General features: G+C 37.2%; 3 protein-coding genes across 4 annotated transcripts; 2 read left to right on the top strand and 1 right to left on the bottom strand.

Annotated features, from left to right (window-relative positions):
- Nucleotides 1-39,980: 39,980 nt before the first annotated feature.
- On the bottom strand, nt 39,981-44,156 carry LOC131440505 (uncharacterized). The gene is made up of 2 exons (XM_058611832.1): nt 43,062-44,156; nt 39,981-40,119 (listed from the first exon to the last, which is right to left on the bottom strand). The coding sequence occupies exons 1-2, from the start codon at nt 44,053-44,055 to the stop codon at nt 40,073-40,075; spliced, it is 1,041 nt and encodes a 346-aa protein (XP_058467815.1). The 5' UTR covers nt 44,056-44,156; the 3' UTR covers nt 39,981-40,072.
- A 21,754-nt stretch (nt 44,157-65,910) lies between these two features.
- On the top strand, nt 65,911-117,078 carry LOC131440503 (protein obstructor-E). Of its 2 annotated transcripts, none has more exons than XM_058611830.1 (5): nt 65,911-66,145; nt 100,094-100,303; nt 106,707-106,895; nt 106,964-107,174; nt 116,942-117,078. In XM_058611830.1, the coding sequence occupies exons 1-5, from the start codon at nt 66,103-66,105 to the stop codon at nt 116,994-116,996; spliced, it is 708 nt and encodes a 235-aa protein (XP_058467813.1). In that variant the 5' UTR covers nt 65,911-66,102; the 3' UTR covers nt 116,997-117,078. The 2 variants fall into 2 exon arrangements, with proteins under 2 accessions (XP_058467813.1, XP_058467812.1); XM_058611829.1 differs by lacking the exon at nt 116,942-117,078 and adding an exon at nt 107,358-108,126 and having other exon boundaries at nt 65,912-66,145.
- A 5,657-nt stretch (nt 117,079-122,735) lies between these two features.
- On the top strand, nt 122,736-136,702 carry LOC131440504 (general odorant-binding protein 83a-like). The gene is made up of 4 exons (XM_058611831.1): nt 122,736-122,874; nt 122,968-123,043; nt 135,948-136,204; nt 136,417-136,702. The coding sequence occupies exons 1-4, from the start codon at nt 122,791-122,793 to the stop codon at nt 136,432-136,434; spliced, it is 435 nt and encodes a 144-aa protein (XP_058467814.1). The 5' UTR covers nt 122,736-122,790; the 3' UTR covers nt 136,435-136,702.
- Nucleotides 136,703-144,179: the final 7,477 nt, after the last annotated feature.

Here is a 144,179-nt window from a genome sequence, read left to right as displayed (position 1 = left end):
TCATATACCATTCGACTAAGTTCGTCGAGTACGCAAAATGTCTGTGTGTGTATGTGTGTGTGTATGTGCGTATGTGTGTATGTAACGTTTTTTTGCACTAACTTTTCTTGGAGATGGCTGAACCAATTTTCGTAAACTTAGATTCAAATGAAAGGTCTTGTGGTCCCATACAAAATTCCTGAATATTATTTGGATCCGACTTCCGGTTCCGGAATTATGGGGTAAAATGTGCAAAAAATTGTGAAAATATGTGCACTATTTTTTCCCAGAGATGGCTGAACCGATTTTCACAAACTTTCCCACAAAAAACTTTGCAAAAAAGTGTTGCTTTTTTAGTACAGTCTACACTTCATGTTTAATCCAATTTATCTGCAGTGTTGTCTATAAAATCCAGTAAAAAATTAAAAGAGTTAATTTTAATCAAAAAGGTACCTGTCGCTAGCGCTAGAGAAACAAAACGAACTCCTAGAAAGTTGTTTAAATAAACTTCTCTCGTTTTTTGGGATTGATCGTTCAAAGAAAACGCGTGACTGGGATTTTTGAATCTGTCGGCTCAACTTTAATTAGAAGCAAATTCTCATTGTATTTAGGTGACAAATTCTCACCGAGTGTGAAATGTTTCTAAAAGTGAGGTAGAATTAGTCTTAATTATAATAATTGCTAAGAAGATTATTTCAATTTTGGAACGTATAATTTGTGAGTTGTTTAAAATCTATTCTGGTACCATAGAGTGTCGCAGTATAAGCCCCCGTTGTCCTAAGTTACAAGATGAATGAATTTATAGCGAGTAAAATGAGACGCATTAGAAGTTCATAAGAAAAACTAATATTTTGCTCTCTAATAACTAGTCATACCAATAGATTTATTTATTTAGATCAAGTTTAAAATGTTCTTCCTAGAATTAAAGACAGGCTTACGAAAGATTGCCGAAATCAAAACAAATTAATAGTCTTCGTTCTCCACGCTGGGGCTAAACTAGTGTAGGTCGGAAGAAGATATTTTGTTTGCACCAAAACTAGAGTGAGATTATTCGGTTCAACACAGTCGTTGAAGCAGCATTGAGTAGCCAGAAAACAACTCCGAAAGTCAAGAGCTATTCGGATGTAGTGAGAATGACTGTATGTCTCCGACTGATTGAGAAATTATTTAATGTCATTAATTGTTGCATCAATAAATTTTCGGCTTGAAAAAGAATCTATACCCGCATGGCAAAATGAATATAGTTCGACGACCGCCGTTACCTAGCTTTATCTGATTCATTGAATCATTAGAATTTCAACGGATATTTGAAAAAAAAAAACAATCTAATTTAAAGGGGTTTTCCAAGAAGATGTTTCGTCGACTTCAAAGAAACCGTATAAATTACATTCCGCCGGAGGATATTTTTAATTTATTTCCTCTATTATCACGGTTGAGGTCGGTTGCATAATAATTGCTCCCACTTCATGCATATAGAAATAGCTTCCCGACACTATCCTACGTATCGCATGAAAATGTACAATTGAATCAGATCAGTAACGAAAATAGCATACCGAAGAAAATGTAAAACACGAGACCAATGAACTTTCCAGTGCTCAATTATTTATGCACAGACATATCATGGCCTCGTGGGGCAAAAAGTAGTCAAGCACGAACCGAGTAGAGCAAACGACGGAGAAGGGCAATTGCGGAGAAGGAAACAAAACTGCACCACCGACCGACATTGAGGCTCTAAAGAGAGGAAATGGGAATATGATCTTCGTAGTAAAGTTTAGTGCAATTTTCCCACTCGCTTTTCGTTGTCGCTTTCGATGAGTGGAATGGTCAGATCTTGAGCCGATGGTAGAGGAGCCGTAGATGTAGATCGTGATCTGGAGTCGGCTGGGTGGTAAGAGGTTTCATTTGCCTCAAGGGGGTTGTGCACTTCATGGGCTCTTCCATTCGCCGCAATGACACGGTGCAAAAATCAAGCACAAGACCATCGACGTCGAGCAATTGGATCAGTGGATACGATGAGCAAGGTCAGCATCTACACCCGGACTATCATCGAGGAAGGGCATTTGGGTGATTTGTGAAACTACCTCGTCTTGAAAGGCGAGAAACTGCAAGACAGCGACATTATGAAATATCAACTTATCTCGGTCAGAGTCTTGAGCTGAGTGATTGAACTGGTTTGAAGTAGTTATCTCGGTACCCGCCAGCCTTCCATTGCGCTATCTCGTGCTGCAACGTATCGAGCTTGCCACTAAATAACCACCACACGCCAATGATCCAATCTATCGAGCCAAGTTTGCAACCCCGAAGATATCTCTATAAAGCAAACTAGCACATAGAACGGGTGAAATTCCTGTCGTTTGTTGTATTTTCTTTCGTTTCAGTGCAAACGGCGAACAATATATTCAGACGTTATCTATGATGGAAGGTTTCTCCTACTGAATATTGTTCTGCTGATAGCCATAACAGAGATGCAGTTAATTTAACAATCCATTAAGGATGCGTTTGTATTTAAACAATTGGTGACCGTGTAGCTGACAACTATCGGAGTTCACATCAGTTGCTTTTATCGTACTATCTGTGTTAGAATCACTTATTAGTTATCACTGAGCTTTATTTATAAATTTAATAAATATTCATTGAAAATTTGTCATCTTCCTATGATTCGTTGATCTGTTTGTATCATTCACTCCTCGAAATCTACTCGAAATTACGTTTTTCTGAACATATGTCATATCTACACATTACATATCTACTTTTTCGATTAATGGGAAATCTAGTTACTTGACGAGTAATAAGAAGTGTATCGAAAAGTAGCTAGCAACATTGATTATTGAATGAAAAAACGAAAAAAAAAAAGTATTTTGACATCAGTTTTCGATATATTGTAGAAAAATTACATTTTTATGCATTTCACTGATTATATTGAAGACAATCCTAGTTTCTGTGAAACGCTCGCACTTTGGACTTGACATTTTTCATTAAATTCTGCACAGTTACTTTTGTTATTTTCCTGGTGGCAGCTGTCCAGTTTTTTTGAACTCCTGCATGTTTTGGGACATTGTACCTTCCTTCCGAAAGTGCCGCTTGACAATTGCCTAATACCTTTCAATTGGCCGAAGATCCGGGCAGTTCGGTGGGTTGATGTCCTTTTTCACGAATTGTACATTATTTTTTGACAACCACTGTAGAACGGAATTGGCGTAATGGGCTAAAGCCAAATCCGGCCAGAAGAGATGAGGAGCCTTATGCTTTCTGTACAGTGGCAGCATTCTCTGTTTCAAAAATTCTTCCTCGTACACTTTGGCGTTATTTGTGCCCTTCGTGAAGAAAATCGACGACCGCAAACCGCAGGTACAAATTGCTTGCCAGACCAACACCTTCTACTCAAACTTTTCCATCGCCACCGTGGTGTCAGCGTCGTCCAGGTCCTGGTACACCGATTTCGTATAATATTGCGGTCCGGGCAGCGCTCGAGTCTTCCTTGGCGTAGGTTTCGTCGTCGATCAGGATGCATCCGTCTTTATTCTGTAGAATCCGGTTATACAGTTTTCGCGCTCTTGTTTTGGCCTGAACTTGCTGTACCAGGGACTTTTTCGGCACCGTCTGTTTCTTGTACGTTTTCAGGGAGTTCCGAACTTTGATCCGTTGAATCATCCCGATGCTGGTGTTTAACTGCTTGGCCAAATCCCGCGTCGACGCCGATGGGTTTTTTCTGATGTACTCAACCACTTTTAAGTCCCGGCCGGGCTGGCTGGGACCCGTTTTCCTACCGGATCGGGGCAAATCCTTCATGGAAAGGGTCTTACCGAACTTCTCGATAATATTTTTGACACTGGTGTGGTGCACTTTCACCCATTTTGCAATGTCGTTGTACGTGACACCACGTTCTGAGCACCAAGCATGCAGAATTTTCTTTCGCGTTTCCGGATCAATTCGACTCATAATTGAAACGATAAACCGTACCGAAACCAATCGATTGCGCAGCTGTTATTAACATGTAAACAAACATGTCACCGCAAAAAACGCTGCAAAAAATTAAGCCATTTCAGAGTAATATTGCTAACTACTTATCGATACACTCCTTACTTGCACGACGATTTATTGCATCATATCAGGAATTGTACTATCTGTAAGGCTCATAGTTTTAGAATGGTAAGGAAAGAGAAGCTCCTGCCATTTATTTATTTATTTATTTAGAAGTATAGGAAAAGCTCACTGGAACTGAAATTGTGTCATTCTCCGTCTTCAACAAGTATAAACTCTTCTCACCTTTTGTATCAACAGATTACATTCACCCAAATAATATATACCAATACCTTATCATTATCTTAATCTAAATTATAACGTATAATGTATTAGGTTTAAATTACTATGTATTGTGGATGCCACGGCGAAGAAAAACTTATGTATATTCCCTATGAAATAAACGTATTTATGAAAAAAAATTATAACGCTAACTATTATAGACATCTACATTTTCAACAGAAAGTTTGAACAACATATTTTTTATGCGTCCGAAGTTTTCAAATGACATCCCAATAGCTGATGATTAATGTACATTATTGATTACATTTCAATTTGTGAATCTGTGAGTCTCAAGTGCTGGTGCATGGGTAGAAATATGCAAACACAAAAAAATAACACAGGTGATCTAATCCCTCATATGATGCAATTCATAAATACTTAATTTGTCAAATGACAGAAAATTTCATTTGTAATGACTTAACGTTGGATTAGCATGAATTTTACTGGTTGCGACTAAAAAATTTAAACAAATGGTGTCTTTAAAAGGTATCGAAACATACTCTTTGACACTAATAATACATAAATACATAAATTCATGAATGGATAGATGCTAAAAAGCCTACGTCAGTTTGACTACCATAAACACGAAGAAAACAATACATGGATTAAAACGCGGTCATAACAGTTTCGACCTTTCTTCACAGTGGAATTTAAAATCATGACAAATCACACTAACAAAATGTTCAGACGAAATGGACTAATTTGGTTTTAGCAGTACACGAGGTTCATGAATAGCATTCAAAGCTGCCTTTTTTAAAGTAATTATCTACACTTGAATGTTCGCGTATTTTTGACATCGGCACTAAGTGGATGGCTTGACATTTTGAAGCCAAATTTATTTATAGTTCCGGAACCGAAAGTCAGATCCGAATGAAGGTCAACAATAACAAACCAACAATTGTAATACATTCAGGTCTTTTTTTACACGGGGGTTACGTACCGTGTTAAAAAAAATCCGTGCGAAAGAAAACCGTGTTAATTGCGGAAACCGTGCAAAAAAACCACGTGGAAAATTTGACATAACAATTCCAAAAACCGCAGAATTGATTATTTGTTTGTTTTGGATTAAATATAACTTTTGATTATTTGAAGGGGGAAAAAGATTATTTTTAACCCCCAAAATTATGCAAGGTGCACATAACTTTCCCGGGTTGGCGGTTCAATGCATAGGGCACTGATCTTACAAACCAGTTGCCGTATGTTCGAGCCCCGACCTGAAAGGATTCGTAGTATCAGTAGAATCGTAGCATCAGCCATGCAATGGTTCTGTACACTCTGAATCGACTGCGAAGTCTGTTGAAACAGAAGGTCAAATTCCACTACAGGAATGTAATACCAAGGCTTTGCTTTACATAACTGTGAAAATGTAACTGTTATTTCCCAATAAAAACGGAAATCTAAAAAACAGCCTGAGGTTACGAAAAGGGTCCAGTCATACTTGATAAAACACATTGGATGACAAATTAAAATTAGAACACTTAGGAAACGCGTTGTACGATAAGCAAATAATTCTAAATGGCTTCTGTATATTCCATTCAGTTTTCAAAAGAACGATAATACATACAATTAGAACCCATAAACACTTTCACTACAAAAAAGTTTGAGAATAAGTTCTTTTCGATTCCGAAGGTACAATGTGTAGTAAACACTAACGATCTTAACAGTCATTCTCAACTAAACTGAGTGGGAAGACATAGGTATTGGGTGAAGATCTATGCACGCAGCGACAGAATCAAAGGGGAAGAATTCATAGAGATGAATATGGATCAAATTAGAAAAGGTATTACTATGTGTCATGCTAAAGAAACTCATTTCATCGGCGTAAATCATAATACTACTAGAGCTATAGAATTCAAATGGGTATAAAATACTGCACTGTTTGATATGACGAAGAGATGACGAGATTAGTAAATCTGACTAGTTCTTCAACGCTCCGAAATTCTCGATGATATCAATGACGATGCTGACATTATACACCACAACTGAGCGGAAGAGATGTTGTCGTGTAATTTACAACAGGGATCTAAAGACTGATTAATCATTTTATGGAACGACAGTCAATGATCTCATGAATTGTTGAATGAATGGTTTTAGTTAACTTTCAAACTTTAAATTAGCTCTCATAATCAGAGCTAATAAAAGTCATTTTCATTGACTGAAAAATAGACGAAAATGACAAGAAATTATTGTCACTCTCAGCTTCGCTTGCAAACTTTGAGAAAATGACAAGAAATTATTGTCACTCTCAGCTTCGCTTGCAAACTTTGAGAACGAAATCCATGTCCAGTCAATGACATAAGCGGGACAGTAGTTTCAAAATTGTGTTTTTTCTTTCATTTGCCCTTTCAGCCATTTGCAGTTTTCAGTGAAAATCCTATAGTATGCAGTATCGATTTTCAGCCAAAGCTGTGAGAATTGAAAACGACAGAAAAAGGTTTCACAATAAGTTTTAACTGTTGGTGCTCGAATTTGTAGTAGTTTTGGTTTCCGAAGAAGTTCTGGGATGTAATTACTTCGATTTGCCATATTTGAGTCACTTTTTATAGCCAAGCGTAACATATTTTGAATACATCGATGAAAGAATGAAAATTGAAATTCTGCTGTTGCTACCTGAAGACGTTAGTTTGGTTTCGTCTTGTCACAGAGGAATGAGTGACGTTAGCAATTATGCTCTCTCATTTTTTCGATGAGAAACGAAAATGCTTCGTCTCTCTTCGTTTGTTCTTGTGTCGGTCATTTACGAATGAGACAGTAAAACATTGAAAATGATATTGCTGGAATGGTTTCTTTCATTGAGAATGTGTGATAATTTTAAGCTCTGCTCATAATCGTTTTCTTACAGACAACCTTTTCCCTCTTTTAAATTTTTTCTCAAAAAACAAATGACAGTGCTTTTTAAACTCTCATTAGAAACCGTGTTAATTGCGAAAACCGTGTAAATAAAAACCGTGTTGATTCCGGAATCCGTGTAAAAAAAGCCGTGTATAAAAAAACCGTGCGAAAAAAACCGTGTTTTTTTTGTTTTTTTTACAAGGTGAAATGCATTTACGCACGGAGTGTGGGACTCTCCACAGGACTACCCAACTGTTGATTGGAACTACCCACTAAAACACCTTGGATCTCCAACCCTACCTCCCCGGCACCACCGCTAGGTATTACTTCGGGGTGGAGGGCTAATGGTGCTCACAGCACCCTCCCCAGTTTTATGCAGAGTGGGGATCAGCATCCTGCTCTCGAGGGATCGACCAGTTGGATGACGAGGTCGGTCCAGTGATGCCGGCTGGAGGGTAACTTCCGGTTCACTGGCGCCTCGACGACCCAAAACTGATGCTACGTCGCGGAACTACTCGACTAGTCTCCGCCGAAAGATCTAGTCTACACCGACGGAGGGTTCCCCGACGAGGGAAGTCCTCCCGAACCGACGCTTACGGTACGCGTCTACGACCCGACCGAAAGGATTCCTAAGTCGATCCAATGATTCCGGTTGGAGCGTGGCTTCCGGTTCACTGGCGCTCAGACGATCCTATCGGTATCACGCGACGATCTACTCATCTAGTCCCCGACAAAGGATCTAGACTACTCCGACGGAGATTTCCCCGGCGAAGGAGAATCTCCCGACACCGAGTCTCTTACGCCACACGGGACACCCGATGGAGTGCCGAGGTCGGTCCAGCGATTCCGGTTGGAGCATGGCTTCCGGTTCGCTGGCGCCTCGACGACTCGAATCGGTGTTGTGGCGGCTACTCGACTAGCCCCCGCCGAAGGATCTAGCCTACACCGACGGAGAGTTCCCCGACGAAGGAGGCCCTCCCGAAACCGACGCTTTCGATTCCCGTCAACGCCCGACCGAGAGGATGCCTGGGTCGGTCCAGTGATTCCGGTTGGAGGATAGCTTCCGGTTCACTGGCGCCCTGACGATCCTAGCGGTATTACACCACGATTTACTCGTCTAGTCCCCGACGAAGGATCTAGACTACTCCGACGGAGATTTCCCCGGCGAAGGAGAATCTCCCGACACCGAGTCTCTTACACCACACGGGACACCCGATGGAGTGCCGAGGTCGGTCCCGCGATTCCGGTTGGAGCATGGCTTCCGGTTCGCTGGCGCCTCGACGACTCGAATCGGTGTTGTGGCGGCTACTCGACTAGCCCCCGCCGAAGGATCTAGCCTACACCGACGGAGAGTTCCCCGACGAAGGAGGCCCTCCCGAAACCGACGCTTTCGATACCCGTCAACGCCCGACCGAGAGGATGCCTGGGTCGATCCAGTGATTCCGGTTGGAGGATAGCTTCCGGTTCACTGGCACCCCGACGATCCTAGCAGTTTTACGTACTACTCGTCTAGTCCCCGACGATGGATCTAGACTACTCCGACGAAGAGCTTCCCGACGAAGAAGGTTCTCCCGGACCGACGTTTATTCGCTGATCCCTCTTGAGCCTACTACGGTACGCGTTGATCCGCACTCCATTTCCGCTGCAATATGCCCGCAATTTGGGATGCCGCGGTCGACACTGCGTTCCAGTTCTCTACGCAGTGGCACATTCTCTGGATCAGGTTTTCCGGTGTGGTGTCCCTGCCGCATGCCTCCAGTAGCTCACTCCTTTGAGCCGCGAAACGGGAACATGCGAACAAGACGTGTTCAGCCGTCTCGATCTCGTCTGGGCAGCCAGGACATACTGGGGATGTCGCGTGGCCGAACCTGTGGAGGTACCATCTGAAGCACCCGTGGCCTGTGAGGAATTGCGTCAGGCCGAAGTTCACTTCTCCGTGAGGTCTATCTAACCAGCTCGAGACCCTAGGTATGAGCCGATGTGTCCACCTGCCCTTGGTTGAGCTGTCCCACTCTTGTTGCCATCTGCGTAGAGAAGCGGCTTTGGAGGCCCTACGGGCGTTCCTGTCTCCTCGCATGCTGTAGCGCTCCGCGTCTTCCTTCACTATCAGACCGATAGGCATCATGCTTGCAACCACGCAGGCCGCATCCCTCGATACAGTGCGGTATGCACTGATTACGCGAAGACACATCAGTCTATGCGTACTCTCCAGCATCTGTGCGTTGCGTTCCACATTTAGTGCCGACGCTAATACCGGGCTGCCGTACCTGAGGATCGAAACTGCCACTCCTGCCAGTAACCTTCGTTTACTGGAGCGCACAGGCGAGCTGTTGGCCATCAAACGGGAGGGCGCCGCGATCGCTGTTGATGCGCGCTTGCAGGCGTATTCAACGTGCTTGCTGAAACTGAGTTTGTCGTCAAGCATCACACCCAATTGCTTCAGTGATCTCTTGGAGGGGATCACGCAATCTCCGGCATGTACCAGCGCTTCCTGTTCCGATTTGCGGTTGTGTACCACCATCACCTCTGTTTTGTGGTGCGCGAGTTGCAGTTTCCTGCTACGCAGCCAGTCCTCCACCAAGCAAATTGAGTGTGATGCACTCAGTTCGACCTCTTCGATGGATTCGCCGTAGACTGTCAGCGTGACGTCGTCCGCGAACCCGACTATCTTGACACCCGGAGGGAGCCTCAACCTCAGTACTCCATCGTACATTATATTCCACAGGATCGGGCCCAAGATAGATCCCTGTGGTACTCCAGCCGTGATTGGAGTGCTACGTGTGCCTTCGTCGGTCTCGTAGAGCAATACTCGGTTCTGGAAGTAGCTTTCCAGAATCTTGTACAGCCCTTCCGGTACTCCTAGTCGAAGTAGGGAATCAGCAATGTCTGCCCAGCAAGCACTATTGAACGCGTTCTTGACGTCTAGCGTTACTACCGCACAGTAGCGGATCCCTCGTCGTTTGCGCTGTATAGCTACCTCCGCCGTGGTTACCACCGATGTTATGGCGTCCACCGTCGACCTGCCTGTGCGGAACCCGTACTGTTGACCGGACAGTCCTCCTGCCTCCTCTATGAAGGGGGCTAGCCTGTTGAGGATGATTTTCTCAAGGAGCTTACCCACAGTGTCTATCAGACAGATTGGTCTATACGCCGAAGGATCCCCTGGGGGTTTCCCAGGTTTCGGTAATAGTACCAACCTTTGTCTTTTCCAAATGTCTGGGAACATACGCTCGTCCAGACATCTCTGTATGACCTCCCTGAACATGTCCGGTTTTGTCATTATAGCCGCCTTTAGAGCCACGTTCGGGATACCGTCTGGCCCCGGGGCTTTCTTTGTATCGAGCGATCTCGCCGCAGTGAGCAACTCCTCGTTCGTCATTTTTACGACTTCATTCGCTGGTAGCGGAGCTGGCTGCCAGGGGGACGTGTCGTGGTGGGGAAAGAGAACCGTTATGATTTCCTTCAACCTCGCCGGACTACGTTCAGGGGGTGCTAGCGCCCCTCTTGTTTTGGCCATCACCATCCTGTAGGCATCGCCCCATGGGTTGGAGTTGGCTCCCTCGCATAGCTTGTCGAAACAGGCTCTTTTGCTTGCGCTGATGGCCTTGTTTAGTGCTAGCTTCGCCGCTTTGAACGCCGTGTTCCTCTCCATCCTCATCTCCGCTGATCGAGCTCTTTGCATCCTTCTTCTAGCCCTGAGGCAGGATGCGCGAAGGCGTGCAATTTGCTCGTTCCACCAGTAGACCGGTGGTCTATTGGTCCTCGGTTGAGCCTTTCTAGGCATGGTCGCGTCACACGCCCGTGACAAGACAGCGACCAACTCGTCCCCTCTCAGGTTCGCGTTGTGCTCCTCTAATTCGAGGGCAGCGCAAAACGTTTCGCGGTCGAAGTTAGCCACCTTCCACGCTAGAGTTTTGGGAGTATTTCTCCTCCTTGTGCTTCTCGCCAATTTGCCGATCGTGTAGCGAATGGCTAGATGGTCGCTATGGGTGTAGCCATCATCAACTCTCCAATTAAGATCTCCAGCTAGGCCGGGACTACAGAAAGTCAGGTCGATAAACGACTCGACTCCATTCCGCTGGAAGGTACTTTTCAGTCCATCATTCGCTAACACGACGTCTAACTTGGCGAGGGCCTCCAGTAACGTCTGTCCTCTCCTATTGGTGAAGCGGCTGCCCCAAGCCGTTGCCCAGGCGTTGAAGTCTCCGGCTATCACCACCGGCTTCCGACCCACCAGGTCTGCGGTCAACATGTCGACCATCCGAGTGAACTGGTCTATTGACCATCTCGGTGGTGCGTAGCAGCTACAATAGTAAACTCCGTTTACCTTAGCTATGGCTACTCCCTCCGCTTGTGTTTTCACCACCTCTTGCACTGGGTATCGACCAGTCGTAAGTTCACAACAGCCTATAGGACCATTAAATCTTTCAAGGGTTTCCAACAGCTTGGATTACTTATCAGCCTTGAAGTGGATTACTTCGATTACTCACATTATTTCCCTGATTATTTCTGGATTACAGCTTCCGTCGGTGTCTACTATCAGTCCGTCCGTAATTTTAATTTTATTACTTGACCACTATGTATTTATTCTTGTTGTTTGTTCGTTTTTAGAATTAGACAGTTCCATTAAGACCATGTTGGTCAGATGGACGAAATTTAACAATATAAACAAATAAACAAAAAAACCTTTTTCGTTCCTCCCTCCCTGTCTCTTCGCCATCTCGATGGCAACTAATGAGATCTCTGTCGTTTTCAGACATTTTGTTCCCACATCCACTTTTTACCCCGTTTACGCAATGTTTACTTTTTTTCTCATTCTTTTCCGCAACATCACCATCACCACCCACGGAAGACCGCTCCAGTCGATGACCAGCATGCGGGCCACCCGCCGGGCCCTCGGTTTCCCGCGGACCCACACGGACCGAATGATGCGGACAACATAAATATTCTCCAACGCCATCTGAGTGACTTGCTTAAGCTCGGATTTGAAACTACAAGCGAGTTCATTGGTATCAGAGTCCACATGTGCACGTGTTTCCAACCGTGTTGAAGAACCAAATGCACGGTGCAGATACGAATTTTTGCTACCGATGTGTAATCTCCCGTAGTTTCTCACAAAAAAAAACTTTTTTCCAGAACATTTACAACACACATTATTCAAACATTTATAATTCTCAAAACTTCGCAATGCGCTGATCTCACTGTAAGCTTTTCAAATGTCTGGTATAAAAGCTCAATACATATTCTAAGAAACAACTGAACTTTCATAAACTTTTACTGAAATGAAAAGTCTTTTTTTTTTTCATGAATACGTTTATTTCTTAAGGCAGTTTACATAAGTTTTTCTTCGCCGTAGCATCACTTTTACATAATATTCTTATCCTAATTTAATTCTAACATAGTCACAACGTTTTGAATTTATTAAAACATATTCTCTTATAGCTTAAATATCATCTTAGGTAACTCGTCATTAATTATGAAATCTACTCGGAAATATTATTTGAACCAAATGATTAACTTCTATAAATTATAAAATAAGCTGTTATTTTCAGAACTTTTGTTGATAATTTCATACACTGTTTCGAGTTTGTTTGTATCATTACATTATTTTTATTCTAATTTAGCTATTGGTTGAACTCATGGACGCAGCTGGGATCAGAGCTAAGTCTTAAAAGGGGCCTTTATTAAATTGAAACTCCAATTTTCTTTATGAAATGATAAATAAGTTTCATGTATAAAAGGTCACGACAAGCAAGAATGTCTCGAACTGGGATATTGGATAGTCTACCTTGGGTACGCAAAGAATTTATTAGTTGAGATCTGACATCACGATACTCCACGCATGTCCAAACGACATGATCAATATCCCGATAACCTTCTCCGCAAGCACAATGATTAGTCTCGGAGAGCCCAATTCGAAGGAGATGTGCATCTAACGTGTAGTGATTGGACATGAGTCTGGACATCACACGAATGAAATCCCTACTCACATCCAGTCCCCTGAACCATGCCTTTGTCGATATTTTCGGAATAATTGAGTGCATCCACCGACCCAGATCATCTCTATCCCAAGAAGCTTGCCAGCTGGCAAGTGTTCTTTGGCGAGACGAGCTATAGAATTCGTTGAAAGCAATCGGTCGCTCATAAATTTCACCCTCAATAGCACCACGTTTGGCTAAAATATCGGCTCTTTCATTGCCAGGAATGGAGCAATGAGCCGGGACCCAGACTATAGTGATTAGATAATTATTGTTCAATATGTCGTTCAGGCACTGTTTTATTTTGCCCAGGAAAAACGGTTCAGTCTTGCCAGTCATGTTTGAGCGAATGGCTTCAATTGCACTCAGACTATCTGTGAAGAGGAAATAATGGTTTGGAGATAATGTGACGATTACACTCAAACTATAATGAACTGCTGCTAGCTCTGCTATATAAACAGATGCAGGTTCTTGAAGCCTAAATGAGGCCGAAACATTATTGTTGAACATACCAAACCCTGTCGCTTCTTCAATTCGCGATCCGTCCGTGTAAAACATTTTCTCAGAGTCAATATGCCTGAACTTACTTGAAAATATTTTTGGGATTTCCGTCGAGCGTAGGTGATCCGGGATTCCACGCACTTCGCGCTGCATGGATGTGTCGAAAAATAAAGTTGAGTCAGGGACATTTAGGAGGCTGACATGGATAGGAATATATCTTGAAGGGTTGATTTCCTGTGACATATGGTTAAAATATACTGTCATGAATTTTGTTTGAGATCGAAGCTCGACTAGTCGTTCGAAATTATTAATTACCATGGAATTCAGCACCTCACATCTTATTAGCAGGCGTGATGAAAGCTCCCAAAATCGATCTTTTAATGGAAGAACTCCCGCCAGAACTTCAAGACTCATTGTATGTGTTGAATGCATGCAGCCTAAGGCAATTCGCAAACAACGGTACTGAATTCGCTCAAGTTTGATAATATGAGAGTTTGCAGCGGAACGAAAACAAACGCATCCATATTCCATCACTGAAAGTATCGTTGTTTGATACAATTTTATTAGATCTTGCGGATGAGCACCCCACCAAGATCCTGTTATTGTTCGAAGAAAATTTACTCTTTGTTGGCATTTCGTTATCAGATACCTAATGTGTCCTCCCCACTTGCATTTGGAATCGAACCACACCCCGAGGTATTTAAAAGTTAAAACCTGTTGGATCATTCTTCCCATCATATGGAGCTGAAGCTGCGCGGGATCATGCTTTCTTGAAAAGACTACTAACTCTGTTTTCTCCGCAGAGAATTCGATACCAAGATGAACAGCCCAAACGGACAAGTTATCTAAGGTATCTTGCAATGGTTTATGCAGATCAATAGCTTTGGGTCCAGTAACTGAAACCACGCCATGTGTCTTAGTGTACATGGGGTTACAAGACAGCTGTCAATGTCATTCACGTAAAAATTATAAAGGAGCGGACTGAGGCATGAGCCTTGCGGTAGACCCATGTAGCTAATTCTGAATGTTGTCAAATCGCCATATGAAAAATGCATGCGTTTCTCTGACAAAAGGTTGTGCAAATAATTATTTATAACCGCTGGGAGTCCATGTTGGTGGAGCTTGTCTGAAAGAACATCTATGGAAACTGAATCGAATGCTCCTTTAATGTCTAAAAATACAGATGCCATTTGTTGCTTTTGAGCGAAGGCAATTTGGATGTCAGACGAAAGTAATGCAAGGCAATCATTCGTCCCTTTATTTCTACGGAAGCCAAACTGAGTATCTGACAACAAACCGTTCGTCTCGACCCAAGTGTCGAGACGTCGTAGAATAATTTTTTCGAACAATTTTCTGATGCAGGACAACATCGCAATGGGTCTATATGAGTTGTGATTGGAAGCTGGTTTCCCCGGCTTTTGAATGGCGATAACTTTCACTTGTCTCCAGTCAGGTGGAACAATATTTTGCTCAAGAAACTTGTTGAACAATTCCAACAAACGTCTTTTTGCGAGGTCGGGCAGATTCTTCACCAAGTTGAATTTAATTCTGTCCAACCCAGGAGCGTTATTGTTACAAGACAAGAGTGCTATAGAAAATTCCATCATTGAAAATGGGTTATTAATAAAACCATTATTTGGAGGAGATTCCCTTATAACGCTCTGCGTAGGAACAGAATCTGGGCAAACTTTCCTAGCAAAGTCAAATATCCATCGGTTCGAGTATTCATCACTCTCATTGCCCACGTTACGATTCCTCATTCGTCTGGCCGTGTTCCAAAGAGTGCTCATTGAGGTTTCTCTTGACAAACCTTCGACAAAATGTCTCCAATAGCTACATTTTTTGGCTCGAAGTATGCTCTTGTACTTGGTTTCTAAAGCCATAAGTTTTTCAAAATTCTGAGGAGTTCCTCCTCCCCGTTTTAGAAACGTCTTGCAAGCATTTTGTTTTGCGAGTTTAGCCTCTGAGCACTCTTTGTCCCACCAGGGGTTGGGAGGCCTTCTGTTAGTCGTTGGCCCAGGAAAGCGTTTAGTTTGGGATTGTTCTGCTGCCTCCAGAATCGAACAAATGAGGAAGTCATATTCTTCAAGTGGAGGGAGCTCTTCCATTGAATTCAAAATACTAGAGATACTACTTTGGTATTTAATCCAGTCGATATTTTTTGTCAAATCATATGGAATACTAGCTGAAGTAGCAATGCAATTGCTATTGCTAATTGAGATGATGATTGGTAAATGATCGCTACCGTGTAAATCAGGCAATGTTTTCCAGGTGCAATCTAGTCGAATTGATGTTGAGCAAAGAGATAGATCTAATGCACTTGGGCGTGCAGGAGGTCTTGGGATCCGTGTCATGCTACCCATATTTAATACCGTCATGCTAAAATTGTCACAAATGTTTTGTATTAAAGATGATCTGCTATCATTGTAAACGGAACCCCACATCATTCCGTGCGAATTTAAATCCCCCAGAATCAATCGTGGAGCAGGAAGGGCTTCAACCATTTCATTAAGCTGTCGCTGTCCAACTTGTGCTTTTGGAGGAATATAAACCGAAGCTATGCAAATATCTTTGCCTTTAATGTTTATTTGGCAAGCAATAACTTCTATACTAGAAGTTGAAGGGATGTTTAATCTATAAAAGGAATAGCATTTCTTAATTCCCAAAAGCACTCCACCATACGGAGAGTCTCTATCGAGACGTATAATGTTAAAATCATTAAAATTTAAAGCTATGTTTGAAGTAAGCCATGTTTCGCATAAAGCAAATACATCACATTTTTGGCTATGCAATAAAATTTTAAATGAATCAAGTTTTGGCATTATACTTCGACAATTCCACTGCAGGACAGTGATTGTATCATTTGCGACGGGTGATAAATTATCCATCAAAAGATACAAAACCTGAGACAATTGGCCATTGAGCTGATAACTGCTTCAAAAAATTTCTAGCTATTGGAAGGAATGCCATTATGAGGGTCTTTAAGGGTTCAGATATATTGAATGCTGAGAAAATCCATTCAACAATTTCCGAAAACTTCAGTAATCCTGTTGGTGGCTGTGAAATAGAGCCCGCAGGATTATTACCTTTTTCTGTGCTAGATCCTGGATTGGTTTGTGAATTTGACAAACCAGGAGGCACAGTCTTTGTTTTTGACTTTTTTTGTTTAACACGGGGATCTTTTTTTGAAGATGAAATTTTAGGTGTCTTTTTTGGTAATTTGGAAGAAGACTTCTTTCTCTTAACTGACCCTTGGGTAGTGATAAACGAATTACCTTCACTATTTTCGTCAGAGTCAGAGTCCTCTGGTTCCTCTAGATTTGAAAACCCGTTTTCGGTTTCCAAAGGGGGGACATCAATGACCATTTTAAGCATTTCTGCATATGTGCGCTTAGACCGTGCTTTTAAAGAAAACTTAATTTTGTCTTTGTGTACTTTAAATGCAGTGCATACTGAAATATCCTCATGAGGACTTTCTCCACAATAAATACATTTTTCAATTTCCTTGTTGCAATCATTATCTTTATGAGGCCCTTCACACTTAATACATTTTGGTTTATTACTACAGTAAGTAGCTGTGTGGCCGAATTTTTTGCAGTTCGTACAATTCATTACATTTGGAACAAAAAGCCGAACAGGGAGGCGAATTTTATCGACATAGACATGGGACGGCAACGCAGACCCGGCAAATGTCACTCGAAACGAGTCTGATGGGCGATAAACTTTCTTTCCCTCTTCATGAACTACTGAGTACAGTTGTTTGCACTCCAGTATTTTCACACCCTCAAGCATAGAGTTCTTGAAACGACCAACACCATGCTTGAGTAAATCATCTACCGAAAGACTCGCTTCGGTAACAACACCGTCAATTTCGACATCTTTGGAGGGTATGTAAACTTTATACTCTTTAATGAAATGTTCCGAAGAGACAATATCATTCGCGTGTTTCAAATTATTTACCACAACACGAATTTTATCGTTATTTACTTTTATGATCTCTTTGATTGAAGAGTATCGTGATGTCAAACCTTTATTAATTTGTAAAATGTTCAATGGCTTTGATATACGTCTAAAAAAGACTATCCAAGGCCCAGAAGAGCTCTCCTGATATTTTTTCGTTCGTGGGGGTATCGGATTCATGTTAGGATTTACGTCCATGGATTCATCCATCACATTAAAATTTTTAATCAAACTTTAAATAAAAAATGAAACCAACACTACACAGTACTCAATCAAAAGGAAAAGAAAAAACTTCTACCTTGAAATTGTTGTCTATCTCCGTTGCACTGCCGTGTAGATTCTCGTTGCTCTAGATGTTCTTGTTGGATGCTGATTGTTGGATGTGATGCTACTGCTACCTGACATCAAGCACCACTCGATTTCCGATTTACTTTTGTCTTCGCCAGCTGTAACCAGCGCAGGTCACCGGTGTATACCTGCGTGTTGTATGGCAGTGGAAAGACCGAGTTGTCTTGTCTCCTTCTTCCTTGTGCTCCGCACCGATATGCTTCTGCACCGAAGTGCCTTCGCACCGGTGTGCCTTTGCACTCTCCTGCTTCTATGTGCCTTTGCACTCTCCTTCTTCGATGTGCCTTTGCACTCTCTTGCTCAGCACTTGTGGCTGTGTATTGTGGCCTGGGTAGAGCTTGGGAAACGCCCTTTGTTGTTTCCTTCACCAGCTTGGCCCAGCACTAGGGCTCTCTTATGCAGCACGACTATACGTTTTAACGGCTGCTGCCAACAGGTCTCTACCTGTAGTTCAACCGTTGTCGTATTTAACGCGTGTAAACTAACCAGCGTTGTTAAACTGTACGCTTCTATACACAACCTTCTCGGTTGAACGGCTATTACTGAATGAAATGAAAAGTCTTATAGTCTCTTAATCTGTTATTGAATTTTGTCCGGATCTGACTTCCGGTTCTGGATTTACAGGGTTAGGCGTATTTGAAACATCATGCCGGCATTTAGAGAGAAACTGAAAAAAAAACAGAAAAAAACTTCCAAGTTTGACTCTAATCTGCCCAACTATGGATATGGATCGTATGAATTTCAAAATAGTTTACAAGCAAATCCATCCAAAAGTGTTCGAGGCGTTGAAAAAAACATATTTATCAAAGTGAGAGCACTATTCTATTTTGGTGCAAAAGTACTACGAGACACTTTATCTTCGTTCAACGATTTTCATCTAACAGCTGATGAAAGAATATTTCGTATGTGGTATGCCATATATTGCCTAAGGTTTTGGTATGATTTTCTGGTAGATATGAGTTTGACCGTTATTGATTTTTTCGTCACAAACAATTCATATTTCTGCATCGAATCAAATGGGCGTGGAATGATTAAAATTATAATGTATTGTCGTCAGAATAACTGTCCCGAGATATTCTTACGTCCGTTTCAAAACAATCAAAGCAACGAGAGCTTTTTTCGAAAACTCAGATAGACAAAAGAGATTAGTTGTAGTATGTAGCTGGTTTAAATTAGAAGATAATCAGTTGGTACGCTGTACCGTACAAAAAACCAGTGTTCATCGGAATATATGCGGGTCATATTAAGCCACCAGTAAAAATATCCGATAAGATTAATATTGAAAACTTTTCACAAACTTTCATTGAAGATATGTTGAATTAAAACTAAAAATTCTTTTTTGATTCAAAGTATCATTATTCTGCGATAATATTTCCGCAATCGGGAGTGACAGCAATTTACTTTTCAAATTTGAACAATGAGTTGAAATCGACTCAGCACATACATACACACATACGTACACACATATGTTCTGATCTTGTCGAGTTGAGTCGAATGGTATATAACACTAGGGGTCTTCGGAGCTCAGATTTTCCAGTAATTCTTTTACCTTTTTATATAGAATTGCAAAACGGATTACTATATGATTACTGGATTATTTTATTATTTTTCCTGATTACTTGGATTATTCGAAAAAAATAAGTGATTACCTGGATTACTTTGAATTACTAATGATTAGTTTTAGATTCCTAATGCAATCCACCGATTGCTGGATTACTTGCAAAAAATTAGAGTAATCCTGGATTACTTGACACCTTTGCGGCTTGTTGGAGACCCTCGAAATCTTTCATTTATATCTAAGTTTATGAAAATATACTCAATTATCACTGAGAAATCGAAAGTGGCTGCGGTCCACTAGGAGATTGATAGTACCTATTTTCCGGAAAGAACCAGCCGTGTGAAATGAGGCAAAAAAAACTTTACCAAGAATAAATCCAATTGGTTCCTTCTTCCATGTCGTAAAAGGCAACAATTGCAGGAGTTTCTTTTTTCTATTGTTTCCCTTCCTCTTTTATTTCCATCTAGCTTCTGAGTTTTGTTCGTTTTTTCTCTTCCATGTTATTGCTCGTTTTTAAACATTATAAATTGAATGATAAAAATCAACTATTGCAAAGATCTATTAATATTACACTCTTAATAACATAGATCGATGTGTAACATAAATATTAGGAAATTGCTACCTAACTCCGATAGTCCTGAAGTAAATAAATGAATAATTTTATTAACCATTTTTCGCGTAGATTATATGATGAAAATAGTATATAATCCAGACGCGCGTGAAGTCTGTTGACCGTTTTTTCGGTACTTTTAATAGTTTTTATATAATTTCAAGAATACTTAATTCACGTATATTGTCTGTTAAATAGAGCTTTCGGATGATTTCAATATGTCACTACAACTAACTGTTTTGTCCAAATCCCATTCACTCGTTTATATTTTCATTTAGAGAAAACATTTTTTAATCCACTTAGTGGTGATTATTTCAAACTTGAATAAAATCAAAAATTTTCTTTGGTATAAACTACCATCACTTTTTCAATTTGTAAACAGTTATGTCAAGTTATAGAAAATTGAACTAAGCACGCTGTGTGCTAGGCGGTGATGTTTTCTTCTTTCGTACCAGCTCGCACCGATTTTGCATCATTTTGTAAAACAGTTAGAAAGTTTTGTTCATTGCCCTATAATTTTGGAACGGAAAGTCGGATCTGGATGAAATGGCACAGTACCTTTCAAGACGATGAGAGCTTTGATTTGAATCATGCTTTGTGGAAATCGATAGAACCGAAATTTTATAAAAATTTGCACATCGTTTCGTCATCATTTTTGAAAAAGTAGTCATAAAATTGAAAATTTGTCATTTATCGCGCTGTAATACCGGAACCAAAAGTCGGATCTGGATCAACTTTTTGAGGACTTTTAAAAGAACTTCAAGTGCTTTCATTTGAATCTTAGTTTGAGAAAAACGGTTAAAAAATTTCCGAAAGAAATGAGTGCGCATTTTCTCATAGAATCGCACATATTTCCTTGCAATTCCGGAACCGGAAGTAGGATAGAGATAAAATTCAATTGCGACCTTTCCGAGTTTTTAAAATCGGTGTTGCTTACTCTGAGTAAATGGGGTATTTTTTATTTTCTTTGCACATATCACCCTATAAATCTGGAACCAGAAATCGGTTCGAGATGAAATTCTGGCTATGCGACTAAGAGTTCTTGATAATAGGCTGTTTTCATATTATGAAAAGATCAGTAATTCCACTATGACCTTGAAACGAAACATCAATTAATTTAAAGTGATCTCCAATATGTCGTTTGTCAACTATCAAAATGGAACTCTAGCTCTAAGTGGTACAGTGATAATTTAGATAACGTTTTGTCTTATGCTCATCAGTGCATAACAATTTATGTTGAACTGTTATGCCACCTAGCAGATCAACAGCAACCGCAAAGCAGACATTTACACACACACGCACACACATATATATATATATATATATATATATATATATATATATATATATATATATATATATATATATATATATATATATATATATATACATATATATATATATATATATATATATATATATATATATATATATATATATATATATATATATATATATATATATATATATATATATATATATATATATATATATATATATATATATATATATATATATATATATATATATATATATATATATATATATATATATGCACGCAAACATACTCACACACATACATACATACATGTACTCTACAAGCAAACATCGTAACATTGAGCTACTATTTATATTCAAATAGATTCTGACTTGGGTTAACGTACCAATAATCATCTCATTAGTAGTGTCACCATATTATTTTAGCGATTACTCGACTTTCAATTAATGCATTGTGATCAACTCGTATATAATTTCTTTGTTTCGGATTTGTGAAGCACTACCGCAGAAAAAGTAGTTCGAAAATTGTTCAATACTGTTGTTATAGCGACGCGAAAACTTGAAGCGAATGCTACTAATTTGATCTTTTGAAGTCAATCTATCGAACAGAGACAACAGATCTCACTCTAACGAATGGTTTTCGTATATGAGATGACTAATGGAGCTGAGATAAATGAGGGTACCGTTACCCTACTTTTATCTCTACTATTGGTCGATCGTTAGTCCTGAGCTGAAACGGTGGCCTTTAAATCCGTTCTTGCATACACTTTCTCTTACACTTCACTCACAGATCATCTCTCCCATCAGGTCTCACATGAAAACGACACAACCTAACAAAATGAACTGGCTGAACATCGTTTGACAGCTATCAGTGGTTTGCTCATTTGTTCAGTCTGTATTATTTTATTCTATTCTACAATATTCTGTCTCATTCCACAGTATTTCATGGTACACAAACCACCAACAAACATCAAAGATGGACTGCATTTACCGTTCGTTTGATGTCATCGTGTAAAATCCAATTGGGATACGATCACTCCATTTGATTTTCACTTCACACTGGTGATAAGGGCCGGTAGTGTGAAAATGAAACATAAAACAGAGCTCAGTTAAACCCTGCCGGCCTCTCCAAACCCCGCATGTTTGGAGCGTCATGTAATCAACATCTTACTCAAGTCGTTCCGTGTTTGATTCATTAAATTCAATAATTAAGCTAAAGGGGTAACATATATCTATATTGAATTCTAACTGTAATTGATTGTATCTGATGATGTTTGCAATACCGTCAAGCCCACCAACCATGGGAGAGAAAAAATTCCTGATCTTTGTTTTTACATCAAAAATATAACAGTTTTTTTTTTATAAGCGACCCTACTAAATCAATATTACTAATATTAAAATTTTCGAATTTTTGACTACTATTTGAGGTACTTCCGCAACCGAAATCCGTAAACCGTCATATACCCGAAGCCGATTGGTATGATCTAAGTTTTGAGTCCTATTTAGAGAATATTTTACGGTTTTGGCATCATCGTTATAAGAATTTTTAAACATTCATCATCATGTAACCTCGGAGCGCCTATCGGTAACGCCTTAAATACAATCGGAGCGAAGATTAATACAGTTAGTGAAGCTCCTGTAGTCACATGCAAGGAAGAAGTGTAAAGGAAATTTAGTATTACATTTCTTTTGTGGAATTTGCCCTTCTGTTTCAACAGACTTCGCGGTCGATTTATGGCATGGCTGGTGCTACGATTTCACTGACACTAACAATCCATCCAGGTCGGGACTCGAATATACGACAACTGGCTTGTAAGACCAAAAGAAATATAATAGTGATATTTAACTATTGATTGAACATGCTGTGCAGTAATTCTTAACATCGATAATATCATCCGTCAAAATAACTCTGCTTCTTGCACACAGCTCTTTTCCACCTTCCACATCGATGAATAACTGATGCGAAAATAAAATGATTGGTTTCGATGTGGCGTAAATATTTAGCCCGTTATGAATTCTTTTTGTGACACGGAAATCACAATACAAAGGACTTTTTGCGTTCATCTCTCTGACAAATCGGTAACGGTGAGTATTGTAAAACTTGTTGATAAAATTAATAAATTCCATATTCTCCAAACGATTTCGCTAAACTATTCAGTTATTCATCGTTTTAAGGCTAATTGGTTAACCTCGAAAACATTTGTTCATCTTCTCTGTTACTATTCCATCGTAGTTTCAATCTGTGCGGCAAATATTCTACGACAGAATTTTATATGACCGATGAGTCATATTATAACATCGTGAAATAAAGTAGTATTATTTATGCGATATACTTGTATTTTTTTTTTGATGGAGACTTTTATTCATGTACATTATTTACTGAGATAGATATCAGCTGATCAAGATGTTGCTTCTTTTAACTGATTTAGGTACAGTTGAAATTCGAGAGCTATTCAACAATTATCGTCTAGAGTACACTCGTACGTTATTTACCTACACGTAAATTCAAGCATGCCATAATTTCTTGCGTGATGAAAGAACTGTGTGAGTTGAGGATATAATTTATATTTATGTGCTTTGAATCATAAATTTAAATCAATTGAGACGATCTTTTTACGTGCGTTGGAAAAGAAAGACAGATGAAAGAGGAATTTTCATTTAATGACTCAATTTTTTTCAAATCGGAGACTCATTGAGCGACATATAATTAGAGTGCAGCAGTGTTTTCAAATTCAAAACATTTTTATCACTTGTTCGATCTGGCTCACTTACAGCTATAATTGCTGGAACAACGGTTTTTATCATACACGGACGAGTGCTCAAGAGAACATTATTAGTGATCTCACAAAACTATTATTAATTATCATAAGTATGGCATCGAATAATATGCAAAATAAAACCCGTGTGAAAAAGATCCGTGTTAATTTCCGAAATCGTGAATAGTTGTTTCAAAATCAGTCGATTTGTCTTTTGCTAAATTTCTCGAAGCAAATCGAATCTTTTGAGCAGGGTTTATTTTGAATAACACAGATTTGCTTTGACGGGTATCAATTTGACACGGTATACAATCCCCGAGTGAAATCTAGTTTCAACACAAAATTCATAAAAATATTTTTATAAAATATAAATCACTTCATGAACTTTATTCTTGAAATATTTGAAATACAATTGGAAACGACACAATTGAGCATTTAAGCAAGATTGTTAAAATGCGGAATGAGAAAAAAGGTATCATTTCTCTACTAGGAGAATAACGTGGGTTTTGACATGTAAACTCACCCATATAAACACACATATATTCTCGATTACACAAACATGAGTTGAATGAGGAAGACAAGACTATTTACGCTATAAATATTGTTTTTGAAATTTAATCAGTTTCCATGCTGCTATGTAAGCAACAAAATTCTTCTTCGTACGTGATTATGTACTCTTATTTTTAGTGCGCAACATGAAGTATATCGAATGGAGAATATGATGTTGTGTATTTAATGTAAGCACCTTATGCTTCTACGCTGAAGCATCGTTCTTCATAATTGTTGATTTTTCTGTATCAATTTCCTCCGGAATGTATGTACAGAATATTAAAATTTGCCTTAGAATAATCCTCAATAACTACATTCAATTGCTCTCTGGCGTGATCTAAAATTTTCAAACGATTTTTAACCTATACCTCAGTCATTACGTAAACAAGTAGTCGTGTTTCATGTATTGAAGAGATCGGAAGTTTAAAACGCTTGCAACTTGTGAGCGCATTAAGTAAGGTAAGCTAAATTGATTTGCAAATAACTTCAACTTTACGTATGCTTAGCGGTTTATGATGAACCGCAAGGTGTCATTAGCTGTTCAACATGAACTGCTGATGCACTGATGAGGACGAAACAGAAACTACTAAAATGAAATTAGTCATGGTAACCGATGCCTTTGAGATACCAAAACCCTAGAATGAAATTGCAGACAATGTTTGTAGAAGGCAAAAAAAAAATACTATGGCATCACCACTTATCCAGTTTTTGTTACTGAAAACACAGGAAATATAGGTCTAAAGAATTTCAAATAGAGCATGCCTCGATTTATATCCGATTTTATCTGAATCTGACTTCCGGTTCGGAATTAGAGGAAATCGTCATACAAGTGACGGCGTAAAAATTAAATAGTGATTAAAACCCCTGAAATAAGGACATAAACATAAAAGGATCGTCACAATTCACCTGAATTTACAATTCAAAACATGTAACAATGAATCATTACATTAACTTTACAGCAAATATAGCGGAAGTTGACATCAAAACAGACACAACATTTATTTTTATGTTACATGCTAACAGCTGTAATATTCTGCCATTACCCGAGAAATTACGGCGTGCTTGATTTTACGTCTAGTGTAAGTTTAATTTTTTCGAATGTCGTTTTCGCTTGAGAAAACTGAAACTGACCCAGGGTAGTTTCATCAAATAAACACTTTTCACGAAACTGTGTTGATTTCGCACTTAGCAACGGGGTTTTGAGCAAACCTGGTATAAAAACCAGACTCAAAACTGACTCGATTTTCAGTTCAACAACGCTAAATCTAGGTTCGAAACTAGCTTCAAACACAACGGTTTGACAGCATTCAGGGTGGAAATTGGGTTAGGTTTGGCATCAAGCGGAAACAACATAAGAGTGCAACATTGATTTAACATATATGGTTTTACAACATTTCACTAAGAACGATTTAAATAAAGATTCTTGAATCTACGCCAGATGAGATTGAATTCCATCCATATTATGCCGCTGTCCATGTGGTGTCTTGGACAGTCATGAACAGTTGCAGTGCATAAGAGCTCCGGTGACGGTTACGGCAATGTTTCTTCATAACATAATTAGTTACGAAACAGTTATTTAGGTTTCCAGCCAAAATATCCTTTTCGTCATATTGAACTGATTATCATTTATTTGTTATCGTTACTTATTTCAACCATAAATAATCGCAGCGAAGCTTTTAACTACTAGTTGAAAACAAGTTTTTTTTACCGTTGCGAAACCACTATAAACACGTAAGCGTGTTTGCAAATCGTTGCTGTGAATTAATAAAGCAGTAACAGATATTACAATTACAAGCATACAATTTCTGAACTGATTCGCATAGCTATCGGTTTGTTTTCGCAACGTAATTTCAACGAAAATGCAACCTAGTAAACTTTTGTTGACTATGGAGCCACAAGAAGTGTACGAAACATAATAGTTATTTTTTCTGCTATGCACTATCATAAACACGAAGAAAACAATATAGGGATTGAACATCGACTGCATTATTGTTCTAATTCTCATTATATATGAATTTAAAATAATGAGAATTTAGTGTACATGGATTACTGTTGAGCATTTGGAACGTAGGGTTATTTCGTTGTTTGTTTTTTTCCATAACTTTATTAACAGAGTTTGATTGAAGGCGGGTCAAATAACAATTATTTAAAATTGAATTTTTTCGACAATTCAAATTTCGTTGTAAAATGTTTACGTCGTATAAAGTTTGTAATTTTAAATATTATGCTGCTTTTTTATAATTGATAGAAAAACATTCTGGATTCATTCAATATTTGCAATGTCGATGGTGACTAAGTTTTAACTAGTTTTCTGAAAACAAATTATTTTCATGTTATGGAAAGATAAGTTATTTTAGCATGCATTGCAATTTAATGACCACTTATTTTTAAGCAATATCCAAAGTGTTGATAGTCACTAGTAGAAATTGCGCTTTTGAGTCATGCAAGTGGTTAGATTTTTAATGGTCGTCTGGTTATTTGGAACGACAACTTGATGAACACATAGTTTGTTATACGGACGGTTTTCAGTTGAATGATCATGCTGGTGCTGGTGTCTACTGTCGTGAAATTCACTTGGTAGATACAGTACTGTGTTCCAAGCAGAAATCTACGCGATTCTGTATGGAATACAATCGGCACTTCAGCAGAGAATCTGTGGTAAACGAATTTATTTTTGTTCCGACAGTCAGGCAGCCTCAAAAGCACTCAGTTCGAATAATTCACGGTCGAATCTAGTGATCGCATGTCGAACTCAAATTGAAGACCTCAGAATTTCAAATGCTGTTTACTTCTTATGGGTACCCGGCCATTCTGGTATTACTGGAAATGAATGGGCTGATGAGTTGGCTAGAGCTGGTGCAACGAATGATTTTGTTGGTCCTGAACCAGCTTTACCACTTTCAACTAGTTGGATAAAGCACAAAATTCGTTCTTGGGCAGCATCGAAACATGCCAGCTACTGGCGCCGCTTGCAAACTTGCGCTCAGACAAAATCATTTTTACCAGATATGAAACTGAAAATGTCAAAGTGTCTACTGCATTTTTTCCAAGCATCATTGCAGTATTCTGGTCAGAGCTCTGGCTGGACATTTCACACTCAACTATCACATGGCTACTATTCAGCGTACCGAGTATTATTCGTGTGATTTGTGTGAATACGATTACGGTACTTCATATCATCTGATATGTACCTGACCCGCATTGACGCAACTACGCATCCGGGTTTTTGGTTCTTCATACATGGTTGAGTCTGTGTATGCGGAGCTAGAATTAAAGGATATTCTATTGTTTCCCACCCAATGTGGTAAGGAGCTATAGTCAGAAGGTTTCATCGTTCTTCCTGGAGTGAATGAATCCTTTCTGTATTGACATTAAAATGGTTTTAGGAGATTGTTTGGCATCCTTTATGGGGTGCCGAATGTACTTCTGCTCGTATATACAATTGATCGTTCTGCATCCTTTCGGGGATACATAACGATTTGTTTCTTTATGTTTTGTGCTGTTTCCCCACCTCACCCACTCCACAATCCTCTTTCATGTTACTTTTATCCTTCCCTTTCCACCAGGAAATTGATGAGAAGCTACGGAAAGGCACAAATCCCCAAATAACTAGAGGAACGTGCCACTTAAGCCAATTAGTTCTGATTTCTGATGAATGTAACGACTTTTTTTTAAACAATCTCCAATGTGTTGATAGTCACTAGTAGAAATTACGCTTTTTGAGTCATGCAAGTGGTTAGATGTTATTAACAATCTTTAAAATTTCTTATTTCAATCTGTTTACAAATAATCTTGCGTAATAAAAGTTGTTAATTGGGTATCTGGTTCCAGCAATTTGAGGGAAAAACCCTTTCTTAATCCACCTAGTGGTGTGATAATGCCTTTCACTTTCTTCAAAATAGTCTCATGATTTTTGTCGTGAATACGACTTACTTTACTATGGGGTGCCTTTTCAAAATCTACCCTCTGAGAGAGTGATAGGTTTTTGATCGTAAATATCACTTGTTGTATCTAACGAATCAACATAATTTTTGCTACACGCCATCGGAAATATGATCACAATTTTATGATGAAATTATCAGTTGTGTGACATAATCTCAAATAATTCAAAATTAAACTTTTCTGAAATGTTTGGTATAAACGAGTATCAAATAGGATAATCCATGAGGCGCGTTTGCCTTGCTCGTATTTTTAAAGCTCATAGCTCTGTGAGAGGATTTATATAATCTAACTACCAATAGAATAGAAATTTTTCTACTTAAACGTGTATAGCAAAAGCATTGAAGTTTTTCAATAGTACACTATTGAAAAACCTGTCTCATTTGACCCATGTCAACATCAGCCAATTAGAACGCGTTCTGAGAAAGAGAACAAAATATCTGCTGCTGTACAACAAATCGTTCGAAAAAAATGTTCCGAAAAGTGTTGATTATCGTAGTGAGTTCCTCAATTTAGTCCTTCTGAATGCTACAAACGAATCCCTACAGCATATTGATAGTTTCTTTCAATAAATTATGCAAATCCGAAATGAAATAATCGACATTAAAAATCTGTATGCGGCTATTTTTATAGCCCATTAGAGAAAAAGCTACAAATGAAATCACATAAAAAGAAACCTCTTAACATAAATTGAATCAGTTTGGATTCTATCGCCACTGCGAGCAGATGTGTTTTGTGTCGTCTGCACAGCTAGTTTCGCTTTCGACAAGAGCGATTACGTCACAGCTGCCAGTCATTAGCATTGGTGAAAAAACAACGGTGGAGAGCATTACACAAAATCAGCCGTTCTAATGGCTTTAAAAGTTTTCTAAAGAACTATTAGGATTTGTTGTTCGCAAATCGAAGGTAATTATCCTCAGTTTAGTGCAAATCTAGAACAGTTTGGTTAGATTTGTGCACTTTTCGCTGTGTGAAATTCACAGTAATCGAGATCAAGTGAAGCTGAAAAATGTGAAAAAGAGGAATGCTTGCATAATTCATACAATTGATCAACTAATTGATATTCGGAAGTGTTAAGGAACATGTCAGTTGTTTTCGTATTCACGTCATCCAGTTATGGCTCTGACATTACCCACTCGCCTTTTTTATCGTTTTATAAAATAATTTCTGATACTAATTTGGGCTCATTTTTGATATTGATTTTTGGTTTTGAGAAGAGTGATGCACTGGAAGTCGGATCCGGATAAAAAACAGGAATTTCGTATGGGACCGCAGGACCTTTCATTTGAAGCTAAATTTGGGAAAATCGATCGCGCCATCTATGAGAAAAGTTAGAAAACATATTTTCATTTTTTGCACATTTTACCTCAAAACTCCAGAACCAAAACTCGGATCTAAATTAAATTCAGGAATTCAGTATGGGACCTAAAGAGCTTTCATTTGAATCTAAGTTTGTGAAAATCGGTTCAGTCATCTCTGAGAAAAGTTAGTGCAAAAAAACGTGACATACACACATACATACACACACAGACATTTTGCATACTCGACGAGCTGAGTCAAATGGTATATGACACTCGGCCCTCCGGGCCTCGGTTCAAAAGTCAGTTTTCACAGTGATTGCATAACCTTTCTATATGAGAAAGACAAAACCCTTCTTAGTCCAAAACTCGACTTTCTGGGACTTTTTCTAAGACTTAAGACTTTTTCTCAAAATTCATGCAAAATTTGACCTAAATCGGACATACGTAAGGGATGCTCCCCGGTGGTAAAGGTTTGACAATTTTCGATCTTGAAAAAGCATTGTAGGGGGGAGTACATGAAATTCCCAAAATCGAATTTTTTTTGATGCCGAAACTCTTAAAACTGCATGAAACATCGAAATTTAGTGTCATCTCAAACAAAATTTTTTTTTTTGAAAAAATCAACTTTCTGAGACTTAAAAAAATTTTCATATTTTTTCTAAGTCCCAAAAAGTCGAATTTTTCAATAAAATTTTTTTTCGAGATGACACTAAATTTCGACAATTCTAAGACGTTTGACATCAATAAAAAATTTCAATTTCGGAAATTTCATGTACTCTTCTCTACGGTAATTTTTCAAGGTCGAAAATTTTCAAACCTTATCCGTCAGGTAGCACGGTACACACACATACGTCTGTCGGTTACGTCACTTCAACAATCATATCTCCGGAACCGACAATCACAGCCATTTGATCTTTGAACTTGATCAATGGCCCGACAGTAGCTTTCAAACGAGCATAGGTTTGTCAAAATCGGTTCTACCATCTCTGAGAAAATTAAGCGCGTTATAATATCTTCGTAAAGTGCACACACACATACATACACACAGACATTTTCCTATCTCGTCGAACTGAGTCGAATGGTATATAACACTATGGGTCTCCGAGGCTCCGTTCGAAAGTCTGTTTTTCCAGCAATTCTAATACCGTTCTATAGAAAATGGTAATAACGATTCTTACATATCATTGCAACATATAAAGGGATAGACATTGCACATTCGTATTTAATAAAATTATTATTCTTTGCGAATACTTTTGAAGCATCATTATTTACGTCATTTTGTCAGCACCGACAGACGGACTTTTCGCTCAAATAAAATGTTTTAAAGAAACACACACCATTCTTTGAGATTGAAGTTAAATTAGAGATCAATGTATGAAATTACTGTTAACGTTTTTCAAGATACTATAAAAGTTGCAGTTGTTCAGTTTACCTCCATGAATGGCCGCCATATACAATCTTTTATGTCTGCTTTGTTAGCCTACAGCATTAAGTCAATAAACGTACAATATGATCCTTCAATATATGAGCAATGCATTCACAAATCTCAAGAAAATGGAGTAATCGAATCAACCCGGTGAATATCGATAAATTTATTGTAACACTACGAGCACTCCTTTCAGAGACGCCGAATCGTGCTGTCATTTTCCTACAATTAATTTTAAATTCACTTCTCGCTCTTTCTCCTAGTTATAAGTCTGTACATTCATATGTCGACTCGATCAGAAAAACTTCCTTATTTATAAGGAGCGACAAGCGATTTATGAACTACATAGCTGAGGTGAGAAATTCAACCTGCTACGTAAGAAGGTTGAGTTCGTTCACCATGACAAGGCGTGGAGCTAATTGACCGATAGTCTAGCGCACCGCTTATATAGTGGCACCCGGGCTAACCGGGAAGGCGGAATAGCAATCGTGCTAATCGTATTCCGGGTACTGACAAAGTCAGGAATAACTGTTGCATTTAACATTTTTTTCATCAATCCAAATTCATTGGAATTTGGATTGATAGTCGTTGATTCTACTGATTTGGAAATAAACGATGTATGGTAATAAGCGATGAGAAATATTGCAGTCATAAAATTGTTAAAAATTTTGGTATAAAGATTGTGTCACGAATTCAAATGTTTGAAATATTTTGATGTTATAATTTCTAGACCAGTACGCAGCCGCCGACGGTAAGTTAGAAGACTTATTATTTTTAACACGTTGCCGGATTTAATAGATAGTGCCGATTTGTTAGTAATAATATTTACATATTTCCTCTTCTCAAATCATCATTTAAAACCATTCAGAGAATATAATCCCGGTGTTGAACTTTCTCCATGTAAAAATTGTGTGAGTACAATTCAGTTAAATCGGGTAAATATTTTCTCTATTTCACCGGATTAAAATTTGGAGAACAAATCCGGATATGGATTTTTTTAACAGTTTCATAAATATAATCAGTGCAATGCGGGTTTTGCGTTGGAACTTTTTTAGGCACCAGCATATACAGTCAGAATGGCAAAGGAGAAAAAGGCTGACGGTACTGCATTACGACTGTGGTTTGAAGAGATTTATCAGCCGATACATAAATGCACAGTAGATATGGTAAGGTTTACAAATTCTAAAATCCAAACCAAAACCACTTTTCGACTAACTGTAAAAATATCTTCCTATACCACTACTGAGCCTAAGCAAAGTTTTGACATAGCACTACGTCTTCCTTTGCTACACTCACCTAGGTGGTTAATAACTTTTACCCTGTTTTGAGTATTTTCCCAAATTCTTTCACGAAACGAATGGAAGAAGATTTAAGACTGTTGTCTGTTGTACCACGTTTATTACGAAAACATTGTTTAAATATTGAAAAACCACCTAGTGGTGTAATGATGCCTTTCTCATGTATAATATTGTGGTATTCCATTGAAAATTTTTTTCTTCGATTTTTGAAAGAAACCAAGAGATTGTTTGTGCATTAACTAGTATAACATACATAATAAAACAGTTCTCTGATCGGTTAGGTCATCCTTAAGAAAACGAAGTGGGTTCACTATTATATGCACTTCCGGCACCGGAACCCGAGAACCGGTATAATCAAAGTCGGTTCGTACGGCCACCAACTAACATGACACACGAACTCTACTAGTACGCACTCTAAATTACGATTTAAATGTTTGTTGCGTCCGAAAATATGCAGTAATTTTTGGTAGGACCAAACAACCTTTCAATTGACCCTAAGATTGGGAATAACAGTTATGGGTCCAGTGTAGAAATTTTTTTACGGTTTTTATTCCGCCGGTTTAAGTTACGGTGTACAATATTGAACACACTTTACCCTATAATTCCGGAACCGAAAGTCGGATCCGGATGAAATTCAGTAATTCCGTATGGGACCGGTACACCTTGCATTTGAATCTAAGTTTGTGGAAATCGGTCAAACCATCAAACCAAGAAAACGAAGTGGGTTCACTATTATATGCACTTCCGGCACCGGAACCCGAGAACCGGTATAATCAAAGTCGGTTCGTACGGCCACCAACTAACATGACACACGAACTCTACTAGTACGCACTCTAAATTACGATTTAAATGTTTGTTGCGTCCGAAAATATGCAGTAATTTTTGGTAGGACCAAACAACCTTTCAATTGACCCTAAGATTGGGAATAACAGTTATGGGTCCAGTGTAGAAATTTTTTTACGGTTTTTATTCCGCCGGTTTAAGTTACGGTGTACAATATTGAACACACTTTACTCTATAACTCCGGAACCGGAAGTCGGATCCGGATGAAATTCAGGAATTCCGTATGGAACCACAAGACATTTGAATCTAAGTTCGTCAAAATCGGTTCAGCCATCTCCGAGAAAACCTAGTGAGATTATATGACACACACACAGAGAGAGAGAGAGGGAGAAAACAAGAAGTGGACAACGATGGGTAATATTATACTAAATCAGCCGTTCTAATGGCTCTAAATGTAAGCTAAAGAACTATTAATATTATTTTTCTTGCAAATCAAAGGTAAAAATCATCATTTCAGTGCATATCTAGAATAATTTGATAGGTTGTGCACTTTTCGAATGTAAATAAAGCCAGCATATAAATATCATAGAAAATACCCCTCTCTACACAGAATCAAGCATAGAGTTAATTGGGTTTGTTCATAGACATTAATTTGATTTTATAAAATGTCCTAAGAGTAACTTTCAAACAAATTTAAGATTGTCGAAAGTAGTTTAGTAATCTAAAGAAAAAACGAGAGGTATTAAAGTTCTTAGAACTATTTTTCATTGAGAGCACTCTAAATGATACCAAAGCCTAGACAAATTGAAAAAGATTCAGAAAGTCGTTTTTGGACGAAAATAATCAGGATGGATTTTTTTTTTTCAAACATATTGTTCCATCTTGACATTTTTTATCTATTACTGAAAAAAATAAAAGTTTGGTGTCGTCCTAGTCGCACATTGTTTGGACAAAAAAGTGTTATTAGAGCGGGTATAGCGTAATTTTACCTTTGGAGTTTGATCATCAACCCCGCGCGAATGATCTTAATATTAAAATCTCTTTAGTCGAAACAGAAAAAATTACACGGGCAAAATTACGATTCTAGATATAAGCAAAACGAATCATGATTTGGGGAAAATAGTATATTTTCAAGTTATGATAATACACCATGATTAAAAGTTCTGGGATCATGATCCATCAGAACTGATTTCGCTGAAATTTAAGCGTAACGAATTTGACGTTGTTGGGTATAACTTCAGGCGTGTTTCTGCTACGATTGTAGTCATTGCAACATAGGCCCTTATTCTGCGAGTCGAGTGACGTGACTCGAGAAATCTCACCTCACTGTCACATGACTGTAGTCACCCTATTCTAGGAGTCGACTCGGGGGACGTGACAGGTTCATTCTATGGTGAGTAAGATGGTGAACCTTAAGTGACGAACGATTTATTTTCCCAAACGTCAAAACGAATGGGAAATCTTGCCGGTTGTGAGGTTAATTTTGGAAATGTTTCCGGTTGTGAGGTTTAAATTTTCTCGATATAAATCTTTAGTGTTGAATTTGTTTTCGGATTCCGGTTCGTTTTTTTCGAATCACGAGTTCCGTTGCCGTTAGTTAGCATAAATTTCCGTTAGTCGGTATGAATAATTAATGTCGATAATCCTGGAAATCGCTACAAGTTACTGGCTTTAATATATTTCTGAATCGTTTGCAACGATCGGTCTTATTTGCAAAGTACGCTTCTGAGGAGCGAAATATCAACTGTATGATTTGTTTATTTGATTTAAATTAGGTATTAAGTTCACCTACATTGCAGTCCAGACCACTGTCACTCATTCGAATAAAATGCTTACCGGTGGACAAAGACTCGTTGTAACATTCTTGTTCAAGTTGAAAGGATCGTACAGGATTCCTAATTGTATTCTTCCCAGCTAATCTCTCAACAATATCGAGTAGTTAATAATGGCTGTGGTTTAGGCAAGGACGAGTCAAATTAAAGTGTTGGTTTGATTATGGTACAGTGTGCTGGTATTAGAGTCTTCATGAGGCACAGATGCCCCGAGTATAATTTTCCATCTCGTTATCTGAACATCCTTCCTCTCACAAAATAATTCATACCAAGCCACTATGCTGAAGATTGAATATTCAGTTTTCGACTGACTGATGATTGGCTTTTAACGGTCCAATGTTTCTGAGAGTTTCGAATGACTTTGGGCCACATAAACTGTTGCATATAATTTATTTAATTTATTTAATTAGTTACACTTAAATATTATATATAGTAGCAGGAGCACAGAATAAGCGATGGCGATTTGGCGATCTCAGAAAATACTGCAAACAAACTAGCACTTTGTCTGCTAGCTACTCGAGAGAAATCAACTCCTGCACTCCTGCTACTTCTACAAAATCAAATTCCTGCTAAATAACTTTTAGTTGGGTTTAATCGAAATAGTGCATGAGACTAAATAAACAGTCTGGATGAAAAATAAATATATAATGATTAATATTCAGCATGGAATATTTTGTACAGTTTTGCGAATTTAGACCATAATAAAAAGTTTTATGGTCTGCCGTTGAATTTTTTTTATGTCACTTCGGGCTCTAGAACAACAGGACAAGTGTGTTTAGAATGTATTCCGTCATGTAGAGCAAAATGCAAAAAAAAGACAAACTTCTGTAAACTTGCCTTAAAGCTTTTTATAAATCATATAGGTTGTGCTATATGCTTAAACAACTTTCCTTCTTCAAAATTCAAAGCTTTTTTTTCCTTAGTAACATTTATGAAAACATGAGTTATATGAGAAAAGCATCATTACACCACATTATGTGGATTAAAACAGTTTTTTACAATAATCTGTGCTTTCGCGCATTTCGTGAGTATTAGTACTTTTATCCCAAAGTATTAAGAGCCTAGTACATCGTGCTCATAAAGTTGTATCTAATAATTTTACAGCTCAATCTCTCTTCTAATTCTCTGGAAGTATACAATTATCCTAATGTATGAGAATTGAATTTTTCATAGGAAATCTAAAAAGTAACAACATAATTGATACAATTAATTTTGTTGTTTAATAACAACATCAAACCATGTTAAAAATTCAAAGATTTTAAAATATCTAAGATTTTTCGGTTAATATTCCTCCTGTCACTTGCTTTACCGGTACCGACTTTGAAACTCACTGCGTAGTGACTCTTGTCACCCAGATTCGACTGCAAGAATACGGTGAGTGTTTATCGAAATTCACCCTGGTGACTTTTATCACTTCATTCGACTGTCAGAATCGCGTGACTCGACTTATCTCACCTCACTCGACTCGCAGAATAAGGGCCATAAATTCAGGCGTTATGTTTTAAAATATGAAGGTTTCGAATATGAATTAAATCAAATGATGTGATGAACTTATTTTTTACGCGATTTTACCTAATTTCTCAGATGATATACATTTGAATTGCAAAACAGTGAAAAGCACGACGAATTTCTTTTAATTTGAACCATTACAAATTAAAATATGTATTTTGAAAATCGACGACGCCTAAAATAACGTGTTTACTTGCGTTCATTGCTCCAGTTTTGATTTCGTTTTTCAGAATTCAACCACTTTAACAAACTGCATGAACAAACACGTGTGAGTCAAACCTCGTAAAACAAACTCTATGTCGAATTCTTTCAAATACCGCGGAACGATTTTTCTTAATTTTTGTATTCAAAAAATCGTTTGCAAATTATCTTATTTAAAGTATTTATTTAAAATCTTTATGTTGTTTATTTAGTCTCTATCAGTTGTTGGATGAAACAACACAATTATGAAAGGAATATACCTCAGTATGAAATAGATATTTTCAGTAGCTCTTGTTTTACAATGTCTGCTTCTTTCCTTACCATTACTCTATTAAGCAATCTATCACATCACTTGAGGAAGAGGGTTCAAAGTGATATCTGGGTAGAAAATCGGAGTTACGAGCTCTGAAAGAAATACATTTCTCAAGTAACGCATTTTCGGACCATGATTAATTTTCATGGGAAAAGACTTATTGCTCATAGTTTCATGACAAGTTAGAATGATTAATGTCATGATTATTTAATCATAACAGCAGTAACGGATTTCTTTCCGTGTATGCATTTGATAAGACGTTTCGAAAAGTTCATAATAACATTGGTATTGTATTCCTTGAATCTAGTATAACTATTTAATTCTTCTATTACCACTGCTACTTATTGTAGAATGAATATGATAAACGAAAAACTGTGCTATTATATGATCAAGCAAACCCTACCGTATTCGAATCCGGGTGGAGTGTAATCCAACTCACAGAAAAATAATTTTTCCTAATATGATAAATAAGTTATATATTCCTGAAGTTTTCGTTCAAGCTAAATTTATTTTGTTTTATATGTTACAAGAGTAGCTACTCTGTTAATTTCTGCGGCAGCCCAAGACCAATTTTGTTTCTTTACGAGTTGAGCTAAACGCAGCTTATGAAGAATATTTATTGCAATACCTTCCCAGGTAGTATCATCAGAGCTATGAAAATGTGGTTGAATAACCGTAGTGAAAAATCTTTTTTCTGTGCAGTTAATTCAGCGACGAGGGGTTAGTGAGACGCCCATGTTAAATTTTCAAAAAAATTATTAGTGTTTGAGATACGCATGTTTTTGTTGGATGCAATAAGTGAACTTTTCAATTTTTCCGATGTCTGAAATTGTTCAAAAAACAAATTCGATTAGGTTTTATTTTTTAAATGGAATAACTTTTGCGGAAACATTGCGAATGTTGCAGAAGACTTCCCGATCAGATGCATATAGCAAAATCATAGCACAAGTATATCAACAGTTGATATGTATAACAATTTGTGTTATTTTGAGATATTTGACGAATGAAAACAGTTGAAAGTTAAAACTTATGATAACAATAGAATAACAAATCAGTTATAATAAGTTATTTTCATTTGCAAGACTCATAAAGTTCATAAATTGAAAAAAATGATTTCTTCCGAAGCTTTATATCGAAATATAATGATTAGAATTTCAAAAAACTAAAAGAAGAAAACAGATCACTAAATAAATTATTCATTTAATAAAAAAAATCACTCAACAATTTTGGATTGAAACGATGATATAAGTTGTCCGTGATATAGTTTTTCTGTGTTAAATTTGCTATTACAACTATTGTTATAAATTTCTGTTTTCGGACTTCTGTAGTTATATCAAATTCAATAATAATTGTGATACAAATGTTCCAAAATCTGTTACGATTTGGTTCCAGGTAGAGTCTTTTTTGTTATGATTTTTGTTATTTTAACAGCTTACCAGCCAAAAATATTTCAAAATTTGTTACAAAATATTTCTGAAATGAAACTCCAGTTGTTATAATTCTGTTATTGCCATCTGATCGGGTTACGGGGACCAAGACCTATCATAAATTGGATTGGTACAAAATATTCAAAGAAGGCAGAAAACGCGATGAAGACGAAGAGAGTCTCGGTAGACCATCCACTTCAATTTACAGACAACACATAAAAAAATCAAGAACTAAAATATGACCAAAAGTAGTAACATGTATGCCATGTAATTACCATAGTTTTACATTGTATGAAATTCTAAAAGCTTCATTCTGGTGCGAAATTTTACCTTCGAATTCTCCAGACGTCGGTTTCGACTCATATTACTGTGGGCAAAAAATAGTAAGACTTTGTTCATAATTTTAAAATTCTTTTATTCTTCCAAATCTATTTCGTCCCCTTCAAAGTAATCCCCCGGGTCAACGTTTTTTTTCCAATCCTTGAAGTAGTTGTTAAAGTCAGCTTGTTCGCGACATACAATTATCACAGTTGGTCTTTTGCAGCATTCTGAACGTTTCGGCACCATAAATTTGTTTCGCATGCATAATTTAATAGGTCTTCTTTGTTGAATAATTTCACTCATTGTAAAAATCGCCGATTACTCTTTTAATTTTAATACTGTATATTAAACACTAATGAATATTTTGACGTGACACTTGGCACAGATATCACTGACAGTCATGACTCATGTTAATCTAGGAATAAAAATTTCGACGAATAACGTTTCCGTGCTAAATACTTCAAAAGTCTTTCTACTTCTTGCCCACAGTAGTAAGTAAACAGAGAAGTTCATAGCCAGACTGTAAAATATTTCCTTTTATATCACTTTCCCTACTGGCTATTTCGGATCGTTCTCAATAGCGAAACACACTTGTTGAAAGTTTAACACTGAAAGAGGACCTGCCTCTGTTTATTGATGTTTTTATATTGTGTATTGATCGACTTTTCGATCAATACACACTAAACACAATACGTGCAATTAGATTGGATTTTTTCGAACATGTAATGTACAAGGTGGACACATTTGGAGAAGTGTTACATAACAGCTCTTCCCCCTAAAGATCTCGAAGTATATTACAAACAGAGAAGAATTGACATTTATCAATTCTGTTTAATACAAATTTATCAGCTATATATAAAATCATTATCATATTTCTTTGTCTTCAATCTTTTCGAGCGCCTGATTGGCGAAATATTAACTTCAGTTTTCTTCCTTTTTCGAGTCTTCCTTAATTCTTCACTTGGAAAACCTTGGAAATCTTCTTCCGCTTCATCTCTTGCGTTTGCCGATCCTGCCATCGTCCCAGGACAAAATATGTTCGGCCGGACCATTGAGTCCGAATTAGTCACTCTAAGCTGACTTCTGTGTGCGTTGACCCTTACGTTTCCAATTTCCACCTGTGAAATAGTTTTAGAAACTTGTCTTAGAAATGTTGCCTTAATCCATCGGGCGTGGTTATGAGGATTGTGGTTTTTGTACCACACCTCATCTCCAGCCATCAGATTATCCAAAGGACTTGCTACATGAATAGCAGAATTTTCCTTTGACATAACCACATCATTTGGTTTTTCCTGTGGTACATGCGATGTTAGTGTTGTTAAAAAGTTTTTATATGTTTTTCTCGGATGGATTAGATCAATTAGAGTTTTAGGCGTGAAAGAGAAAATTTTCTCTGATGGGAATCGCCCATCACTAGTCATGCAGTTACGAAAGTTAAATAGAAATAAATTGATCTGGTCTTCCAGGTCCAACTCACTTATATCTGGTTCAAGCAGAAACTTTTTCAAAACCTCTTTAACCGTCCTTACCAGTCTCTCCGCTTGGCCATTGCTTGCAGGATTATATGGAGGACTTTTAAATACTTTAATACCTTGCTTTTCAAGAAAATGTGTAAAGACTGCTGAGTTGAATGGAGGACCACCGTCTGAAACTAAAACATCAGGCAATCCATAGCGAGCAAAATATGCTACTATCTTTTTCAAAACCTGGCCTGTATCTGTGCCTCTCTTCATCCACTCAATTTCCACCCACTTTGAGAAACTATCCACCAAAAGTAGAAAGGTGTGATGTTGAAAATGAAAGAAATCTATGTGTATACGACTAAAAGGTCTAGTTGTAGGAATCCATTTGGATTGTATCTTTTGTTTTGGTATTATCGCCATGCCGTTGCATGCATCACAATTTGAGACAAACTTTTCAATGTCTCCATTTATACCAACCCAATAAATAAATCGTCTTGCAAGTTGCTTCATTTTAACTACACCCCCGTGGTTAGCATGTAATAGTTTTAAAAGCTCGCTTTGCAGCGATTGTGGCACCATTACCCTGTCTTGATAAAGTAAGCACTCGTCAAACAATTCTAAATCATGCTGATTTGAAAATATGTTTGCAAAGCGCTTGTCAATTCGTTTTGGCCAACCACGTTTCATATAATCAATAATTTGTTGCAGAAATTTATCGTTCTTTGTCTGAGAAGCAATCTTGCTATGATCAATTGGCAATTCTTGCCCAAAATTAATACTTTTGATAATTTCTTTATCATAATCACTTGGAACCAATTGCTCTAATGGGAATCTGGAGCAAAAATCCGCGTTTCCCATTTGGGCAGAGGGTCTATATTTAATTTCAAAGTTATAAATGGAAAGTTCTAAAATGTATCTCTGTAATCTAGTAACATAAATTGAATGTTTACCTTCCTTCCCAAATATTCCTACTAAAGGCTTATGATCAGTATAAACATAAAAAAATTTCCCATAAAGGTATTTATGAAACTTTTTAATTGTGGACACCAAAGCTAAAGCTTCTAAATGTAAAATTGGATAGTTCTTTTGTGCTGAATTTAAAGAAAATGAAGTGAAACAAATCGGTTTCTCAACTTCGTCAATAATATGAGCAATTACTCCTCCTAAACCATACCCTGAAGCATCAGAAACTACTGCTATGGGCTTCAAAGGGTCATAAAACTCCAAAATATTAGCCTTTAACAAAGACTGTTTACTTTCCTCAAAAGCTTTGTCACAATTACTATCCCAAATATATTTAACATTATTCTTCAAAAGATTGTATAAATGGTACAGCTTTGAAGACAGATGTGGAATAAATTTATTATAATAATTTATAAGTCCTAAAAAGGACTTTAATTCTGTAACATTCTTTGGAATTTTAGCCTTCTGTATAGTAGTAATCTTTTCCGGACAAGGCATTAACCCGTCTTTACTTATTATATGGCCTAGATATTGAAGCTCTGTAACAAAAAATTTACACTTTTCAAAATTAACTTTAATATTAGCATCAGCAAGTCTTTTTAAAACAACGAAAAGTTTTTGTTTGCAATCTTCCACACTATCTCCTGCAATAAGCACATCGTCCAAATAACAAAAAACATATTCTAAACCCTTTAATACTTGGTCCATTACTTGCTGGAAGATGGACGCACTAGATGATGCCCCTTGTGGCAGTCTATTGTAAGAAAATAAACACTTTATAGTATTTATTACCATGAATTTTCTTGATTTCTTAGAGAGTGATAACTGGGTATATGCGCCTTCTAAATCTAATGCGCAAAAAACCTTACAACCTGCTAAACCAGCAAATAAATCTTGAGCTGTAGGCAATGGGTAAGTATTTGGAATTATAACTTTATTAACAGATACCTTGCAATCTATTACAAGTCTGATTTCATTATTTTTCTTTGCTACCACTACCACTGGAGAAGCCCATTGACTGGTTTGGATAGGAGTAATTACTTTCTCTCTCTCCAGCTTATTTAAATACTCTAAAACTTTATCCCTTAAACGATAGAGAACGTCATATGCTTTTTTAAAAATTGGTATATCTGATTTCAGCTCCAAATCAGCTTCATAACCAAGAATTGGTAAAGAAAAATCTTTTTTAAATAAATTTCCAAACTTTTGTTTTATTTCAGAGACAATTGTGTCACTGCTAATTTCAGAAAGATTATTAATTTTTGAAAAATTTGAGAAAAATGTTCTCCAGTTTGGAATGAAGGCATCCAACCATGGTCTGCCAAAAAGAGGAATGAAACAATTTTTGCAATTTAGTACTAATAGTTTCAAATTCTCATGTTTTTCCCTAAAGTCAACTTTGACTTTAACCTCTCCAGCTATTATCAGCTTCGCGCCATTGACAACAATCAATTGTTTAGAGGATTTTTGTAGAGGTTTATGAAAAAGAGAAAAATACTGTGTTTTACTAATTACAGAAACGGAGGAACCACAGTCAACCTCCATTTCCAGTTGTTTATTCTCAACTTTCACCTTTACCAAACATGGTTCATTTATTTTGTTAATCGATGTCACATTCATGCATTCCAAATTACCTTCGTCTGAATCATCGTTGTCAGACTCCTCAGTCCTCATACGGTTCATCAATTCTGAAATATTCTGCGTGCTCGTACCTGACGTTCCAGGTTTCATTTGTTCCACCAGCTTAACGGCCTCTTTCTTCATATTTTTCAACCTAAAGCATCGTTTCTTCAAATGTCCTTTTACCCCACAAAAATCGCAAATTCTAGTTTCAAAGCTCTCTCGAAAGTCTGCCGGTTTAAAATTGCTATTTGGTTTCCAAGTATTTTTCTGTTGATATCTATTATATCCAAAATGCTTTTGATATCGAGGATTTCCATATGGCCTGAACCCTAGTCTATCTTTTACAGGTAATCTGCTATTTTGTTTCTGAGGAATTGAATTATTTGCAGCATTATATGCCGCTGCCAGTTTACCCATAGCTTTTCCCATTGTATTACCATTTGAAGCCATAGAAACGACATTGTGAATAGAAAATGGTTCAGAAGATAAAGTTTTAACATTGTTTTTTGCCGCTTCCCAGGTCTGTATAATTTTCTCAGCAGACTCAAGGGTTTGATCAGCTTCGCTTAGAATTCTCTGCTTAAGCATAACGTCTTTCAAACCAGCCAGCAAACGATCTCGTATTGCCGTGTCCTTAAACGCACCATAGGCACACAGCTCAGCCTGAAGTTTCAATGCTAATAAAAAATCTTCCGCCGACTCATCAGCGTTCTGAGTACGCTGGTTAAAAGAAATTCTTTGGCAAACACCAGAGGCAGTTTTGTCTAATCTCATTTTCAATTTTTCTATCATGGTAGCTAACGGTACAGCTGCCAAACTACCAGTCGGAAACAAAAGCTTGAGTTCCGAGTACACGTACGGTCCCACCAATGTAATAAAATGGGCCTTACGGTCATCTTCTGGAATCTTATTTGCAATGAATACAAATTCTAATCGTTCCACCCAATGAGTGAACGATGTACCTTTTCTAAAAGGTTCCATTGTGGAAGCAAAACCTTGAGACATCTTTTCAAAATTGAAGCGTAAAATCAAAAATTTATCACAGAAATATCCCCAAAAATTTAAAAAAAATTCAATAAAAAACAACCGCGAGAAAAAAATGTAAAAATCCACAAGAAAAAAAAATATTAGAACAATTTTTTTTTTAACCAAACAGTTCACTAACCTCGAAATAAACTTGAAAAAGCAATTACCACCACAACAATTTTTCTGTTCACGTATTAATAATTTGCACTTTAATAAAATTTATATATTTGCACTACTTTCGGATCGTTTGTTGTAAATATAATGGGCAAAAATAAATAAAATTAAAAAAAAATATGTCAGCCCGAAATTGAAATATAGTTTATGTAATTTTTTTTTTAAATAAAAAGAAAACAAAACGACTCACCGATTGATTGCAATCGAACCAGTAGAACTTTTCCCTAATAACTCCTTTGCCTTGATAATTCCTTTTCCTTGGTAATTCCTTTTCCTTGGTAATTCCTTTTCCTTGGTAATTCCTTTTCTTTGGTAATTCCTTTTCACTAGAAATGATGAATTTCCACAATTTTTTTTTTTTTTGCGCGTGCCAAGATATAATTGGATGGTCGAATTACTCCAACCGAAGAGAAAGAAACTCCAGCATGAAAAGAATCATAAAACAAAAGTATTAGAAAACAATTAAAACAAAAGTTTTTTTTTTTTTTTTTTTTTTTTTTTTTAACAATTAAAACAAAAAACCTTTTGTGTTAGTGTATTAGAACAAAACGAATGATCGCTTTTGTAAAAAAAATTGGAAGCAATTTTGCTTTCAAAATGGCGTAAAAAATGTGCTTTTCGCTTACTGTACTCACAATTTTCAATTTCCCCGTAGCCGGTAGTATTGTTGAGAAAAAAAAAAAAAAACGCCAGAAAATCTCTGCCGGAGACGTTTTACTGCTCCCGGAAATCCGTATTACACCGTGTCTTTAGCCACGCCGGTTCCAAATTATCCCTCGTCGCCACTTGTAAAATATTTCCTTTTATATCACTTTCCCTACTGGCTATTTCGGATCGTTCTCAATAGCGAAACACACTTGTTGAAAGTTTAACACTGAAAGAGGACCTGCCTCTGTTTATTGATGTTTTTATATTGTGTATTGATCGACTTTTCGATCAATACACACTAAACACAATACGTGCAATTAGATTGGATTTTTTCGAACATGTAATGTACAAGGTGGACACATTTGGAGAAGTGTTACATAACAGCCAGACAACCTAAAGTTCTTCAGTATCTGAGAAAAAAACTTTCAGTACGACTTTGTTCCACGTGACATTTCTTGTTGCTTCAAACTGTCCATTTAAATTTCGGTAACATAACAGAGCAAGTTTTTATTGAACATTTTTATTGATTGAATTTTCACGTTTATCTTAACACATGGATCAATAAGTCCCGAGACTAACAATGGAAACAACATTTTTTTTGCAATATTTTTTTTATTCATCAACATAATCATCTTTTAGGGTGGTACAATGGTTCCAACGTTTTTCCAATTTTTCAATACCATCTTTATCTTTTGCTTCAAAATAAGCTCCAGTTTCAGCTACCAAAATTTATCTTTTGCTTCAAAATAAGCTTCAGTTTCAGCGATGACCTCCTCATTTGAGCCAAATATTTTTCTCTGGAGCATTTTTTTAAGATCAGCAAAGAATCAGTAGTCACTGGGGGCTAAATCTGGCGAGTATGGGGTGTGGGGAAGCAGATCAAAGCCCAATTCGTTCAATTTCGCCATTTCGCGCATTGCAGCAATCGCGGCACCCACTTGGAAAAACCTTTTTCATGCTCAATTTTTCATGAAGGATAGTAAATACACTTCCATATGATATCTGTGTCATCTCAGCAATCTCACGGAGCTTCACTTTACGATCTTTCATTATAATTTTTGTCACTTCACTCACATTTTCCGGTGTAACGGCTTCCACAGGTCTACCCGAGCGTTCCGCATCGTTTGTGTCGGTACGACCACGTTTAAACTCGACGAACCACCGACAAATCGTTGCTTTTGGTGGACAAGAGTCCGGATAACATTTTTCAATCCATTGTTTCGCTTGCACGGTGTTTTAACCCATTAAAAACAATGTTTTATCAAAACACGAAACTCGGTTTTTCCATTTTTTAAACTAACTCCAACCTCGATAACTCAGCTGTTTCTGGTCGGATCGACTTAAAATTTTGACCCGTTTCAAGCAAAGGTTAGTACTCTAGAGAGACGTGGTTACTGGTTTCTACGAGCGCCATCTCTGCTTTAGTCTCGGGACTTATTGATCCATGTGTTAGATGGCACTAGTTCTATTGCAGGCACCTTTTTTTCAGTAAATACTAAGTTTTAAAAGACAGCAGTTAAATACATTATATTCTATTCATCAATTTGTGAGTTATTGTGCTAATAGTAAAGCTACTTTTGTTATTTTCAAAACAATGGATCAAAAACAATTTCACTGCTTCTTGATGGGAAATGGCTTGAAGGGTGTTATGGAGACTCCGCTCCATCAGAAACAACAATAACACGTTGGTTTGCTTACTTCAAATGTGGTCGTAGAGACACCGATTATGAAGAACGCACTGGACGTTCAAATAAGGGGGAAACACCAGAAAACATAAAAAAAAAACCCACAAATGGTTTTGAATGATCGAAAAGCGAAATTGCGTAAGTAAAGATATAAAAAGAATGTATTGGCTATGTATTGCATAAGCATTTGACTATGAGAAAGCTATGTTCAAAGAGGTTGCCGCATTTGTTTACTGTTGACCAAAAACGAGAACGTGTTGATGATTCTGAGCAGTGTTTGGCCATGTTTAAACGTAACAAACCGGAATGTTTGCGTCGATATGTAACAATGGATGAAACATGGATTCATCACTTCACTTCGGAATCAAAATGATTGTCATCTAAGTGGTCAACAACTGAAAAGATTATGGCCTCGATATTTTGGGATATGCGAGGTGTAATATTGTTCGACTATCTTGAGAAATGAAATATCTTTAACAGTGAATATTATATAGCGTTATTGGAGCGTTCGAAAGCTAAAATTGCAAAGAAATGGCCGTATACTACAAAGAAAAAAAATTGTTTCATCAAGGCAACTCACCGTGTCACAAGTCAATCAAAACAATGGCAAAACTACATGAATTGAACTTCGAATTGCTCCCACATCCACCGTATTCGCCAGATTATAACTGAAACTGAGGCCTATTTTGAGGCAAAAGATAAAACGTTCTTCAAAAGTGGTATTGAAATGTTAGATCGGCGCAGGAATGATTGCGTTGTTCTTGGTGGAGATTACGTTGATGAATAAAGTTAATTTTGAACAAAAAAAAATTATGTTCGTTTTGTTAAACCCGAGACTTTTCAGCCCATGAGTTATATAAACATATTTCTCAACAAGTTGATGTTTTTTTGAAAATTTATCAAGCAGTAACGGAGGAAACTGCTTGAGCGTTTTTCAACAATGACAGTTTTCATAAGATTGCAAGTAGAACCTTAAGCAAGTTGAAATTTGTTTAGCCATCTCCGAGAAAATGAAGCGGCAAAAAAAATTATATCGATCTGGGTGATATGAGTCGAATGGTATGTAACACTAGGGATTTCCCTGCAATAATATTAATTTTTTTTTGAGAAAAGTTCATAACCGGTCGGGAGATTCCAATACTTTCAAAGTGCAAAGGATTTCAACAATAATGTCCGGAAGAAAATTATACAACAAAGATTTCGATTTTTTCTATAAAATCCGAAAGTTGTGTATAAATTTTTATGATCCCATACAATTCGATATGTGTGGTACATAAATGTATATGTGTAGCTTATCTGCCTGTACTATATAAAATCGATTTCGGAAAGGGATTTGAAAACTCCTGCTAGTATTTCTTGTAGTTGGCTAAATAAAAATCATGCCAGATATGGTGAACTGGTAGAGCGAGTAGTGAAATTAAAAATAACCTTGCCGGGGCATTCACTCGGTAAATCAATGGCTATTGACGGAAAACTCGCGAATTAAATCAACTTTTGTACGACAGGGGAGAACAAAATAAAATAAAGACAGCATACATTCGAGTAATCAATACGTACTTTCACGATGGTCATACGAACTACATTGCGCGGGGTTGATTGGTACTGGGCGGTACCAAGAAAAACAACATAATGGACCAGTAACGAAAAAATGGTTAATGCTTTCATTCAGTGAACGGGGCCGCCGCTCGGTAAAGTCGGTCACCTTGACGGCAGTTGCTACTTTGCACTGCCGGGTTAGATAATCAACGTGGCTGAGCTGTGCTTGATGACAGGCGTTGGCTAAGGGTATGGAATGCCCAGTAGGTCGCAGCGATCCCTAGGATGAGAAATTTAAACAGAGCTGGTCTGCTTTTTTTTTGAACAAGTTCAGCTCACCGGGGATCGACAGTCGCACGAATATGTTACGTATCCCGCATTGCCATATGTCCATGTCCCAGTACAATACGTAATTTCATTCAAGTCGAAATTAAATTCCTTAAATTTGTTCAAAAACTTGTTTCTTGTGGAAATTTTTCCAATACTTAAATTAGTTCATAACCGTGTTAATAGTGATTGATATGCATAAATCCTGGAAATAAAAGGATGCATAAACGTAACACTTGGACCTCACCGTGCAATTCATCTCTTGTGATATTACTTGGGGCAAGTGTATAATCTTGTTTATTGGGAACAATTTCTTCAATTAGCGCTTGTTGTGTTGTTCATTAAATGAAAACACGAGCGATTCGGTGCTTGTCAGCATCTGAATGAAATTAATTGTCTTCTTCATAATTGCAGAAAACAATAAATTGATGATTAATCGAGATAATTATAGCATCCATCAGACAATGTACAAACGAGGATTGAACGATCAGAGAACAGAGTCAATGATCGTAATTTTGGGGATCCACCGATGATAGGTGTGAAATACGAAATTAGTCGGTGTGATGGATGGAAAAGACATTAAAGTAAATTATTTTAGTGGACTGAAATGGCAAACGTAATAATGTTATCTTAAAGAGGATGCAAGAAATTGATTATGTAGTGCTTAGAAAATGATAAACAGGTCTTGAAACTGATTACATCGATATTTTTGTAACCATTTAATAAAATGTATTTTAACGAAGAAAGTGTCCACATGGTTTGGAAGTTGTTATTATTGCTCAATATTATTGTGTGCGCAGGTTTGGTTTATGTTATGTATGTGTTATCTTGATTACACTGCCTCAAATTCATACGGAGTGAACGATATTACAGTGAAAAGCTAATGTACTAGGCTTTTCAAGATGCTTAGTATCTATGCCAAGGTCAACTGGTTAAGTCTACAAATTTTCAAAATAGATATATTAATATGTTATGTATGCGTAGGAGCAAAGCAAAAAGTCTTCGTATTACATTGCTTTTGCGGAATTTGATGTTCTGTTTCAACTGACTTATATATAAAAAATAGGTATAGAATTCGCTCAAACTTTAGAAAAATTTCCCGAGGCCCAGAGGGCCGAATGTCATATACCAATCGATTTAGCTCGACGAACTGAACAAATGTCCGTGTGTGTGTCTGTATGTGTGTTGTCAACTAAGAGGTCGAGATCTCAGAGATGGCTGGACCGATTTTGATCAAACTAGTCGCAAATGAAAGGTCTCCCCGTCACCCAGAACGCTATTGAATGGTTTTGAGATCGGATGGATACTTTTTGAGTTATACGAAGTTTTATGTCAATTTTTTTAGTTTTTTGACAATTACTGTCACAATTGACCTTGAAAACAGAATATGTTTTTAGACTTTAATTTCGCCCGAAAATACCTATCCAACAAGCCATAGATTGTTAAAATCGGTCCTTTTGTCGTGAATACGACTTACTTTACTATGGGGTGCCTTTCCAAATTAGCCATATGGAAGAATGGGCAGAACTTAATCGGGAATATCTCGACTTGTTTTAAGGGCAGCAACATAATTCTTTCACCATTTCATCAAAAATATGATCAGGAATTTAGGATAATATTTTGAACAGTGTGAGATAACCACAAACAACTCAAATATTAAGTTTTCTCAAATTTTGAAAACAACGCGGAAAACTCTTTACTTTTGCTTGGCTTTTTCGCGCAAGGACGACGATTTTGAGGTAGTCAGGCACATATCTTCAACTGATTGCGTATAAGAGGGGAACCGTGGTCGAAATTCGATCATTTCTTCTTGTGCGTTGGATGCAAGCAGACGTCGCGGGACCAGCAACTTCGGAGAGTGCACCTTCTGCGTGATTAAAAACCTCAAACGCTCAGGTCGTGGTATAAAGCCTCAAACGCTTAGGTCGTGCTTTCATTTGGACTTCAATCGTCGGGAGCAGCGGTCGTCGATAATGAGAGCAGACCTTTAGCGTGGTGCCAAACCTCAAACGCTCAGGTGGTGCTCTCATTTGGACTTCAATCGTCAGGTGGAGCAGTCGTCAATGAAAGCAGAACTTCTGTTCTTGGTTCTAAATTTAGTTCTTGAACTCAGGTCCAGTTCCTTATGCTAGAATTCTATTCGGCTCTTTTTAGAACCATAATAATACTCTCAAAGAATTATGCGAAATTTTGCTTTACTGTACTCTATACGGCCCATTTTTATTATAAAGAACTATCTAGTTATTTCATTATATTTAATTGCGTTTCAGAATGAATAATGTAACTATTCTGTAATTTAGTCTAGGAGCATGGTTTGAAATTCTAGTAGTGAAAAAGGGGAAAGTTGCACAATTCACACAATCGATCAATTCGAATTCGGAAGTATAAAGAAAGTATGTCAGTTTTATTCGTATTCACGACATCCAGTTATGTCTCTGACATTACACACCCATACTTTTTTAACGGAGATAGCAACATTTTTGTGTAAGCGACTTTTACCTCTATTCCAGCAGTAGCAGTTTTGAGCGCTGTACGACAAAGCAATGCTTGGGAGCTACGTGAAACATAATTTCCAATTGTTTTTAAGTACCTGAAAGACTGTGTACAGCATCCTTTTTCATGACATTTTGCCTAGGAACGATTTTAGCACGGTTCGTTTTTGTTAACATAATCGTTCGAATATGCCATATGTAAACTAGATGATGGCAGAATTGTCGAGTTGAAAGCAATTCCATAATTATATTGATTTAAACTACTTGCAGCAATAAATGCTGGAAGAACATAACACCCATATACCATTCGAATCAGTTCGTCGAGATCAGCAAATGCATGTGTGACAAATAATTTCACTCAATTTTCTCGGAGATGGCTCAACTGTTTTCTACAAACTCAGATTCATATGAAAAGTCGTATGCTCCCAACCAAGGTTCCTGAATTATGTTTGGATCCGACTTCTGGTTCCGGAACTACAGGATGATTTGGAAATCTAAGAATAATCAAAGATTCAAAGGAAGATCCTATCACACATCTCTCTTTTCAGTCAGATCTTCCGGTTTAGGGGACTCGGGGTGATTAATATAAAAATGTTTTTTCACATAAATTAATCGGGTTTACAGATTTGGATAGTTCAGTTTTAGTGGTGTTCAGTTTTCGATTCGGATTTAATTCGCACTACGATTTCTCAAAGATGTCTTCACTTATTTTCAAACATTTTGAAACAAATGTAAACTATACACCGATTTTCGAATTCTGGTTCCAGTATCGAATCATTTCTCAAAGCTCAATCGTTTTCTCAAAAAAAGCCAATTCGACAAAGACAAAATTAATTAACTGTAGCTTGATACGCCCAACTCTAGAGTATACATCCATTTTACCTTCGGGTCATTCAACGCCAACGCAAATTCGTCCGTTTTGAACTTCGTCGTCTTTCGTTAACCATCCGAGCTACGAAGATCGTTGCAAGCTGATTGTCCTAAATTTGCTCTCTGTTCGACGTGACGTCTGTAAGGTAATTTTTGTCACTGATTTACTACAAGTTCGTATAGACTGTTCAGATCTTCTACCATTGTTACACTTAGATAGTCATCGCCATACTCTTCGTTTCCAACCATTGCTTAGAATACTCTCATCTAGAACTAGCTACGGTTATTACGAACCTTTGTATGTGTCGCCTATTCAATAACTGCTCCAATGTATTCGACTTCATCATTCTCGCAATGTTCTAAAAAGCTGTTTCTCAGTTATCAGTCTCGATACGTTCTAGTAACTAGAATACTATATTTAATATTAGTTTTCTCTCATCATTGTATATTTTCTAAGTTTTAGTTTTAAATTATTATGTATTATGTATTATTTGGATCATTCTAATCTGTTGATGCAAAAGATGAGGAGGTTTTATGCCTGTTGGAGAGAAAGTTTTAACTAAACTAGCTCCACTGGGCTTTTCCTTACTCCACAATTACAGAATGATTAATTTTTAAAATTCAAACGGATATAGAAGATGACAATCCCGAAAAGCTTCAAATTTGGACTCAAAACTATTGCAATGTATTCGTCATATGGCCATACGAATAAGTTTGGGTTATACTGGTCCTGAATACTGGCTCTGGAAGTACCGTAAATAATCGTAAACTCATTGGACCGTAAACCGATTGTCAAACTTTTAGATTCAAATTAATTAAAATTAAATTCTCAAATTGCCGCTTAGAACGACGGTCATTAAAATAATGTCATTTGAACTAAAACACCGAAGAATATTCATGCAAAAACACATGCGGATTGATAAAAAAAGGTATCATATCACTGCTAGGTGGATTAAGCACGTTTTTTTATATCATTTATTTTACCCCGACTTTAACCATTTTGGTCGTTCACCGGGAACCGCAGTCGATTCGTATTGTACTGAACCATTGCATGGCTGATGCTAGGATCTTACTGACACTAATGATCTGTTGATGCAAAAGATAACGAGGTTTTATGCCTGTTGGAGAGCAAGTTTTACAGAAACTAACTCCATTGAACTTTTCGCTGCTCCTAAATAAACAAATAAACTAGCTTGTAAGAAGAGTGCACTATCTCGGGTAGATGTACATAAATAGAAAACATAGGCTAAAGTAGCATCAAATTTTACCATAATATCAGGACTTGTTATTTATAGGATGTCATTGCAATATTTGATATTAGAGGAATTAAGAAATAGTATAATAAATGTTTGATATCAATATTATTTGTTGCATCTCGTTTTATTATTGATGAAATATTTCAGTTGAGTTAAGTAAAGCTGATCCAAAAATTTCATCTATCTTCATTAATTTTTTGTTTTCTATCAATTGATTAAACTGCTTCAAAATTAGATTAGAGCAATATTTATGATACTATTGATTTCTGAATGTTGTAATCATAACTTTCTGAGAAATTTGTCTTCTAGAAATATTTTACTCTTTGTTGTGATATTGAAATGACAGAATTTGCTATGAAACGTGTTATTCCCTCATGCATATTTAGTCTGTGATATTTTAGGTCTTATTTTAATACAATAATTTTAATTTTAATATTCTCAGAAATCTAAAACGTAGTGTTGAAATTTGAATAGATTCATTCAGGACAATTTGAGATGCTTCGACGGTTATTAAGAAACTAGGATTCGAATCGAAAAAGTGAGATTTGTTGGTTTCATCTCTTATACCTTCGGGATAATAGCACTGTGAGCTTATACAATAACTTAATAGTCGAAAAGTTCTTCTTCGTGCAACTAATGATGTCAAAACGCATTTCTCTTGTTATTCAAATAGTCTCATTAAAACACATTTTCTTCAATAGGACAAATTCTGACACGAATTTAGATGGTTATCGACACTCATTCATTCAGATTGATTTGGTTAGTTGAAAAGGCGGATTACAGCGCTTATGTCGCATAACCGAGAATATTCTCGAAATCAGAAGTATCAGTTATCATACAACGTATCTTGAACATTAATCACTTTCCGAAAAAATGTGTGATTTATTGGTAACGTCAAGGCCGGAAGTATCTGCAATTTAATCTTTGATATCGATCAATGATGCAATAGTAGCTTCCAAACTAGCCCAACACAACACTCAATAAGTCGTATGACTAACTGAGAAAAACACAATTTTCGTCAAAAATCACTTCTTTTCATCATTGTAATCTTCTTTAAGAACAATTCAATCATTTCAACGCTGCTGCCTTCTTGATGCCGTGCGTGTAGAAAGATTTGCCTCTTGCCTCAAAATAGGCTCCACATTCAGCAGTTGCTTCTCCATTTCAGTTGAATTTCCTACAGGCAAGCATTTTTTGCAATCAGTAAATAAACAGTTGTCACTGAGGGGCAGATCTGAATTATATGGTGAAAGAGGAAACAATTCGAAGTGTGATTCGTTCAATTTATCCAATGTTTCTCCTTATTTTTTGCATTCAAATGATCTAACAACACTGTTTAGTATTCCCTATCGAATGTTTTTCCTTTCTCAAGATATTCGATAAGGATTAAACGTGTATCCCAAAATATTGAAGCCACAACCTTGGCAGTTGACAAACGCATCGGACGTAGTTCACCGGCTTGGTATGATGATCGATTTGAATCCGGAGTGAAATGATGGATCCATGTTTCATCCATTGTTACTAATCGACGAGAGAAAGTCTTATTTATTATTTGTTATCAAGGCCAAACACTGCTCCGAATCATCAACATGTGGTTGTTTTTGATCGACGGTGAGTAATCGCGGCACCCGCTTTGAAACGAGTTTCCTCATGGTCAAATGTTCATGCATAATTGCAAACACTTTACCTTCCGATATCATTACGACCGCATTTATCTCACGCAATTTCATTTAACGATAAGATATAACCAATTTATGACCTATTTTGATGTTTTCTGGAATAACCACATCAATCGGTATCTGTACGATCACTTTTAAATGCAACAAACCAATAAACAATGTTTCTTTTCGATGTACCGGAGTCCGGATAACACTTTTGAAACCATTGATGAGATTTTAGAGCTTTTGTTTTCATTCCGAAGCACTGATAAATTAACACACGAAATTGTTTTGTACCCATTGTTTTGAAATTGACAAAGGTAACGTCTCTTAAATGGTTGTCACTTTTAATACATAGTCCTTGGAAAGTTGTTATTTCATAAACGTTACTTGATTTGACATAATAGCACCATCTGTGTGTCAGTCATACGACATGTTGAGTGATGTATTAGGTTTGTTTATATCGGTTTAGCCATCTCTGAAAAAAAAAACATCAGGAATCCTCGACAAATTTTAGCGTATTGAACAACACTGCGACTTGGGGGCTATGGTATCTTTAATATTACAACTTCCGAACCAGTAGCAACAGCCAATTCAACTTAAAACTTAATCAAACTAAATTTGTTGTTTAGCTTTTTAGGATAAAATTCAGTGGCAGGATAAAAGCGCGTTTTGTCGGAGACGTCACTTACATCATCATATCTCTGGCACCAGAAGTGAAAACAATTTAAACTTTGAACTTGATCCATGAATCAATAGTAGCGTCAAAACGTTCCGAAATTTATTGAACTTGGATTTGCCATCTCGGAGAAATTGTCACTTGTACGATCATACCTCCGGAACCGGAGGTGTTAGCCATATGATCATCAAATTCGATTCACAACCCTAGGTGCGTATACAGAGAAACTCAAGAAATTATGAGGGGAAACCGTTGTCCGGGTCTCCCCTCCCCCTAACTTTCAAATGAGCCTAAGTTGGTTAAAATCGGGGCCATCACCGAGAAAATTGAGTGGATGAATAAATCGTGAAAAGGAACACATACATTTTACAATACACCTATACAGAACATTTCCGATCTATTCGAACTGAATCAAATTGACGCTAGGGCTCTGATAAAAACTTGGTTTATCCAGCAGTTCCATATCCTTTTATAGAGAAAGACAAAAAAGAAGCAACTGAAACGATCCAGCAGAATATTGTGGTGTTTTCATAAAAATTGTAACTAGAATCTTGAATGAAAAATAGCATGAAGCTTGAAGCAATCGAATTACAAATCACCTTACATTGTATTGGAATGCCTACATACGCTTGAGGTACAGCTGAGAATAAATATGTACAGTGACGACCGGTTTTTGGCGTTAATAGTGGTAATATGGCGATGATGATTTGGGAAAACCTGATTACGAAACGATTGCTAACAGATTTTTAGTTAGCGTTGGCAGTCAACAGCAGACTTTTTAATGAATGATAGAGAAAAACTTACCCAGAACCGTTCTGAACTCGTTCATTGCGATTACTTCATTTCGTCTCTAAAAGAAAGCAAATACAATTTGAACGAAGTTTTGTTGAATGCCTCTGTTTTATAAACTGAAGTCTCCGAATGAACTCTGAATACTTGTTGCCTGGAACTTCGTGCTTGGTTCCAAAAGTCAAACGAGGTCAGCAAATGCTATCATTCAGGCCAACGACTCAATTTTAATCAAAATTACAATGACTGCCATAGCCCGAGCAACGTAAATTACACGACTGGCGAGAAGTATTCGCTGGACAAAGAGGCTCTGTGGCGTAACAGGATGTGATGCCGTTAAAATAATCATTATTTTTAGTACTCCAAGGAACACTTCAAACGGGCATCGAACATCGTAACAATAAAAATGCAACGGCAAAGTATTCTCATTCTGTCGCCATATTCCACTACGAGACTGTGTACTGTGTGAGTACCAACTACGGTGTACAAACTTTTATGCAAACCACGTAGCAGTACACCAACCGTTCGTTGCTGGTTGGCATTTCAGTTTTCAGAGGAGATTTCTATGGACGCGGTGTGGAACGACACTGTGGGCATAGACGGAGCGTACAATTCACGTACAATTCGTCAATGCGAGAGAGTCAAAGCGTCTCATCAAATGCACAAAACGCTCGGCTTGGCTCGTACCAAAGCTTTGCCCAAATCATCGTCCCACTTCGAGCCACCCGCCACACTGTGAAGCCGCGACGAGGCCAACAAAGCCCACAATGTTGACGGCGCGTTCAATTGAGAATTCAAATCATTGTAAGCTTACCGCCTGTGCTCGCTGACTGACTTATCTGATCACATTTCACTCAAAATAAAAGTTACATTGCGTGCTTTTATGTCTCTGTTTTTCATCGAAGTGAAGTGTGCGAAAGGCCGGCCATAGCAAAAAAAAAATGTCGCTATTCAAAAGAGAACGTTCGAGAAATATCAATTCAGAAAAGTTCTACCGGGACATGTCAGTTACCAGCAGCCTTCCGGGAAGACAACGAGATGCCAACCGTTAACCATAAATCACAATAATGTTTACACACTAATAAGCATAATCGATTGACTTGTTATTGTGCCATTTCCTGAACAGCACCAAATTCATATGGGTACGAACGAAGGTCAATGTTAGGTTGAAAAAGAAGCTTTCAATCTTATGTAAACGTGTAATCTAGTAATGATTACATTACATTTTGTTGGTAAATATGCAATTAATCACGAAATCATTCAAACAATGAACATTCCTTCATAATTTATTTGTGGTATCCTGTGCATTCCTGGGTATACCACAAGAACATGGTATCAATGACTTACAGTTTTGAATTTAAACATTTGTTGATATCATGATATTGTACTCACTCTAAAAAAAACTACTAATAAAAATACTTTAATTTTTTAACGTGAATAAAAATATTTGTTCCATCTATCTATTCCATGGCACTTAAACATGGAATAGATAGATGGAACAAATATTTTTATTCACGTTAAAAATTCAAAGTATTTTTATTATTAGTTTTTTTAGAGTGAGTACAATATCACGATATCAACGAAAGTTTAAATTCAAAACTGTAAGTTTCGGATACAATTGAGAAGAAAAACATCGAGAATGTACGAGAATATTGGTAAGTGCGTAAAAGCGTGAGAAAAATGAAGATTATTCTGTAAGGTTTAAGTCTATTTGATGCGAATAGCGCATTGTTGCATCATGATTTTCTCCATATACGAAATTGATTAACTTTTTTTTCTATGAACCGCTACCAACCTGTGAAGTTCGAGATAGGAGAAACATGAAAATATTATATTATGATGCGTATGTTGATCTCGGAGGACCGAGTGTTACCATTTACAATGATAGGAAAATTTATTTTTTGTGTGTATGTATGTTTGTGTACGTGATGAATAGTGTCACTTGATTACAAATAATACCTCGAAGATGAATGAATCGATTTTTACAAACTTAAATTTAGGGCTTATCTCATTTTTCTTTAAATTACATCAGGATCTGACTTCAGGTTCCAGAATTACAGGTTGATGAGTGAAGAAAAAAATTCTAAAGGCTTAATATGTAAAGACATGCTAATTTCATTCAGCCAGTCAGTTGAATCTTCCCTTTTATAGGTCCTGTTAGTTGATGACCACTTCAACTCACTTTGGCTGTACCAGATCGCCGCCCTCGGATTTGAAAACTCCAAGAGTCTTCTGAGCGGAACTTACTTCGATTTCTCAGAGATGGTTTAGTCAATTTTCAGGATATCAAATTCAAATGAAATGGTCCCATAAAATATTTTTAACATTACCTCAATCTGGCTTCCGGATCAGGAATTATAGGACGATGAACGTTGAAAACTTAAAACCGTCAACGATGTAAAAATATGTTTGTGGTGTAAAGATAATCCAGCAGTTCAAATGGAATCATTATACCTTTCATTTGAATATCAGGAAATCGGTTGATGTGAGTAAAGTGAGAGACCTTTGTTAGCGGCATACCCGAAATCGGAATCCGAAGACCTGTAGAGCCTTAAGAGGTTCTAATAATCAACAAGTAGAAAGATTAATAAATTACTCTTTACTTTTTATACACCCTCGTTGTAAAAAAATTAACTGTACTTTTCTTAATGAAATTACAGCAATTTTCATGATTATATATAGAAAAATACCTTTGTAATCGAACTAGTAATTCCAGAACCGGAATTTCAAATGGCATTTTGAGACACTCAATTGAATGTTTGTTAAAATCGCCGTACATGGGTGAAATTTATGAGCGACCGATTGCTTTCAACAAATTCTATAGTGCGTCTCGCCGAAGAACACTCGCCAGCTAGCAAGCTCCTTGGGATAGTGATGATATGGGTCGGTGGATGCACTCAATTATTCCTAAAAATTGACGAAGGTATGGTTTGATGGCCAGACTCATGTCCAATTACTACACGTTAGATGCACATAGGACTTTCCGACTTGTGCTTGTGGCGAAGGTTACCGCGATCAATGTCGTTTGGACATGCGTGGAGTATCGTGATGTCATTTAATTAAGACCATTGGAGTTCCAATTTAGTTTTTATTTTATGTTAGACTCCTTCCTCTTCCTTGATAAAAACAGTGTTCAGATTAACTAATGAATACTAATATGATGTTCGAAATGTATTAGGTTTAAAGTACCAAGTACGGTGAAGAAAAAATTATGTATATTGCCTTATGAAATAAACGTATTCATGAGAAAAAACTTGGACAAAAGCTAGCGCACGTATTTTCATTCTTTTTGCACATATCATCTTGTAACTCCGGAACCGGATGTCATGTTCAAATAAAATTCTGGAATTTAGTATGGGACCACGGAACTTTTTATTTAAATTCATGTTCATGGAAATCAGCCATCTATGAGAAATTGACCACAAAGTGCCAACTATGTGACGGTGTACTGGCCGCCAACAGATTGTTGATATGAGGGGGTTTTGGTACCGCATGGGTACTGGTTTTGTGATACGTTTCGCCTTCGGCTCATCAGTGCGTCAGCGGTAGCTCCCTAAATAACAATAGAAAAACTGATGATGAAAAAATTTCCAGTGATCCAATGACAGATTCTTTTTGTTTACTACTTTACGCTTTCATTTATTACGGAACAGTCCTGTATTTTTCGATAATTTTTCCAGCGCAGTTTAAAAGAATTAGTTATTATTCTTTGCATATAAACAAAGAGAATCTGTCATTTGCACTTAGGTCGCAATGATTTTTTTAGAGATTTTAAGGGGTTGTTATACTATGCTCATTCATTCTGATTCATGTTTACGTATGAAAGCATTCTACTAAGAAGCTTATCCAAGGAAAAGAAAAATATGAAAGTCAGCTGATAGAACCAAAAGATTCGTGAATTACGATTTTTTTGTTTTCAATATGTTTATACTTAAGAAACTTATGTGACCCCAAAGTACCTAGGATATTCCTAAGAGTCACGTTTCGAGTCTTCAATATTGATTTCCAATTGATGTTCAACGACTACTTTGTTTTGCGATATACTGCTACGGTACCAGCGGTAGTAAAAATACAAAAAAAATCTAAATGCAACATCGTTTGCTTAGATTTCGATTTTCACTAGGATAAAAGATACAAATGAAAGATCATATGTTGTAAGCACCCTTCCGGATTTTAATGAAATTTTCCGGACATGTAGAACCTCCCCACATACGCATGGCTGCCAGACGGCTGACTAAACGCTGCCAGCGGGCAAAATATGACCGGCAACCATTCTGGTGACCGACTGCCTCACTGCTGCCAGACATACACCTCAAACGATACAGAAATTTTTGACATTTTCAGCGAAGGTGAATAGATGAAAACGCTCGGCTACCTAAGATACAGGCTACTATATTTTACCGAATTGGATTTGACAGCCGTCACTGATTAAATTTTGGTAGCCGTCTGGTGTCCATGGCTGCCCAGGTAGCCAAAAGGCCATGCGGGTGTTTGCATACTTTGTTTGTTTACATCTAGACTGTCTTTTGAGAATGGTTCCGGAACTAAAGCGTGATAAGTCGAAAATTACCAATTTTATTAGTATTTTTCCACGAACGATGGTTAAAAATAGGTACAAATACCATAAAACTGTCTGATAAATTCTTCTAGTTTGCAGAGCTTGTTAGTTTGTGGGCATGAAAACTTAATTCGGTACTACTGGTCCCCTCTTTTTCTGTTCCGAGTGGAGAAGAAAAACTCCTAAAACTAAATTCACTTCGATTTCTCTGCGATGCTTGAACCGATTTTCACAAATCTTGATTTGAATTAAAGTTCATACTGTCTTTAAAGCTGCTATGAAATTTCATCCGGATCCGACTTCCAGTTCCGCAGTTACAGGGCGATGAGTGTCAAAGTTTTCAAATCGCCATATAGAGTGACAATATGTACAACACCGAAAGAAGAAGAAAACACAAAACGAACAAGGCGTGCTTTGTTCCATATTAGGTCATATTTGTTGGTAGCAAACGAACCAACTTCGGCTATTCCGTTCATCTGAATCCGGTTTCGGAAGAATTGGAAACAGTGATTAAAAACTGAAAACCTGTTTTAATCCACCTAGTGGTGTAATGATGCCTTTCTCATATCAATTATACTATCATATATAATACTGTTATAATCTTCAAAATAATTTTCTTCGATTCCTAAAAACAATAACCGAAATCGGTTTGTTTGACCGTCTGCTGATAAAAAACTATTAAGTGGAGAAGATTTGAGGTCGATTTAGAAAACTTTTTACGGTTTTTCGTCCTTTTCAATGATGGTATACAAATTTTAACACACTTTACCCTATATTTCCGGATCCGGAAGTCGGATCCAGATGAAATTCAGGAATTACGTATGGGACCACAGGACCTTTCATTTGAACCTAAGTTTATGAAAATCGGTCGCGCCATCTATGAGAAAAGCTAGAAAACATATTTTCATTTTTTTTGCACATTTTACCCCATAACTCCGGAACCGGAAGTCGGATCCAAACAATATTCAGGAATTTTGAATGGGACTACAAGACCTTTCATTTGAGTTTGTGAAAATCGGTTCATCCATCTCTGAGAAAAGTTAGTGCACTTATTTCCACAATTTTTTGCACATTTTACCCCATAATTCCCGAACCGGAAGTCGGATCCAAATAATATTCAGGAATTTTGTATGGGACCACAAGACCTTTCATTTGAATCTAAGTTTGTGAAAATCGGTTCAGCCGTCTCCGAGAAAAGTTAGTGCAAAAAAACGTTACATACCCACATACGCACATACACACACACAGACATTTTGAGTACTCGACGAACTGAGTCGAATGGTATATGACACTCGGCCCTCCGGGCCTCGGTTCAAAAGTCGGTTTTCACAGTGATTGCATAACCTTTCTATATGAGAAAGGCAAAAAGGATCTCACTCACTTTTCTTGGAGATAGCCAAATCGATTTTCACAAACTTATAGGTTCAAAAGAAAAGCCTTACAGTTTCATACGGAATTCCTCATTTCTGTGGATACTACTTTCGGTTCCGGAACTACAGGGTAAACAGGATTAATAAAGTTTGTGAGATTAGGTCCGAACAAACTTTCCTATTTCTATTAAATAAACAGTTGTTTTTGCGAATTTCACGGTTATATTTATGATGTAATGAGTAATATGAGAAAGGCATCATTACACCACTAGGTGGATTAAAATAGGTTTTTAATATACTAAAATCGGTTGTGCAACTTATCACTGTTAAGTTTTACGATACTACCGAAAAAATAACTATAAAACAATTTTTAGTATATCTAAAACAATTGTACAGCAAATCACCAACTTGCCCACGTTGCACAAGTAGTTATGAAAGCTCTGCAAAAATTTTCACATCGTTATGTAAACACGAAGTAACTAAAACAATTGTTCAACTTATCAAATAATTGTATCGGACTCAATATATGCCGAAATGGCTGTATATCTCTTGTCTCTTGTAAAGATAAAAATAGTGTAATTATGCTCTCCGCAAGGCAAAAAATGATAAGCCGTTTTGAAAACCTCGCAGTAAAAACTATTTTGCTGCCGAGTCCGCATTGTCTTGACTGCCTCATAAAGTTTTAGGTCAGTGTGTGCAGTTTTCTTCATTTTTAGAAAAAAAAAACAATTTAAAACTTGCTAATAAGTTGTACCAGATTTATCTGCTTTAAATGAACGCAAAACTTGCCGACATGAGAATATTATCATAAAAGTTGCAGGAATACAGCATTACATTATGAAGCATTACGCAATGAAAACAAAAATCAATCAGATAGTTTGTATTCAGTTTTCATCTCGCGAAAAAATGAACAAACCTGACATCTTTTTTCAAAGATTTTGAACGAAAAGTTAAGTTCATCATAGTTACTCTCATAGTTATATATTACCGCTTGAGCAACTTGTTTTTGCTACTCCACCACATGAGCTTACCAAAATAATACCTACAATGCGTATCACAAATGTCGGGTTCACTAAGATGAATGACTAAACTGTATTGTTGTTTAAGCCAACTAGTTTGATAAAAAAAACAAAATTTCTCTTTTCAATATTTACATGTTTATATTTCCTTTTATTTAGGTAAAATAAGTCATTACGTTGGGTGAACCATTTTCTTTTCAACACACTGTTACCCTCGATGCCATATTGGAAAATATTGAAGAAAAATTCATGAATATGATTAAAATCGTCTGAAAAGGTGTATGAATGTTTGATAGCTTTCTTATACATATTTTAAACACTATCCCGATCATATTCATTGAAAAGAATAGATTGTTATTTTCTTAGAAATTAATGTGCAATCATCAAAACACGTAAATTCCAAGGCGCTTGACAATTTTAGGCGTACGAAGACATGTTTCACCATAAAAATGCAGTTCCTTGTCGATTTTCTATTTACTAAATAAAAGATCAATTCTACAATATGTAGTATTACCATTTCTTCATGTTGCTATGTTTTTGTAAAAATCAATTCAATTCTTGTTTACATTACGTAGTAGTTCCCATGAGTTTCACAATTGTTTTTTCGCTGATTCAATTGCTGCATTTGTAGTGGGATCGATGCATGAGTTTTTGTATTAGTTGTTCTTACTTATAAGACGTCTTATGCTTTATGCGTCAAATTATATAAAAAATGTAAAATGCTAACTTATGAGTTACAATGAATGCTGCAGTCAGTTTTCATGAAAACAAATTGACAATTTAAAGTCACATCATGGGTTTTAAAACACTTCACGTGAAAGCGAAATAATTGACCTATTTGAAGGATTTTTAATAGTTTTCACGTTTCAAATGAATTTTTACATACAAACCAATTCGCACCCTCTCATCCTGCTACTAACGCAGAACCTTTGACCAAATGTCATCAGACACACGGGGAGACGCACTTAGTTATCTCACCTTTTGATGACCTGCCAACTCCGAATATAATTTTGTTCGGAATTCTTCTATAGTTAAAAAATGGGCGCTGTCATAGGATGCTTGTACATGAGCAGCATTCAATATCGAAGGGAAAGATTCTTGAATAATTCCGCAGTAATATTTCCGCATACGAAATAAACATCATTACACAACTAGGTGGATTGACACAAAGCATCAGGTACTCGTATAACCGAAGTGTTTTCGTTTGGCTATTGACAAACAAAAGTTTTCAGGCCATTTTTCAAGTTTTCAAATGTCGTTTGCCTGACAGCATGTGTTTCCGGAACCGGAAGTGGTACAAAAGACCTTCCAACTGAATCTTAATTTGGGAAATTAAGTGTCGTCATCTCACAGAACAATGAGCGATATTTTTAGTGATATAAACATACCCACAAATAATCCCTCTCACTTGCACACATGAAAACACATACACTGGTCAATTTGATTCACTGAGTAGTTTTGAATTTTATTCTAGGCCCTACGAATAAGATTTTAACTGTCGGGATTCCGAGTGATTGTATGACAGAAGCAAACTTTTATTCAAAGACTTCTTCGATTACTGCGGCAAACATTCATAGTTAGCTATATTTAATAATAATTTAATACATTCTTAAATAGGTTTTAAACATTGTTCGTTGTTCAGATAAACAGTTCATACATATTCGTGGTACATGACTAGCGCCTACAGTAAATCATAGAAATCTGGCAGATTTCATATTCTCAAACATACATTAGTTGCTCTTCAAGAGATTGGTTAGCAGAAGTTCATACAAAGGTAGCGTACAATGCAATGTAGTTGTAAGCGGGGCTTCTGACATTAGAAAATATACAAATAGTAAAAGATGACCTATAGCACAGCTTTCTGGCATATTCAAATTACACGTGTGTTGCAAACGTGATTGAAATTAAATAATGAGATAACTTCGTTATCTGTTAGTCAAATTATCTATGCACCAACGTAATAAAAGTATCTTTGAATGAATGAATCAGATAAATAAATTATAAATGTTTTAGAATAAACCTTTTTATATAGTTTCGAAGCCGGTCACCCCTGTGAAATGAATGTATTTGGTATTTTGAAAATTTGTTATTGTATTTTGAAAGTTTTCATGGATTAGGAATACAATTGTACAACATGTGGTTTAATTATACAAGTAAGTTCTTTCAGCAAAGTTTGAACAAAGTGTATCGCGGTCACAGAAGTGACCAAACTTCCATATTGGTACTAATTTTCGTGAAAAAGTTCCCAACTCAACATCCGAATCATTTAAATCGGCATGAGACCAAACGCTCAGGAAGCTATTAAAACTGTTTTTAGAATTGGAAACAGTTCCGAACAAAAAAAACCCTCGCTTCTGTTACCGTTTAGCCAATCCGCCGCAACCCGCTGCTCCAGTTTATGAGAGGATCCCCCGCTACAAGTAGGATTTGGGTGCGGTGACAGAGTGGAACGAGAGAGAGAGAGCGAGACTTACCCCAAAACAGGAAGATTGCCATAGGCACGTCAAAGAGCATAGAGAACCGATCGAAGGTGTTTTGAAGTAATGAAACGCCAGCCCGGTCTAAAATGTGTGTAGCATAAAGCTTAAACCTGAACCGAATGCGCAAACGAAAGAGACGCAAACGCAACTTGGACGGGATTTTTTCCGCTGGTTGAGGTGTCGCGATTGGTTCTCGCGGCACTTTTTCGCTATACTGAGCTGGTGTTGGTAAGGCGGTAAACGAAAACAGCGCCTTTTCCACCTACTGGGGTATAAAACCGATTGTAAAATTACCTTTTAATACAGTTTTCTTAGAGGTTTCGTGGCGTGCACAAATCGTTGAGGTATCCTTACAAGTGCCGTGGTTTGATTAGTGCAGTGTTCGTTTGGTGTGACAGGGAGTGCGATTCTCAAGTGTTGAACATTGGTAGTTCAGAGTAACAGGACATTGGTGTTTCGAAGGCGGAACGAAAAAGTGAAACACTATGATGTATAGCATAGTTTTTGTGGTTGCTTTATTTGGAGCCGGTATGTAGTAAAAATATTGAACAGTTTTTTTCTCTAAATTGTGCTGGAAATAGGAATCACCATGACTGCTATTCAGGGTGATCAACTTATATAGAAAAGTGTCGCAAGGATCCAAACTATTACTTGCATGCTGTTAGAGTGAGAACACACGAGGAAAAGTGCAACTCTGGGTTTGGTACGGTAAATGAACAGATCTGGGACTGATGATATTGGCGAGGCTTTGCAAACTACAAACGTTGAATGACTGAAGAGTGAAAGGAACAGTTTCGATTCAAACAAGTTACAATCGATTGGAGGAAGAAAAACTGGGAAACATATATTACCACTGATTGCGATCTACTTTACACGCTGGCTTGTTCGTGTGGGGTAGATATGGTTCTGTTTTGTGAGATATTGTGATGTACAATTCCGACAAACGTGGACTACGTGATGTGTCTGTTGTGCAGAATTATTTCAATGTATCTTGAAACTCGGATCTCCGGATTTAAATGCATTTTTAGTAAAACTGTTATTGCTGGTGCTGAAACAGGAAAAAAAAATACTTTGTCCGTTTACATGATGTGTTTGAACAGTTACAGAAATGACGGATTTACCTTAATTTTTTTTTTGAATGCCAGTTATTCGTTGGAAGACATAATGTGGCTTGAATATATTTTTGAGTGTCCGAATAAGTGGTTTAGTTAATGATTTAAAAATATTTGTATCTCCTGTTGAATTTCAAGTTTTTCGTGATGGAAATGTTGTTTTCGTTTCATTTTCAACACTCGCAAAGTAATTGAACGAAATTCAGCACCCAAGCAGAGAGTGCTTCAAGTACAAGTACTAATACAATCTTCCACAACTATCGATGGTATAAGAAGAAGACCAAAGTTTAATATATCATTCGGATTTTATTGTTTATTTTTCGACAAATTAAATTTTTGGGTCTTTTGTATTTGTATATGACAATCAAGAAGATGGGCTACTAGTTTTGCTCTTTTTATGTATTTTTTAAAGAGTAGCTGAAAGTTATAGTACACGTTTTTAAAGAATTTTGTGAATTTTTGGAGGAGCTACATATACTTTGCATTATGTTGAGTATTGTCCTTCATACACGGTTCGTTTGCAAAAGTCAACAAAAAACCTTCTCGTTTATTTATCAAGTGATTAGAGAATCAAAAATATGAGTATAAATTACTGAAATGCCCCCCTTTATTTTTCGCAAAGCAACCGATTTTACTGTAACCGTTTTTTTTAAATAGTTCATATATCCACAAACATGTTTGCAAAGCATTTCTACAGTATTTGTAGTTTGTATAATATTTTTAGTTACATAAACATTCAGAAAATTTTGTATTGTAATGCATCCTGACACTAGAAATTTTATTCGAATTGTACGAAACTTTCCAAAATTATAAAAAACTTTTATTTGACACAAAATACAGCAAATTTTTTTTAAATTTTAAATTGTAAGTCTTTGTCTATTAACATTTTTCAATCAAATTGAATTTAAAGCATTACTTCGGTGTGATATTCGTTGCGTTCTGGTATCCAATATTAACAATAAGAGAAAACATAGAGTTTCGGAAATATTTGATGCTTTGTGTACGTACGCCGCTGAAATCTGTACTGCGCGAGTGAGTCGGCAGTGTTAGGGTGGTTCGGGGTACACATTTCTTCCGGCGCGCGTTTCAAATTGTTTTGCTGATTTTGAAAGTTTTGTTTGAAGTTATTTTGAAAGTTATATGTTTGAAAAATGTTGATCCAAAATAAGGTAAAATTGAGGGATTTTAAAAAGTTATATTTTGTGACAAAAAATGTTTGCAAAGTTTCGCATAATTCGAATAAAAACTCTAGTGTTAGAATGCATTGCAATAAAAAAATGTCTAAATGTTCATGTAACTAAAAATATGAAAAAACATTACGAATATTCACGAAATGTTTTGCAAACATGTTTGAGGATACATGAACTATAAAATTAAAAACAGTTACAAATTGTTGCAACAAGAAATAATAATCAAAAGCTCAATATTATTTGTGAAATCATTTTAGAAAGTTAAATATGATGAAAATACTTCAGAGAAAATATTAATGAAAGTTTACCAATCCTAACCATAAATTTGGCATTAAATTGTCAGAAAATATCCAATGGCAAATTTTCATATGCTTTACTATAACTAATCAATAAAATTCATATATCGATTGCGTTTTTATTGTTAATATATTATTATTGTGTAGAATAAACATAAATTTAAATCTTCCGATTTCCGGGCCTCCTGAAAAAGTTCCTTTCCCCCTCTCTACTCTTCATCAAGGATAATATATTGACGTTCCTCATCTGATATATATACCTTGATTAAAACCAAAACCAGTGTTCGAAACGTCGGACAGTATAGACAAGCCATCATTATTTACTAGGCCTATAAAGCCGAATATATTACTATACTTAGTCTATGTGGATTATAAATGTTGAATAAAACTTCACTATAAAACACTATTTCAACTACTTTGTCTGCCGAAGACTTAAATAAATCGATTGAATCATAAACAAAACATTGAATTTTATCAATGCATTTCGACATCGAACCTGCTTTTCGGCTTCAGTAGCCAATCTAGTATAATAATAATATGCGATAAAGATTCGAAAAGATTCGTCGCATTAACATTTCCGGATCGTTGATTGCTTTTCTACAGTAGACGAAAAGCGTGACAACTTGTGTTTCCTAGTTTCTTAAATGTATTGAAAACCGATTTATAGATTTCCGTGTGATCCTTGAATTCGCATATTTCACACAAAATTATACATTATTCCAAAATTAGAATTTGCAGTAGATTTCGGATGTGACGGTGCCAGCTGCGGAATGGAATCGATCTGCGTGCGCAGCAGAGGCAATCAAATTTGTCGAATCTGACAAAAATCGAAGCAAATCATTGCCAGGCAAGGTAAGGCAAGGAAAAACTCATTAGCAAGTTTTGGGTTTCGAGCTGCTAGCTGCTGGGTGTCCCAACGCGAATGTAGTTGACCTTGAAGACCTGAAAAAAAGTTGCCACTAGCGAAAGGCGAACCAGCTGCCCGCCCAGGTGTTGTGTAACAGTGTAACACATTTTTCGGCCAAACTGGTTTCGCAACGGTCCGATTGGATTTCATAAATTAGATTATCAACTGAAATGTGTCTCTTTCAAGGTGTGGTCGGTAGTATAATCTGACCGGGCCTATGCTAGTTTGTGAAATGGAGATTGTATCCAGTATCCCGTGATTGTGTGTCAATTGGTCTAGATCTAGTCGGAAATATTGCTCACATGGTCTGTTGAATAACCGTTGAATTAGTATGCATCAGAGTGGCGATCAGCGACCTCGTCATCACGTCAGTTGAAGTAGCATCACAGAACAAGAGGCTATAAAATAATTTGCCACTCTCACTCGTCCGGTGTGTTGAGTTTTTTTTCTTCTGTGTATCAACGCATAAGCTGCGATAATGAATAAATTCAGCATGCTTTAGATTCCATACACGTTTCGGATTATTCACAACGTTCCTCGCTTATTCACGAGGGGCTCACTCGCGTTGTGGTTATAACATCGGCGATTTATGAATTCGTGCAGTTCGTTGACAGCTCTATCACTCTCTGCTTTCCCGGTTGACAAATGCGTGATCGAATTATTCAATTTGCCGGATTCTAATCTTGTTCCCGAGTGTTGGACCTGTAATGTCCCTTTTTGGAAGCGGAAAGATGGCATATCATTTTCCTTCGCAAAAAGCCACACGAAGTCCGGTAAAGTGCACTGCAGCACAACTTTGTCGATGATGTCGAGTTGTTCGTCTTAATGAGGCTTTGTCCATCAAAGATAAGTGCTAATACCTTGGCACAAAAACTAACCGCCTGTGGAAATCCTCTGCTTCCTTGTACGTTATCCGGCGAAGAAATACCAGCTCGGGGAACTTCACCTTTTTCCGTTTACTAACTGAGGCAGACAACAAACGATAAAGTGCTTTTTCATTACTGTATCACTTGTACCTTCTGTCTTTCTTCTCTGCTGACTCGCATACTGCAAACTGTTTGAACCATTTGAACTTAGCCTCTCCCTAAGCACTCCAGATCCAGTCGAGATTTTTTTCATTAAGATAAAGTTAGTTGCTATTTTGTTCGAACCGGATTTCAGTCAACACTTGGGTCTGCCTACATTGCTTCTTCTCTTACTCATCGAATGCCGAATCGGAATCAGTATCTATGTCCCAAACGTGCACCGTCCGTCGATCCTGGCACTGCGAAGAAAAGCAGTAGCAGATAATCGTCTAATGAAAATCGGTGCAATTTTCCACCAATTAAGTATCGATCTTTTTTCTTCGCTGCTGCAAAATGTAAGATTTATTGTTATGCTCGTTGGTATTTTTTCTCAGCATTCCTAAACCGCTATGGTTCACGTGTTTGACAATGGAATTTCACTTTTCTTGTACATGTTTCAAGTCGAACTGATTAGGTCCGATTAACTGAGAGGTGTTGAATGACTGGAAAACATCTTACGGCCATTCGTTTCGAGTACCAAAACATGCTAGACGTGAAGATGGTTCGTGAATGTGTTGGATGCTGCGAAAGGTAAAATTCAATTTCTCCCAAGATCATCATCATCATCATCATCATCATCATCACCATCACCATCATCATCGTTCTCTCAAGTACTATTTTGTTCAATTATTGCAAACTTAACTCAAGCAGGCTTGAGCTTTTCCAGTGCTGAAGTATTTATACTGCGTTTGTTGTTTCCCAGCACTCCGGAAAGTGAATGGAAGCGTGATTAAATTATTTTGCATCTGCATGAACCGACCGACCAACCGAACGTTTGGCGACTGGCTGAAGTTGTTGGCAGACTTTGACTGCACTTGCCGAATTTTGGCATTTCGGAGCAATCAAGTGCACTTAAGTGGGGAAGCAAAGGCGGTTGTTTGGAAGTGCCTAATGATCCGGAAATAGGAACGGATGATAGCTATTTGTCCCTGTGTGTTTTTTTTTGTGGATTTTGATTACTGACTGCCAACCATCAAACGTTTTCGAAGTCAAATCGAGTAACTTGAAACATTCATCGATTTGCAATAGCGCTTCCTAGGCTACAAATTGACCTCGGGAAACATTCACTAAATGAAGAGCGAAACCCAATCACTTGTTTCGTTGAATGTAGGTTGCAGCAAGCAAGCGACCATCTGCTTTTAGTGTAGATAAACGGAATTTCATCCTTAATTATTTGAGGGTGAAATGATCCGCGTGAAGAGGTTTACTTTCAATAGTTATTCATAACCGATGGTTTCGTCAGCTGCTAATATCAATCAACACTTTTACCGCTATCATTCTATACCGGGAATCTAACATTTTGCAGAATTGTTTGATTATTACGATAAAGTGATTAATTAACGATAACTTGATGCCGTTGCTTGATGGGTCGGTCAGCCTCAGTGCTCAGCACATCCTTTAATTGATCACCAACCTTCACGAGGACAGCACACCGTTGATGGACATATTAGTTTTCCAGTAATTAAATTAATCAACCGTATCAATCTCCAGTTCCTATATCAAGAATATCTACTGACCAACTCGTGGGATATAGCGAGGTGAGTCTCAATCATGTTCCCATGGAGCGCAAGGTGTTTGCTAATTAATAATATCTCATCACTTATGCAGCATGTTTGGGGATGGAATGGGTGGAGGGCCGGAAAATGCACAAATCTGTCAAATGTTTAATTATTGTAATTAAATATATCTCCATCGAATGGCACCTTTGAGGGAGCTTTAGATATCAAAAATCAATAATTAACTATTCTGCCACTTACACTGCCAGAGGCTTTGGTGACTAATTATTGATAGTCAAGGGAGATATCTGGAAAACATCAACCATGGGCGTGCGTGATGTGGCGGCCTTCATGAAAGATTAATTTACCGGCCTTTCACCGCCAGACAACGCCTACCGTGCGGGTTGGAACAATGATCTCCAAGGGAAGAGCCTGCTTTGTTGCAGTTCATTCTAGCGTAAGGGCCACGATGCGGACGCATTGGGTCACCGAGATTACTGAAAGGGGCGCGGAGAACTAGATTGATTAACTGAACAATCGGGCAGAGCAATATGTCGCTACCGTGGGTTGTTTGTAATTGGTTTCTATTCCAGGGTGGTGGAATGCAATCTGTGCACTTTCGATCGGATTAAGCATTTTGCTGGTGGTCATTGGCAGCCAGTGTTGCCACATTTACAAATTTTACAGAAACGGCACCATTCCACATCTCCAGAAAGATCGTTCTGCATCTTTCTGGAGATGTGGAATGGACTCGCGATATTCAAGCGCTGAAGTAGAAAAGTTTTAAATTGGGTGTTCAGCCACAAGTAATGACTTTTCAGCCCTATTATATATATATGATTTGGTTATTACCATGAGGACATCATTTGTTTCCTCAATTCTGAGATTTTTGTGTAGGGAAAATTCTAAACCTACTTGTATTGTGTAATGGGGAAAAGGAACTTATATACTAACTTACTAACTAATACACACGGAACGACCGAAATTAGCTCTGCGCCTAATTCGTATTACTGTTTTTGAATTAGTTGATTCTAACAACAAAATTTCCAAAATAACTATAAAATTAGTTAAAATGTAGAATTTACTGTGCTGAAAAAAACTCTTATTTTTAGAGAATGTGTTTAGTTGGCGAATATTCTGGACACAAACCAGCAATATTTCAATCCAACACGAAATTCTCATTGACAACTAATTTCGTTATTAAAATCAGAAACTTTGATTCTATTTATCTATCACCGTCATTACTGAAGGACAGCAGTGTCAAAGCAAAACAATCCATTAAAAAGCTAAAAGGGACAGTCTTGTTGAAACTGCTCGCAAATTGTTTAGATGTTTTTCGCATGTGTTACGTAAACTGTTAGTGGAAAGTGTATTTATTCAGAATTTGTGCGCACTTGAAGCGATTGTGCGTAATAATGTTTTTACGCGGAACAGTGATGTGAATTTCGAATGTTTCACTCTAATTGTGATGAAGGTTTTTTGTATCTTCAAACCTTCCGAGCTGCGCCGTCCGGTGTACTATTTGTATTCGGTTTTTGTTTTCCGAGTGCTCAAAGTTTTCAGTGAGAATGAAGAAACAGTGATTTAGAAGAAAAAAAATTCAAAAAGATGTTTACGTTTCGTTTATGTCTTTTTCTCCAACACAACATCGTATTTATACCTGCCAATATAGAAAAGACAACCGCGTCTGAATTTTTTTTCGGCAGTAGTGTGCCATCTAGTGGCTAGTAGTCATTAAGGTGTTACCGTTTCGGTGACAGGGCGCCATATAGCTGCAGATTGCAGAAGCCAATTCAACCATTCATATTGGTTGAAAACAACATTATATTTCTTTAATTCAACTAAAAAATTAGTTGACTGGATATGAAGTGTGCCTTAGCTAAGAAATGACAGTACGTTTAATTTGTGAATTCAACTAAAAAAAATAGTCATTTCAACAAATATTTTATTATTATTAAGGGAATGAGAATAAAAAATCTAAATCAGCAAAAGTAAGATTTTTTTAGTTGTTTTAGTTGTTGTAACTAACTAAAATCAGCAAATCAACTAAATTTTTCGCGAAAATGCTGATTTCGGTCGTTCCGTGCAGAGAGCGAATCGATTCAATTGAAGATAGCATCGATTTTTGTCGGAATTTGCTTATAATATTTTGTGACATTACATCTAATGGTTCTATATTTGTGAGTCTGTGTAACTCATTTGTACTAAACCAGGAAGGACGCTTCAAAATCATTTTCAGAATTTTACTCTGAATCCTTCGAAGCGTTTTCTTCTTGGTGGAACAACAACTTGACCAAATCGGTACTGCATAAAGCATGGCTGGTCTGAAAATTTGTTTATAAATTAACAATTAGTTGTTTAGACAGAGCTTAGAGTTTCTGTTTATAAGAGGATATAAACATTTAATATATTTATTACACTTTGCCTGGATTCCTTCGATGTGATCCTTGAAAGTGAGTTTTTTGTCGTACGTTAAACCTAAGTATTTAGCTAAGCTTGATCGTTGATCAGACCATGTCAATTTCAAGCCATTCAATTTGATAATGTGATTATTGTTTGGTTTAAGAAAAAAAGCTCTTGGCTTATGAGGAAAGATAATTAATTGCGTTTTTGCTGCATTTGGTTTAATTTTCCATTTTGACAGATAATCACTGAAAATATTTAAACTTCTTTGTAGGCGACTGTAGATCACTCTTAGATTTCTACCTGTGGCTAACAGACTTGTGTCGTCACAGAATATCGATTTCTGACAACCAACTAGAACTGTTTAAGAGCCCCTTACAGGTTCAATTCAGAATTTGTATGGAGAACCAAAAACCCGCAGAATTTACATGTATAATACTCAGCCCGTTGAATAGTAGTCATGTGATAGTAGAGTTTGCAATGTGCAATGTAGGATGCTCGGAATTAAGCGAAATATGAAATGCTGAAATCTTTGATTTGAATTGGACATACAATCACTAGATTCGATCGTGAGCCATTCGAACTAAGTGCCTTTGAACCAGCCTGACTATCGGAACCAAAACAAATTTGTCTACCAGAGATACTCTGCTGTAGTGCGAATTGTACACACCACTCATAAACTCGAATATTTCTGCTTGAAGCACAGTTCAGTATCCACTTAGTGGATAAGATCGGTCTAATCTCATCGCACGACAGTAGACACCAGCGCTAGAACGAGGACTTCATTGTCCAAGTCGATTAGATGTTCAGGTACCCGTAAAATCTAGTCGCCAAGGTTTTTTCGTAGAAGTCTAAAGTGTTTACTAAATCATGTGAAATGCTGTCAGCGCTGCAAGTTACGTCCAAAACCTCTTTTGATCTAGACCTCGCAAAAGTTGGACAATTTACTTGACTGTTTGCTGTTTTGTCAAGCAAAGTCGTGGCATTACATTTCTTTTGTTTAACCTTTCTGTTTCAACAGATATCGCACACGATTTGTAGCGTACAGAATCATTGCATGGCTAGTACTACTATCCTATTGAATTAAAAACCATTTTTGAAGATGTATTATTCAACCTTTCTGAACCATCACTCTGTGAATATGTCATATTAATAGACAGTCTAACTGTGAAAACGAGTTGTGAGCTCTGCCAGGGTAAAGCTCAGAATATTTCTTTCGCGACTGCATTCTTTACACTGTACAATCTGGAAAATATAGATTTTTCTGTATATCTGGCAACCATAATGGCAACTACGAATATAGGTACGATTTTTCTTCCTAAGTCAACAAAAAGGCAAACAAACGTTTAATCTTGGAATTACTCATAAATAAAGCGATTAATTCTGCTTCAAAGAATTATTAGACCCTGTTTTATGTGTTTTGATTTCAGCTATAGATTACTGATATTCCAGGGTTCGAGGCGCACAGCGCTGCATTGTGTTGCATTCATTCGGGCGTTCATGAAGGAGCCGATCGAATGTAGTAGCAAGCATGATAACGTCAGCCATGTCCAAACCTAGTGTCTCATAACACGATAGGCGTAGTTTTCATTGCGTAATGGGTAAGACTGTGGCTATTTATACTGCATACATAAGGACAGAATGTTTTAAAATTTATAAATCTAAAACTAGTGAGAGAAATTGATAATTTTCGATTATCGGATGAATATTTCATTAACATTTCCAACATGTTTGAAGCTTAGACTTGCATTCAGCAAATTTAACTATAATCTCATAAAAAATTTAGATCAAATCATAAACTTATTCACAGTATTTTCAACTCATAACTAACTATGAGCATAGCAATTAGTAATTTCATTTGGTTTTTTTTGCTACACTCGACCGACTTGTGAGCATATATTGAAAATTCGCAATTAAACAGACTTCTTCAACATGCAGATTCTCAAAGCACTCAAGAAATCTCTTCCGTCCTTATGCCACAAACAGCGTTGAAAAGTCAACTTGTCGGGCAGAACACTCGACCCGATGCGAACTGTACCGGTCATCACCCAGTGCAACCATCCACTGGCACTGTTAGGAGCGTCAGTGAGCGATGGTAGGGGCATGTCGAAATATTTATGCGTGACATTTGAACGACGTTTTACGAATCAGCCAGGCGCAAGCAACTGACGGTGGCTGGATGGCACGTGAAAGGTGTCCGTTCTTCGTATCTGTTAGCCAAGACCAGCTCGTGTTGGATTGCGGCAAAAGGGAGACTGTAATTGCTGTTGGCAAACCCGGCAACGCCAAGCGGTATGCGAGCATTAATGGATAATAGAATTTAATTAACACATAAATAAACACAGAATGTACCGCACTAATTCTGGCCACACGCGGTAACAGTACAATCTTCATTCACCATGGGATGCGGAAACATGACGAAAAAGAGGGGTGCCAGGAAAATCACTGCAACACACCGTGTGTGGCATTAGTCTGTGAGCTATGCGTCGGATGAAAGTCTATAAATAAATCTCAGCTACGATCTACAAGGAAACGAAAGCTCTCAATCTAATGCAGTGGTTGGCAGGTCGTACAGCCTTTGATATTGCGTTGCTTCACTGTTTTCATTTGCGACGAAGGGACAAACTGAACAACCGAATTGAATGCAACTTAATTTATACAATTTATACACAATCATCTCGTTCAGTACAGTCCAAAGTGGAAGATTTGACATTTTGAGTGCTACTGCTATACGTCAAGCAATTGATGGAAGGATGTTATTTGTGGCAGACCGGTTCTCATAATCTAATCTAGTTACTTGATTCGCAAAAGGCCAACCGGTCAATCGCACAACTATCCCCAGTCAATTCAAATCGAAGTCATCATTTCCGTACTCCCTGAGCACTGAACCCGGTGGAAAGTGAAAGCCCTCTTACTCGTTAGTTATTATTTGCACAGTCAATTCACTGCAACAATATGCACCTGGAAACCGCAAATGATTACTTCCACTGCTAGCTCCGTCGTTGGTAGTTTTTCTATACCGAGAAGGTCTTGGTTGCCACAAAAACAAATTTGCGATCGCTAAGGGAGGTCTCTGATCTCGTTCCACGTTGGTGAATTGCGAAAAGCTTCGCCAACTCTGATTGCATGCTTGGTCTGGCGGCCCGTGCGACACCGGCAGCATCGAGCGTGGAATATGGCGGTGACTTGGCGTTGTTATGGCATTTCCATGGCGCAACGAACCCCGTCGATCGGCGCTCACATGTTGAAATGGGAGCCATGTTTTGCTGTCATTCAGTGCATGCTTCTTCTGGCTGTACCAGCTCCCAGATGAATACCAAATGAAACAACGTCGCATCTGTTGTGAGAACGACTAAGTGCTGTGCGTGATTGTTCGTATGCATTCTAGTGAGGTTAAGTCAATCCGTTGTTATTGATTTACTTTCAAATTCCCTTGACCTAAGCTACACCCGAAAAGAAAAACGATTGAAATTCAATTCAATGATATTGTTAATTACTTTAATCAAATGTTCAAATCAAATAAAATCAAATCATAGGAAATTCATTATCTGACCGTTCACTATTCCAAATGTGGGAGTTAAATTTTCTCCCATACTTCAAAGATAAGTATTTGAATTGATTGCAAGTTGCAGTATATTTTGTACAGTGCACAGCTACTTGACATAAAAGTGTAACATAGAAAGGTATCGGGTCGGATAGGCTTCAAGTTGAAGGGTAATAACTAATGAGACGTTCGATCCCAGTTTCACGATCGTGTGTCAGCATCAGATCAAGTTCACGATAAAATCAATGGAGAAATCAAAGTTAGAGTACGGTTGAAGCAGGTTTGGTATAATTAACCAACTTGTCGATCAGTAGGAATTGATGTCAACGTCGGTGCGGTTAATCTAAGATATTACGACTTTCTGGATCTCTGTGCGTATATCGTGATTGCTGGCTTTCATCGCTTTCATTTGATGGTAATTTTCAGTCATACGGGCTAGATTGTGCACAACGGATAATTACATAGTAGTTTGTAAAGGCCAGCGACTTTCATATGGCGCTGCCATGTTCCAGTTATACCGGCTCAAGGTGAATGTAGGAAGGAACAAGTGGGAATCCTTTTTTTTTTCTTTATTAACACGAATAACGCAGGTTCATTTGCAACCTGCTTACTCACTGGTCTAATGAATATTAAATACTAATACTCATCTCGCTAGCTGACGTTTTCCCGCCTCCTTTCATAAAATCAGTGCCCTTCTGTTGGTAGGCTGCTTTCTTTGTACAGTAGGATTCACTGCTATGGCAGACCTACCGAGAAAACTGCGGGTGAGCGAAATTACCAAGCGGATAACCTTTTGAGTACCAAGGGACAGGAATTTGCATCTCATCGTTAATTGAACAGGAACACAAACGAAAATAATGCAGCTGACCATAGCTGTCACGAATAATTGATGGATACCGAAAATAGGAGATGATCACATTTCATAGAGCTCACAAATGAAATTTCACATTTATTTTGATTTGATATAAAGAAAAATGACGTCTCTCAGTCCAAGCAGCAGTCCCGGAACGGGTTAACATCACTGGTACTCTAGAACCGTTCGTACGTTTCACAGTTTATCTCTATTGTCACGAGATCTAATGTGGAAATGTATATTCATTATGAATGTGTAGGAGGAGCAACGTAAGTAGTACGGAGACATTTTCTTCCGTAAACAGAGCAACGGAATGAAATATTGATATAGAGCCGCCCTGCTGCTTCCCGTGAGAAAGTATACGTATGTGCGATCCCAAGGAATAACCGTTTTTACTGGCAAAGAGAGTTCCGTACTTATTTATAGATTCCACTTCCTGGCACTATACTGCTGGGAAACAGACAAGAGTCGTGCATCCAGCTGACAACGTCACTGGGTCCCATCACTGGCAGTAGCAGCATATTTTAGTTCGCATCACATGCCCACTACAGCATAGAACGGAAGGGCTCAATTGTGCTACATTTTCATCATTGCCGCACACAACGTTATGAAAGCAAAATGTCATTCTGTGCAGACGTTCGCAATGAAAGATGATTAGTGACTTGAAAATTTACTCGTAATTAGGATATTTACTTATCCATGGTTGATATGGTCCCAAATGTAACTGCAGTCAGCGATGATCGATGGTTGAAGATATATCCGGTGATACCATGAAAAATTCACACGATTCTATTTTGACGGCATCGAAGTTGTTGCCGTCACCACATTCTCCTACCTTTCTCGTAGTAGATCAAATATGGAGTCTGAGTAAATAACCAGTTATGGCTATAAATACAAGTTCCATACGGTAAAGGTTTATTTCAGTTTTATGGAGCTAAAATTCATCCACATGGTATGTGGTTTGGTTATGGTTATAGATACATTATTACCAGTGTTATGAAAATATCAAATTATCGAATATCACCGCTGAGAAAAAAAATCGATTATCACACGAAAAGGGTATGGACAAAATGTCATCGCGTTCAATATCACTATAGTGATATTCCTTAAACTCACACATAATAATGTAATGATAACCATAACCATGATTTCACTAAAAATGATGATATTCAATATGGTTGAAGATGTATTGAAAAATAAATTTCAAACTAATCTTAATATGTCATGCTGTCATTAAAATCAATTATAATGACAATAATAAGAAATCAATCGCAAAGCATGCTACAAGCAGCAGTTTCAAAAATATTAACACATTTTACTTGAATTTTATACACAGAAATAACAGGAGCGCAGTACATTGCTAGAGCGAACGTTCAAATCAGCCCGTTGGCAAAAATAGAGCGTTCTACCAAGTGCTCTCGTAGCCAACGTCCGAACAAAATATACAGGGTCCGCCATGTAACTTTTTTTTAAAACATGCAATAAACCACAAACGGTTCATCCGATTTCAAAATTTATTTTTTCATATTAAAGTACAATCCTTCCGGTTAATTGTGGAATATAATTTTATTCAAATGGCTGCCTCGGCTGGCCTTGCAGTACGCCATACGGTCGGTCCAGTTTTTTAGTACATTTTCGATTGTATGCAGCTTTATTTCAGCTATGGCTGCACGAATGTTGTCCTTCAAGGCTTGAATTGTCTCTGGCTTGTCCACATAACACTTATCTTTGACAGCCTCCCAAAGATCTAGTCTAACGGCGTCAAATCACAGCTCCGAGGCGGCCAAATAACATCCGAATTTCGACTGATAATTCGATCTTCGGAGACTGTGCGTAGAAGGTGCCCAAATGGTGTCCAAGTCTTCCTCTTCAAGTAACAGGAAGAACCAATTGCTAATCATGGCGCGGTAGTGCTCGTAATTGACGCAATTGGTGGCGGCGGCTCCTGCCTCATTTTCGAAGAAAAATGGCCCAATGATGCCGCCATACCAAAATCCGCACCAAACCGTCACTCTAGAGGATCCATCGGCTTCTCCATGATAACGTGCGGGTTTTCCGTCTCCCAGATGCGACAATTTAGCTTATTAACATACCCACCGAGATAAAAATGTGACTCATCCGAGAAGATGATTTTTTGGCAAAAATCGGCGTCTTCTTCAAGCTGATAACAATGCCCAGTTGGCACTATTTTCACGCGTTCCTCAAGCGTATACACAACCATTTTCGTTCAACGGAAGGATAAAACTGTCAAATCAGAAGTGACATTAAGGTTACCAATGTCGAAATATCCGCTAGTTTGAAAAAAAATGTTAGATGGCGGACCGTGTATATCTGAATTTCTCTACTGGTAACATTACCCGATCAGATGAAAATAGATACGGCATACGTTTTATTGCCCCTGTCTCCGACTAGCAAAAGAGCTAAAGTGATATTTGTGAGGTTGAAATAACAGCTAAAATAGCTAAACAGAATACTCAAAATGGTCACCCGCATGAGTAGACTAATATTTAATTGAGGTATTTCCAATACAGTGACTAAACTTAAAATGTATTTGAATTATCTTTAATGAAGCATGATTCACGGTTCGAAAAGTATTTCTATATTTTTGATACATACCAAATCAATGGCACAATAAAATATAACGATGAACAACTATTTTACTAAGTTTGTTCATTCTGAAACAAAAAAATAAAATGGACACCACACAAAATTTGTATTTTTTTCAATTTAACAAATTCTTTAATGATTTTTAAAAGTTTTCTCAAAGTATTCAAACTTTTCTAATTTTATACCTACATAGATTATGTTATCTCTTTGTTGCGGAATAACAGCAAAGCGAGCTGTTATACCAAACTGAAGCATTGTTTTACCATTTTAATAATGAAATACTGCCTAAATAAGCAATGATAGTAAAATGACGTTTGATATAAGTTCGCTACCGTCTTTTATTTGGGTATCAGCGGTCACCAGTGAACCCAAATACACGAACTCCAAAACCACCTCAATTTCGTGACCGTATATCAACATTCGTGGTGGGAGGCGTAGTGTTTCTTCTCTGGAGTTTCTTCCTCTCAGGTATTTTGTTTTTGAAGCATTTATGGGCAGTCCGATATGCCTAGCATCAGCATTCAGTTCGATGTATGTTTCCATCATCTTCTCAAGGTTACAACATTGTCAGCGAAGCCAAAAATTGTACGGACTTTCGGAAGATCGTGCCACTCGTGTCGATCCTCGCTTTTCGAATCTCACCTTCCAAAGCAATATTGAACAAGATACAAGAGAGTCCATCACCTTGCCGTAGCCGAGTTTTGAAGGGACTCGAGTACATTCCAGATACCTGGACGTAACACACCACTCTATCCGTCGTTGTTTTGACCAATAGCGTCAGTTTATCCGGAAAACCGTTTTCGTGCATAATCTGCCATAGCTGTATTTTGTAGTTACTGAGTATATTTATAAGGCTTCTCATGAAAGTACTCTGGTCTCAGGAGTTTCACAGAAGATTTGTAGCTGACAGAGCACGTAATGATTCTTCAGGCTGAGCAATAATCAATCAGTTTGAATGTAATTATCAAACGACAGCTCTGGCCGAGAATCACTTGAGGAAGAAAAGTTCAACTATGTGAACGTTTTTCATACGTAATGTCTGTAAGGAAGGAAGCTTCTGAAAGGATCCAACGACTACTGCAAAAGCTTTTGCCAGATAATACTGAAGGTATATGATAAGAGTCATCACAGACTACGCAAAAATGTATCAAAGAACGCTCACTCGCAACTCTTCCACGATTGAATCAGTGCCATCAAAGAGAAACGGAAATCATCGCAACAACAAAAAAACCGGCATGGTACATTTAACATAGAATAGACACTAGTGCGAGAGCGAATTTCTCTCGGTAAACCGTATGAGAATCAAAGGTTAATTTGCTGCTGTGGGGATTCTCTCTGAAGCAACAAACGGTTGCTTATACTCGTTTCACGATCCGATTCTGTATGGGCAGTGGATAATTGCGATAGAATCATTTTACTGTTGTCGCTTATTCTAACTATGTGCATATAACCTTTGTATAATTTGTGTCTATGAAAATGTATGTGAATGCTCCACACAAGGGTTTTTAAATATTGCAACCTAGTATTGGTAGTGGTAAATTCCACACATTATCATTATCATTATCAGACAGAAATTTTTTTAAGGGCCATGAAATACTCAGAGTATGAAGTGGAGCGAAGAAATGTAGAAAAATTCTCTCGAGGTTCATGCATTGAGAGATTCGAATTCTTGTAGCATCTTCTACAGGATTGAAAATGTTGTATACAATATAGATAAAAATTCTGTCAAATTTTCAGCAATCACCAACACTGAATGTAGCATTTTTCAGTTTGAATTATTACAAATATTATGTATTGAAATATGTAGTTAAAAATAAAAGAAGTTTAAAATGATAAAAAATCGAAAAAAATAAAATGAGCAATTTTCTGACGATAGTATAACTTAACAAGTTGCCAGCGAAATTAGTTGTGATACCCAAATCGGAAACTGCTTTGTTTTTATTTATTTTGTTTCAGATTGATCAATTTTTGTTATTTTCTGGATTGGATTGATACAATTTTTGTTCCCAATTTTGTTATTTAAACAGCTAATGGAATCTTAATCATATTCAATCATATTTTTATTAAATTGTCGATTTTTTCCAATGAAGACAGAAGAATTTATTTATTTATTTTTATTTTTTTATTTTAATAATTTTTTTCTTTATGTTCGCTAGTAAGAATCAACGAATTAGAGTCATTCCTGGAACGCTAAAGAATGAGATTCGATTAGCTTTTGATTTCCTTCGAATCTATTTTAATGTTCCACATAGTGAGCCAAAAGCGTTTGATAGCAATGACATATTGTAAGCTAACATGCAATGACACACTACCAGCAGTTACCTGTGTTATCAAAGTTGCTAATTTCATTGAAAAAGAATTCTCGATTTGGAACATTTGGGCTGAGGCCAGTAGGTCGCGTAAAACCACGTGGCTCGCTGTGCGTATTACATTTTCCTCCATGCTCTCTCGCAAATGTGCAAAGTGTCTCTTGATGTGGCCGGGTGGCCAAGAAAGTTTTGATACTTTCGATACTGCCGCTTGTTTGGCAGCCAGTTTGAGCCGACTTATTTCTCTCTCATGTTTCGTTACGTTACCAGGGAACTAAAATGGCGCCGACATAGAAATCGACTTACATTTACAAAAATAACATTCACTTAATTTTTATCGCGACAACATATATGTTTTTATGCACTAATCACATCTAAATTAAATTATCTAGACATTGTCAGGATAGATTTTTGATCCATACTTTTGAAGGCGAGATATTCAATGAACAAGTTGAAATTTGCCGTTTTCAGCTATGCAATGCTTCCTTTAGAAAAAAAACTTTCCCGACCGCTAAAGTCAATGAATCATTCTGAAATTTTCACAGAATAATCTAAACTAATTTTCTAAGATATAGTCAGTTGGGTTTTTTGATATTCGTCACCGTTTCTGAGAAAATCAGCTTTGAAGCGTGAAAATAGCCCTCTAAATCACCCTAAAACACACTGGCCTCAGCCCATAATAATCAAGAGAAATCACGGCATAAGATAATCTATCTGTAGAACCCGAAAGGAGAAGGGAAGTCTACGCCATGCACGAACCAAAACCGAAGACCCCAGTCTGGCGTATCGTCATTAGCCTAACGAAGGCTTGGGAGGATTCGTAATATGAAAGCAGAAATTTTCGTTTGTACAAACAGTCAATTAGTCGCTGCATTAGTCCGGCGAACGAGGTGGGTGGGTGCATTCCAGTTCATTGTTGCATCCCACAATACAAAATACTGCGGACCGAGCGCGAAATGATGTAGGAGCCGTTTCACCGCTACACGGCGATGTTACCCAACTGTCTGCACGGTGTGCTCAACTGCTTACACTAATTAACATCGTTGGGCAACTTTGCTACCATATTAGCGCCACAGCTAGCAGCTATGTGTGATTGAGTCACTATTCAGCTAGCTGCTGCAAATAACACAAATAACTGTCAAATGTAGTTTTAACCGCACTGGTAGGAAAAAGCCTGTTACAGACGCACAGCCTGCTGATATTTTGCGGTGCCTCATTTATTTATCAGCGGCGGCCGATGCACGCATTTGGCCTACTAACCGACCATCGTTCGTGGATTGACCATGACGATGAGCACTCATCGACTATGCAGTAGCGGCGACGACGGGCAGCGGTTACATCAAAAAACTTGTTTGGCCGCTCCCGCTGTTTGCACTCCTGTCGTCGCACTGTTTACACTGTGTAAACACCGAAACAAGATTGCCGTAGTTTAATCAGCCATCGAACTCGGCCACAGCTGTTTGCTGACCCCCGGACGCACAACGGCTTATGACAAAGATCCGAATCAATCCATGAAAGAGACGACGAAAAATTGACACGCAAATGAAAGTGAAATTTGCCATTTTCTCCACGCGTTGGCCAGTGCACACTTGGGTAGTGATATAATACGGGAGGCTACCATCGAAAACCGACCCACATTCTTGCTGTTGGCGTGACCGCTTTAAATCTACAACAACAGAGGAACCGTGGGAAATGGTTGCAAGAAACTAGCTCCAATCAAAGTTCGATCCAAAGAGGGAGTTGTGCAACGTTCGATGGCCAAAGAAGGACAACATTGGTTGATGAACCCGGTTCACTGTTCGTAGGTGTTTTTGAATGTTGATAGTCACTGTCAGCTGCGGCCTACTAAAGTTAGGTAATCGTTGAAATTTCCATGCCTTGCAGGCGCCAATTTCTTGGATGTCATCGCGTAATAAAAATTATAATAAATTGACATAATCTGTTAAATTTTCGTCGCTTTATCGACGTGCAACACGGAGGGGTGTGCGACTGCTTTAACATTAGTAAGCTAAGGGCCTTGCATAATATTGCCGGCATTGTGGTTTACGTTCGCTTTTCAAAGACCGCACCGAGCCCCTTGCATTGAGCAAAGACTTGACTTCTTTCGGATTAGTCTCTACGTTTATGCATAGACTTTCCGAAGCCGAATAATGTGGCACGGTTCGACCTTCATAGATTGTGTTATTCTTTCTGTCGCCATATAGCGACTAGTCTGGTGAAATGATTCGTGCGGGAGGAGAAAAAAATGTTGTTTTTTTTACGTCATACAGTATTTGCTGGATCGATCGGTACAGTTGTGGAGACCTTCATCTTCCAGATCCAGGAGCCTGCAGGAAAAAAAGCGTGCGTTCTGTTATTAAATTGAAAATAAACATACTTTTATTTACCTCGAGGCTCACTTACTTCGATCTCACGGGACTCCAGCGTGGTATCACTTGTTTTCAATTCTTTTACAGCGTGGTTACCTACTGTCAAGTGGCCTGAGGTTACATCTTAACTGCCTACCGTCAATCAATCATATGTACAATAATTTTAACACCGTAGTGTAAAAATCTTTACTACTGTAATGAATACAAAGTTGATTCTTTTTTTTATTCTATTCGAGTTGTGAAATCAAAATCTTCGAAAATTTGTCATCACTGAGAAGCGCACTCGTGATTTGCTCTGCCACTGAGCTCAATTTCAAAATAATTCCGACCAATGTATGGTATAATCTTAATTCGTTTTTGGAACATTCAGTTTTGCGTGTACTGGTTTTGTATGAAAGTATTTTTAATCTACAAAAGTGTACCAGTGCAAATTTAACTATGAATATCTGTTTTTTATGAATTGTGGATATTTCATATCCACCTTTTACCATAATTCTCCATTATCACGGTAACACAGTTTCTGGTTCGCGGATGAGAAAATAATACGTAATATTTTTTCTTAATGCAATGAAATAAATTAACGTTGATAACTTAGCTGGCACACAAAATACCATACATTTTTGCACCAACAACACAGAAATTATCTGGAGGGTCAAAGTTTTCCATAAGGCTCCAGTGATTTGCATTATTGTTACGGTTGCGCTACTCGTCAGTGTACGGTTAATAGCATGATTACATATATGCGAGGGCAATTGAATCAACAAAGCAAACAGAATAACGATTCATGTATGCACATCAAAAGATTCGGAGTAGTTCAAAGGAACTCCATCGACTTTGTGTTTCCACACGGAAAGACCGAAATTAGCATTTAGGCGAGAAAATTAGTTGATTTTCTGATTTTAGTTAGTTATTTTTTGAGACAACTAAAAAAATCTTACTTTTGCTAATTTAGATTTTTTAATTCTAATTTTCTTAATAATAATAAAATATTTGTTGAAATGGCTATTTTTTTAGTTGAATTCACCAATTAAACGTGCTGTCATTTCTTAGCTAAGGCACGCTTCATATCCATTCAACTAATTTTTTAGTTGAATTAGAGAAATAAAACGTTGTTTTCAACCAACATAAATGGTTGAATTGGTTTCTGCAATTAGCAGCTATATGGCGCTCGTTAACACCGTAATGACTACTAGCCACTAGATGGCACTAGGGATGTCGTAATATCGATCGATTAATCGAGTAATCGATTAATAACCCAGATATTCGAGTAATATTTAATCGATTATCATAGAACTAATATTCGATTGTTGAGCTAATCGAATAGTTAAAAAATTCCCATAGTAATAATCGAATGAATAATCGAGTAATCGATTAATAACCTAGATAATCGAATAAATTACAATCGATTGGTTTCAAAATTATACTCGATTATTGAATAATCGAGTAATTCGAAATTTCCGACATCCCTAGATGGCACACTACTACCGAAAAAAATTTCAGTTGCGGTTATCTTTTCTATACTTGCAGGTATAAATACGATGTTGTATTGGAGAAAAAGACATAAGCGAAACATAAACTTCTTTTTGAAAATTTTACTTCTAAATCGCTGTTTTCTTCATTCGACTTCGCGAAATCGACTCTCTCACTGAAAACTTTGAGCACTCGGAAAACAAAAACCGAATACAAGTAGTACACCGGACGGCGTAGCCCGGAATGAGAAGATACAAAAAAAAACATCATTTGACGTGCACAGTTAGAGTGCAACATTCGAAACTCACTTCACTGTTTCGCGTAAAAACATTATTACCCACAATCGCTTTAACTGCGCACAAATTCTGAATAAATACACTTTCCACTAACAGTTTACGTCATTTTTACATATCGGTTTAAAAAATTATATAGGGATATATCGTAACACATGCGAAAAACATCTAAACAATTTGCGAGCAGTTTCAACAAGACTGTCCCTTTTAGCTTTTTAATGGATTGTTTTGCTTTGACACTGCTGTCCTTCAGTAATGACGGTGATAGATAAATAGAATCAAAGTTTCTGATTTTAATAACGAAATTAGTTGTCAATGAGAATTTCGTGTTGGATTGAAATATTGCTGGTTTGTGCCCAGAATATTCGCTAACTAAACACTTTCTCTAAAAATAGGAGTTTTTTTCAGCACAGTAAATTCTAAATTTTAACTAATTTTATAGTTATTTTGGAAATTTTGTTGTTAAAATCAACTAATTCAAAAACAGTAATACGAATTAGGCGCAGAGCTAATTTCGGTCGTTCCGTGCACTGAATCTTCTCGAAGTAGCAAGCAAGCAAGCAAGCAAACAAGCAAGGGCCATAGGCCACGTAGTTGCGAATGAAGCAATCTGCAACGACGCAGAGATGGAAAAGAAATTGAAAATAAACATGAACACTTTAGCCTCTGGGAGCTCTGTCTAATTTCCCTGTCGCACTGAAGCATAACCGAGTCGCTGCTCTACATTCGACAGACCTTGCCATCGCAGACTATTAGCAAATGGTGGGCTGTTATACAAGCGCATTTTCGCTTTCAATTTTAATAAATCGACAGAAACCAGCCGCCCACTAGTCGTTTGCGATGTTTCACTCTCCGTTGTACACAGAATGAAATCTCTTTCATGCGCTAAATTGTGCAATTTTCTACATTTTTTCCCTCGCCCAAGCCGGTGCAGCAACAATCAATAACATGTGTTAACAAACAAAATTGCACACAAAAAAAAAACATACTCGTCAACCGATTTGCTCTAATAAACGAAGAAATTCTGCACTTTTTCAATTATGGCACACACTGGTATGCATAGTAGAGGAACCCCGGAACGTTGGGCGGTGATTGCTGCCAAGCGGTATGATATGCATTTCATAATTATCTGATAAGTGCTGCACTGTTCCCATGAATGGGTTGGGCAGCTCATTAAAAATCAATAAAGCACGCTGTTGTTGCTGCATCAAGAGCAATATCGGAAGCGGCACCTAGGGGCCCAACACTGTTACGTTAGGTTGTGAGGCAATTCTGAAACAAGTTTTATGATGAACTCGGTACGCTGCTGACCGTAAATTGAAGATCGTGGAAACTAGATTAAAATAATGGAAATTATTGGCTAATTATCGAGAGACAGTGTGGAAAATATACACGAAGGGACTGAAAGAAATTTATCGATTGTGTTGCTGAAGTTCACTGTTGTAATAAGTCCCTCTAGAATCACGTGGATCGTTTTTGTTATTGTTCGAATTCATGCACCGATTAGATTGATGGTTTACTGATACTGCTAATCATCATCATCATCATCATCGGTGATTATTCCGAAAATATCGACAAAGGCATGGTTCAGGGGACTGGATGTGAGTAGGGATTTCATTCGTGTGATGTCCAGACTCATGTCCAATCACTACACGTTAGATGCACATCTCCTTCGAATTGGGCTCTCCGAGACTAATCATTGCGCTTGCGGAGAAGGTTATCGGGATATTGATCATGTCGTTTGGACATGCGTGGAGTATCGTGATGTCAGATCTCAACTAATAAATTCTTTGCGTACCCAAGGTAAACTATCCAATATCCCAGTTCGAGACATTCTTGCTTGTCGTGACCTTTCATACATGAAACTTATTTATCATTTCATAAAGAAAATTGGAGTTTCAATTTAATAAAGGCCCCTTTTAAGACTTAGTTCTGATCCCAGCTGCGTCCATGAGTTCAACCAATAGCTAAATTAGAATAAAAATTATGTAATGATACAAACAAACTCGAAACAGTTTATGAAATTATCAACAAAATGTCTGAAAATAACAGCTTATTTTATAATTTATAGAAGTTAATCGTTTGGTTCAAATAATATTTCCGAGTAGATTTCATAATTAATGACGAGTTACCTAAGATGATATTTAAGCTATAAGAGAATATGTTTTAATAAATTCAAAACGTTGTGACTATGTTAGAATTAAATTAGGATAAGAATGTTATGTAAAAGTGATGCTACGGCGAAGAAAAACTTATGTAAACTGCCTTAAGAAATAAACGTATTTATGGAAAAAAAAAAAAAAATCATCATCGGTGATCCATTCCGGAGGTGAAACAATACCATTTGTATCGTCTCTAATCATTCTACTCCAGCGCTTTACATCAAAGTTTACCGCATGTGAGTTTTCTGTGTTTGACCAGAAAAGCGAGACAATAAAACATAAAGTTACTTCACAATTCTGTACACTTCAATTAAATTTATTCGCAAAACTAGACGTTAACTGAAAGGTACAATTCTATTCGTTGAAAATTCAATGCAATCTCATTTAGTTTTGCGTCGATAATGGTTCAACCAAACTTCCGATTCAACCCATGTCCATTCCATTATACTATTGATTTACATGTCGTGTAAATTTGATTGTTTTTCTCTGTGTAGAAATGGTAGGTCATGTTCAACGTCATGACTGATTTACTCAAGTAATTAATAAGTTATACACAGATACGCAATTGCCACTAAAGACCTATTCTATTGTACGGTTGATATAAAATCAAAATAAGCAAAATATTCAGTTGTAATAATTCAGAGAATGATTACTTGATCTCTGCATTAGTAATGCTGTTATAAAACACAATATGCATTCACAAAACTGATATGGAAACACAACAAATGAAACAAATTACTTCTAAGAACTGTAATTGCTTATCTGTGAGTTGATGGTTGTGATTACCATTTGGAGGTAGTATTAACTTTTATAATTTCTCTGGGTAGCCGACCACCTTGAGAGAAATGTAGGGTTAACTTTAGACTACTACAAACAAGTACCTAGTCTAGTTAAGTGCTCCTCGGGAAAGGACATATCTCGGGAAAGGACATCATGTAACTGTTCTGATACTAAAAAAATTACATTGAGCTTGTCCAGTCCTGATCTTCGACTATCAACTATCACAGTAAACTTATGAACCAAAAGGAGTTAAGACGCGTCCATTCGAAGAATCTGAAGCCCACTCAGGCAATATAATTTGCATTTCTGTTGCATGTTGTGCTTTTTGTCGGACAGATCCATAGTAGGTCATATAACCACTGAATTTGGCATCACTTCCCATTTTTTGGTACGAAGATATGTGGATTTGATTAGCTTCATTCAGTGGTTACGAACTACCTTACAAAGCAGAATCAATAAAATCACGCGCTCTTCAAGCCATTTTGATGGAATTTACATCATCCTTTTCTGCTGTTAACTCAGAATTCGATAGATTCCAATCAAAGCCGTTATGTAATCCTTTTAACGACCTTGTGTAATCTCCACCCGTGCCTCCTACAATCGAAATATTTTTAGTATTATTTTCACACGGAGAACCAACTGATCACAAAATTACAATATTGTAATTCTTGTGTTACGCCCTGGTTGTTTCAACAAAAATGTTGTTGATTTAACTAACAAATCTGTTGATTTTGTCATAACCATTCAGGTAAACGAAATTGCTGTATGTATTCAAATGCTGTCACTTGGCGGAGAATGAAGACAAGAAGCGTTTCATATTGAAAATTTTCAGTGGCAAATGAACATCATTTATGTCAGTTATGTAGTGACCATTTCCTGTAAGTGAAAGTATGCAGAAGAATATAAGAGTTAACTTGTAAAACAAGTTTTCCATGTATTAAATAGATATTCCTACAGTATAAACATTTCAATTTCATCTACGAGCAATGTATTTTCGGACAATTCGTGTCAATGTAATTAAAAACGTTTAACTGCTGCTAAAGTGAAGTGGTACTATTTGTATTTTCTTGAAAGTGGAAAGTGGAATCAAAAAAGCTCTTCCAGCAAGTCGTTCTGTAAATTGAGGAAAAATTTCCTAATATCCTGTGAACATTTTGATGGTGAATTAACTCCAGGGAATTTTTATCTTTTGTTGCATTTCTACATCATCTGTGAGTTTAGTGATAAAGCTATAAGCAGCTACTTAGGCATCGTTTAGTTGAAAGCGGTGAACGATTAGCTGACCCGAAGAGACTAGCAGTAAATTATATGCATTGCAATACGCGTCCTTTTCTTCTTCTTCTTCTTCTTCACTTCTGGTGGCGTCACCTCACTTGAGATGACGCCGATTGATGGCACAGCGATTTAGCTATATTGCCAGTTAGTTTTCGTTTACAGTCCATTGGACTTTCTTTTCATTGGACTACAAGTGAAACCCTCGTTATGTGATAACGTGGAGTCACCGAAGTACGGATGAAAATCCTTTCTTTCTCGCGAAATACTCGAATTTTCACCGCACTAACACGATACGACGTGTTCACTCGTTGAGGGTTTAACCGGAAGTGCAATACGCGTCTTAAGTTCAAATAACTGAATAATTGGTTAAAACAACTGAGACATTTTTTGCATACATTCATGCATACAGGTAATTTTGCTGGGATTGTGTAATTGCTCAGTTGTACCAGTGACACCTCATTGAAACGTTTCATTTTTCGATTAGGGTGCTTGTCATTGCTCAACTGTAACGTTTCATTACTTGTTTTTGGAGCGTGTATTTGCTTGGTGTCATTGCTAAACTTTTACAATGACAGTTTAGTTAAAACAACAATCGATTAGTTGTACCAAATTTTAATTGAATATTACCTAATCATTAAGTACCATGTCACTGATCAGTTTTTGTGTAAAATAACTTAATGTGAAATCAGTTGAACAAAACAAATGAAAACTTTAATTATTTTGTAGCTTCAGCCAAGCATCTCTATTCATGCTTTCTGTTTTCTGCATTTCACTATGACATGAATGATTTTAATTGAAATTCGGAACAAACACAAATTAAAACTTAAAGATTAGATAATTTTTAATGTGTTTTCTGCGTTCCCTCTGACAGATGAGTACTCAATTGAATGTTTTCCATAATTTCAAGTTAATGTCAAACGAAAACATAGCTAATTGTGAATCACGAAATATGTGTTCATTGGGGCCTACATCCTGTATCAGAAGTTTTTCCTCGGCTCTTTGTCAATTTCGAGTGCTCCTTCATCATAGCAAGAGCTCGATAAGCACTTAACATCGGCGGAGAAAGTGTGCGCGCAACAATTAGAGCTACAGCAGATTGGCTTTCGTGTTTATAGTCTGAGACAAGATTGTTGCTGTTGTGCAAACACTAGATCCTGTTCATACCAAACTCAGCCGGTATATGCTCTCCGGTAGCAAAAACAGACTAGTTTTCCACATAAGATAGTTCTACAGAAACATCGCACCATGCGTCCCTCCAGTAGCCGCTTCAAGGCGAGTTTTCACACTTTTGTTCCAATGCCTCAAAGCCAGTCAGCACGAGTACCTGAGCTCAGAACGAATATGGAAACGATGACGACGACGACGACGACGACGACGACGACGACGACGACGACAACGGCAACGGCTATGAGGACAAATATGTGCACACTATTATGAAGCTTTCTCTCTGTTCTTCAGGAGAAAACGAATTTTACATTATAGGTGTGTACCTCCGTGCTCAAACCACAATTTCCTCTTTCTCCTCCCGAGGGGTCGAGTACTGGAATGCACATCCTCGTGCGCCGACAGCGACGATGAAGGATCGCAGTAAGGACGCATTTTCGCTCAATTCTTATCACATGCCTCAACGCTTTCATTGTTTGAGGTTCATTGATGTATTCACCTGAGAACCTGTATGTTAGAGTGGAATGGTGTAGGGACGAGATTCTAGCACTGCCGCAGTAGCAGTTCCACATAACGAATATGTTATGCTCTGGTACCGTTGAACTTTTCTGGGAAAAACAAATTAATATGGAATGCGCCAACGAAATATTTTGGTTTTCATAATATTCTGATTTTGGCGAATCGAAAAACACAGCAGAACTTTTCTATGACATATAACTTACAAACAAATTGATTTTGGCCATAATTTTTTTTTAGCTCCAAAAGCAAGGTAAAACTTTTTACATGTTTATAAGTTCTCAAATATTCTAGATAGTAAATAGGATAGTAATAGTAATAATAATATTAAGAGTGAATCTTGAATCCACTAATATAAGTTATCAACATGAATTGTAGTCATTTAACAGAGCTCAAAGTTGTAGTGTCATTTTATGAAATGCTGCAACAGTGCAGTGAAAAATAGGGACCTATTGTACAATATGCATGTTTCTCAAATCCATCGATATTCAAGATGTAATGTTGAAAAATTTTGAAACGCAAAACACTCACATTAACTTGTCAAATTCATAGCACGTGAAAAAGCGCAACAATTTGACACATCTTTAATTGCAGCTTAGCCAATTTCGGGTATTAAAAACAGCATATCATCCACCCGTGCAATTCAAAACGTCGCACAGTGGTCCAAAACTGGAAAAAGACGGTCAAAAGCCTGTACAAACTTTCTCTGATTTTTAAGAGCTAACGTGTCTTCGAAGAAGTTTTACAAGATTATATTTCGCTTCTTTTGAAAGTGACACCTTAATTTTTGTTAAGAGGGTAGTACCAATTTCGAATGAATGTATTTTTTTTCACAAAAATTTTGTTGTTTTCTATCTCATTTTGAAGAGAAAAACATTTGAAGTATTTTTGCTGAAGATATTAATAATGTAAAAAAAATATTTTTTGAGATATATTTTAAAAACAGTTTTTTTTTTCATTTATCTATGTAGAATCTCCCTCTATTACCTAAGTATCTACTACAAAGTGCGCGCAAACACGCAAAAACAAGCAAGCTCATGCTTCATGCGCAACTTAAACAACATGTAGTAATTTTTGTTTTGTTCACTTTTTGACAATTAACAATATTAGAAAAAGTCTAAGACTCGATGCAATTTTTTAGGCCTTTTCAAAGTTAGTTTTAAATATTGAAAATCCGAAAAATTATCAAAAGTTCAATACATATTAAAAAATGGAAAAATGTTTTTCAAACAAAATATGAAAAAGTATTGAGGGGACGGGTATAGCGTGATGGGATAGTCGATGCCTTTCACGCAGCCCGCCTGGGTTCGATTCCCAACCCCGCACATAGGGTCAGAAAGATTTTCTGGTCCGAAGAGGCGAATGACCTAAGATGTTAAAGCCTCTATAAATGAAACAAAAAAAAAGTATTGTAAAAGTACAAACCTTTACGAAGAGATTTCATTTTTAAACGTGTAAATAAATTGAGTTATTGCAAAGCAACACGTTTTTTAAGACGATATGTTGGTCGTGCGACGCTCACTTAGAGATGTGCGAAACAGCTCATACCGGTGAGCAGCTCCGAACCAATCAGCTCACTAAAGGGAATCGATTCAATGTATCAGCTCATTTAGATTGATCTGAAGGTTTGTTTTGAGCGCCGTTTTTCTTACTCCGTTTTTCTTTCATATGCATGATCGAAATCATTGATGCGCAAAGAACAATGCTATGCGAACTAACTTGTCTGCGAATTATTATTATGTCACATTTGAGAATATCTGCAAATATGGCATCCCTGAATGTACCTTAGCCTACTGAGTGAGAGGTAAGATTTCTTATTGACAATGGCTCATTCAATCTGTTAAAGAAGGGTAGATACAAAAGCTCATCCACACATTTCTTCTCATTTAAAACTCGCTTTTCAAGAGCCGAAGATCCGTTCGGCTCGTAGCTTGTTTCCACCTTACCAGCAGGGATGCCAGGTCATTTTTCAAATTTTTTTCAATCTGTGATCAAGCCAAAAACCTGTCTGTGCAAAATTTGTCTGTGCACGTTTCCCCGTTTCCAAAAAAAGGTCTCACTATTTTCTTCCGCTTTGTAATTTTTTATGATAACTGTGATCAATTTTAAAAATCTGTGATCGATTTCAGAATTTGTGTAAATCTGTGACCATTTTCAGAAATCAGCGAAAATCTGTGCTTGGAACTCTTTTTTAAAACTGTGCAAAAGGTTGAAAATCTGTGAAACACAGATTAATCTCTGAACCTGGCATTCCTGTTTACCAGTGCGGTGAACTGGTGAGCTGCGGTTATTTTAAAAATAGCTGTGAGCTATCAGCTCACTTTAAAGATTCGATTCACTGGAATAGCTTAGGAGCGAATTGCACATCTCTAAGCTCACTGCAAAAGTGAGTTACATAAATAGCAGACGCGTGACGCCCTCCATTTCTTAACCATTCATGATTTCAGCATGGCCATAGTGAAAATGAATCACACGAATAGTACCCAGGATATTCTCATTGGAAAATAAATTAGATTAGGAATATATTATAAGTATTGTAAAAGTTGCATATTTCGCTTCGGTACAAGGTTTCCTAGGTAAAAATAGGTAAAATGATGTATAACTTTTCCAGAAAAGAATAAACCTATGCATTACCTTCTACAAAATTATGGGATTTTATATTTTCTACAACTATTCCAAACAAAGTAAGGATTAAAAAAAACTTGAAACAAGTTATGATTAGAAAACTAGTTTTAAGGGGGTTGCCATAATTCAATAACTAAAACTAATTTTGAAAAGGCCTAAAAAAAGTTCCATCGAGTTCCACTTAGATTTTCTTTTTATAGTATTGGGCATATCTTTTCCTATACATTTTGTAAAAATCAGCTGCATAAAGTTGCATATTTTGCTTCGGTGTAAGGTTTTATGGTAGTTAAAAAAATGGTAAAATGTTGTATAATTTTGCCAGGAAACAACAAACCTATGCACTATATTCAACAAAAATAGGTGATTATTTATTTTCTTCAATTATTCTTAGAAAGTATTCATAAAAAAATAACTCGAAACAAGTTATTAATAAAAAAACTGATTTTAAGGGGGTTGACACAAAAACGCTTTGTATATCTGAAACGGTGCGACCTAGACTTTTGGTATATTTGACAAAGTAAATTATTTTCAATAGTTCTAATAGTATTTTTATCTCTTCAGAAAAAAAGTTATGGTTATACTTTTTGTCAAAGTAGGCCATGAACAATTAGGGATAGAATCAAATTACGCGGTATATATTTGTAAATAATTTCTTAAAAGCAACTATATGCATTAAAAGAATGGTTTGGCAGCTACTGATTTATGTCCACGTTTTTATTGATTCGAACCACTGTGGCTTCGTAAAAATCAGGACTCACATTCATGACAGTAACCTAATGACTGGATATTTCTATTTTCACACGTGAATCTGGAAAAGTGTCCCGTCTGTTAGTGTAATCAACATGAATCATTTTTATCGTTATGTGTTAGTTGACATCCACAGAGGAAAAAAATGCGTTCCGTTTCATAGTTTCGTGCCTATGAAGAATTTTTATCCCACCGCATGTACTGTATTTTGGTGCTCGCCTCGCCATGCAGACAAAAAAAAACAAACAACTGACGAGAGCAGCTTGAATTTTCAATTTTTTACACTGTAAGCGAAATGTCGTTTGATTCACTCGTTTTCCGGCAGCCTGAAATTCAAACGCCATCCGTTTATAATTACACATGTGAGCTCAAACCGATGGACCCGGAGGAAAATTAAGGTGAATCGTGAAATTTGATTGTTCACAATTGATACTTTCGAAACCTAAGCTATTGTGATTCTCTGTAAACTTTTGCCATCAGGATTCCCGGAAAATACGTCACATCAAGTGATTATAACCGCGAATGGCGTTGCACTTTGTAGTAAATAGTAGAGGTATATAGGGTAACAGAGGTATTTCGGTCACTTCATATATTTTGCCCCACCTAACAAACTTTATGGATTCAATCGATGTTAAGTAACCCATGTTGCATCAATTTGAAGTGAATCACATTAAATTACCTATTGCGGAAGGGTATTTCAAAGATCTTACAACATCTGGTGGATATTTTTACAAAGTGGCCAAAAATAAAATCAATCCTAAAGTGGGCCAAAATACCTCTGTTACTCTATTGCTAAAAATTGAAGTAAGGCATAAGTAACTCTTCAAGCAGGAAACTTCCAACCAACCATAGAGAAGATTATCTTCGGTATTGCTTATTTGCAATATCGTGCATTATCTTTATATCAACCATCAAATCCGATACGTCGTTAGTTTTCCACTTTCTCCTTGTATCCGAGAGCGACCGATCTCAAGCTTGTTTTCTTTCCTGTAACGACATTGCCAAAAGGTGGATGTTACATTTTATCAATTTCCTAGCCTGTTGGTCCTCCGATTTCATTGCATTTTTTTGGGTTCAAAATTTGTCTCATATCACAGGAAATTCTTGACGGGATAGGTCAAATATGCGATAATGCTCGTCGCTACTTTGCAGCGCTGTAACTAGAATATGTGCCGTTGAATGTTGTTTTACTGCTAAAAGGCTATTAGAATCCTTATCTCCACCAGCAAGCTGCTCTTTGATGTTCGTTCCTAGTATCGTGTAGGTGCGCAACAACATAGTTGAGTGTAGGAAAGTAAAAACTGCTGGAACAAATGCTAATGCACAGGACTAACAGTCACCCGTGAAAATTCAACGATCGAAACTTGGTTCTGATAACCAGTGTACGGCTTCTGATAAGAGGCATTCTTCGGATAGATTGTTCATCAAGTGGAAATAAAATTGCATGATGAAAACAGAACACTATTATGGTATCGAGTAAATATGTCTCACGAAATGTAATGTTCCAAAAAATATGATAAAAATTATTCGTAAAAACATTACCACCATTTAAAATTTCGTTTGTGATGAGAAATTCTATTTCAATTACTATCAAGTGTCATGGAAGAGACACTTTTAGTGTACCGTTTCCATTCTTTCGGTTTGAATATAATTAACGGTCGATCTGGGAGCCATGGGATTTGAAGATAAGAACATTTATAGAATTTATACCAACACAAATTTTTATCTTTATACTATTATATCTCATTACTAGACATCAGAGTGTCTAGATTGATCACTGTCGTGACTTTGAATGCAATTCCATAAATGGGTCTCACCGATCCGGTTAAGCACAGAAAGGTTTCCGCATTTCATAGGAACCCCGCAACTAGTCTTTCGTATAGTTGGACCGATTTCGAAGCACAAGTCAAAAGCTCGCCTCGAAACGCCAGTCGGAAAATGAACAAGTAATCGAGGCGTGCTCAATTCAATGTTCACCTTATGGCATCCTGCCTCGCCTAGTCATCGGAAAAGTAAACACTACACGGTATGTTGTGTCTGGAAGGTATTTGGTGCATTATAAATTTGATTTTATTATTAGGTTTCCTTCACGTATCACAGCCAGCGGGAGACTGCTTTTAGGGCAGAGTTATTCCTTCTATCTTTTGAATGCTCCGTGATACGTCGTTGCAGCTGCACTGTCGGGAGACTGTTGAATTTTTCACGTCACTGTCTCGAGTGCAGAACCGGAAAGTCACTCCCAGTGCAGGGAAGAAACAATTGCTTCACAGCTTGCGGCAACAGTTGTTGAGTCATTATCTGCAGAGCTGTATGACTCAATGCAAGTGGTGCTACTCGCGTAATTGAAATATTAGTTGAAATTGAAAGTACAATTACCCTCGTGCCCGGTAGAGGCGGGTACGATGACTAATGACTTGACTATAGCTCTAAATTTACGATTATTTCAGGATGATTGCTAAACAAATGTAGAACAAAGACACAAATCAAGATTAAACAATCAAGCGTTGCTAATGTTTAAACAATAGAAAAATCCGATAATCTTTCATTTTGAGAGTATCCAGCGTTCGAAAATTTCAAGGTGACACCATGACAGCGAAAATCAGAGCCCGCTCATACAGACAAATAAATAAACACCACCTTCCCCTGCTAATCTACGTGAAGAGCGCAATAATGAAAGAAAATAAATTAATTCAGGGCTCTCGTGAATTGCACTTGAAGCCAAGCGAATTGTTTGAGGCCTTCGCATCAACGGTAATGAGATAACAAGAGTTCACCGAACAGCGCAGGCTGAAATCAATCATTTTCACAATTCCATCAGAGCAACCAGACGGACAGCACCGCGGCATGATTCACGCTTGGCGGGTTCAATTTTACGCGGGCTTGAACGAGAAGGACTCACGGTATCGCAAAGTTGCGAGGGCGTGTTAAATCCCTTTTCACCGTAACAGGTGCGCGGTGGAACGCGGAAGCCATTCACCGCTTTGGGCAATAATTCTTCGCTTCGTTTAACATTTCCTTAGCTTCGATCAACAGCTTCATCGAAAATTATCAATCCTTCGATAAAATCATTTCCTTTTCCCGAAGGGGTTGGGGGAAAATTGTGACAGTCCACCAAAGTTTTTTACTGTATGCAGAAGATTGAAGAGATAAAATTCAGTGGGAAACGAATACCAATTGGAAAAAATCCGAACCCAGTAGTTTCATGGTTGTTCCACAGCACAAATCCAGCTTCTAACTAAATGAAAATAAAAAATAGTTATATCTAATTCTCTGTTTTTCTTTTAACCCCACCAGCAATGGCCCAGGAAAGCTTCAAATGTCCGGACGATTTTGGCTTCTACCCACATCACACATCCTGCGACAAATACTGGAAGTGTGACAACAACGTGGCCGAGCTAAAAACCTGCGGCAATGGTCTGGCGTTCGATGCGTCGGATTCCAAATATCTGACAGAGAACTGTGATTATCTGCACAACGTGGATTGCGGTGACCGCACACAGCTAGGTAATTATGAATCAAAGCTCGGTACTAGAATTAAACAACTTTTATTTAGCTTATCGAGTTCCAGCCTTACTTTTGCATTGTTTTTGAAACATCAGCATGTACTTGCTATTGTTAAATTTTCAGTGAAAAAAAAACAGTTCAAATTGAGGGGCAATGATGTGTTTCTACGACAATCGTAAAATTAATAAAATACAGATACGACGATGGTATATGAACTGCATTTGTGTTCTACACATTTGATTGAAATTTTAGCATGCGACCATTACTCGTAAATCTGTCACTTGATTTCGGCTGATTTTTCAACTTTTCAAAGGTTGCCGGATACCTTTAAGTTGAACCGGGAACGTAAATTGAAAATGTTTTTCTTCAAAACAAATTATACAATTTCGCGGCAAACAAGTAAATGCCGGTAGGGTATCGAGTAGTTTCGTGCTACGCGATGGTTTATTTAATCAATCGGCCTCTGTGTACCAAAGTTTACCTAACCGTACCATGTCAACTAGTGCTTCGTCAAACGATACTGACACAATGGCAATCAGCAATGGTCAACAGACAAGTAGGTGCTACCACCGACGAACTAGCACCAATACGGAAAGTTACACGATTTTGGCCGTGTTTATACATTCATAGTTCAATATTGGTCCTAAACATTTTGTTTCACGGCTACAGAAAAACGTACGAATTAATTGACAAATTTATTTTGATTTTTTTAAGCTAAGAATAAAAATGTTAGCTCAATTTAGAAAGACTCAATTTTTCATAATAATGCAATCATCAGAATCAATTCAGTCGAGTAATGTGATGGGACAGAAGATTTCTAAAGATCAGTGAATTGTTCACGGAAGCCAGCATTGAACTGAATTTACTAGGAACTGTTAGTTGTTCGAGTGTTCATAAAGGTTTTCGAAGATTCTTGACTTGCTACTTTGACAGCTACATGTTGGTAATAAGCTCTTCGACTGAGAGATCATAAATATGGCATTGCACTGCATACTGCATATGGTTGATAGTATGCAGCAAACTTACTGGGATTAGTTCATGTGCTCCCATGTACGTATATGCCGAGTAGCACAGTTAATTAGCGAAATGTGGGTGGCTCTTCCTAGTGGGTGGTTGACGCTGTTAGGGGAGTCTGTACCAGCTGCCTCATTTGGAGCGAATATACAACTTACCAGTCATCCTCATATACATATTCACAAATTGTGCTGCTAATCTGCTTGCCATGCTCATTCAAACGGAGAGATGGATGCAATAAATTAAATTTCATAAATTATATTAAATTCGTCCCATTCGCACCAACTCCCTCCGTCCATATGCTTTCAGCGCTCTGCCTAGAATAGTCTCCTTGAAACTGGTGGTGTCTGTAGCGAACACCACTCACTCCCAACTTGACTGCCGCAATTCACCTACAAGCGCTAGTTCATAGAGAGGCCATGAATTTTGCAAGTGTTTATCCGTCGATTATACACACATATTCGCACGATCTAATAAGTCACACTTGTACCGTCAGGCGCAAAGGGGAATGCCCAATTTTTGTGACTGAGTTAAATTATGAATTTTACATCGACCCACATTAGCATTAGTTCTGGGCTGATCCGAGCGAACAAATAGCCGATTAGCGGCTTACTGCTATTGCAGCCCGACACAGATGGCGCTCTGGTGTAGCACACCAAGTGAATCAGCTATTTCTCAACATAAATTCAGTTAGGCCTTCCGAAAAGTAACCATATCGGTTGGATTTTGTAGAATGAATAATGTTAGTTTTAAATCTAATTCATTTCTTTTGGACAGTTATATTTTCAAGCAAACGACAAATTGTACCGTAACCGGTGGTACTCACTTTACTAGTACTACTACTAGCCTGAGATACTGTAAAAACCGATTTATGTTCAATGTATAGATCGAATGATCTTAAGAACCTCTATCCTTTACAATAAATACACTTAATATTCGGATATTATAAGCGTAAAGGAAATTGAAAAACTTTAATTTTCCTGCTAAATCTTGGCGAAAGAATGACCGAGATTTGGTTTCAAGATACATTGTTTTTGTTTTAGTGCATCTATTGTGCCGACAAAATTTTCATTTTTCCTGTAGCTTCAGTATATTTATTATAGATCCCATTGTGTTAATTGCATTAAAAATCTGAGCCTAGCTGAAGTAGACCCTCAAACAACCAAAAGTTCCACAGTACAGCATTATCTTACTGCTTTAGACGCACGTAGATTTTTTGACAATTTGATAGAACAGAAAAGCTTCATCGTTACTAAAAAGAACACGTGGAGCTTCTAGCAACTTGAGAATACAGAACAAGTTCCGAGCAAACTTCTTCGCTGATCGAAAACAAAACAATGTATTCCGGAAGCTGTTAAGAAAAAGTCGTTTAGTTTCGTTAAGTGAACTTTTCTGTGTGGATAATTACCAGAGAATGGGTTACTTATGCTGTGAACCATTTTGCGGTTAATTTTAACTTTTGGTTGAAATCAGACACTTGAGCGATTATTTTGTGTCGAGTAGTTAAATTTAACTAAGACTTAAAGGTTAAAATTAACCGCGAAATGGTTCACAGCCTTACAACACCAATCTCGAGTTTCGTGAGCATCTTAAACCAAATCATATAACTTTATCTGAACTTTTGGTTACTTGGGCCACCCATAGTTGTACTTAGTGATTTAGTAATAGACCAAATGAGTGAAATTGGATAATGAAGCAAGAAAAAATGCCTTTTTGCCTTTCTCTATAGAAAGGTATTAGAATTGCTGGAAAAACCGACTTTTGAACGGAGCCTCGGAGACCCATAGTGTTATATACCATTCGACTCAGTTCGACGAGATCAGAAAATGTCTGTGTGTGTATGTGTGTATGTGTGTGTGCGTATGTGTGTATGTGTGTGTGCACTTTTAGAAGATATTTGAACGCGCTCAATTTTCTCAGAGATGGCTGAACCGATTTTAACAAACTTGAGCTCGTTTGAAAGCTACTGTCGGGCCATTGATCAAGTTCGAAGATCAAATGGCTGTGACTTTTGGTTCTGGAGATATGATTGTATAAGTGACGTAACCGACAAAACACGTTGATTTTTACCGCTCTTATATATAAAAGGGTGAGGTATTTTCGTAAAGCTTCAAAAGTTTAAGCACCTCGAAAAATGTCCTCATGCAAAATTTGAGCTAAATCAGACATGCGTAAGGGGTGCTGCCCGGCGGTTAAGGTTTGAAAATTTTCGATCTTGAAAAAGCACCATAGAGGGAGTACATGAAATATCCTAAATCGAAAAACTCTTAAAACTGCATGAAAAGTTGAGATTTAGTGTCATCTCAAAAAAATTTTTTTTTGAAAAAATCAACTTTCTGGGACTTAGAAAAATTCCCAAAAAGTCGATTTTTTCAAAAAAAATTTTTTTTCGAGATGACACTAAATCTCGACGTTTCATGCAATTCTAATCCTTTTTTCATCAAAATTATTTTTTCGATTTCGAAAATTTCATGTAACGCACCAGAAGAACACGATGAGAGTAGCTACAGAGTATTCAGTTTTACTGTGAAACAAATTGGTTCAGTCGAAAATAATTAAAAAATCAAATATAAATTAAAAACCCTTCTTAATCCACCTAGTGGTGTGATAATGCCTTTCTCTTCTTTCATAACAGTCTCATGAAATATATTTCTTTTATTAATTTTTATTACTATTTTTATTACTTTTATTATATTTTATTACTATTACTATATTACTATATAATAAATGAGAACAGTGATGCTAATCTAAAAAAGCCTTCTTAGTCCACTTAGTGAAATTTTCATATATCTTTAAAAATCACCATAGGGGGGAGTACATGAAATTTTCGAAATCGAAAAAAAAATTTTGATGCCAAAAGGCTTAGAATTGCATGAAACGTCGAGATTTAGTGTCATCTCGAAAAAAATTTTTTTTGAAAAAATCGACTTTTTGGGACTTAGAAAAAATATGAAAATTTTTCCAAGTTCCAGAAAGTTGATATTTTCAAAAAAAATTTTTTTTGAGATGACACTAAATTTCGATGTTTTATGCAGTTTTAAGAGTTTTGGCATCAAAAAAAATTTTCGATTTTGGAAATTTCATGTACTCCCCCCTATGGTGCTTTTTCAAGATCGAAAATTGTCAAACCTTTACCACCGGGCAGCACCCCTTAAGCATGTCCGATTTAGGTCAAATTTTGCATGAAGGCTTTTTTCGAGGTGCTTAAACTTTTGAGCACTAGAACTTTACGAAAATAGGGTTGATCCCAAAATTTTGGCACCCTTATATATATAAGAGCGGTAAAAATCAACGTGTTTTGTCGGTTACGTCACTTATACCATCATATATCTGGAACCAAAAGTCACAAGCATTTGATCTTCGAACTTGATCAACGGACCGACAGTAGCTTTCAAACGAGCCCAAGTTTGTTAAAATCCGATCAGCCATCTCTGAGAAAATTGAGCGCGTTCAAATACAACGCTTTTTGTCGGTTACGTCACTTATACAATCATATCTCCGGATCCAAAACTCACAGCCATTTGATCTTCGAACTTGATCAATGGTCCGACAGTAGCTTTCTAACGAGCCCAAGTTTGTTAAAATCGGTTCAGCCATCTCTGAGAAAATTGAGCGCGTTCAAATACAACGCTTTTTGTCGGTTACGTCACTTATACAATCATATCTCCGGAACCAAAAGTCACAGCCATTTGATCTTCGAACTTGATCAATGTCCCGACAGTAGCTTTCAAACGAGCCCAAGTTTGTTCAAATCGGTTCAGCCATCTCTGAGAAAATTGAGCGCGTTCAAATATCTTCGAAAAGTGCACACACATACACACATACACACACACATACACACACACACATACACACACACAGACATTTTCCGATCTCGACGAACTGAGTCGAATGGTATATAACACTATGGGTCTCCGAGGCTCCGTTCGAAAGTCGGTTTTTCCAGCAATTCTAATACCTTTCTATAGAGAAAGGCAGAAAGCTAACAATCGTCTTCTTTTATCATTATCTTTCGTATTAGTATGGAACTAATTGGAAGAACTCCATATTTCTTTTTCGGTATCCGGCTGCCTAGAGATTGAGGAAAAACTATAAGTTTAAAACCAACATTTCATTAGAAATTTACCAATGCATTTCGGCTATTATACATCAAACGCCTATTATGAATAAGTTATCAATTTTTGTAAATTGTTGTTGTTAAATAATTGATTTCGCATTTCGAAACACGGTTTGACTACCGTCCTGAGAGTTTCAACTGTACCTGATGCATGCCTTTTCTAAGTGGAAATATTACCTGATTAAAATTTCACGGAGTTAGGCGTCGTCGTTTATACCTGTTTCAATGATTAATTTATATATTTTATTCGTTTTGATGTTGCTTACACAACATCGCATGTAGGTTTCCCAATAATTATAATGATGTAGGTTTTCAAAATTTCTACGGAGAAAAATCCTGAACTCCTTTCCTGTGATATTTGATGCATTTGGTTCAGTATGCAATTTCAACTGGTTTTCGATCAATCACGAAGAACTCACCAGCGGCCAATTTAGCTTAGCTAAACTCCTCACTAAATATGTTATACCAAAGAGAATTAAGTTAAATCGTATGTCGTAAATCGCATAAATCAGTGTTTATACACGTACAGTACAAATAGCAACAAATTGATCCAAAATTGCTTGAATTGCGAACAACCAAAAGCAAAGAAGATTCTCATTCATTCGTTTTAGTTTATTCTGTTTATTTGTTTTAAGTTTATTCATAAACAAATATCAGAACAAACGCTTCAGTATAAGTTCATTTCATTTGTTGTTGTTAAGCTCATCCAGTTATGTGGTATCATCCATACACTCATTTTTCGATAGGAATTTAACAAATTGTAGTTTTGGACTACGTAATTCCCTACGGAAATTGTGCTCGACCTGTCAATTAATATCAATTTATCAATCGAAGTACGCATAGCTTTGAAACATCGACCAGATTATCACGGACTGTTCTATCTGAGGTTTGACGGCAACATTGTATGGCACAATCTCGATATGTCCGAAATGAAAACTTTCCGAAAACTATTTCAGTCATTTCCAACCAACAGGTGTGTCAATGAGCATTTTTTTGTTGCGATCATTACCCGAATAATTGTATTATTGTCGGTCGTTAAAATCATTTATTTGGTCAGCACTGCAACATCCCAAACAGAGTGGCTTATTTATGGCTAAACGGGATGGATTATTTAGTCACATGCATCCTATCGGGATAAATGAATGAACACATATGAATATTAATTACCCGTCATTGCAACTGAGAACGATTCTGTCGACCACACGCTAATGGCCCAAAATATTGGAATAGTGCATTGTATAATCGATTCCTTTTTTCCGTTGTTGTTTTCAGAACCCCCAATTACCACTCCACACTGCGATCGTCTGTACGGTATCTTCGCTGATCCAGCTAAATGCGATGTATTCTGGAACTGTTGGAATGGTGAAGCTTCTCGTTATCAGTGCTCTCCTGGTTTAGCCTATGACCGTGAGGCTCGTGTCTGTATGTGGGCTGATCAGGTTCCAGAATGTAAAAACGAAGGTATTAGCGATGAGATTATCCATCAGTCAGACATCAGAACATTCTAATGTAATATTCAACACTTGCAGAGGTGGCCAATGGATTTGCTTGTCCGGCAGCGGGTGAAATTTCAAATGCTGGTTCATTCTCGAGACACGCTCACCCAGAGGATTGCCGTAAATACTACATTTGTCTGGAGGGAGTCGCTCGTGAGTACGGATGTCCCATTGGAACCGTGTTTAAGATCGGAGATGCTGACGGTACCGGTAACTGCGAAGATCCTGAGGATGTTCCCGGATGGTAAGATCTAATTGATTGTTATTGCTATGTAAGCTAACTATTGGACAAATGCTCTCAAAATTTTCTAATTCTTCTTGCTTTAATGTTTCCTTCTCACTGTTACTACTCAGAAAATGTATTCTAATGCAAACATTGAATTTCACCTCACATTTAACTTCACATCTTTCATTTACACCCCTACAGTGAAGATTACTACGGTGACTTGGACTTGAAAAGCATCCGAAAGAGCGAACTCCTCGCCGGTCTAGTCCAGTCGGGTGGTGGTGCCCATGCACCGAACAAACCAATTGTTAAATCCAACCGCCCTGCTGCCAAGGAGAACTGAACCTATTAGTAACACAGAAAGCAATCCAGAATCATTAAACAACTACACAGAAATGTACTTCAACAAGACCTAGAGACCTAGACGCTAGGGACAGTAGCTAGTTTCTAAGAAGATGTGTTTCAATTCTGGAAGGTCCTCCGATGAACACCCCGCTTTTTGCCGGAGGATAATAGACTGTTATTAAAGTAAAGATTTTAGATAAGTGATAGTCAGAGAGGAATACTCAAATCCGCTGAAATTTCTATGGAAACTTAAGTATCAAAGCAGCCATTTTTAACAGTTTGTGAATTTTATCCCTAGAAAATTTGAGCCTTGCTAGATCAGTGAACACAGTTTTTATTTATTTATTTTCGTTCCTCTTAGTTAAGATGACGTGAAAGCACCCTGTCTTCTGTATTTTCATTAGTATTTCTTCACTCAAACCATCTCCTCACAGACTTCTCTATTGTACGAGTAAACCGACTGAGGAATATTCCCTCAAGAAATCAAGTTTTCAACTTTTCTATGAAAAAGAGATTTCATTTGTATGTAAAATTGGAAAAATTCAAAGCCCTATGCCGAAGGAAACCTAAGAAAAAAAAAACAATAATGGAAAATAAATAAAAAATCGAAAAAATCACATAAATATTTACTACCCTTTCATTGCATTTATTAAACAAATACTACCATTATGTCACAATTCCATCACCTTCTTCCGACTGCTCTGTCACTCTCTGTCTGTTAATTGGCTAAGACCCCTCAAGGACGAGGCATGCCATTTCTCTGTTTTAACCTGATGCTAATCGAGTATAAACTGTGATTAATTCTATATTTTTTAAATCCCTAACCTCGTTATTTTTACTCTCAGTCGCGTTGATTGAGATAGTATACTATGTGCTTGCTGGATGTCTGCATGCGCGGAATGAGCTTCAGTTTGTCAGTTTTTGGTGAATTTGTGAATTAGTATTGTCTATATCCGAAAAAGACGCGGTTCCATTGTGCAATCGATTTCCCCTCATGAATCAACAATAATTTTGATATTCATGTTCTACTCTGCGGCGATAATGCCAAATAGTATTGTGATATTCTTTTACGTTAACTCGAATGGGAATGAACTCAACTTGTATTGTTGCTATGAAATAACATATTCGAAGGTTACTCCTTTACTAATTCAACGTAGAAGTGAGTGAGCTTAGACTGCTGCCAGAGATAACGCGATTTTCGAAGCGTTTTGATGCGATGCACTTTTACCGCAACGCTCATCGCGACAGGATCTGACGCTTACACTCTGACAGAACTCTTAGGTTGCTGTCAGAGTGAACGCGTCACGCGAAGCGTCTGGACGCGCGTGTGAGCTAGTTACATTTGATCAAAGCAAACCTGTCAGAGTGAATGCGATGCGAAAACAGTACATCGCATTAAATCGCTTCGCTTCGGTCCGCATTCCGCACTCACTCTGCAACCTTAGGTTGCTGTCAGAGTGAACGCGTAACGCGGAACGCGGAGCGGGGCGAAGCGATTCAATACGATGTACTGTTATCACATCGCATTCACATTGACAGGTTTGCTTTGATTAAATGTAGCTAACTCGCACGCACAAAGTGACGCTTTGCGCAATTAAAGGCACAAATCTCCAAATATCAAGGGGAACGTGCCATTTGAGCCAATTTGTTCTGATTCCTGATTCCTGATGCATTCTCGTAAGTCAATTGGTTCAACATTTCCTTCCTTCTGAACTGTCAAGGATGGGCTTGAGTTTATTTGTGACGACATATTAAAAAACCTAATTCAAAGCTATGTGGTAAACAACATTCTTAAGAATTCCCTTCATTTACGTGTCGTGAATTGTATGTGAATATGTGTGTGAGTTGTTTTTAAAAGTTTAATTATAATACTTTATACAATGACCTAGCTCACGTGCTCAGGTAGTTGTCAACCTACATACACATGTACACATGGTAAGGGCCTGCTACCCCCACTGCAACACCTTTGATGTTCAATACTTTAGAATACTTTAGAGGCTGTGCTTATGCAGTTTTTCATTTAAATCCAGCCTTCGCTCCAATACAAGGGTTTGCCCTGTTGAATATCGAGGTTGGTCCGGCTAATTCGGATAGGGACATAGTGTCCGCTTTGCTGGTACCCCGGTCCTCGGTATAGTCCCCATCGATGGATTTGGCTTACACCGACCGAGAGTTTCCCGACGAAGGAAGTTTCCCCGCAACAAGCACTTCCGATACCCGTCTATGAATCGACTGGATAGAGTCCGAGGTCGGTTCAGTGATACCGGTTGGAGGATAGCTTCTGGATCACTGACACACCGATGATATTTGCTACTAGTTCAGTCCCCGACAGGTTGTCGGTTCAATGCATAGGACGCTGGTCTTACAAGACAGTTGTCGTATGTTCGAGCCCCGACCTGGAAGGGTTCTTAGTGTCAGTAGGATCCATAGTACTAGCCATGCAATGATTCTGTACACTAAGTATCGGCTGCGAAGTCTGTTGAAACAGAAAGACCAAATTCCACAAAAGGAATGTAATGCCAAGACTTTGCTTTTTCAGTCCCCGACAGTGGATTCAGATTACATCCAATGGAGAGTTCCCCGACGAAGGAAGTTCTCCAGACACCAATACTCTCGATACATCACACGGAACACTCGGATGAGTGCTGAGGTCGGTCCGACAATATTAGTTGGAGCATGGCTTCCGATTTATTGGCACCCCAATGATTCTAACCGATATTGTGGTGACTATTCGACCGACCAACGAATGAAGTTCTTTTAGAATCGGTACTTCAGATTCACGTCTACGAATCGGACGGAAGGGTACATGAGCCGGTGCAGTTTCCGGTTCACCTGCGCCTCGACGATCCTAACTGGCTGATCTGCGATCTATTTGACTATGATTCATCGGTTCAACCATCTCCGAGAAAACCTAGTGAGATTATTTGACACATACATACTCACACACACAGACATTGTTCGATGAACTGAGTCGAATGGTGCATGACTTTTGGTCCTTCGGCCCAATTTTTACTAGTCGATTTTTCAAGTGATTGCATATACCTTTCCATACGGGAAAGTCAAAAACATAATTCTTTCTTCATACCATCAGAAATATGATCAGTAACTCAATAGTTTGATAAAACCATAAGTAACAAACATTCAAACATTTAGTTTTCTTAAACTTTTAGAAACAATGAGAAAAACTCGTCACGCTTGCTTGCCTTTCTCGTGCCCGAACGAAGGTTTTGAGGTAGTCAGGCACATATCTCTCCCGATGTTCAACTGTACTAGCATAAACGGTAATCCATGGTCGAAAATCGATCTTTACTTCTAGTACTTTTGACAGAACTGGACGTCTTCATGGTAACCTTCCACAAACAAAACCAACAAAAACAGACCTTCTTCAATGTGTAAAGTAGAAATCGTCGGTCTTACAACAAATTCAGAAGAAAATGTTTGTCGGATTTGAGTTTGGTGCAGGCGACGTTTTTTTTTCATTTGTAACGGGTACGGCTAAAGGTTTTTTATTCTCGATCGGGAGCGGGTCGGGTTCGGGCTCAAGAAATTTCCGAATTTGTATCAGGAATTCAACTTCAGATTTCTGGAACAAAATTCCAGATATGAATTCTACTTCTGGATTCTAGAACACAATTTTAGATCTGATTCGTTTAGCATTATTTTTGGGGTAGACTATGTATGTCGTCAATGAGCCATACTTCAGTTTAAAGGGGCGGCGACTCACCCTTTACCAATATATAGCCTTAGAAGTATTGTCTTCTTATCCAGTTTCGATCGGTGTTTATTTTTCACCTCGGCTGTATTAACATTTTGTTGCCATTCAGATTGTATAACAGAATATCGATTCAATCAGTTCAATTATTTGGCATTTCTGTTTCTCTGATAAATTTTATACCGTAGAGGTTGATTCCTAGGAGCTTAAGGTTGTACATCTAGAGGAATTGAGTACGTTATCCAATTCAGAATCTCACATGGACTCTGACTGGCATGAATGTGAGTTGAAAATGAAATTTCATCGATTAAGATAATGTTTGCTAAGTTGCTGTGGGACTAAACTCGAAAACGAATGATGCTTAATGCTGGAATTTAAAGTCTATCTCATTCTAGTGTATATTGTTTTATCCTCTAAGAAGTGCTATATGTGATTAGATTGATTCTTAATCTACGTCGAGTCAAGTTTTGCATAACCTGAAATGCTCCATAATTACAAATTCTTACGGTAGTTGATCTTAATTTTGATTCGAAGATGCTCCCTAATAGTAGGTTAGTTACCCTCAGAGAGCCACCTTCCACCTCGTTAGCTCGATTTATTCTACATCTTGATAATAATAATAGAAGGACATTGGAAATTTATATATACTTCTTCATACTGCATTAGGGAGAGTCAACTTATATTTACCGCAAATTAATAAAGTAAACGTAAATTACTAATTTTGCTTATGCATCCAGTGCTTTAATAAAACTGAATGCTTCAGGTTGTTTGTGTCCCTTTTTTCCAAAAGTCGGCAAACGTTCATTACTGAAAATTGAAATGTGCTATAATTCCTACAATTATTTGTCGATTATTCAATTAGAGTGTGATAGCTTCGTTCCAGTGACAAATCAATGTTTAAAGTTATCAAAAAATCATTCAAGACATGATGTAAGGTATTACTATCAAAGTACGAATTCAGTTTCCATACAATTTTTGGATTTTTTATGAGTTTCTAAAATATGTATAAAGCTCGTATTCAGTGCTCAAACGGAAATATAATCTAAAATGCGGCTCGCACGTTCAATCCATCGATAGTAGGCTGTGAAATTACCGCTTCATCACCCAACGAATCTGTTTCGACTCCTATGCTTTTCACTTTGGGTGTGAGCAATGTGTATGATTTGTTTTCTGATGCTTTCACTCTGCTAATATAATTAATTAATTTGCGGATGCCTGGGCGTAGTTTGATGTTGTTTGAGAAACGTGCCGAAACTCGATTACTGATGGTCTCCCGTGAATGCGAATCTTTTTGTTCTGCTCTCATAAATGCGTATCTTTCCGCGATGGGCTTTACGGAATTAGCTGAGTGCTTCCGATGCGGTTGTAGGTGCAATGGATCACCACATTCAAACTACCTTGCATGTTAATATGTTAGGGTGACTCGGAATAATGTTAGTTAACAAACTGTGGAAAAAATGTCTTGCTGCAACCAATTCACAAGATATCAAAAAAACGAAAATTAGAAAGCTCTGAGCAATCAGCCAAAAACTATCCGAAGGTCACTACCTCACACATACTGTATTTACGATGTAAATGCTGTGGTCGTGGAAATACCTAGAATTATCCAGAAAAAAACCGAGTTTAGTGTTTGAACGCATAAATTAATCAGATTTACCAAAACGATGCGCGGCATGCAATTGAGTTATCACTGTTCATTTCAATTTTTTAGTGATAATTTTCAAACACGAAGCAGATAAAAAACAGAAAGATTGACTAAAATTAAAATGGCTGTTTTTTTAAGGTCGTCAAGCCAAAGATAAACTGAGGATAGAGTGGTCTATGATTTCTTATGTATCATTGGAATAGGACCCCTCGATGAGCTCGGTTCACTGTCAGTTTCAGTCTTTTGAAGCAGAACAACAAACGGCTGATCGCTAGATGCGTCACCACTATGACAATGATTGTTTATACTTTACAGTATGTACGATATTGAACAATTTTGCTTCATATCCAGTGATTCTTAAAATTGAAAGTAAAAACTACTTAGAACTATTCCTTAGAGTTTATTCGGTTTATTATTTCCTCATTTGAAAAATCATTAAGGCTCTGAATGATGAAAAAAAATTCATTTTTGTGAAATTTAAGAGCTCTCATTCAACTAAATAAATTAAAACGTTTTGCATAGTACAAAGCATCATTTTTTTTAATTGCCCACCACACTCCCCCACACCAAAAAGCTCAACAAGGAGCCCCCTGGTAATGGACGCAACTAATCTCAGCTCATTAACACTGGCAAAAATTTTAATACCAACAAAAAAAAAACAACAAGAAGAGCTGAGATTAAAAACAATTTATTCTAAGATGTGCAATTAACTAATTTATTGGTGTGGAATCCCAGTGGAAATAAGTTTCCTTCTAAGGGATCCACGTTTAATATCTAAAATTGAATAATATAATACTGTTGACGTTTAACTAACATTGATATACAGATAGATTACGATTGTTTAAACTTTACGCTTATTGTATAAAAATTTCATTCAGTCTTTGTCTAAAGTAGTGCTTCAATCTAGATCTAAATATGGTACGGATGTTGATTTGTTGTATGTCAAGAGGAAGTGCATTAAATTTTGTAGGACCTACAAACAGAATACGCCTTTGGCCCAGAGTTGTGGTTGTTCGAATGCGTTGCAAGTTGCCATTACGGCGCGTCGCGTACAAATGGTTTGGAGTTGGAAACTGTATGTTACGATGTGTCGTTGTCATTCAAACAACATTTTGTAATTTTGTCGTGGAAAAATATTGAGAAATAAGTCGGTGAAGTCTTACTTTCTTCCGTATGTGTCCTGTGTACCGGCAGTGGTGCAAAGGGCTAACAAGAAAGATTTCCATCCTGGGCGATTGTTTGCCTTCGCCTTGACCCAGGTCAAATTCTGATCGAATCGCCTAAATTCCTTGTTCAGGCTCCGCCGCCATGAGCCCCTAGGTCTACCTCTGCTGCGATGCCCGGCTGGATTCCTGTCCAGCGCTTGCTTGCAGATTTCGTTTCCGCTCTTTCGAAGTGAATTTCAGTCAATATCGCTTCTGATGACAACGACGATGGAGCTCGGCATTCGAAATCCAATTGTCAGGCCACCAGGTATGCGTTATATACCGTAGACATCGGTTGATAAACAGCTTCAGCTTTTGCGTGCTTTCAGCTGGTATACCCCAGGTTTCGCTGGTGTACAACAGTACAGATTTCACGTTTGTGTTGAAAATTCGGATCATAGTGTGTAGACGAATCTGATTTGATCTCCAGATATTTCGTAGACTCGCAAAGGCAGACCTGCCAAATCGAGGTCGTTGAGATGCTCCATAGTGATAGGCTGCCAAAGCAGCCCACGGTTTGGTACACGGTCAATGGCACCAACCATTATCTCGTCTATTACGATGAGGAACAGTAGCGGTGATAGAATACATCCTTGCCTCACTTCAGCGACTACCCGAATAGGGTCAGACAAGGCTCCATTACGCAGTACTCTACACGTGAAAGCCTCATACTGCGCTTCGATAAGGTTGACGATTTTATCTGGGACTCCTTTGCGCCTTAGAGCGCTCCACAGGTTTTCGTGATTGAGTCGGTTTTTTCGTTGTCAATGAAGACCAAGTAAAGGGACTCTTGGAAATCATTGACCAGCTCTAGAATAATACGGAGCGTGACAGTCACACAAAATCTTCCGGCACGGAATCCTGCCTGCTGCCGTCGGAGAGTCACATCGATCTTCTCCTGTATCCGGTTGAGGATAACTTTACACAGAACTTTGTGAACATACATAGTAACATGATACCTCTCCTATTGTCGCATACAGTTGAGTCGCCCTTCTTCGGGACCTTCATTAAGACGCCCTACATCCAATCGACCGGGAATGTCGCGGTGTCCCAGATATTCCGAAATAGTTGATGCAACATTTGAGCAGATAGCGTGGGGTCAGATTTGAGCATCTCCGCTGATATGCGATCGACCCCAGGAGCCTTGTTGGATTTCATGCTTTGTATTACGGCTTTGATCTCCGGTAAAGTGACACGAGAGATGCGTCGCACTCCTGGCGACTCATGTCAAGATGTTGATGGCTGGTTGACCGTCGAAACTTGAAGAAGTTCGAAGTGTTCAAACCAACGTTTTAACTGGTCAGTGGGGTCGGTTAGCAGCTGATCAGTCGCGTCCTTCACTGGCACCCTTGTATTAATCCTTGCTCCACTAAGGCGTCGTGAGATATCATAGAGGAGACGGATAACGCCGGTTGTTGCGGCTTTTTCACCTTCATCGGCCAGGGAATCCACCCACGCTCGCTTATCCCGCCTACACGAGCGTTTTACTTCCTTTGAGAGGGCCAAATACTGTGGGCGGACTTGGCGCTTCGCTTCTCTGATTCTCGCTCGCTCTATCGCAGTTTTTGTCTCTCCGTTCCTCGATTTTCCGCCGGGTATAATCCGTGATCCATTTCTTCCTCCGGGCGCGCAGTTCACCCAGGTTGGTTTGGCAGGCATTCTTGAACGCCGTCCACTGTTCCTCTACGTTGCCACCTTCAGGAATACCCGCAGCTCTGGTATCCAGTTCTTCCACGAATGACATTTTAACTGCTGGGTCTTCTAATCGGCGTGTGTTGAATCGTCGCCCGAGCCTTTCCTCCTGTCGCATGACCCGCGCAATACGTAGGCGAATCTCTCCGATGAGAAGGTGGTGGTCAGACGCGATATCGGCACTGCGTTTATTCCGGACGTCAAGAAGGCTCCGTCTCCATTTCCGGCTGATGCAGATGTGGTCGATTTGATTTTCAGTATGTCCATCGCGGTAAACCCATGTGACCCTGTTGGGCTAGCGTTAGTACATTCCATGAATTTTACAGGTGACTTAACCCCTCATACGGTGAAATTCATAAAGACCTAGTTTGTCAAATGACGGGAAATTTCTTTTGTAATGATCTAATGTTAGATTAGCTTGAATTTTACTGTTTTCGACTGTAACTTGCATTCTGCTAGCAGGTGCGTCTGTATTTAAATGCACTTTTCAACAGCCAAGCAGATATGTGCTTCTGTCGATTAACAGACATAGTTGGCGATCCAATGATTCTTGGTTCAAGTCGGCGGTGATCGCTATCAATATTCATTTCTTTTTTATTTCAAAGAATTTCATGTCATAAAATTTTAGACATACTATTAAATGTTCTTGCACGTAAATTTGCGTGAACTGTGACGATCCATATATGTGCATCTAATAAGATGTAAAATCACAGGGTTTTTTTTTAATGTGTGTAGTCGATTTTCGAGTAGGATATTTTATTTTTTATAATATTTAGGATTTTTTTATGGGATCCTAAGACTAAATCTTAATGTGTGAAAAAAGGTAGCGTCATCTCTGGAAAAATTAAGTGCACAATTTTGCAATTAATTTGCCTATATTACCCAACAATACTGGAACCGGAATTAAGGAGTTTCGAATAATGTCACAATACCTTACATTTGAATCTAATGTTGTCAAAATGGTTGCAATCGTTTCCGAGAAAAAATGAATGCACAAAAATGTTACATACACACCGACCTTTTGCGTTCTTTTTTCCGCACGGATCAACCTCAGTTTTACTTTAATGCGCTCTCATCTTACGGTAACACACAGCAATCTAATTAGTCTACTCTTCTAATGAAACTAAAACTTTTATGTTATTCGTTGGACAAAATAAGTTTATCTATTTTTTTTTCTCTTTCACAGCGAGGACTATTACGGCGATCAAGACATCAAAGCGTTGCAGAAGAAAGGATTCTAGTTCAAGTCATTAGATTAGGAATGTTTAATTTAAGTTATTTTCTTAGTTTCTCTTTACAAAAAAATAAAATCATAAAATTCAATCTGACGTTATTTTATTTCATTTTCCATTATTCTTTGTTCACAAATTCATATCTACAACAAACGTTGTCGAATGATAGAGTTAGAGTTGCACTGAACATCGATATGACTTAATCATACTGACGGACTCATTCTCAATTGGTAGAATTTACGAATATTTCGTTAATATAAGAACGTCCAAAGCTGCAAATTCACATCTGATACCATTCATAGAAACGTTACGTGTCAAATGACAGGATACCACAAAAATGTCCACTAGATTAATCGACCATTAACTGTCATTAAAATTTGAAGCATGCGGCTAAATTTATTTTTGTGTGCGACGTTTTTCGAAGTTTATACAATATATCGTATAGCATAACTGTAGGCGAAAAAACTATTTTGCTGTCAGTTGATTACAATCAACCAAGTTTTAGTTTATATTTTTTGAGTGTTAGCAACCAACATAAAGATTCTCAAAAACTCACATTTTGAAATCAAGATGAACTGAATTGACCCTCCGGGCCTCTGAAAAAGTTGGGTTTCACAGTGATTACACAACCTTTTTATATGGAAGAGAAAAATTCTGACCTAGTGCTAAACTAATCTTTGTTAAACTTTGTTTATCATATAGGAATGATATAAGTTTTATAAAGCTTTCCTATGCCCGCATTCTGTTTGCAATACTCAGATCATTAATATATCTTTGTATTACACTGCTTTTGGGGCATTTCACTATTCTTTTTCAATAGATTTCGCTGTTCCGAAATACCACATTGTCTTGTAAGACCAGCGTCCTATGCCTAAAGCTGTCAGCCCACCAAACTTAGATCAATGCGTACATTATTAGACAATCGTGACAAATTAATCAGCCGTCTAGTTCAGTCGCATGACTACGACAAAATTTAGTGTTATTCGTCAACATTCAGCACGTATAACGTTTTGTTTCGCTGCTTGCTCATTCGCATTCACGTCTCAGGAAATAGAAAAACACCATCTCGTTACGATTGACAGTTTGCTACTGAAGTGTAGAATATGTTTGATCAGAGAAAAGGAAATAGGTGGAGAATGTCCTTTCTTTACTGCCACTGGCAAATGCTTTACACATATATAAAAGGGATAAAAAAAAGGATGTGTAAAGTTAGATTAAATTATCATCATGACACATGCCTGAAGCAGTGGGTGTAAACATAATTCGTTTAGCTGCGCTTATGGAGACATCCAATTTGCGAGAGGATTTTCTATTTCATCTTCAAGCGTGCCCGAAGCGAATCGTTGAATGAAAGATTCGCTTTCCAGATATTCCAGCGGACAACTGTTTAACTGGCATGTAGATGGATTCTACTGACCACTTGTTGTGTAGTCTGAAACAGATTTTGTTGCTAATGTGTAGCAAGACTTATATCAGCTTCAGTAATAGAAGACATAGCCATCTATACATTGTTGTAAGGATACATGGTTTTCGGAAAAGTGAGAACAGATTGTATAATATTTATCAGTGTCGGATTCAGACAATTCCCAATCCAAAAATATGAAATCGTACGGTTAAAACGAGCGTATAAATCATTGTTGCTCATATGCAAAGATAGCGATAACGAAACATCGATAAATCATATCTTTTCGAAACGATGCTTCTTGAACTTCCATTATCTTGTTGGAGGGTGGTCCGTAACGCGGCGAACAAGATTCAATTTCATCGTAAAATGACCGGTTTGCGTGATTCAACTTCGCCCGCTTTTAAATTGAACCAAGAAAACTGCGGTGGTATTCAGTCGGTGTCGTGTGGAAAAATAATAACAGATTTCAAGCACTAATTGTTTGCCTGCTCGAAACAAGCGCATAATTATTGCTAGACATGAACTTGATTACGATAAGGCCATGACTAGACGCTTCAAGAAGAATCCACTTTCCCGGCGCCATTGAGGTACGCAACTGAAAGTCAGCATGAGAGGACACTTATCGCCATTCTTGAGCACGATCGGAACAATGTTTAGGTAGTGGTAACTCAACATCTCCACCGAACTGTTTAGATGTATTTTTGTTTTCGAAAGTTGTATGCTCTTAATGTGGCGAAAACATCAAACAAAATTTCATACGTCCCTTCATCGGTCTCATCCATCATAAAGCACAGTTTAAAGCGTAAAGATTGACGAGTAAAGAATAAAGAGTAAAGAGTAAAGAGTAAAGAGTAAAGAGTAAAGAGTAAAGAGTAAAGAGTAAAGAGTAAAGAGTAAAGAGTAAAGAGTAAAGAGTAAAGAGTAAAGAGTAAAGAGTAAAGAGTAAAGAGTAAAGAGTAAAGAGTAAAGAGTAAAGAGTAAAGAGTAAAGAGTAAAGAGTAAAGAGTAAAGAGTAAAGAGTAAAGAGTAAAGAGTAAAGAGTAAAGAGTAAAGAGTAAAGAGTAAAGAGTAAAGAGTAAAGAGTAAAGAGTAAAGAGTAAAGAGTAAAGAGTAAAGAGTAAAGAGTAAAGAGTAAAGAGTAAAGAGTAAAGAGTAAAGAGTAAAGAGTAAAGAGTAAAGAGTAAAGAGTAAAGAGTAAAGAGTAAAGAGTAAAGAGTAAAGAGTAAAGAGTAAAGAGTAAAGAGTAAAGAGTAAAGAGTAAAGAGTAAAGAGTAAAGAGTAAAGAGTAAAGAGTAAAGAGTAAAGAGTAAAGAGTAAAGAGTAAAGAGTAAAGAGTAAAGAGTAAAGAGTAAAGAGTAAAGAGTAAAGAGTAAAGAGTAAAGAGTAAAGAGTAAAGAGTAAAGAGTAAAGAGTAAAGAGTAAAGAGTAAAGAGTAAAGAGTAAAGAGTAAAGAGTAAAGAGTAAAGAGTAAAGAGTAAAGAGTAAAGAGTAAAGAGTAAAGAGTAAAGAGTAAAGAGTAAAGAGTAAAGAGTAAAGAGTAAAGAGTAAAGAGTAAAGAGTAAAGAGTAAAGAGTAAAGAGTAAAGAGTAAAGAGTAAAGAGTAAAGAGTAAAGAGTAAAGAGTAAAGAGTAAAGAGTAAAGAGTAAAGAGTAAAGAGTAAAGAGTAAAGAGTAAAGAGTAAAGAGTAAAGAGTAAAGAGTAAAGAGTAAAGAGTAAAGAGTAAAGAGTAAAGAGTAAAGAGTAAAGAGTAAAGAGTAAAGAGTAAAGAGTAAAGAGTAAAGAGTAAAGAGTAAAGAGTAAAGAGTAAAGAGTAAAGAGTAAAGAGTAAAGAGTAAAGAGTAAAGAGTAAAGAGTAAAGAGTAAAGAGTAAAGAGTAAAGAGTAAAGAGTAAAGAGTAAAGAGTAAAGAGTAAAGAGTAAAGAGTAAAGAGTAAAGAGTAAAGAGTAAAGAGTAAAGAGTAAAGAGTAAAGAGTAAAGAGTAAAGAGTAAAGAGTAAAGAGTAAAGAGTAAAGAGTAAAGAGTAAAGAGTAAAGAGTAAAGAGTAAAGAGTAAAGAGTAAAGAGTAAAGAGTAAAGAGTAAAGAGTAAAGAGTAAAGAGTAAAGAGTAAAGAGTAAAGAGTAAAGAGTAAAGAGTAAAGAGTAAAGAGTAAAGAGTAAAGAGTAAAGAGTAAAGAGTAAAGAGTAAAGAGTAAAGAGTAAAGAGTAAAGAGTAAAGAGTAAAGAGTAAAGAGTAAAGAGTAAAGAGTAAAGAGTAAAGAGTAAAGAGTAAAGAGTAAAGAGTAAAGAGTAAAGAGTAAAGAGTAAAGAGTAAAGAGTAAAGAGTAAAGAGTAAAGAGTAAAGAGTAAAGAGTAAAGAGTAAAGAGTAAAGAGTAAAGAGTAAAGAGTAAAGAGTAAAGAGTAAAGAGTAAAGAGTAAAGAGTAAAGAGTAAAGAGTAAAGAGTAAAGAGTAAAGAGTAAAGAGTAAAGAGTAAAGAGTAAAGAGTAAAGAGTAAAGAGTAAAGAGTAAAGAGTAAAGAGTAAAGAGTAAAGAGTAAAGAGTAAAGAGTAAAGAGTAAAGAGTAAAGAGTAAAGAGTAAAGAGTAAAGAGTAAAGAGTAAAGAGTAAAGAGTAAAGAGTAAAGAGTAAAGAGTAAAGAGTAAAGAGTAAAGAGTAAAGAGTAAAGAGTAAAGAGTAAAGAGTAAAGAGTAAAGAGTAAAGAGTAAAGAGTAAAGAGTAAAGAGTAAAGAGTAAAGAGTAAAGAGTAAAGAGTAAAGAGTAAAGAGTAAAGAGTAAAGAGTAAAGAGTAAAGAGTAAAGAGTAAAGAGTAAAGAGTAAAGAGTAAAGAGTAAAGAGTAAAGAGTAAAGAGTAAAGAGTAAAGAGTAAAGAGTAAAGAGTAAAGAGTAAAGAGTAAAGAGTAAAGAGTAAAGAGTAAAGAGTAAAGAGTAAAGAGTAAAGAGTAAAGAGTAAAGAGTAAAGAGTAAAGAGTAAAGAGTAAAGAGTAAAGAGTAAAGAGTAAAGAGTAAAGAGTAAAGAGTAAAGAGTAAAGAGTAAAGAGTAAAGAGTAAAGAGTAAAGAGTAAAGAGTAAAGAGTAAAGAGTAAAGAGTAAAGAGTAAAGAGTAAAGAGTAAAGAGTAAAGAGTAAAGAGTAAAGAGTAAAGAGTAAAGAGTAAAGAGTAAAGAGTAAAGAGTAAAGAGTAAAGAGTAAAGAGTAAAGAGTAAAGAGTAAAGAGTAAAGAGTAAAGAGTAAAGAGTAAAGAGTAAAGAGTAAAGAGTAAAGAGTAAAGAGTAAAGAGTAAAGAGTAAAGAGTAAAGAGTAAAGAGTAAAGAGGAATCAGAGAGCGAGCCCAATATCGAGTATCCTACAAGTTATCAATTTGGTCGGTAAAGTATGAAAATATCTTAAGTAAGTATTGTAGCCTGTATCAATAATTATCAATTTATGCACTTTTCATATAACCGAGTGCTCATTAAATATCCAGTTTCTGTACTAGCACGTAGCTTGGATGTAACAAATCAATCAATTCGACTTATGGTAAAATATCTGTATGTTCTCAGTGGAAATTCGCAATCGGTTTTATACGATTGCGTTCATTGATGGCTTCATTGATATTGTGCACAAATTCGCAAAACATTAGTGTTTATTTTCCATCGAGTCTATAATCACGCGACAATTAATTTGTCAATCATGCTGTACAATTTGCGAGTTTGTTTTCGTTTGCTTTCGTCGTCTAAATACTAGTTTCGCACAGAGCAATATTGAGACTATAAATCCGCTCTCCACTTAATTGATGATGAACTTTTTTAATTAAAGTTCGAACACATCTTCCCTCGCCTTCTCTCGTCGCGAAACTTTACCCGATGAGGGTAATTTGAAAATTTCCTCGGGAAATCAAGTGACACAGTGGCTGATGTGACCGAGGAGTGCCAAGAATGAAACATTTAGCAGATGGCCGTACTCAGCTGCATTAAGAACGAGAACAGAGCAGTAGCTGTTCAACATGGAATGAGACAGTAAACCCTTTAGTTTTTCAATTCGGTTTTAATCTTTTTCTCATTTACGCCTCTTCTCAATGCAAACAGGCATCAGCAGTTCCCGTAGCAGAACATAGTAATTAGTCAGAGAAACATAGTCAGGCAAATGCTGTACTGACCCAGTAGCACATTGTCATCGTGTTTATGTTATCTGTTCAATTTTCTTCCTATTATCTACACTTCTGGCGCTGTTGCGAGCCATTTTGTACCGCTTTGCTTCTTTTCGAGCTAAAAGCTCACATAGTCCGAATTATGACAATGCACAAAAGCTGCAGTGGGCTTTTAAAATAAATATCACCGGCTTTGCGGATCGATTTTAGTTGTGGAAAATCTTTCGATTAGTGAATATTGTTTTCTGATTTAACGATTTACTGACTCGAGCGCGATGGGGCGTTTTATCCTTTGTGTATTAAGTATTGTTAACGTGGTCATGGTGCTAGCGGATGTTACACCGAGACGAGACGCTGAGGTTTGTTCGAACACATTTATTGCTGGACTGGAAAAGATAAACGATTGACTTGATTTTCTGATTGTATTATCATCTGACATATATTTTAAATAGTATCCACCACCAGAGTTGCTTGAAGCGTTGAAGCCCCTTCACGATACCTGTGTTGCGAAAACTGGAGTAACTGATGGTAAGCACAGAGTATCGAATAAATTAACATTGCTTTTGAAGTCAGTTTTCAATCAGACTAAGTTTAGGACAGTTTGTTGAAATCATTTCTTTTGGCACTGATTTCTCAGTGTCATTTTTTATTCTTAATTACTAGATCGAAACTAAATATTCTATATTATGCAATCGAAGCGGTCCTAAAAACGAACATTCTGTATTGAGGCAATCAATATTGAAAAACTCACCGTTTATTGTGCTTACCAAATCAGGTACCTTGGCTTTTAATGGATTCATCTTTTTGAAAAGATCATCTACATCAAATTTTGTGCTTGCTCGTAAAATTTTTTGCCTTTCTCATATAGAAAGGTTATGCAATCACTGTGAAAACCGACTTTTGAACCGAGGGCCGAGTGTCATATATCATTCGACTTAGTTCGTCGAGTACGCAAAATGTCTGTGTGTATGTGTGTGTGTGTGTGTGTGTGTGTGTGTGTGTGTGTGTGTGTGTGTGTGTGTGTGTGTGTGTGTGTGTGTGTGTGTGTGTGTGTGTGTGTGTGTGTGTGTGTGTGTGTGTGTGTGTGTGTGTGTGTGTGTGTGTGTGTGTGTGTGTGTGTGTGTGTGTGTGTGTGTGTGTGTGTGTGTGTGTGTGTATGTGTGTGTATGTGTGTATGTAACGTTTTTTTGCACTAACTTTTCTCGGAGATGGCCGAACCAATTTTCACAAACTTAGATTCAAATGAAAGGTCTTGTGGTCCCATACAAAATTCCTGAATATTATTTGGATCCGACTTCCGGTTCCGGAATTATGGGGTAATATGTGCAAAAAATTGTAAAAATAAGTGCACTAACTTTTCTCAGACTTCTCTGGCTGAACTGATTTTCACAAACTTAGGTTTAAATGAAATGCCTTGAGGTCCCATAAAAAAATCCTGAATATTATTTGGATCCGACTTCTGGTTCGAGAGTTATGGGGTAAAATGTGCAAAAAAATGAAAATATGTGTTCTAACTTTTCTCATAGATGGCGCGACCGATTTTCACAAACTTAGATTCAAATAAAAGGTCTTATGGTCCCATACAAAATTCCTGAATATATTTTGGATCCGACTTCCGGTTCGAGAGTTATGGGGTAAGATGTGCAAAAAAATGAAAATATGTGTTCTAACTTTTCTCATAGATGGCGCGACCGATTTTCACAACCTTAGATTCAAATGAAAGGTCTTATGGTCCCATACAAAATTCCTGAATATAATTTGGATCCGACTTCCGGTTTCGGAATTATGGGGTAAAATGTGCAAAAAATTGTTAAAATAAGTGCACTAACTTTTCTCAGACTTCTCTGGCTGGACCGATTTTCACAAACTTAGGTTTAAATGAAATGCCTTGATGTCCCATACAAAATTCCTGAATATTATTTGGATCCTACTTCTGGTTCGGGAGTTATGGGGTAAAATGTGCAAAAAAAGAAAATATGTGTTCTAATTTTTCTCATAAATGGCGCGACCGATTTTCACAATCTTAGATTCAAATGAAAGGCCCTGTGGTCCCATGCGTAATTCCTGAATTTTATGCGAAACCGACTTCCGGATCCGGAAATATAGGGTAAAGTGTGTTAAAAATTGTATACCATCACTGAAATGGGGAAAAACATTTAAAAAAATTCTAAATCGACCTCAAATCTTTTCCAATTGATAGTTTTTATCAAGAATCGCAGAGAATTATTTTGAAGAATACCACAGTATTATATATGATAGTATGATTGATATGAGAAAGGCATCATTACACCACTAGGTGGATTAAAACAGGTTTTTTTCTCTGCAACTGCTTAGAAACTGCTGATTTCGTCAACAAAGACACAATACCAATAATTTAACAGCAACTTCGAGTAGAGTTTCTGGGCGCGCGTTTTGGCATCACTTTAATGACATCTAGCTTTATTTAATCTAGTGCAGTGTTTTACTTCACGTACACACGATACAAATTTTGCGTTAGAATTTTCGACCACTGTTTTCGAGGGGCTGGGGTCCACTAGGAGATTGATAGTACCTATTAGCTCTCTCCGGACAGTATCAGCCTAGATGCCGTGTTGAATCCGGCGGAAAAAACTGAACCAAGAATAGATCCACTGGGTTCTTGCTTCCATGTCGTAAAAGGCGACAATTGCAGGAGTTTATTTTTCCTTTCAGTTATCAGATATTTTCAGTGTTTTACTTCTGATTATTTTCTTCTTCCATGTTATTGATTGTCTGTCAGGATTATAAATTGAATGATAAAAATCATTTATTGCGCGAATCCGTTGATATTACAAAGTTAATAACAGAGATGACATATATCGATATATTGAACACGTAGTAAAAAGCACTTGATATTATTATTTCAAAAAATAAATTAATATTTTTCGCGGTAGCCGGCTGCCCAGATCAACCAATATAACGAATTAATAGTTTTAATAAGTAATTAAAATAAGAAAGCGGAAATAATAAAGAATAATAAATAATAAATAAAGACGCGCGTGAAATCTGTTGACCTTTATTTGGTTATTTAAAATGATTTTATAACAACTGTTGAGAATATGTCAATGCAATGAATCAACTATTTTGTCTAAATCCTATTCACTCGTTTATTTTGTATCGCATATTTTCATTTATAAAAACCTGTTTTAATCCACCTAGTGGTGTAATGATGCCTTTCTCATATCAATCATACTATCATACATATATAATACTGTGGTATTCTTCAAAATTATTTTTCTTCGATTCTTAAAAGAATAATCGAAATAGATTTGTTTGACCGTCTACTGATAAAAACTATCAATTGGAAAAGATTTGAGGTCGATTTAGAAAACTTTTTACGGTTTTTCGCTCTTTTCAGTGATGGTATAAAATTTTTAACACACTTTACCCTATATTTCCGGATCCGGAAGTCGGATCCGGATAAAATTCAGGAATTACGTATGGGACCACAGGAACTTTTATTTGAACCTAAGTTTGTGAAAATCGGTCACGCCATCTATGAGAAAAGTTAGAACACATATTTTCATTTTTTTGCACATTTTACCCCATAAAGTTAGTGCAAAAAACGTTACATACACACATACGCACATACACACACACGCACACAAACACACACACACACACACACATACACACTCAGACATTTTGCGTACTCGACGAACTGAGTCGAATGGTATATGACACTCGGCCCTCCGGACCTCGGCTCAAACATCGGTTTTCACAGTGTTGCATAACCAAAAAAGGCAAAAAAAAATTCTTCGATTCTTAAAAGAATAACCGAAATCGGTTTGTTTGACCTCTACTGATAAAAACCATCACATGGGAAAAGATTTGAGGTCGATTTAGAAATTTTTTTAAGGTTTTTCCCCATTTTCAGTGATGGTATACAATTTTTAACACACTTTACCCTATATTTCCGGATCCGGAAGTCGGATCCGCATGAAATTCAGGAATATCGCATCGGACCATAGCACCTTTCATTTGAACCTAAGTTTGTGAAAATCGGTCACGCCATCTATGATAAAAGTTAAAACACATATTTTCTTTTTTTTGCACATTTTACCCCATAACTCTCGAACCGGAAGTCGGATCTAAATAATACTCAGGAATTTCGTATGGGACCTCAAGACCTTTCATTTAAATCTAAGTTTGTGAAAATCGATTCAGCCATCTCTGAGAAAAGTTAGTGCACTTATTTTCACAATTTTTTGCACATTTTACCCCATAATTCCGGAACCGGAAGTCGGATCCAAATAATATTCAGGAATTTTTTATGGGACCATAAGACCTTTCATTTGAATCTAAGTTTGTGAAAATCGGTTCAGCCATCTCCGAGAAAAGTTAGTGCAAAAATACGTTACATACACACATACGCACATACACACACACACACACACACACACACACAGACATTTTGCGTACTCGACGAACTGAGTCGAATGGTATATGACACTCGGCCCTTCCGGCCTCGGTTTAAAAGTCGGTTTTCACAGTGATTGCATAACCTTTCTATATGAGAAAGGCAAAAATAGGAAAGTTTTCATTCTTCGCGCGATAGTTTTGCAAATTTTTCTTCAGTTTCCTCGAATAAGAGCTGTGAATCAAGACTTGAGGGACTTCAATATAGGATATTGTTGAAACGTTCACTCGGGAAGTCAGTGAGTTTAGTGGTGCATCCGAGCATCTTGAAACCGGAACAGACTAAGTCGCGCGCGAATAATACCAATACTGAAATTTTTACTAACAAATATCCTTTTCCCGTGACACTTGTGGAGTGCGCAGTAGTATATACGGCCTCTAGTAACAACAAGTGTTGGACTAACATCCCTTCCCATTCCTTAGACGATCTACGTTCGGGCCTGGCCGGCGCAGGTACAGATCAATGAATTCTGGGATTACCAGAAGATGTACATTGAAGGATGATTTACCAGTCCCAGGATGGATCATCTAGAAACTCCCTGTACAATTTCAGCTAATCCCGATCAATAACGGAGTAGCAACCAGGGGTGGTCGCTCAAGCTCAAGCTCAAACTCAGAATTTTCTACCACTGTTTTCGGTAAGTTTCTATGATGAAATATTATATAGACCTATATAGATACGATAACATAATCTATTATGAGATTCTAAGTTTGTGGATATTGGTCGAACTCTGAGAAATCGGTGTGAGTTCTATTTCGATGTCCTTCACTACTATTCCCGGCCATTGGGTCTCAGTAACCGAAAAAAAAATTCTGCTTAGCTTAGCTTAGCTAACCGCCCGTGAATTTCCCGTGATTGATCGGAAACCAGTTGAAATTGCATATTGAATCAAATGCATGATACTTTGGGAGTCGTAGATCATGCTCAACGTGCAACCTAAACTGACTTAGAACATGGACTGATCAATAACGTAGATGGCCACGCCCATGCAGATCAATATGGGAAGAGAAGGGACATTAGTGCAACTCTGCATCACCACAAGTGTCACAGGAAAGGAGTGGTGTTAGTAGGGCGAGCAAATGATCAGGATTTATCTTGGTAGACAGTGTGATCTGTTTATTATTCGTAATATTATCATGTGTTTATTGCTCTGGGTAGCCGGCTACCGAGAATACGTTGCAATTTTCTCGCGTTTTGTATTAATATGTGCTTCCTACAAAAATACGAAATCTCCTCCGAAACTCGTAAAACTCCGGACTGCCGGCTGTCGGGAATTTCGCTATCAATTCATATATTCAATTCATTTTGTTCTGTTTTTTTGCAATAGACAGCCGTACACAAATAAAAATAATGAAATTCGCACGACATGTAAATCAATAGTACTATGAAATATACATCAGTTGAAGTGAAAATCTAATAGAAAACCATGATCGATGTAAAATTAAGATGGAATGCATTGAGTTTTCAATGAAAAAGGCTGTATATTCCGTAAAACGCTTAGTTTTCCTTTCAAGGTGTATTGAAATATGAAGAACTACAAAATAACTTTCCATTCAATTACCTACTCCATATATGTGCATAAAAATTGATGTAAATTCACAACATATTTTTATCTATGTAATAATGGCAAGATATCACTCGATCATCATTAATCAAACAACAACGCCTTACACGATACGAAGTAATGTCGATATCAACTTTCTAACCAAAAAAGAATTAAAAAATACCAAATGGATCCACCTCGCGGTCCAAACTATATTTACATCCGTCCTAGTTAAGCACAGTCGCAAAAACATATCTGCACGGTTAGAAACTTCACGCGCGCGTCTTAAACTTAGCTTTTATCACGAAGAAAAATACATCAAACGTTTCTCGAATAATCGACGGAGTTTAATCTAGCCTGATTTTAGAAAGGAGAAATAAAACAAGATTGTAAATAAGAAAAAATATCTCTTAGGAACGATCTCACCAGTATCCTGCTGTTCCTATTCGCATTGCAACAACGCGAGATAACACACCACTACCGAAATAAAATAAACACTCACGGATGGGTTTGTTGCAGAAAAAATTTTATTTTTCAGTTTGAATCACACGATTTACTTGTAAATTTTCACACATTCCATCTAAATCTAATAACATAAATCTGAAAACACCGACAATGATATGAAGATGGCGCTTCGATCGATTAACATCGTTTAATATTGGGCGGTAAATTCGCAGTTTCCGTCGTTTTCTTATTCGCGAATCAGCAATAGGGGTAGATGGGGTAAAATGCACCCCTTAAGAAAATGTAGCTATATCTTTACTATAGAGAATAACACGGAAGAGTTTCATGCATGACTAGCTTCCGTAATCATTATTTCTCAAAATTACATACAAATACTCGCTGAATACATTGAAAAATACATGACGCATGACGCCCGATCGTGGAAAACATGAAAAATATACATTCTAAATTACGCGAAGTGACGATTATCTGAACATAGAGGCATGATGATCTTAAACAACAGGTGAACATCCATCAAAACAACGGATTAAAGCTCATGACAACCACGGGGCAATATGCACCCTCATAAAGCTTCTTCTTCTTCTTCTTTCAAGAAAACTTTAGACTTTTCGTTGACGAAATATTTGCCAAGTGGAAGATTGTTCACTATTATTCATTAAATTGATAACTTATGGATAATTGTTGTAAGCGAATTCTTGAGCATTTTGCTCACACAATTCAGGTCGTTTTGCCCCCAAAAATATGAGACGATAAATTTGACGATTTTTCTATTAAATTGCAAATACATTGTCTGTATTAGAACTAATTTTAGAACCCCGGATGGTTGGCAAATAAGTTCACTGGTTACAAAGTTAAAATCGTCTTCCTCACCTTAGAAAATTACTATGGAACGAACATCAAAAATTACTTATAACAGAGACATAATTGTTTTTTTTATTTAAGTTTTCCAGATATGATTGAACCATCGCTACCAAAATTTTATAGTGTTCTGTTGTTATGGCGGACTTTCAGTTTCATTAAAATTTTAGTGAAAAAAATGGTAACTTTTGAGGAAAGCAAAAGGTGCATTATACCTCGGAGGTGCGTTTTACCCCGTCTTCCCCTGTAATAAATAACACTTGTCACAGCTGCATTATCATTCAAAATAACTGTTCCAATTTCTTCACTATAAGTAGTTTGATACACATTGTAATTGGCCTTTTTCGAGGGTAACACTTAATCACCCAGTGATTTCGGAAAAAGCAAAACTCTAAAAATTTGAGATTTAAATTCCGGAACCAAAAATCAGATCTCAATAGAATTCAGAAATTTATTGTTAGATTCTACGACATTTCTATTGAATCTTAGTTGGAAAAAATTGAATCAGCCATATTTACGGAGCCGAAAATCGGGGCCGGTACAATTGAAATAAGTTTGTGTGACCATCAACTAACAACACCTACAAATTAGAGTAGTAAAATATTTCTTCCTTATTCCACATCTACACGTCAAATGACGGCTTGAAACTAAAGATATAAAATATCTGCTTTCCTGACATCATAGGAATTTTCTTGATAAAAAAAATCAATCTCCACTACTACGAACATAGCGTGACACTATCTTCTTTTTGTTATCACTTATCAAGTTAACGTTTATTCGCACAGATTCGTTCCGGGTCAGTGCCAGAACGGTGTTGAACAAGAATGCTGATGATTCCCCATACGTTTGCAATACGTGCATTCACACTTCTCGGAATCAACCCATATTGTAAAGGCATTCAAAGAGTATCGATAGTAAAGACGACCGGAAGACGATTTCAAGCACATTGTTTTATATTTCTCATAAAGATAGGCTAGGCAATCATAGTAAAAATCGACCTTTGATGGCTGAGTGTCATATACCATTCGAATCAGTTCGTCGAAATCGTAAAATGTCTGTGTGTATGTAACATTTTTGTTCACCTTTCCAAAAAATGGCTGAGGCGATTTCAAAGAGCTTAGAATCAAATAAATGGTTTTGTGATCCCATTGAAAATTCCTGGATGATATTCGGATCCCATTCCCGGTTCCGGATATACTGGGTAAATTATCCCGAACAAAATCAAGAAAATTTGGGCGCTTACTTTTTCGGTGATGACTAGACCGATTTACACAAACATGGAGTGAAAGGGCTCTCAAAGAAAATTCTTGAAATTTATTCAGATGGTATTTTTCGCATCAATTCAAATAAATGCCAGGATACCGAGCTCGCAATTGGTTCTACTGTACAACCCAAACGTCGGCGGTAAGAATACATGATTGAACGACTACTTATTGGCTTGTTCGGATGAATGTTTTGATATCATCGCGTTAACGGAAACTTGGTTGAGTGATAGTGCCTTCTCTATGCCAGCATTTGGTACCAATTATGAAGTTTTCCGTGAAATTCGAAGAGTTTTGGTGGAGGCGTGTTCGTTTCTATTCACCGCCGCTTTAAAGGACGGCTAATTATTAGCGCATCTGGGAGTTGTGCCGAGCAGGTATGGGTGTAAATTAATCTGAGCGACTGTTCGTTATTTCTCTGCGTGGTTTATTTTCCAACGAATCGGACTCTTGATTTGCTATTGATCGACTCGCATATTCAGTCGTTAGAAGATGTCATTGCTGCCCATATGCATCCGACAGATAAAATACTTACTAGCCTTAAATGGATTCTAGTTTTCGGTGGTTTTCTTTTTGCAGATCCAATGCATTCTTCGTTCCACGCTGGTATTATCAACTTACTTGACCGGTACAGTTTGAATTTAATGCGTCAAGTATCTCACGTTACAAATGAGCACAATAGAATCCTCGATCTCTGTTTTTCATGCAAATCGACCCAGAATCACCGCAGCACCCTCTCCTCTGGGGCAATCCGTCAGGCATCATCAAAACGTTGCTATGACAACTATTTACGTAGCGTGCAGAGGAGATTGAAGTCTAATTCAAAATCGTTCTGGAAGCGCGTTTACGAGCAAAGGAAGGAGTCAGATCTTCCTTCATCTATGTTTTACAATGAACAGACAAATTTGCGAAATGTCCATGCAAAAATTTTCTGAGATATTTTCTAGAGAAATCTTAGCACTTTATCAGCACTTAAGGCTCCCGTTTTGGGATAGTTAAGGAATTCAATCAAGCGCAAGTTCCGTAAGAACAGCAGTCGCAATAATGAAGTCTTCACACTCTGCTGGACCTGTTCCGATTGTCACTCATGACTGGAGTATTTCTTGATATCTTGAAATCTGCTTATATGTTTCCTGTGTACAAAAAAGGAGACAAGAAGAACATCGACAACTACTGTGGTATCACCGCTCTTAGCGCCATTTCTAAATTGTTTGGCACTTATAACGGATGCTATGTCTGCAGATCATCAAACGGACGTTGTGCCAACATTCTTCGGTTGATTAAATCGTATCTTTGCAATGGACGGCTGGTGGTTAAGATCTATGAAAATGTTTCCAAGGATTTTTTTTGCTTTTCTGGTATTCCTCATGGCAGTCATCTCGGACCACTGGTATTTCTACTGTATTTCAACGACGTGGACAACGAATTATCTTTTGTTGCCTTTTTTCTTCAGAGTGAACTTGAAATTTTTCGGGGTTGGGTGAAACTAAAAGAATGACGCTAATGCTCGATTATTACGTTCACACGAAAAACAACACCCATATGTTTCAATTATTGTCTTCGAGAATCAGTGATTGATAGAGTCAATTGTGTCAAAGATCTTGGTGCTCTTCTCGACGAACAACTGAATTACAAGCAGCAGTTTCTTGGATGAACAAAACGTTACCTACTCATATAACACTCGGCAATGTTCAATCACCAAGTCTTGTTGATTCCTGAAAATCTACTTTGAAGGTACTTTGTGGTTGTGTCGTTTCCAATGAATTTCTATGCAGTAGCCAGACTTCGAAGGCTCCAATTGAAATCAGCTACGAATGCAGAACCCACCGATTATTCTGAAGAATTGCTCAATCAATTCTTGCCTTCGTTATCAATTCTGTTGAACATCTTCGTAGAATCAGGTGAAGTCCGCGAAAAAATGCTATTAATCATCCAAACTTGCATGACACAAGGTCAAAGCAAACCGATTAAAGCTTCAAATCGTTTTACAGCGTTTTGTGTCTTGTTGTCTAGCATCTACCTTTCTCTGACATGTTACATATACTGACACGTTGACTATAATTTCACTTATATTTATAGATTCGCGTACTTCACTACAGCTTCGCCTTTGCATAAATTGACCAATCAGAGCGATGCTTCGCAGCTGATAGATCGCTTACTTCTTCAAAGCCATCGTCTCCGTAAGGGAAATCCAGTTAGCCAACATAGCGTCTTAGATTTTTAGCTGACAAATAAGATAATAATGAAATAATTTATCAAACTATCAATCATATATACTTGAAAGTACATAGCATGATACATTCAAATCGAAACTTTCCAAAATATTTCCAATAAATCGGTGAAATAATATTAATAATTGCTACAAAATTGATTGAGCTGTAAGTGTTCGAGACCTAACCACATTGCTATGAGTATTTCTCCTTGAGTTTCTAACTTGCACCCCCATATACAAAACAAAGATGTGTTCCACATCAAACATTTTTTTTTCTTTCGAATGTTTCTAAAACTCTCACAGAATAGATACACATATGTAAGCTAAGTTTTGCAAAGCTGGTTTGTTGAAACCCCAGTCCTAGTTTTAATATTCACACCTTGTACTTGATCCATAAAATCCTGTGCAACACCTGCGCCATTTTTCCTACACACTTTCTTCTAATTTTTCTTCAATATTTTGTCGTTTTTGAAGACCTTCTTCGTTTTCGAAGTCGACACAAGCACAATATCGTTGGCTTCGTATCACTCCATCACCAGTTCCGCATAATAATACGCTTTCAGACCCAGCCAAAACAGAGTGCCACCTTCTTGGGACCGGAGAAAGAGCATCAGATGCTGTTGGATGCATTCTTTTTGAAATATTGGATAGTTGACTTTGCCAGTCATTTTTAGCGGCTAGCTTAATTTTCCGCTCCCACAGATCGCCTGCCACACACCGTGTTTTTTTTTTGGCAAATTTGTTGATCTTCTTCAATAACTTTGCTGGAACATCCATGCGGCACTTTCCGGCGAGAAACTATAACATTACGATGCATGTCGGTTGCATAAACCACTCGCGATACATTTTCCTTACCTTGAAAACATGCAAATCGGTCCGTTTCCTTGTCTGCTGAACGAACCAGACGGAAGAATAGATCTTCCTGAACACGTCTCGAATCGACAGGTTTGGATTGCGCTTTAAGTAATTCCTCACTGCTTTAAACACATCGTTATAGAAATATGTGAATTCAAAGAAAGATACTCGTATCCAAAGTCACGAAATTCAGTCTTGGAAAAAAATGAACTGAATTCCGAAAAAATGACGCAAACTTGCCAACTCGAGATAACATATTCTTTGTCCGTCTGACTCGTCTTGTTTAGTTTCTACGACATTGCTGCTTAGAGCTAAATCAAAGATATTGTATTAGATTCTATCACAATTCGTTGATTGAAAGTCGAGTAATCGACAAAATAACATGCAACTATATTAATAAGATGAATATTGGTACAATAGCGCTACTTTCTGGGATTAGGACTCATTTCGATTACTGGTACTAAGGAGTGTGTCGAAAAGTAGCTAGCAACATTGATTATTGAATAAATAAGCAAAAAAAAAAAACATATGTTAACATCAGTTTTCGATATATTGTAGAAAAATTACATTTTTATGCATTTCACTGATTATATTGAAGAAAATCCTAGTTTCTGTGAAACGCTCGCACTTTGGACTTGACATTCTTCATTAAATTCTGCACAGTTACTTTTGTGACTTTCCTGGTGGCAGCTGTCCAGTTTTTTTGAACTCCTGCATGTTTTGGGACACTGTACCTTCCTTACGAAAGTGCCGCTTGACAATTGCCCAATACCTTTCAATTGGCCGAAGATCTGGGCAGTTCGGTGAGTTGATGTCCTTTTCCACGAATTGTACATTATTTTTGACATCCACTGTAGAACGGAGTTGGCGTAGTGGGCTGAAGCCAAATCCGGCCAGAAAAGAGGAGGATTTTTTTGCTTTCTGTACAGTGGCAGCATTCTCTTCTTCAAACATTCTTCCTCGTATACCTTGGCGTTAATTGTGCCCTTCGTGAAGAAAATCGACGACCGCAAACCACAGGTACAAATTGCTTGCCAGACCAACACCTTCTGCCCAAACTTTTCCATCGCCACCGTGGTGTCAGCGTCGTTCAGGTCCTGGTACACCGATTTCGTATAATATTGCGGTCCGGGCAGCGCTCGAGAGTCTTCCTTGGCGTAGGTTTCGTCGTCGATCAGAATGCATCCGTCTTTATTCTGTAGAATCCGGTTATACAGTTTTCGCGCTCTTGTTTTGGCCTGAACTTGCTGTACCAGGGACTTTTTCGGCACCTTCTGTTTCTTGTACGTTTTCAGGGAGTTCCGAACTTTGATCCGTTGAATCATCCCAATGCTGGTAATGAACTGCTTGACCAAATCCCGCGTCGACCCCGATGGGTTTTTCCTGATGTACTCAACCACTTTTAAGTCCCGGCCGGGCTGGCTGGAACCCGTTTTCCTACCGGATTGGGGCAAATCCTTCATGGAAAGGGTCTTACCGAACTTCTCGATAATATTTTTGACACTGGTGTGGTGCACTTTCACCCGTTTTGCAATTTCGTTGTACGTGACACCACTTTCTGAGCACCAAGTGTGCAGAATTTTCTTTCGCTTTTCCGGATCAATTCGACTCATCATTGAAACGATAAACCGTACCGAAACCAATCGATTGCGCAGCTGTTATTGACATGTAAACAAACATGTCACCGCAAAACACGCTGCAAAAAAATAAGCCATTTCAGAGTAATAACTGTTTGAATGTTGCTAACTACTTATCGATACACTCCTTACTTCAAAACTAAACTGTTATACATTCCACAGAGGCCATCAAGGAGTTTAGCGACGGTCAGATTCACGAGGACGAGAAACTCAAATGCTACATGAATTGTCTATTCCACGAGGCCCGCGTTGTCGATGACAGTGGTAATGTGCATTTGGAGAAATTGCACGAATCACTTCCCGATTCAATGCACGACATCGCTATGCACATGGGAAAACGTTGTCTCTATCCGGAGGGAGAAAATCTGTGCGAGAAGGCTTTCTGGCTGCATAAGTGCTGGAAGCAGTCCGATCCGAAGGTAATAAATAATCATAATTCAGCCGCCCTTGCTTTCACAGATCTCAACAGATGGGCATTTCTTTGAAAAAATTTCCATTTGATTTGAGAAGAAAGTCAGGGTTAATAGCGCACTTTAGCGCAAGTAAGTTTTAATTGAAAAAGTTGACTGGCATAATTACGTCCGATTGCTAAGCGATTGCTTTTTTCTCTTTCTCTTTTTTTTAATTGCAGCATTACTTCCTTGTTTGAATTTCGGAACCAACGGAAAAACTAAGTCGATTTCCTTCAACTGCTTCAATGTTTTTCTACGGAAATAAACTAAGAATATGATCGTTTTTATTGGAAGCAGCTGTTAAGTGAAATTGAGTTGAGTTAACTTAGTTTTTAGCTTATTTTATAATTGCACGTAGGAAATGTAACTAACAGAGCGAAACTTCAAAATTTTATCATAACAGTAACTAACCCAAAGCAAAAGAAAATGTGCATAAAAAAAATCTAATAAAAATTTCTTAATACATTCGAGCCGTTTTATTTCATGAAAAGCAGCATCTTATGAGTGTTTCAAAACCCAGTATTGAAGACAGTTTGAGTACCTAATAATACACAAAAGCGACAAACATAACAGGGATCATCAAATTTCCGACTTCGATAAAACTTCAGAATTTGATATTCTAGATATTCAGTAAATTCAGTTAGATTCACCTTTCTACTGAAAGTCCAGAACTTTGTAAAATTTATAATTACATTGCATGAACGTTGATTCGGCGTCGAAAAACTATTTTTTCAGTGAACCTAGTATGCTTTAAAACATTCATTTTGAACTAAAATTATGCTTGCATGAAAACCATAAACTTTAATTGCTTAATATTTATTAAATGTAAAGTATCTGAGCATGCTTCTGCAAAATCCGATTATTTCAGAAATATTTTGTAACAAATTTTAAAATATTTGTTGCTGGTAAGCTGTTAAAATAACGAAAATCATAAAAAAGACAAAATCGTAACACATTTTGAAACATTGATCTCACAATTATTATTGAATTTGATATAACTACAGAAGTCCGAAAGCAGAAATTTATAACAATAGTTGTATTAAATTAGATAGTAAATTTAACACAGAAAAACTATATCACAGCCGACTTTTCGCATGGTTTCAATCCAAAATTGTTGAATGATTTTTTATTAAATGAATATTTTATTTAGTGACCTGGTATCTTCTTTTAGTCTTTGCCTTTCTCATATAGAAAGGCTATACAATCACTGCGAAAAACAGACTTTTGAACTGAGGGCCGAATGTCATATACCATTCGACTCAGCTCGACGAACTGAGCAAATGTCTGTCTCTCTGTGTGTGTGTGTGTGTGTGTGTGTGTGTGTGTGTGTGTGTGTGTGTGTGTGTGTGTGTGTGTGTGTGTGTGTGTGTGTGTGTGTGTGTGTGTGTGTGTGTGTGTGTGTGTGTGTGTGTGTGTGTGTGTGTGTGTGTGTGTGTGTGTGTGTGTGTGTGTGTGTGTGTGTGTGTGTGTGTGTGTGTGTGTGTGTGTGTGTGTGTATGTGTGTGTGTGTGTGTGTGTGTGTGTTAATGGGAATGTGTGTCTGTGTGTGTGCCTGAATTTCATTTGGATCCGACTTCCAGTTCCGGATCTACAGGGTGATATGCACCAAAAATGTGAAAATAATGTCACTCACTCAGAGATTACTAAACCGAATTTCACAATCTTAGATTTAAATGATAGGTCTCATAGTCGCATACAAAATTCCTGAATATGATTAGGATCCGACTTTCGCTTCCGGAATTTCAGGGTGATATGCACCAAAATGGGAAAATATCGTCACTCACTTTTCTCGGAGATGGCTGAATCGATTTTCACAAAATTAATTTTCACAAATTAAATTCAAAAGAAAGGTCTTGTGGTCCCATACAAAATTCCTGAATATTATTTGGATCCGACTTCCGGTTTGGGAGTTATGGGGTAAAATGTGAAAAAAAAAGAAAATATGTGTTCTAATTTTTCTCATAAATGGCGCCACCGATTTTCACAAACTTAGGTTCAAATGAAAGGTCCTGTGGTCCGATACGTAATTCCTGAATTTTATGCGAAACCGACTTCCGGATCCGGAAATATAGGGTAAAGTTGGTTAAAAATTGTATACCATCACTAAAAATGGGGAAAAACCTTAAAAAAATTCTAAATCGACATCAAATCTTTTCCTATTGATAGTTTTTATCAGTAGAAGGTCGAACAAATCGATTTCGGTTATTCTTTTAAGAATCGAAGAAAATTATTTTGAAGAATACCACAGTTTTATATATGATAGTATGATATGAGAAAGGCATCATTACACCACTAGGTGGATTAAAACAGGTTTTTTTTAATTCTGATCCCTATATCTCGATATAAAGCAACGGAAGAACTCATTTTTCCAATTAATGAACTTTATTATGAGTCTAGCGAATAAAGATAAAACATCAAAACTTTTTTCAAATAACTTTTTATTGGAATATGAGTTAAAATTAAATTATTAATATTTAAATTGAGTGTTCAGCCACAAGTGGTGACTTTTCAGCCCTATTATATATATGATTTGGTTGATACCATGAGAACATCCTTTGCTTCCGCAATTCTGAAATTTTTGTGTAGGGAAAATTCTAAACCTACTTGTATTGTGTAATGGGGAAAAGGAACTTATATACTAACTTACTAACTAATACAGAGAGCAAATCGATTCAATTGAAGATTGCATCGATTTTTGTCGGAATTTGCTTATAATATTATGTGACATTACACCTAATGGTTCTATATTTGTGAGTCTGTGTAACTCATTTGTACTAAACCAGGGAGGACGCTTCAAAATCATTTTCAGTATTTTATTCTGAATCCTTTGAAGCGTATTCTTCCTGGTGGAACAACAACTTGACCAAATTGGTACTGTATAAAGCATGGCTGGTCTGAAAATTTGTTTATAAATTAACAATTTGTTTTTTAGACAGAGCTTAGAATAAGAGGATATAAACATTTAATATAATTATTACACTTTGCCTGGATTCCTTCAATGTGATCCTTGAAAGTGAGTTTTTTATCATACGTTAAACCTAAGTATTTAGCTTGATCAAACCATGTCAATTCCAAGCCATTCAATTTGAGAATGTGATTATTGTTTGGTTTAAGAAAAGAAGCTCTTGGCTTATGAGGAAAAATAATTAATTGCGTTTTTGCTGCATTTGGTTTAATTTTCCATTTTGACAGATAATCACTGAAAATATTTAAACTTCTTTGTAGGCGACTGCAGATCACTCTTACATTTGTACCTGTGGCTAACAGACTTGTGTCGTCACGGAATAGCGATTTCTGACAACCAACGGGTAGATTTGGAAGATCAGAAATGAAAATATTATGCAAGATTGGAGCTGCGCTCGAACCCTGCGAAACACCGACTCGTACGGGTAGCAATTCAGATTTACAATTCTGATAACTAACCTGAAGAGTACGATCAATTAAATAATTTTGAATCATTTTGATCAAATAAATAGGAAACTGGAAATCAAACATTTTTGCTATTAAACCTTTGTGCCAAACATTGTCGAATGCTTTTTCTGTGTCTAGAAGAGCAACTCCAGTGAATAACCCAGAAGATTTATTTGATTTTATCATGTTCGTAACTCTTACAAGTTGATGAGTAGTTGAATGTTCATGACGAAATCCAAACTGCTCTGGTACAAAAATTGAATTCTCATTTATATGAGACATCATTCTCAACAAGATAATTTTTTCAACAAGTTAACTGATTCAAAAAGTTAACTGATTGAAGGTCGATAAATTGATGTTTCTACTGGGTTTTTATCAGGTTTGATAACACTTGGGTTGAAATATGATTATATTTCAGTGATACTTCATTTTCAAGAGGACTCACAACGTTCAAATTAAAATTGTGGACATTCTCGAACTGCTGAGCAAGTTTTTGAGTTTTTTCGTCATTCGTAAGAAGTATATGATTTCCTCCATTGAGAGCAGGAATTGGTTAGAAAGTTCCCAGAAAGGTTTAGAATATGGTTTAAATTGTTCAACTTCTTTAGCGAAGTTTTCATTTCGCAAAAGAGTAAATCTATGTTTAATTTTTTTTTGTAAATCCTCAACTATGTTTTTCATAGCAGGATCACGAGAACGTATATCAACGTCGACGAACATTTTTCAACCGAATGAGCAGTTGAAGATTGTCATCGATGATAGGAGAATTTAATTTAGTTTGAGCTTTGGGAACTGAAAGATTTCTAGCTTCGATAATGTAATGATTGAAATTATCAATTGCTGTGTCGATGTCCGCAGAATTTTCTAAAATACTTTCATGATCCACATGATTTTGAATATGAGATCTGTAATCCAACCAATTAGCTCTATGATAGTTGAATATAGAACTAATTGGATTAATTATAGCTTCGTTGGAAAGTCTGAATGTTACTGGAAGATGATCTGAGTCAAAGTCAGCATGTGTAATCGGTTCACTACAAATGTGGCTTAGATCCGTTAGAACCAGATCAATTGTAGACGGGTTTTTCACGGAAGAGAAACAAGTCGGATTACTGGGATGAAGAACTGTGAAGTAACCAGCTGTGAGTTGATTATGAAGTATTTTACCATTACTGTTATTTTACCTACAATTCCACTGGACATGCTTAGCATTTATGTCCCCTATTTCGAAAAATTGCGATCGATACCGTGTGAGTTTTTGCAAATCGCCTTTAAAGAAATTTAATTGTTCGCCGGTGCATTGGAATGGCAAATATGTTCCAGCGTTGAAATAAATTCCATGAATGGTTTCAACTTCGATTCCCAAGCTTTCAATAACTTTAGTATTGAAAGAAGGTAATATTCGTTGTTTAATTTGCCGTTGGACAAAAATGGCAACTCCACCACCCATTCCAGTAAACCTGTCAAATCGATGAACCACATAATGTGAATTACTTTTCAATTTGACATTTGGTTTAAGAAAAGTTTCTGTCACAATGGTAATATGAGTTTTGTGAACTTTGAGGAAATAATAAAATTCATCTTCACTCGATTTCAAAGATCGAGCATTCCAATTTAAAATATTCAAATAATTATTTAACATCACTGTTATATTTTAAATTCATTATAATATTGTTTGCAAATTACCATCCGATTTGAAATGCTTCAAAAAGTGATGAAGTCGAATTCATTCGGATGATCATTTGAAAAAGTTGATCTTGTAGGTAGATCAATTTATTTTCAGTTATATGACCCAAATCGACTTCATTTAAAGAAGCGAATGGCATTGAAGGAATATTTGTTGGTAGACTACCATTAGAAGAAGATGATATGCCCGATCTACCTATTAATAAATTGTTTTCGTTAGAAGATGAACTGCAAGGCGGTCCTGTGTTTTGATTATTTACATTAGAAGAAATAGGTGGTAGATTTCTACCTAATATACCAGCATAACTGACATTAGAAGAAGATGATGACGAGGTCGATCTACCTGTCAATAAATTGTTTTCGTTAGAAGACGAATTGGCTGTTTTTTGTTTGAAATTCGAAGAAATCAGTGCCTTAGAAGAATTAGGCGTGGCATTTGTAACGGTTTTTTGATTTTCAGGTATGTTCTGTAAATTTAAGGTCGTTGATTTGACTTGTTGTCTAAGCGAACGAGCGTTTAAAATTTTTTCCCTGACAAGCATCATGCATTTAATGATTAACAGTCGTTGGCGGTTGCGGTTGGATTCTTATATTCGAATAAAATCATTCTAATGAAAATAAAATTTCCAGCCTTTTACTGTACATTCCAACTTTTGTTGTCTTACTTAAATGTCAATTGCATAACCATATCTAGGCATTTGAGGTTTCGCCAGTGAAGTCCGTTTCAAATGCCAATGAATCAACCGGTTTCACTGCCTCAGTCGCTGGCAGTGAAGAAGTTCGAATGAATAGGCATGAACATTGGCAAGATGATAGAAAATTATTCTGACCGGTATAATAAACAAAGGGTGGCATATGTGAAATGTGAATAGATATATTTAGATTTTGAGACGTGTTTCAAAGTATTCAAACTGAACATTGGAAGAGAAAGCAACGCATTCTGTGATTGACATTTCAGCTATCAAGACTGGTTTACCATTCATTCAATATGTTGAACCTACTGAAAGTTCACTAGGAGCTAATTTGAGAGGCGTCAGGCGTCTTTTTCAGTCAATTGAAAGAGATGTTTGTTATTCCAAGGGATAAACTGACGATCGTTTAACTGAGTTTCAATTGACGGTGAAACTGGTGAAGGACTGAGTGCTGTCCATTCAGTGCGTCAGTGAGCAGTGTATGTTTTATGTATGAAGTATAGCACAGTCAACTTAATTTTACGGAACTGGGCCATACAAAATATTGAATCCAGAGAAATGTAGTTAATTCTGCTATTTTCATTAAAATAAATGCATTAATCAACTGTTTACACTTGAAAAACACGCATTGTGTATTACGGACTTTTTCATAATTTAATCAACACTGTCTAATGATATGTTCTAATTGGCAAAAGGTGCTGGCATCATGATAAGACCAGGGGCTTAGTGACCGTTTACTGCCTTTCTTATACATGTTACTAGCTAAATTACCCGGCATTGCTTGGAAATGTTTCGTGAAGGCAAGGCCGCAAAAAGATTCTAGTAATAGTCCTGCCCATTGCAATATTCTGAATGTAGTGAAACACAACTTCCAGTACCAGTGTCTCATTCCAGAATAATCATAATTTTCACGGTTTTTTCGTCAAATCGGATCAGTTTCATATTTTATCTTTTTTGTGAGGCCCATTTTAAACGTCTGTATCTCTATAAATACCTTCTTAAAAACTGGCCCAGAAAGTATGGACGCACTTTGAATTAGCTGTAAATAATTCACAAGTTTTAGATATTCAAATTTTATTCGATATACTGATAATATTAGACTACAACAACAGAATATTATTCTCAACATTTGCTACTTAGCCATTGTAGACTAGCTGGCGTACCTTCTCGCGAACGTTCCTCATTAAATTCCGTACAGACTTCTTGGCGACAAGTTTTGGCACTTCTTTCCAATCTTTTTCGAACTGTTGAATGGTTTCGGCTGCCGAGACATGTTCCCTAAGATGTGCCTTCTTTAATGCCCAAAATTTCTCAATTGGTCGAAGTTGTGGGCAGTTTGATGGATTCATGTCTTTTGGGACGAAAGTGACATTTTTGGTAGTATGCCATTCTACCGTTGATTTCAAGTAGTGGCAAGAAGCAAGATCTGGCCAGAAGACAACAGGATCCTTGTGGCTTCGAATCATGGGTAAAAGTCGTTTTTGTAAACATTCCTTGATGTATATTTCGCTGTTCATTGAAGCAGTGGTGATGAAGGGTTTAAAATCTTACCGCAGCTACAAATTGCTTGCCAGACGATAGCATTCTTACCAAATTTATCGACTTCAATCGATGTCTCGGAATGGTTTAACACTTGCCCTTCTCGCATCGTATAATATTGTGGTCCCGGCAAAGATTTGTAATCGAGTTTCACGTTGGTTTCGTCGTCCATGATTATGCAGTTCAAATTTCCAGCAAGAATCGTATTGTACAGCTTTCGAACCCTCGGCCTGATCGGTGCTTCTTGTTTCGGACTACGTTTTGGTTGTTTCTGCTTCTCATAGGTTCGAAGATTCAAACGTTCTTCAGCACGAAGAACATTTGACTTCGAAGTGCCCACTTTTTTGGCCACATCCCGAACTGAAACCTCCTTTTTTTGCTCGAACTCAAAGATGTTAACCTCACCGAACTTCCTGATTGCATTTCGCACGGCTTTTTCACTCACTCCTTCCATTTTTGCTATCTTTCTCAGTGACAGTCCGCGTTCTGTGCACCATTTGTACACAATTTTTCGACGTTGTTTTGCTGAAAGTCCACGCATTTCGAAACAAACTAATGAAAACGAATAAGCAACTGCACAAGTGGTTAGAGAAGAGTGTAAACAACAGGACGCA

Source organism: Malaya genurostris, chromosome 1 (genome assembly GCF_030247185.1).
Source record: "Malaya genurostris strain Urasoe2022 chromosome 1, Malgen_1.1, whole genome shotgun sequence".
NCBI classification, from domain to species: domain Eukaryota; kingdom Metazoa; phylum Arthropoda; class Insecta; order Diptera; family Culicidae; genus Malaya; species Malaya genurostris.
Note: the sequence above shows the minus strand (reverse complement) of the source record. Positions and strands in the feature narration are given on the sequence as shown.

What these genes read in the sequence shown, in the direction of transcription:
- LOC131440505 (XM_058611832.1), bottom strand. Translation starts at nt 44,055, where the DNA reads ATGTCTCAAGGTTTTGCTTCCACAATGGAACCTTTTAGAAAAGGTACA. An exon ending in CAACGATGATTCAGACGAAG is followed by an intron (nt 40,120 to 43,061) that starts GTAATTTGGAAT and finishes ACTATTTCACAG; the next exon opens with GTGGAAATTGGAAACGTAAG.
- LOC131440503 (XM_058611829.1), top strand. Translation starts at nt 66,103, where the DNA reads ATGATGTATAGCATAGTTTTTGTGGTTGCTTTATTTGGAGCCG. An exon ending in GGTTGCTTTATTTGGAGCCG is followed by an intron (nt 66,146 to 100,093) that starts GTATGTAGTAAA and finishes TAACCCCACCAG; the next exon opens with CAATGGCCCAGGAAAGCTTC. An exon ending in CGGTGACCGCACACAGCTAG is followed by an intron (nt 100,304 to 106,706) that starts GTAATTATGAAT and finishes TGTTGTTTTCAG; the next exon opens with AACCCCCAATTACCACTCCA.
- LOC131440504 (XM_058611831.1), top strand. Translation starts at nt 122,791, where the DNA reads ATGGGGCGTTTTATCCTTTGTGTATTAAGTATTGTTAACGTGGTCATG. An exon ending in CACCGAGACGAGACGCTGAG is followed by an intron (nt 122,875 to 122,967) that starts GTTTGTTCGAAC and finishes TATTTTAAATAG; the next exon opens with TATCCACCACCAGAGTTGCT. An exon ending in GAAAACTGGAGTAACTGATG is followed by an intron (nt 123,044 to 135,947) that starts GTAAGCACAGAG and finishes TACATTCCACAG; the next exon opens with AGGCCATCAAGGAGTTTAGC.